The 144,179-nt window shown below is 37.3% G+C and overlaps 5 protein-coding genes and 5 non-coding genes across 11 annotated transcripts; 3 read left to right on the top strand and 7 right to left on the bottom strand.

Moving 5' to 3' along the window:
• Positions 1–8,678: 8,678 nt before the first annotated feature.
• On the bottom strand, positions 8,679–12,658 carry LOC131956871 (uncharacterized). Its single transcript, XM_059321486.1, has 4 exons — positions 12,341–12,658; positions 11,648–11,736; positions 10,173–10,478; positions 8,679–9,635 (listed from the first exon to the last, which is right to left on the bottom strand). Exons 2-4 carry the CDS (start codon positions 11,649–11,651, stop codon positions 9,229–9,231), a joined length of 717 nt encoding a protein of 238 aa, XP_059177469.1. The 5' UTR covers positions 11,652–11,736; positions 12,341–12,658; the 3' UTR covers positions 8,679–9,228.
• Positions 12,659–15,957: 3,299 nt separating this feature from the next.
• On the bottom strand, positions 15,958–16,030 carry Trnae-cuc (transfer RNA glutamic acid (anticodon CUC)). Its single transcript has one exon. It is a non-coding gene; the product is annotated as a tRNA-Glu (tRNA).
• Positions 16,031–23,481: 7,451 nt separating this feature from the next.
• Trnae-cuc (transfer RNA glutamic acid (anticodon CUC)) lies at positions 23,482–23,553 on the bottom strand. The gene has a single exon. It is a non-coding gene; the product is annotated as a tRNA-Glu (tRNA).
• A 1,133-nt stretch (positions 23,554–24,686) lies between these two features.
• Positions 24,687–24,759, bottom strand: Trnav-uac (transfer RNA valine (anticodon UAC)). Its single transcript has one exon. It is a non-coding gene; the product is annotated as a tRNA-Val (tRNA).
• Positions 24,760–30,841: 6,082 nt separating this feature from the next.
• On the top strand, positions 30,842–32,044 carry LOC131956869 (cytochrome P450 2U1-like). Its single transcript, XM_059321483.1, has one exon. The coding sequence runs from the start codon at positions 30,842–30,844 to the stop codon at positions 32,042–32,044; it is 1,203 nt and encodes a 400-aa protein (XP_059177466.1).
• Positions 32,045–34,456: 2,412 nt separating this feature from the next.
• On the bottom strand, positions 34,457–34,528 carry Trnae-cuc (transfer RNA glutamic acid (anticodon CUC)). Its single transcript has one exon. It is a non-coding gene; the product is annotated as a tRNA-Glu (tRNA).
• A 782-nt stretch (positions 34,529–35,310) lies between these two features.
• Trnav-uac (transfer RNA valine (anticodon UAC)) lies at positions 35,311–35,383 on the bottom strand. The gene has a single exon. It is a non-coding gene; the product is annotated as a tRNA-Val (tRNA).
• An 8,238-nt stretch (positions 35,384–43,621) lies between these two features.
• LOC131956867 (tubulin alpha-3 chain) lies at positions 43,622–69,006 on the top strand. 2 transcript variants are annotated; one of them, XM_059321480.1, is made up of 11 exons: positions 43,622–43,839; positions 55,190–55,279; positions 56,809–56,941; positions 59,628–59,820; positions 60,051–60,159; positions 60,605–60,804; positions 63,019–63,130; positions 63,417–63,535; positions 64,241–64,337; positions 66,769–66,932; positions 68,198–69,006. In XM_059321480.1, exons 1-11 carry the CDS (start codon positions 43,837–43,839, stop codon positions 68,328–68,330), a joined length of 1,353 nt encoding a protein of 450 aa, XP_059177463.1. In that variant the 5' UTR covers positions 43,622–43,836; the 3' UTR covers positions 68,331–69,006. The 2 variants fall into 2 exon arrangements, with proteins under 2 accessions (XP_059177463.1, XP_059177462.1); XM_059321479.1 differs by lacking the exon at positions 43,622–43,839 and adding an exon at positions 52,240–52,356.
• Positions 69,007–73,760: 4,754 nt separating this feature from the next.
• On the top strand, positions 73,761–80,369 carry LOC131956870 (zinc finger protein OZF-like). The gene is made up of 2 exons (XM_059321484.1): positions 73,761–73,791; positions 78,358–80,369. Exons 1-2 carry the CDS (start codon positions 73,789–73,791, stop codon positions 79,939–79,941), a joined length of 1,587 nt encoding a protein of 528 aa, XP_059177467.1. The 5' UTR covers positions 73,761–73,788; the 3' UTR covers positions 79,942–80,369.
• A 21,801-nt stretch (positions 80,370–102,170) lies between these two features.
• LOC131956872 (activating signal cointegrator 1 complex subunit 1-like) lies at positions 102,171–103,349 on the bottom strand. Its single transcript, XM_059321487.1, is given in 3 exon segments — positions 102,171–102,381; positions 102,384–103,122; positions 103,125–103,349. Coding segments are annotated over 3 exon segments (1,089 nt in total). The 5' UTR covers positions 103,308–103,349; the 3' UTR covers positions 102,171–102,214.
• Positions 103,350–144,179: the final 40,830 nt, after the last annotated feature.

Genomic DNA, 144,179 nt, shown 5'->3' with positions numbered 1-144,179 from the left:
ACACAACGAACGGTTACCGAAAATAGAACATCCATTTAACCACATCTGTTACATATCGATCCGCGATCCTTTGTTCTTGTCAAGCACCGTACAAGGGCCAAGTTAATATTGATTCCACCCACTGACCATCAGTATGATGGCCCACCTAATTAAAGTTTGGTCACGCATCGTGGGTTTATGTCGACTACAAACATCCATTAGAGACAACTGTTACTCGCTAATGGCACCCGACACGTATCGATCCACCAGCGATCCTTTGTTCTTGTCAACCACCGTACAAGGGCCAAGTTAATATTGATCGCACCCACTGACCATCAGTATGATGGTCCACCTATGTGTAATTTTTATTAACGAGTTACGTAATTTGATTTTAATTTTTTTTTTTGAATTTTTAAATTTTTAATTTTATTTTATAATTAGTTAAATTATTATTAACTAGTTACGTAATTTGATTTTAATTACTTTGTTTATTTGTTTATTTAATATATTTCTTTTCTTTGTTGTTTAATTTAATTACTTTGTATAATTTATTTGTTTGAAATTCATTTTAATTAGTTTGCTTTTAATTTCTTTGTTGTACGCCGTTTGAAATAAAAGACTAACACTAGCGTGTACTAGAAAGTGTCATTGTGTATAACATCCATTTAACCCCAAGCTGTTACTTATTAGCGACAGCTTGTACTTATCGATCCGCCCGTGATCCTCCCCGGCGCTCCCCGTGGTTGCTTAATAGCGGGCTCACTGAAGCGATCACAACAGGTAATTAATCGAAGCCATTAAGTCCCTCTCCGCGTTAAGTGTGGCGACAGCTGGTGCTGTAATTAGTCACGGCTCTCGGCTTTTTTCATTAGACTACAGCTGTACATGAACTATGTTCACATATCATACGCCCGGTCATTCTTTGATCAAATTAAAAAATTTTGTTTCCACATGTCATGCGAACCGTCCCTTGCTATGTATGAAAGATTAATGGTTGTAACTATTCGCTTATAGCGAGGGTCAGCGAAAACAAAAATATATTTAAGGGTCGGAATTTTCTTTCAACCACCGTTAAGTCAGGTTTTGAGACGAAACGAAGTCTCGGTAGGTTCGTGTTTTTTAATGGGCGACAGGGCGACTTGGTGCGTTGGTACGTAGGTATGCGGGGTAGACATGTTTTTTACAAGTCTGGAAAAGTAATTACGTTTTTTTTTTTTTTTTTTTTTTTATGACCGTTCCGATTTTCTTTTGATCTGACCACCATTTGACCACACTGAGCCAGATAAATTTAACAATAGTCGCAGCGGGGTTTATTTTAAGTGCACCCCGTGCACGCTTGTTTACATTTTAAAAGACGTGTCGCGTGTCTTCCCCTTACGGCTTCCCTAATAGAGAAACGAGAGGAAAGACAACTGTTCTAAAATTAGAACAGCCTTGTTTACAGCCACGAGTATCGTCCCTTGTGAAAAAATTCGCGTCAGAATCATTAACTAAACATTCAATTTCTTTAACAAGTTAAAAAATAATTTAGGAAGACAAGGGTTAACAACATTAGACGCCACCGTTTTTTGTTTCCTGCGACGACAAGGCACAATACACTTTTTTATTTTATGTCTCAAGTAGAGGGGTGGGATATTTTTTTCTTTGTAAGCGTGTTGTAAACAATAGGTAGACGAAGCGATTACTAAGTAAGAGGGGAGAGAAGTGACGTACATCGCGATATTTGAAAACATGGCGATGTTTAACCTCAACCAAAAAAGGCAATGAACCTAGAAGGAAGACGAATATATATCTTAGTCTTGCAGCAGATTACCTGCCCATGTTCGCTTTAGTATTACAGTTTTCATCAAACTTCTTTTTGACTTGAACTTCTTTAATTTTTTAAGAAAGTTTACTTATACATATTACATTACGTCTAATGACAATTTTTTTATTTTTACCACTCATGTATTTTCTTTTTCTATATCTTACATTGTCATCTTAATTTTTGATCACCTTAGTAAAAATTTGCTTAAGATTATAAACTTCAAGTTTTAAAAAACAACAACGTTATAGTACGTCGTGTCAAATGACACACCGTTTAAAATGTCTACATTTAAATTTCAGCAAAATAATGATGTATAAACTAAATATGATATGACGTTAGCATACATATAATTCAATCTAATCACTCTAAAGTACAAATCAATAATTTTTATTGATTAAGGGGCTGGGTGAGTTATTTTTATCACTATTCGCCCTTCCCCTTCCCTTTGTCCGCAACCCCTTTCCCCTTCGCCCATCCCTAACCTCAATACCAACCGTACCACTACCCATTCTATTCCATTTAAGAGACAAAGGATTTATGACAATCCTAAAGACAAATATTTATTCAACTAATATCACAACCCCCTAGAAACCACTCCAACAGACTGGGATACATAACTTGTAGACACCACTCCACGTTGAATATCTCTTGCACCCTACCTACATCGACAACTTTGTCCGCCGCCCTCGCCCCCGTCCCTAAACAACCGATAGATAAACACACCGTACCACTACCCACACTATTCCCTTGGACAGACAAAGGACAAAGTAACAGACAAACATTTATCCCCCTTCGTTTACTGTCACAAGTGACAACGTTCCCATCCAACTCCAAAACATCCATGGCCGAATTTCGAAACCTGTCTTGTTGAAAACAAAGACCGTCCCACTCTAGTGTAAACTCTACCCCGACCAACTCCGAAACAGGGATGGTCCACGTTTTAAATCTACCTTAGTGAAAACAAAAGCCTTCCCACTCTAGACTCGGCCCCTAACACTTCCAAAACATACCTGTACTAACTTTGAAACCACCCTCGGTGAAAACTTCACCGACACTAGTATGGACTCTACACCTACCGATTCCAAAACATGAATGTTCCGAGTTCAAAACCAACCTTCACCGACACTAGTATGAACTCGGCTACCAACAATTCCCAAACATACATGTACCAACTTTCCAACCTGCCTCAGTGCTAACAAAATTCCCCGACCCTAGTATGAACTCGACTGCCAACAATTCCTTAACATCCCTGTACCAACTTTGTAACCTGCCTCGGTGAAAACTTCACCGACCTTAGTTTAACTCTCCCTAACAATTCCAATGATGCATGTACGAACTTTGTAACTTGCCTCGGTGAAAACACCCCCGTCCCTAGTATGAACTCGGTTACCAACAATTTCAAAACATGCATGTTCCGAGTTCAAAACCAACCTTCACCGACACTAGTTTAAACTCTGCCCCATCAATTCCTAAACATGTATGTACCAACTTTGTAACCTACCTCGGTGAAAACTCCCCCGACCCTAGTATGGACTCTACACCTACCGATTTCAAAACATGTATGTTCCGAGTTCAAAACCAACCTTCACCGACACTAGTATGAACTCGGCTACCAACAATTCCTAAACATGCATGTACCAACTTTGTAACCTGCCTCGGTGAAATCTTCACCGACCCTAGTATGGACTCTAGACCTAACGATTCCAAAACATGCATGTTCCGAGTTCAAAACCAACCTTCACCGACACTAGTACGAACACTAGACCTACCGATTCCAAAACATACATGTTCCGAGTTCAAAACCAACCTTCACCGACACTAGTATGAACACGGCCCCTAACAATTCCAAGGATGCATGTACCAACATTACAACCTGCCTCAGTGTTAGCAAAACTCCCCGACCCTAGTATGAACTCGACTGCCAACAATTCCTAAAGATGCATGTCCCAACTTTGTAACCTGCCTCGGTGAAAACTTCACCGACCCTAGTATGGACTCTAGACCTAACGATTCCAAAACATGCATGTTCCGAGTTCAAAACCAACCTTCACCGACACTAGTACGAACTCTAGACCTACCGATTCCAAAACATACATGTTCCGAGTTCAAAACCAACCTTCACCGACACTAGTATGAACACGGCCCCTAACAATTCCAAGGATGCATGTACCAACATTACAACCTGCCTCAGTGTTAGCAAAACTCCCCGACCCTAGTATGAACTCGACTGCCAACAATTCCTAAAGATGCATGTCCCAACTTTGTAACCTGCCTCGGTGAAAACTTCACCGACCCTAGTATGAACTCTTTACCTGTCAATTCTAAAACATGGATGTACCAACTTCGAAACATCCGTCTATGTTAACAAAACTTCCCCGACCCTACTATAGACTCGACCCCTAACAATTCCAAAACATGCATGGTCTAGCTTCGAACCCTGCCTCGGTGAAAACATCACCGACTCGTGTATAAAATCTGTTCCAACCAACTCCAAACTTCCCTGGGCGCCCGAATAAAAATAACTCACCCAGCCCCTTAATCAATAAAAATTATTGATTTGTACTTTAGAGTGATTAGATTGAATTATATGTATGCTAACGTCATATCATATTTAGTTTATACATCATTATTTTGGTGAAATTTAAATGTAGACATTTTAAACGGTGTGTCATTTGACACGACGTACTATAACGTTGTTGTTTTTTAAAACTTGAAGTTTATAATCTTAAGCAAATTTTTACTAAGGTGATCAAAAATTAAGATGACAATGTAAGATATAGAAAAAGAAAATACATGAGTGGTAAAAATAAAAAAATTGTCATTAGACGTAATGTAATATGTATAAGTAAACTTTCTTAAAAAATTAAAGAAGTTCAAGTCAAAAAGAAGTTTGATGAAAACTGTAATACTAAAGCGAACATGGGCAGGTAATCTGCTGCAAGACTAAGATATATATTCGTCTTCCTTCTAGGTTCATTGCCTTTTTTGGTTGAGGTTAAACATCGCCATGTTTTCAAATATCGCGATGTACGTCACTTCTCTCCCCTCTTACTTAGTAATCGCTTCGTCTACCTATTGTTTACAACACGCTTACAAAGAAAAAAATATCCCACCCCTCTACTTGAGACATAAAATAAAAAAGTGTATTGTGCCTTGTCGTCGCAGGAAACAAAAAACGGTGGCGTCTAATGTTGTTAACCCTTGTCTTCCTAAATTATTTTTTAACTTGTTAAAGAAATTGAATGTTTAGTTAATGATTCTGACGCGAATTTTTTCACAAGGGACGATACTCGTGGCTGTAAACAAGGCTGTTCTAATTTTAGAACAGTTGTCTTTCCTCTCGTTTCTCTATTAGGGAAGCCGTAAGGGGAAGACACGCGACACGTCTTTTAAAATGTAAACAAGCGTGCACGGGGTGCACTTAAAATAAACCCCGCTGCGACTATTGTTAAATTTATCTGGCTCAGTGTGGTCAAATGGTGGTCAGATCAAAAGAAAATCGGAACGGTCATAAAAAAAAAAAAAAAAAAAACGTAATTACTTTTCCAGACTTGTAAAAAACATGTCTACCCCGCATACCTACGTACCAACGCACCAAGTCGCCCTGTCGCCCATTAAAAAACACGAACCTACCGAGACTTCGTTTCGTCTCAAAACCTGACTTAACGGTGGTTGAAAGAAAATTCCGACCCTTAAATATATTTTTGTTTTCGCTGACCCTCGCTATAAGCGAATAGTTACAACCATTAATCTTTCATACATAGCAAGGGACGGTTCGCATGACATGTGGAAACAAAATTTTTTAATTTGATCAAAGAATGACCGGGCGTATGATATGTGAACATAGTTCATGTACAGCTGTAGTCTAATGAAAAAAGCGGAGAGCCGTGACTAATTACAGCACCAGCTGTCGCCACACTTAACGCGGAGAGGGACTTAATGGCTTCGATTAATTACCTGTTGTGATCGCTTCAGTGAGCCCGCTATTAAGCAACCACGGGGAGCGCCGGGGAGGATCACGGGCAGATCGATAAGTACAAGCTGTCGCTAATAAGTAACAGCTTGGGGTTAAATGGATGTTATACACAATGACACTTTCTAGTACACGCTAGTGTTAGTCTTTTATTTCAAACGGCGTACAACAAAGAAATTAAAAGCAAACTAATTAAAATGAATTTCAAACAAATAAATTATACAAAGTAATTAAATTAAACAACAAAGAAAAGAAATATATTAAATAAACAAATAAACAAAGTAATTAAAATCAAATTACGTAACTAGTTAATAATAATTTAACTAATTATAAAATAAAATTAAAAATTTAAAAATTCAAAAAAAAAATTAAAATCAAATTACGTAACTCGTTAATAAAAATTACACATAGGTGGACCATCATACTGATGGTCAGTGGGTGCGATCAATATTAACTTGGCCCTTGTACGGTGGTTGACAAGAACAAAGGATCGCTGGTGGATCGATACGTGTCGGGTGCCATTAGCGAGTAACAGTTGTCTCTAATGGATGTTTGTAGTCGACATAAACCCACGATGCGTGACCAAACTTTAATTAGGTGGGCCATCATACTGATGGTCAGTGGGTGGAATCAATATTAACTTGGCCCTTGTACGGTGCTTGACAAGAACAAAGGATCGCGGATCGATATGTAACAGATGTGGTTAAATGGATGTTCTATTTTCGGTAACCGTTCGTTGTGTTGCTGAATGGTCCCTATACAAAGACTGTTCTAGTACATGCTAGTGTTAGTCTTTTATTTAAAACATACATACAACCAAATAAACAAACCAACAAATTAAACAACAAAGAAAAGAAATATATCAAATAAATAAATAAACAAAAGTAATTAAAATCAAATTACGTAACTAGTTAATAATAATTTAACTAATTATAAAATAAAATAAAATTAAAAATAAACAAAATAAAAAATAATTAAAAAGTAAACAAATAATCAAATTACGTAACTCGTTAATAAAAATTACACAATATAAACAAAGTAATTAAACAATTTAAATCAAACAAATTAAACAATTACGTAATAAAAACACATTAAAATTACGTAACTAGGTCAAAAATTAATTAAAATTTTAAAAACTCATTAAAACTCATTAAAAAACGCATTAAAGTTACGTAACTAGGTCAATGATTACGTCACAAGGTCACTAATTACGTCACAAGGTCAATGATTACGTCACAAGGTCACCAAAAGGTGACTCACCCTTCACTCCTCCGCCAACACCAGTTGGCGTAATATTTTACTATATGTCTTTGCGCCTTCACCCTTCGCTCCTCACCATCCCGATGCGCCAGGCTGGGAGTATTTTGCTATATGTCATTGTCCCAGGCTGCGGCAGGCTGCGCCTGCTCCTCCGAGTATTTTACTATATAACCTTTGCGCCTGCGCCTGCGCTCCTCCGCCAAAAATGCGGTCCAAAAGTGACCTAATATACTACTCCTATTACAGGCCGAAGCAGATATTGCATTGGTTAAAAAAGAAATACCTATTAATGTATATGGTCTACTGCAGCAGGTGTGTAATGACCTACTGGATTACCAACTGCAGGACCTACAGCCTGACTTAATGGATGAGCTACTAGATGACCTACAGGATGACCTGTTGGATGACTTTTTGCATGACCTGTTGGATGATCTTTGGAAGACCTGTTGGATGACCTGTTCGATGACTTTCCGCATGACCTGTTGGATGATTTTCTGCATGACTTGTTGGATGACTTGTTCGATGACTTTCTACATGACTTGTTGGATGACTTGTTGGATGACTTTCTGCATGACATGTTGGATGATTTTCTGCATGACCTGTTGCATGACCTGTTGGATGACTTTCTGCATGACCTGTTGGATGACTTTCTGCATGACCTGTTGGATGACCTACTAGATGACTTTTCGGATGACTTTCGGCAGATCTGGTGCTGATCGACTGTTACCTAATGCCTGTGTTTTACTTCACCTGCACTCCATATTTACATCCTTTTGTAGACCACTATTACGTGTATCGTTTGAATGGTTTCAGTTTTCCTAATAAAATCTTAAATTAAACCAAATTACTATAACTATGTATTAACTAACGGTATTAGGTAGATTAAGAAAAAAAAACTGTTTAAATATGTGACTTAATAAAAGTAAGAATTGTGATAGCAACTATATCTTCATCAAAACACATCATTTACTTTATATAGAAATGTCTTCTGTCCAAAGTGCGATCTTTAGAGGGGTTATCCAAAAATGACGTCACGCTTGTTTTTTACGATTTTTACCACCCCCCTTTCCTCCGTCACACATCGTCAAAAAAAGCCACCCCCCCCCCCTAAAATTATGTCACACCTCAGCCTACAACCTCCTTCAAAGTTGCTGTTGAATTTTTCTTAAAACATCGACATTTTTCCAAAATCTTGTTTGAACTCTGTCAACATAGATTATTTTAATCAATTCCTTTATACTTTATACCATATATTAAAAACGTTATCTAAAACGTAAAATAACATCTAAAAATTCGTTTTTTAAAATAGCTTTTTTATAATGCAAAAGTGTGACGTCACACCATCTGAGCCCCCCACCCTCATCACACACTGTCACCCTACGAGTGTGACGTCATTTATGGACGACCCAATCCAAAAAACCTTGACCTTCAATTGTAGTTTTAAATGTTGACTAGGGAAAATTCAATTAGCTCTATGTATTTGGTTACCGATAAAAGCACTATTAAGAATTGTAGCACCATAGATTTGTAGTGAAATTTTTAAAATCAAAAGAGTTATATTTTATAATTCATCTTTATTTATGTAGACAGTTGTAATATATCTAACTGTAGTAAATAGTTTAATAACAAAATTACTTACAATTTATTTACAAAATATGAAGTTGTTGGGTTTTTTATTTTAAAAATTAGTTTGAAATGTTTACAAGGAAAATATTTAAATACAATCAGGTACATAATGGGGCATTGTAGATTAGGCTCTTTCATAAGGAAATATAAAAACCCAAAGCTATTTCCAGATTGACATATATATTAAAGTTATAAAACAAAACAAAAAGAGCATTAACATTGATTACTTTTGTTTTTCGCTTTCGCGTATTGTGTATACAAATATTGCTATATTTTGGAAATATTGAGTATGATCCTGCTTTGTGCAGTGTTTCTTCCAGATTTTTTTCTCCGGGGGAGGGGGGGCACTTGATATTTTCCGGAGTTGGTGAGGGCGGACAACATTTTCGCGGTGGGGGCGGACACTGGTAGAAGTAGAAGTATGTTTTCTATTAAAATTCCATTTCGTTCGAGGAAGCGGTGGACTTTCTTCGAAGATGCCTGGAAGAAACTCTGACTTTGGGTATATGGTATATAAGTTCAACATGGATAAAATAATAATTTTTTGTACAACCAAGGTTTACAAACATTGATTTTGTGTTGCCTAGCGGGGAGTGTACGGGGGAGGTAATGAATGAAAATTTTGTTGTGCCGGATGGTTTGGCTGCTCCGGCCCCGAGCCGGGATTCTGAGGTTTAGGGAGCGAGTCGTACGCCGGAGGATTAGAGTTATCGTCCCTCTCGGTGCTGTAGGGTGGGGCCACCACGCCCAGCTCGCTGACGTCACAGTGCGAGAGGTGGGTGCGCGCGCAGCTCAGGTCGTAGATGACGTCAGTTCCGATCAGGTCCCTTCTCGCGCAGGTGCTGGCCCGGCGGTTGCCATGGTTACGGCTCTTGTACCGGATGTAGGACATGAGGCTGAGTGCCAGACACAGGAGAAGGACGGCGACCGATGCCACGATCCAGAGAGTGATGATGTTGAAGTCGTCCAAGTCGTCTGCTTCATCTGCTGCTACAAGATGGAACAGAATTGGATTAGTGACGTGGTTTTTTTTTTTTTAATTCTGTTGTTGATGTTGTTGTTTTTTTCTGTTTCTTCTTTCCTCTTTTTTTTTTCAATTAAAGAATAAAACACATTTTTATATTTTAGTTTTAAATAAGTTATTTTCGAATTTAAAGGAGGGGGTTGCTAAACCGAAGTCACGAGTTCGAACCCTCGGGCAGATGAGGCTCGATAGCTGGGGACAGCCACTCTTCTATGAGAGACAACTCCAAAATTAAACAACTCCTCCCTTGCAGTTTGATCTTGGTTGAACAAAGGCTATGGAAGCAAATCCAAAAAGAAAAGCGGTCTGAAATCGAATTGTGTTGGAAGGGGATGCCTCCTAACACTAATATTAATATTGTTTGGCAAAAATGAGTTTTACCGATTCGACCACGCCGACCCCTCTTTGACATTTGAATAACTGGATTCGAGGGGTTAGCCTCATCGCATACACTATCTAGGTATTAAAGATAATATATGAATTAATTAATTAATTAATCTTACCTGGAGTGGTGCAGTGATTAACGCGAAGTTCTATAAACTTGTCCCTGCTGGGGTGTTCCCCGTGAGCATACCCCATGCCACACCCGTACCTGCCTGTATCAGACGGCTGGACGTTGTGTATCGTGTAGGTGAGCAGTCTGTCGGAGTAATCTTTAGCTAGCACGTGAGTCCTGCTGGCTCTGTAGAGAAGCAGGCGTGGGGCTGGGTGGACGTTTGCCTGACATTCAAACGTGACGTTAGACTTGCAGGACACGTAGAGGTGGTCTTGTTTGGAATTGGCTGTTAATATTACCCCACATGGCATACCTAAGAAAATTATAATAAAACTTTATTTTTTTTTCTGGAGACAGTTTCAATGTGAACATTATTTTAGTATTTAAATTCTTTATATTGTTTGGTTAGCAATATTCTCGATGATTTCAATGTATTTTTATTTCACTAAGTCAAATGAAGACACGTATTAAAAAGCATAGTAGACTAATAATTGAAAATTAATTTTAGCTGGTAGTATTACCAGCATAAAGCAAAAAAAAAAAAGTGGTGACGAACCAGGGATATCTACAACAGTGTTTCTTCCAGACTTTTCTCACCGTGGGGGGGGGGGGGGGCACTTGATATTTTCGGGTGGGCGGATAACATTTTCCTGGGGGGGGGGGCGGACACTAGTAAAAGTATATGTTTTCTATATAAATTTCATTTCATTCGGGGGGTGTGGTTGCAGTAGACTTTCTACGGGAGGTGGGGGGGGGGGGGCTCGAAAAGATGCCTGGAAGAAACTCTAATCTACAGACACTGATGAAAGTTAAACAGAAGATTTAATTATCTGGCTTTATCCAAAATAATGGAACCATAATATAACAATTTTAAAAATGTGATTGGATATCTATGAAAGGTTTCGAAAATTTAAGTTTCAAAATTGGCAAAATTGGAGCACACATGTGTAAAGGGAAGTCACTGAATTATTATAGACTCTATTGATTTATTTAACAAATAAATTAGTAGGCTCATTTTACTGGTCTTATTAAGACTGAGCTAGCTGATATATTTATGAAGGTATGTAGTTCAATAGTGTTGAATTATTCCTTGTTCAAAAGTCAATTACCAAATGAGTATCGCAGAGGCAGAAACTTTAAAGTAAGGAACAATTCACATTCATTCACATTCATACACATTCATTCACATTCAATCGCATTTATTCGCATTCATTCACATTTAGTCACATTCATTCCCATTCATTCCCATTCATTCACATTCATTCACATTCATTCACATTCATTCACATTCATTCACATTCATTCACATTCATTCTCATTCATTCCCATTCATTCCCATTCATTCCCATTCATTCACATTAATTCACATTCATTCACATTCATTCACATTCATTCACATTCATTCACATTCATTCACATTCATTCACATTCATTCACATTCATTCACAATCATTCACATTCATTCACAGACAATATAGTTACCCATGTTAAAATTGATTTTTTTTCTGTTTGTAGTCTAGTCAGTTCCGCTACTTCCGAGAACCTCTATGTTACTCTAGCAAATTTTGCACCTATGTTCAGGAATTAAAACAAAAACTTTATCGTCAAAAAATGTAACTAAAACGGGATGGTCAATAGCCTTCTGATGTAAAGTAATGTAAAGTAAATACCCTTTTTGAACCTGAAGGTCCATGGGGTAGTGAAGTAGAGTTCACCTGTTTCTTTGACCTTGGCAAATGAATGGATAATTAGTCAGCAGTATGCCCAGCCGCCTTTACTTTCACTAACTAGAGTTAGATCTATGTAGCTATCAGCTCCAGGGAAGGATTACAGGTTAAAACTCTGATTCTAACTCGAGACTTACGGGTTAGCAGCCTAGCGATCTACCGATAGGCCTAACCCTCCAATAAGCTATTTAAAAAAATAATATAGTTGGCTTGACGGCATGAGTGTGTAAAGAATGTCAAGTAATTGGGTGTGGGCGTTAACTGTAACACATAACAAACAGTAAGATATAAAGTGACAGAGTAAACATACAGTTACTTTATTAATTTTTTTTTTCTAAAAAAAAAAGAAGAAAAAAGAAAATAAAGACAATTCAATTTTGGAAATAATTCAATATCGGTTATTTTTTAATTTGAAATTTATAAAATAATTTACATTATGAAAACTAACCTTTTTTTAAAAAAAGGCAATGGTTTCTTGTGTTTGAAAAAACTCACAAAATAAATTCACTGTTATCTATTCTTGCGATCTTGCTCATGTCAAACTCATATCCCGTGTTAATTTGTATTGAAATTTCTAAAACAGAAAGCTTATTTTTTTCGATTGTTTTGATATGCCACCTATCTTATGGTGAATTATTAAATAAGATGATTCACATTATTTGCGTGTATCTAAAACGACACAAAACATTTGATGTAATTATGTGCTGTGTTATCTGAACATCGAGGCCATTTAACAGCTTATCACACTGTTTCAGTGTCACGTACATACTGACACCAAAACACACGTGTCCCGAGTAGCCCTAGTGTGTTGACTCCAACACAGTATATACTGGCTGTGTTGTGTAGTAGATACCGTTTGAAGTTATCTGATTATTTTATAAGGGAGATAACGTTTTATGTTTTTTATCTAGCTTTGGTTGCCTTCTGGGTTTTAAAAATGTACGGATTGTGTTACGATTTTTTTATTGTAAAAGCTTAACAGTATATATTGCCTAATCTATTAAAAGTGAAAGCTTGTATTAACGTGTATTCATGTAATGTTTGGGGAGATTACTTTTTGTATGGGTCGTCTACACCGACGTCACACTTCGGGGGGGGGGGGGGGGGGGGGGGGAGCGGCGGGTATTATCAAGTGTGGTTATTGCACAAATATTAGAAAAAAATAATAGAAATACAATTTTAGCTGTTAGTTCATTGTTAAAAGACTGTTTACAAAGGAAATGACTTTCAAAAAACACTATTATCAAATTTTAAGTGGGTGTTAGATTTAGGTGTGACGTCATTTTCTGTGAGAGGGGGGGGGGGTGACGATATGGGGACGATGGGGAGGAGGAGGGAGGGAGAGATAAAAAAAATTTAAGACAATCAAGACGTTGTTTACAAATGACCTCATAATTCACTTTAAATAAATTACTTTCTATCCCTATCTTAGTCTGAGTGCTGTTGAGTTAGATCCAAGCACTGAGTATAAAGGCCTTGCAGGTATTTTACACCACTAGTGACTGCCATGAGTTACCTACGTTACCTGTGCATATAATCTGAATAGCGTTGTAAAACAACGGTTTCTATTTGTGTCAAGCAATCCTTGTAATACTCCTTTTTTTTTTACAAAAATAAATGAGGATAAGGGAAGAAAGTGGTGGTTTTCTTGTATTTTTATATTAACATTGGTTATCTCCCTTCAAAGCTGACCTAGTTTTATTTTAAGACATTTTCCTCGTCTCACCCACTTCCCATAGAGAGGTTGCCGGTGACGTCACGGTTAACTACCACACGTGGTGGGGTATTTACATTTTTATATGCGATAATCTTCGCTTGGCCAATCACATTTTATAGCTTTTATAATTGCTATGATCTTATTAAACTACACACAACGTGCGATATCGCCTGTTGATGTAGAGACAAAGGTGTAGCCCCCCCCCCCCCCCCCCTATAGAATACAATAAAAATACAACACAGAGTTCTAGAATGCCTTGTTTCTTTTGATATTTGTATTAAGGGGCAGGGTGGGGGGGGGATTAATACTTTCGGGGGGGGGGGGGGGGGGGAGAGGCGGAGTGGACTAAATTTTCCGAGGGTGATAAAAGTATATATTTTCGATTAACTTTTTGTTTCGGTAGACGATCTCTCCATCCCACCATCCCCCCCCCCCCCCCCCCCCCCCCGCCCCGCCCCTCTCGAAGTGAATTCAAGGAAATAAAATACTTAAAAAAAACTTTTTAAAAAACCACGTTTTTCTTGTGGACTAAAAAGTAGAAAATAAATTTTCATACATTTGATGACAAAAAACGTGGGTACGTTCACCATCAAATTTCCCGACCCATCTGCCCGACCCACGTTTTTTGTCATCAAATGTATGAAATTTATTTTCTACTTTTTAGTCCACAAGAAAACGTGGTTTTTTAAAAAGTTTTTTTTTAAGTATTTTATTTTCTCCTTTTTAGTCCGTTGCTACACATGAAAAACGTGGTTTTTTAAAAAGTTTTTTTTAAGTATTTTATTTTCTCCTTTTTAGGTCCGTTGCTACACATGAAAAACGTGGTTTTTAAAAAAGTTTTTTATATAGTTTCTTTTCTACTTTATCTAATGACTTGATTAAGTATGACTTGACTAAGTGTTTATAAATACACGGACTAAAAATCTTGAGCGACCAGGATTCGAACCTGGGTTGTCGCGGCCACAACGCTAAGTACTAACCACTATACGATCACGGCCAGCGCGCTCACATCGATTGGGGCCGAAGTAACTGTGGCAATAGGCCTCCAGTCTTGTCGGTATCTTTAGAATCATGTCCTCAATTTTATGGTCCTTGGGGCGTAATTAAATTAAGCTAATTACGGTCACTAATTGCTAGTTTTTATGATTGCATCTGAAATTGTTAGGCGAAAGTAGCATGCATGCCAAATTTCAGGTCCTCTAGAGCAATCAGAAGTGGGCTAATTTTCGATGTCAATTTTAACAACAAACATCCAAACAACCAAACAAACAAACAAACGCGAAGCTGAGTTAAGAATAAAATACTTAAAAAAAACTTTTTAAAAAACCACGTTTTTCTTGTGGACTAAAAAGAGTAGGAAAATAACTATTTACATACATTTGATGACAAAAAACCGTGGGTACGTTCACCATCAAATTTCCCGACCCATCTGCCCGACCCACGTTTTTTGTCATCAAATGTATGTAAATAGTTATTTTCTACTTTTTAGTCCACAAGAAAAAACGTGGTTTTTTAAAAAGTTTTTTTTTAAGTATTTTATTTTCTCCTTTTAGTCCGTTGCTACACATGAAAAACGTGGTTTTTAAAAAGTGTTTATAAATACACGGACTAAAAATCTTGAGCGACCAGGATTCGAACCTGGGTTGTCGCGGCCCACAACGCGAAGTACTAACCACTATACGATCACGGCCAGCGCGCTCACATCGATTGGGGCCGAGTAACTGTGTCAATAGGACTGCAGTCTTGTCGGTATCTTTAGAAATCATGTCCTCAATTTTATGGTCCCTTGGGCGTAATTAAATTAAGCTAATTACGGTCACTATTTGCTAGTTTTTATGATTGCATCTGAAATTGTTAGGCGAAAGTAGCTGCATGCCAAATTTCAGGTCTCTAGAGCAATCAGAAGTGGGCTAATTTTCGATGTCAATTTTAACAACAAACATCCAAACAAACAAACAAACGCGAAGCTGAGTTAAGAAAAACGTTTTAAAAACGTGTTAAAAAAGGGGCTAAAGTGGGGCTAAAATGGGTTTATTTAAACTTGTTGGTTAAGAATCTATATATATCCACAGCAGGATACATATGTTTTTATCAATACGCCCCTTTACAAACTAGCGGCGTCTTATCCACACCCTCCATACACGCAAAGGGCATATGACTCTTTGCATTTTATAAAACAGATTTTTTTTTACTAAACTACGTGAGTAAACTATTGATGTATATAGGAGATTTTTAAGAAAATAATTTATCTGAATGTACATGATTAACGTTGTGATATTAACACAGCTAATCGTACACATATTTCACAAATTAAATCAAAACAAATAAATATGATTATACAAAAAATCTTCCCAAGCGGGGAATCGAACCCGGGCCGCCCGCGGTGAGAGCGCGGAATCCTAACCACTAGACCACTTGGGAGATACTTAAGAAATCGCATACAACCTAACTTAGATAATGAGAGTACTAAAAAAGTCGTGACCTTGTTTCTAAACAAAGACTCACCCTTCTCATTTATCAATAACTCACTGACTGTGTTCACTCCCCAGGTAAACCCGCCACATACGTCACCACACAGAGGCGTATCCAGGTTTTCGTTGTAGGGGGAGCGAAAAGAGCCAAAAAAGGCGCCGAATTTTTAACAAGTTCTATATACGTGTAATATAATATAATATATATATATATATATATATATATATATATATATATATATATATATATATATATATAAATATATATATGTATATATATATATATATATATAATTACCAGCTGTATGTCATTACTTCGCTATGATGTAAAATAAATTGAAAGTAGCACTCTGAAGAAATAAGAAAAAACACACAATGTAGGCCGACAAAACAAAAATTGTATCAATCTAAAAAAAATATATATTTATACACACACTACAACCAAAACCAATGAACGTAACACAATCTGTTTTGTAATTCTTGTAAAAAAAATTTCTTACATAATAATTCCTGGGAAATTATTTAAGACAAGTGAAATAAGGGAAATAATCACTCTCTTAATATAAATATGTATATATCTACACATTTAATTATAAATGTGAAAAACAAATAAATAACTACTTTAGAATATAATGAAATTATTTAACACTATTCGTGTTCACAAAATGTTTAGGTGAATTTAATATATCGTCATCATAAATGCTAAAGTATCACAGCATAATGAAAGTTTTTAAAATCAGAGTTGGTATAAAACCACGCTTTTTTATATAATAGAGAACATTGGGAATAACAGTCTACATTTAACTAAATATCAGTCTTTAAGTTCAGATCCTACATTTTGATTAACTACTGCTTCATAGTGTTCTTTAAAGATCATTTTTAACATAGTGATAGGAATGGGTTAGATCACTGTATTGATCACACACCTTTTTACTGGTAATTGCAAAAACAATATTCACAGAGTTGTACGTTTAAAAAGCTAAATTTCTGGCGGCATGGTAGTTTAGTACATCATTCTGCGTTTTTCTACGTGTACTTAACAGATCAATTCGGGGTGGGTTGGGGGGGGGTGGGTTCAACTTCATTCACCACTGTCCGTTCACTTTAGGTCAATTATCCAACCCAGTGTATACCTAGGTGTGACATTACGTCGCTCTACACAATTGTCGTGGTGAGGTGTGTGGGGGGGGGGGGGGGAGGGGGAGGGGGGAGATAGCCAACTCAGAGTGAACATAGCGTCAGTTTTTAGACGACTGTTCTTAACATACATATATATTACACAAATATATATTACACAAATATATATCACAGAAATAGATTTAAATAAGTAGCAGTGGTATTATGACAATATTTTTTTTACAGGAAGGTCCATGGGGGAGGGGGGTTGTAACTGTTTCATATAATTTGTAATCGTAACCACTATCGCCCGAAATGTAAGAATACTATTAAGTCATCGTTATGACGTTGTTAACCTTGTCAAAATTTCCCTACCACTACGCAGTTTGCTCATAAGTAAATTTAAATAGAGGTGCCACATCAGTTGTATTTGTTTCTGTATTGTAATTTTTTTTTAAAATTAATCACACGATTCAAACTGTATATATAAAGTAATTATGCGTGAAGTTGTGTGTATAACATTTTCTAATTCAATTATTCGTAAGCAAATACATTATACAGTTGCCTTAAACTTAACACCCCTCTTGCCAAGTGGTACTACCGTAGAGGTTTTTTAAACATTGCAATGCATCGTAATGGTTATTTTTAGAATGGTAAACTGATGCAGCTGTTAATACGTGTTGTAAACGTAGACACTACAATAATGCTTAATTCCTGCATGAAAAGAAATCTTGTGCTTTACATAGATGTGCCGACCAAAAGTATTTTTTTAAACAAATATCATTGTTTAAACTTTGAGTTTAAAAAGTTTCCAAAAAGGCGCCACTTTGCTGAAAATGGCCAGAGGGGGAGCGGCCGCTCCCCCTGCTCCCACCCTGCGTACGCTACTGGTCACACACATTTGTGTTCCGTTCACGAGAACAGGTTTAACCAGGGGAAAATTGGGTAATATACTAATAATATAGTAGGCTGTAGGCTAGCTAAAATTTTTACATTTTGACCTGTCCCATTAGCGATTTAAAACGTTAGGTTAGCGTATATTGTAACATTTTTTTTAACATCGCAGCTCGTATATATTGTAATACACTATTCGTATAAATACAGGCATAATAAATTGTTGGAAATCACAAGAATGTATTTAAGATTTTAAAAAAAAAAGATGGTTCAACACTCAGAGGCCTCGCGAGGCGGGGACGGGAGGGTGTGGACCGCACCGGGTGACACCATTTAGGGGAATGTCACCATGACAAAAAAAAATTGCAAGATATATAGAATAAATATGTTTTCCAGTACAATAAATGGTCAATTAGAGTTTTAAAATATTTTAAGTACATAATGACTATCGCGTTTTATTTTTTTTTGGGGGGGGGGGGGGGGGGGGATGAGGGGGAGGGGGGAAACTATGACTCAAAATGCAAACTATACAGAAAACAATGCTACACCAAGCTGTATTAAAAACCGACTATAGATAAGCATCAATAGTATTAAATGTGAACACTTTAAAGATTTTACTGGGGGTGGGGGTGATACCATTAGGGCGCCCCACATTTCATTCAAAATAATGCGCACAAGTAGTGGCAAAGTATTCATCACCCTATTCTTATTGACGGCGGAGTTTCTTTCAGGCTTACTCCGGGGTACCCCCTCCCCCTGAAACATTGATAAAATCAACTTCCTACCTACTAATCTACAGTGTACTACTACCACTACTATCTAACTGTATCTTGCTCTACGTATGTCCGACGTCTCTACCTAACTCTACATTTCTCTACCTAACTCTGATCGTTCTCTTTTCTAGCCGCTGATCTAACTACTGACCCACGCTTCAGTGGTCAGCTGACCGTCTACGTGACCGGTCAGCTCCTGTACTTTCATTCAGTGTTTCTTCCAGACTTTTTTTCTACGGGGATGCACTTGAAATTTTCGGGGGGGGGGGGGGGGGCTAACACTGTCAAAAGTATATATTTTCTATATAAATTCCATTTCGTTTGGGTGGGGGTAGACTTTCTTCTGGGGGCGGTGCCCCCCCCCCCCCCCCGAAGAGATGTCTGGAAGAAACTCTGCTTTCATTGGTCTCTCTAACCAACTCGCTATAGTCTGTTTCTGCTAACCTCTATCTGCTTGACCTACCCTTGAGGTAACCTTGCGTCATCACCACTCCGCCTACTCCATAGATGAATTATATTTTATTTTTATTAAGTACCAGGAATAATCCATAAGGAATAAGTTTCATCGCACTAAAGATGTTAGACTATTCAAATGTCAAAAAAAAAATTTACATTGAATTAAAATGTGGGCCTTCGTCTCAAAAGGAGACCAAAGCCAACCGTCATTAATGTTGTAACACTTCTTATTCACTGCTTTATACGGATGTAATACTTCAAGCATGAAAACCGGTTTTCAGTTCAGTTTAATTCAATGTATTTTAACATACATGGAGTATTCAAAGATTTGATAGGATAAATTTGAACTTACGATTTTCTAGCTAAATAGACACCCTGCTTTAAACAGTTTCATGCAGTTTATACTTTAAGATTTTAGCATAGTTTGCTTGTCGCAAAACTGGCTTTATATAAACTTGCCTGAACACTTATTTATATTCTGAAAACCGATTGTCTGGAAGGACGTAATATTGAGCGAACTTTTGAATAACGAATAACCAATAACAAATAACGAAAAACGAATAATAATTAATGAATAACGAATAACGAATAGCATTTAACGAATAACGAATAATAATTAACGAATAACAAAAATAATAAATAACGAATAATAAACTACGAATAGCAAATAACAAATAACGAATAGGAAATATCGAATAGCAAATAACAAATAACAGTCAGATTAATGAAGCACACTCGACACATTGCCTTGCCTGCGTTACAAAATGAGCTTCAAGTTAGCCATACTTTAAAAACCAACTTGAGATTCTCTAATAGAAATTTTACCAGCAGTCAGCAAATAATTTTCTGCCAACGTAATAACATGCGCAACGGTCTACTGCGTAAGTGCATGCGAAAGCTGTAGAGCATGCCATTGTCATATAATTTGTTAACCCTTTCAGTACTATTTGGATTGCACACGCATTTTGTTTTTAATTTTTATTGCACGTAGGGCAGGGCGGAACTACCATGCGGCCAGACCCCGCGATGGGGGGAGGGAGACAGGCCATTTAGGGGCCCGAAATCCTACAAAAAAACAATGAATTCTTTTCATAAACGTTTTTCTTACACCTTGATAGCAGTGATTGTTTTACAGTAACTAACACAAGATGTTGCGTAGAAAAAAATATTTTAAAATTCTACATGAGCTGTAGTGTGAAAGATAGGCAAATGTTCAAACTGCGTCCATGACTTATTGCCCTTCTTTAAATAGTCTAATAAGGGTGATCATAAAGCTCCTTTAAATAGTTGTGTACTAAGTAAACTAAAAAGCAATCGTTTCTCTTAACTATTTTTAAATAAAACATAAATAATGGCTAATCTATAAAAAGTAATGTATTCAAAATTAATAATAGTAATACCAAAAAATCATAAAAATAAACAAAGTGTAAGAAAACATGTAAACAAATCAAGTTTCCGTTGTTATATACTTTTGACCGGCACGCCTCTTTCATAATTTGCGACTTAGCAATCGTCTTTTTAAACACAATTATTTCGGAGCAGAAATTTTTCTGGACATGTTTTTGTCTGCATGTTTTGAAGTCTCAGAATGTTTATACTTTGTATTGAAATAGATTAAATTACTAAATTAGGTAATAGATTAATTTAAAATTTAGTTAAGCAGTCTACTAATATATATATATATATATATATATATATATATATATATATATATATATATATATATATATATATATATATATATATATATATATATATATATATATATATATATATATATATAGGGGTCCAAATTTTATCTTTGCCGGAGCGTCTTTTTTTTTCTAGTTCCGTCACTGGTTTAGGGATAAAATGTTGCGAAGATTTTTTTAAAATCGGTTTTCCTAACACGGTGTCTAGAATTGGCTACGAGAAACAGCATGAGACTTAAATTCCCCATTGGCGGTAAAGGAAGATGTTCCAAAATAAATTGTGATATGATTTCCATATCTCCTTTTATTACAATAGCGATTGATCACTCTAGAACATAAAATGACTTAGTTCTGTGAAAATTATTATTATAGTTGTAGCGTTAGTTTAAAATTCTGGACAAATATAACTCTTGGTCCTTAAATGGTTAAAACGTTGTAGCCAATTGCATGGAGTTTTCTTTTATAATAGCGGCAGAATAAGTTATGTAACTTTAAAACTGGTTTTGTCAAAGTTGAATAAAATTCAATCGTAACATGGACGGTTTAAACTGGTTGGAACTGCAGTGGCAAGCAGAATTTTCCATGTTTCCCAGACTCATTCATATGTACGCTTATGGACGGTAAAGACGCATAGAGGTTGACTTCATTGTGCCTTGAAGAAATGCGTTCTAGTGCAGTTTGATGTTTGAGCGGATAGGTAATTGATGGTAAGAAATGAATTCTTGTTTTGTTTTTTTTATAATGTATGAAGGAAACACTTGTTTTGGGTATACAACATTTGGTGAAAACATTTTTACCAATTATTCAATGTTTTTTTTTAAGAAAAATTTATTTTAATAATGATACGATATCTAAAAATTAAAATTTATTATTCTTGTATTCCAGTACAGGTATTGAAGTTATGTAATTTTAATTAAAATTCAGTGATTTCAACTTATGAAGGACTTCAGCAGCTTCTTGCAACTGTTTTATCAGTTGAAAAATTTTGACAGTTTATTTATAGCATTTCTTCTTTATTTTTATAGGGGACTAATTGGGTTTATATGTCATACACATTTTAGAGGTTAAATTATAGCTTGGAATCCCGTGAGTACAGCGTGCAAGAAAGAATTCGCTAGTGACAAAGTAGCAATTTAATTCTTGTAATAATGTTTCAATTGTGGCATATTAAAGCCATTTAAACACAAACATAACGAAACAAAAACATAAACACAAACCCGTGTCACAACGAATCCTTGACAACTAGTTAACTTTGGGGTGAGAAGAGAAAATGTTAGGGTTTTTTTACTGCAAGATAATTGCTATGGAAAATAAATTTTAAATATGTGCAGTTTGTTTATTAATAAAAAATTCATCGTAAATAATAGAATCATGTTTCATTTTGTAGTAGGTGTGGACGAGTTCAACGTCATAACTGCGTTACCTGTACATATACTCTGAATAGTTTTAAAACAAAGGTGTCTATATACGTCAAGCAGTACTTGTAATACACAATCAATTAATAGTTTTATGTTTATTTTTTTTATTTTTCAAATGTGATATCACGGAAGTATGTGATAGTTTTCTTGTTTTTGTAGTATTTGTTTATTTTCTTTTAAAATAGATGACATGTAAGGGAAGGAAATGGTGGTTTTCTTGTATTCTTTATATTAATATTAGTTACCTCCTTTTAAAGCTGCGTAATGACTGACCTAGTTTTATTTTAAGACATATTCCTCGTCTCACCCACTTCCCATAGAGAGGTTGCAAGTGACGTCACGGTTAACGACCACACGTTGTGGGGGTATTTATATTTTTATATGCGATAATCTTTGCACGGCTAATCACGTTTATAATTGGTATGATCTTATTAAAATACAGACAATGTGCGATATTGTCTTTGATGAACAGAAAAAGGTGTAGGCTTACAGAAAACAACAAAAATACAGTGTACTAGACTGCCGTGTTTCTTTTGATAATTTTTATCCAGTGGGGGGGGGGGGGGGTCCTTAATACTTTCAGAGGGGGGTGTACTAAATTTTCCGAGGGTGATAAAAGTATATATTTTCGATAATCTTTTTATTTCGCTTGAGGGAGAGAGTGGGCGGTAGACGAGCAAACCCCCCCCCCCCCCCCCCCCACCAAGAGACGTCAGAAAAAAGGGGCTAAAATGGGTCTATTTAAACTTGTTGGTTAAAAATCACTATATCCACAGCAGGATACACATTTTTATCAATACGCCTCTTCAAGAGCTTTCGGCGTCTTATCCACACCCTCATCCATGCAAAGGGCATATAATTCTCAGCATATATTCTATAAAACATATTTTTTTACTAAACTGCGTGAAGAAAATGTTGATGTTTACATGAGATTTTTAAGAAAATGATTTATCGGAATGTACACGATTAACGTTGCGCTATTAACATAACTAATCGTACTCATAATTCACAAAGTAAATCAAAACAAATAAATACGAATATACAAAAACATTCTTCCCAAGCGGGGAATCGAACCCCGGCCGCCGCGGTGAGAGCGCGGAATCCTAACCACTAGACCACTTGGGAGATAAAGTTTATGGAATACGCATACAACCTATCCAAGATAACGAGAGTTCTAAAAAAAAGTCGTGACCTTGTTTCTTAACAAGACTCACACTTCTCATTTATCAATAACGCACTGACTGTGTTCACTCCCCAGGTAAACCCACCACACACGTCACACATATTTGTGTTCAGTTCACGAGAACAGGTTTAATCAGGGGACAATTGGGTTATAACATAGTAGGCTGTAGGCTATCACAAACCTTTACTTTTTGACCTGCCCAGTTAGCGATTTAAAACGTTAGGTTAGCATGTTTTGTAACATTTTTAATTTAACATCGCAGCTCGTATCGGTTGTAATATTTTTGGACCTACTTACCAGCCATAAATATAGAGAAAACAATGCACACCCAGTTGTATTAAAAACCGAGTATAGATAAACATCATTAGTATAAAATGTGAACACTTTAAAGAATTTACCGGGGTGGGGGGTGACACCATGAAAGTGCCTTAACGGGTGACACCCGACCTAGCGACGCCACTGTCAACACCTACAACAATTGAAAAGCCCCACATTTCATTTAAAATAATGCGCGTAAATAGTGGCAAAGTATTTTTACCGCCCCCCCCCCCCCCCCCCCGAACGAAATGAAATTTATATAATTTATATAGAAAATATATACTTTTAACAGTGTCCGCCCCCCCCGAAGAAAGTTTACCGCCCCCCCCCCCCCCCGAAGATTTCAAGTGCCCCCCCGGAGAAAAAAGTCTGGAAGAAACACTGATTACCCTATTCTAATTGACAGCGGAGTTTCTTTCGGGCGTTACTCCAGGGTACCCCCCTCCCCCTGACAAATTGATAAAATATATATTGTAAATAAAAAAAATATACAGGCTACCTTATCCAGTGCGACTCACGGGAATTTTTAAGAAACCATGATTGGCAGTAATTTTGCGTAGGAAAAACAATAAAGAAACTAAATATAGGCCACATTCAAAGAATCGAAGAGAATACTACTGCCTTTGACAAAAGAAAGCATAGCGCTGCCACTAAGACAAAATAATAGACTTTACCCCAGAATAATATGTTCACAATCCTAAATAGTGTAAGATGTAAAAGTAGTATGTTTGTGTTTGGTTCTATAGTTTTTAAAAAAAGGTTCTAGCGAGGCTCGAACTCGCGACCTTCTGCGTGTAAAGCAGACGTGATAACCACTACACCATAGAACCTACACTTGCGAGATAAATCTAAGCACACATTTCTTACTTTAAACAATACTTTTCAATGAATAAACATGATTTTACGTAACGGTTTTTTTGTGTAATGAAAATGGAGCATATGAGACAGGTCAAGGAATCGAAATGTGGCCCTACATTTCTTATAAGACTATCATTTGTGTCCAGATTTTGCCTACATATGACTAATTGTACAAACTAGTTAGTCAATCTAAAAGGAATTGCATGCTTCTTTAATTAATTTCTTAATAACGCGTCACCTTTGAAGCAGTTGTTGATCCCACGCTACCGTAAGATAGGTTAACAGACTAGACTCTGAGTCAGACGATAAAGTCAATTGTGAAGGGCGCTAGGATGCGTCACTGCATGAAACACACGTTTAACAAATTAATTCGCATGATGATAAGAACAAGTTAAAATCTAAAAATAAGATTAGGTACAAATTACTAGAACTTGGGAGTACCGTTAGATTAACAGTGATTAACAGTCTACCAATGTTAATTTTTACGACACAATTTATTTTTATATTAACTATTAGTTAAATAACTTATTAAATTAAATTCACATTCATTTACAGGGTGACTCGTCAAGTTTGGGGTGACATCACATTAACTTGAGTTAAATTACATCACATATTTTGTCGTTGGGGGAGGGGCAGGAAGACAACCTGAGTTATCTGACCTAGGGTTGCCTCTGAAAAGAGTTATGCCTCTTGATATCAACATTACAGATACTGCATGAAGTGCTATACAAGAGATTGTGAAATCTTCAACCGGGCAATGAGGTAATAGCTCAGTCATTGAATTGACTAGCGTACGTCTATCATGACAAAGCTATTGAGATTTCAAATGCCCACTCAACTCATAACTCAATCAACCTATACATCTGCAGCTAATGAAAACGTAATGAACAGAGTTTCTTCCAGTCCCCCCCCTCCCCCCGAGCGAATTGGAATTTTACGAAATGGAAATTTTATTCCCCCCCCCCTCCACGAAAATGTTAAGTGCCCTCCATCCTCCCCCACACACACACCCCACACACACACCCCGGAGAAAAACCTGGAAGAAACACTGATAATGAAGTCCCCAACCATCCTACCATTAGTATTTGCCGCTTTTATAAATAGACTGCCAACGTGAAATAAAATAATTCAGATAGAGCCTGTTTAACACAGTTGTGTATATCGTTAGCAAACGGCGATCAAGCCATATCAAACGCGGTCCTTTTTTTTCTTTATAAATAGATAGAGTACTCAACTCCTCTTGAATATGTCCATACTCCGTCTTCCCGATAGAGAGCTTTACATTTCAGTTTTATAAAAGAGCAGGAAATAAATCCCTATGGAATAAAAGTTTACGATTAATATCTAAAAAAAATTCCTCCCACTAAAAATTGTGGACTATTCAAATGTCAGAAGAATTGCATCGAATTAAAATGTAGGCCTACGTCTCAAAAGGAGACCAAAAAACCCTCTGTAATGTGTGTGGTTGCAATACTTCTTAATCACATCTTCATACAACTGTAATGCTTCAAGTATGGAAACCGGTTTTTAATTCAGTTAAATGTAATGCATTTTTAGCATGTACAGGTGAACAATTCAACGATTTGATAGGATGAACTTGAACTTAACATTTTTTAGCTGTATAAACACCCTGCTTTAAACACTTTCATGCCGTGTATAATTTTATATTTTAGTCTGGTTTGTATTTATATAAACTTGACTGAAAACTGATTTATTTTCTGAGAACTGATTTATTTTCTGAAAACTGATTTATTTTCTGAAAACTGATTTATTTTCTGAAAACTGATTTATTTTCTGAAAACTGATTTATTTTCTGAAAACTGATTTATTTTCTGAAAACTGATTTATTTTCTGAAAACTGATTGTCAGGAAAGACGGACTGCAGTTGGGTACCTTTCTACATTATGAAGAAAGCGCCGTGTTTTTTTTTTTAATAGTCTATACAAGTTAAAATAAAACTGTTTTTTATCACTTCATACGCCGAGATAACAGAAACATGGATCGCCGGATTGGAAGGAGTAGCTTTACTACATTACTAGATGTAATTCTAAACCAGGGTGCTTAAAATATCATGTTGTTGAAAACTAAAACTTTGGGAATACATTAATCAAAGCGGTTGTCATTTGTGGAAAAATAATACCTGTTTCATTTCGTACATCGAAGATCCAAATTAGTAATTTATTCATGCTTTTTTAACACCTGCTATGTGAGCTTTAAAAACCTGTTAGCAAGGATAAATATTTTAATAAAAAGAAACAATAGATTTTATGATTAGATTTATCTAGAATAGTTAAGTTCTTTTTTCCCCAATTAAAACAAGCAAAATTAACAGAGTATATATTGGAGAGCCCAGAGCGACTAACCCTGATATTAAAGAAAAAAACACTCGACACATTGCATTTAAATGTCACAAAAGATGCTTAAAGTTAGCCCTACATTAACAACCACCTTGAGATTTCCTAAAGTTCACCAGCACCCAGCAAATAGCTTCCTGACAGCATAATAGCATACGCATTAGGCAGCTGCCGATGGCGTCAACGCATGCGAAAGCTGTGGAGCATGTCATTTAATGCGTTAACCCTTTCAGGATCATGAGGAGTGAATTTCTTTCATTTTATTCCATCCTCTTCAATGAGAGGCAATCCGCCTTCATAATCACTAGTACCTGCAAACATTATTTACTCAATATTTCCTTCACGGAATAGACCCCAAATTCTTCTTCCATAAAACTTTGTAAGCACATACAATAAAGACATATACGTCCCTAAGTGATAACATAATGAACTTTTTTTTGGAACCTGTAACCGCCACTAACGTGTCTTTACATCGCTTGTTTTGTTTACAAATTCAACTAACAATTTTGTCAGTGGTTTTCAAACTGAAAGCTGCTATCCATCTGACATTGAAATTAATACATATATTCTGAATCCTGACGTTTTCCTAGATAATCTAAGAAGGGACGACGTGGTCGAATTGTAGAGCGTTTGGCTACTGGCCCGAATGTCTCGAGTACCTGTGGCAGAAGGACGTCCTTGATTCAACCGATCTCTGATAAGTACCTGACTTAGTTGGGGAAAGTAAAGGTGGCTAGGCATAGTGCTGACCACACCATCCCTTAAAATACAGAGGTCTAGAAACATATAAACCATTCTTCTGCCCAATAGAAGGCTATGTTTAAAAAGGAAATTTACTTTTGCATAGAGTATCTAAAATGTAATTGCCCAACATTGTGTTACTTTCATTTCTGGTGTTAATTTGAAAATCTGGACCAGAGGCGTAGCAGGGGGGGGGCAGGGGGGGGGGGGTACATATGTCCCCGGGCGCCGACCTTAGGGGGCGCCAAAATGGGTTGTAAAAACAAATTAAAATATCATTTAAGCTGCATTTTTGCAGTTTGAGGGGGGGGGAGTGCAAATCGAAAGTTTGAGGGGGGGGGTGCAAATTGAACATTTTCTCCCGAGGGGGCGCCAAATTGAAAATTGAAAGTTTGTCCCCGGGCGCCGGGAAGGGTCGCTACGCCTCTGATCTGGACAAATACATCCTACGGACGTTAAAGGGTTGAACGTTGCAGCACAGCATCTAGAGTGGTAGTGTGTCTCTCAATTTCTTTATTAGAAGCAGTCGTATAAGCTTTGTAACGTCCTTGGAGCTAGAACTGGATTTGTCAAAGTTGAATAAAACTCAAAAGTGGCATGAAGCGGTGAATGCTTTAAACAGGTTGTTACTGCAGTGGCAAGCAATAATGTATTTTTCCTTTTAGAATCATTCATATGTAAGTATTTAAACGGTGGGGTGCATTTTAGATTTACTCCTCTGTGTCTTGAAGATATCCGTCATCAATCTAGTGCAGTTTGATTTCTAAGAGGACACCGTTGATGGTAAAAAGTCTTTTTTTAATACTAAACAAGTTAATTAAAAAGTCTAGTGACATTTATGCGCAATTTCCTTATGTTATCTAAAAATAGCTCTGACGTATAATGCTGGGGTGCGTTCAAGCTAGGAGAACGATCGGTTTGTAGGTGTTTATGTAATTTTAAAATTTGTGACCGAACGAAAAGATATCTTTGAAAACTTTCTTCGGCAATATTGTTCTAAATTATGACAGGAATCGATTGGTACATGTTTCAAGTCGCTAAGTGGTCTGGTTGCCGAGATATGGGCCAAAAACTGCATTTTTTTCGAGGTTTTTTGGCTTTTCCGTGAAATCCAGGAAGGAATTCCGGAATTTTTTTGGCCCACTATCATCCTCGTAACTTGCTTAACAAATTTGCTTTGGAACTAGTCCTCGATATTGCTTCGTTGAGGAGGAGATACGACTTAAAGCTGCGAACACACATCCATCCATACATTCATACATCCAGAAATGACGGGTTAATAAACGCAATTCTCCAGAATGGAAATTGCGCTAAAAACATATGTTTATGGATTACTACATTTAATAAAAACATTATACTGATATGACAACGTTTCGGGGATTTATTTCAAGAAAATATTATTTTAAAAATGTTACGATATCGCAAAATTAAAATTTACTCTCCTAATGTTTCATTGCTGATGTTGAAGTAATGTACGGCTAATTTAAACAAATTACGATACATAAATATAATTCACTTGTTTTAATGCATCAAGGATTTCACCAGCTTCTTGCAATAGTCTTATCAGTTTTAAAAATCGTATAGATAGCCCAAGCATAGCCTTATTTACTGCATCTATCTATCTATATATATATAATTCTCTTCTGGGAGCCGTTAGAAAACAAGCTGCAAGCGCCTCCTTGAAGTCCCCTCTCTTTCTCTCTATCACTATCACTACCACCCCCACCCCACCCCCACATTGTCTGGTGAGCTGTGGTCACGCTGTTTACATTTTACAATCATAGAGACGGGTTTGGTGACGGCTATTAGGGGCAGATAATTTAGTTTGAAACGATTTTAAACTTAGAGGAGGTAACTAAGAGGAGGCTGCTTTCACGGGGAGGGGGAGGGGGGGGGAAGGGGGGTTTAGTGTTTTTAAGCAAATATTTTCAGTGGCAGCATTGGTACTGTCGAATTCACAAATTATAAATTACTGAAAAGTAGAAAAAAAAACAACTAAATAGCGGCGTATGATACGCAGCGGGTCGGCTCGTATATATATAATTCTCTTCTGGGAGCCGTTAGAAAACAAGCTGCAAGCGTCTCCTTTCAGTCCCCTCTCTTTCTCTCTATCACTATCACTACCACCCCCACCCAACCCCCACATTGTCTGGTGAGTCGTGGTCACGCTAAATGTTTACAAAGCTACATGTTTACAAATCGTAGAGTCGGGTTTCTATTAGGGGCAGATAATTTAGTTCGATTTTAAACTTACATGAGGTAACTAAGAGGAGGCTGCTTTCACGGGGGGGGGGGGGGGTGTAGGGTCGGGGTTAGTGGAAAAGGGGGGGGGGTTAGTGTTTTAAAGCAAATATTTTCAGTGGCAGCATTGGTACTGTCGAATTCACAAATTATGAATTACTGAAAAGTAGAAAATAAAACAACTAAATAGCGGCGTATGATACGCTGCGGGTCGGCTCGTTTATTTTAATAGAGGAGCTAATAGCCCCAATGTATATTTAACAGATTTATACAGTAAAATTTATTTTTGGTTCAGTTTATTTGTGCAGTAACTTCGAAAACTAATTCGCTATTGACAAAGTAGCAATTTATTTTTGTTGTAGTTGTTTCTCAAATCTGGCAACTTAATGCCGTATTTTTTTTCTTCTGAGGTGACTGAACAATGGCTGAATATCAGTTAACATACGTAGTAACAACTTGGATAATTTTAGCAGCTCTTCTTATCTCGACCGTATTCTGGTGGAGCAGAAGACCAAAGAATCTACCGCCTTCTCCTGGTATTAGTTTGCCTATTATAGGTCACTTGTACTTGTTAGATGCCAAAAACTCGAGAAAACAATTTAAAGAATGGGGTGAAACAATTGGCCGGATATTCAGTCTTCAAATGGGCGCATCGACGTACGTCATTTTAAATGATTTCCAACTAATTAAAAACTTAACGATTAAACACGCAGACACAATGACTGGAAGATCAACCGTTAATTTGTTATCTCAGCACGTACCTTCAAGGTTTAGAGGTCTCATTGTGTCGTCAGGTCCGCTGTGGAGAGAGCAGAGGGCAACTGCGATGACCATCCTCAGAAATCTCGGCATGGGGAAGAGCGTCCTGGCGGAGAAAATATCTCAGGAGGTGTTCGTGTATGTTCGTGAGTTGTCGCTCTTGAGAGGCCAGCCTTCTAACATTAAAACTTTAACAAACATGAGCGTGTCAAATGTTATTTGCTCGGTGATTTTCGGTCGCAGATTTGAGTTTGATGATCTGTTTTTTCTCAAGACTGTTAGTCAATTTAATGTGTTAGTTGAACTTGCAGCGACAGGCTCCCTTGCTAATTTTCTTCCTTTATTAGTATATCTTCCTTTTGATATTTTTGGGGGTAGGAGATTAATCAAAACTTATAGAGAAGTGCAAAAATGCAACGAGTACATGGTTGAAAAAGTTAGAACTGAGTTTGATCCTGAATCAGGGGATAATTTTATCTTTTCTTATATTCGAGAAATGGAGAAGAAAGAAAAATCTGGACAACCCACTTATTTAAGTCTGGACAATTTGGCTCGTTGTATCGATGATCTGTTTGTAGCTGGGACTGAAACTACCAGCTCTACAATCTTGTGGTGTCTTCTGTATTCCATTCACCATCCGGATAAACAAGAGAAAGTGTACCAGGAAATTATGGTACATGTCGGGACAGAACGCGTGCCGAACTTGATGGATAAACAAAACTTGAAATACTTTAACGCTTTTATCATGGAGACTCAAAGAAAAGCCAGCATCGCGCCAATCATTACGTACGAATGCATGGCGGATACAACTTTTGAAACATACACTATACCAAAAGGGACGCAAATCGCGTCAAACCTCGACTCGGTCTTAAGAGACCAAAAAGTTTGGGGAGATCCGGAAAACTTCCGACCGGAAAGATTTATTGATGGGGAAGGGAACTTACAAATCCCAGAAGAGTTCATCCCATTTTCTATTGGCCGTAGAGCTTGTCTGGGCGAGTCTCTGGCCAAGATGGAACTGTTCCTGTACATGTCCTCTTTGTTCCAGAAGTTTAAGTTCATTCCTGAAGATGAGAGTAACTTACCTTCTCTTGAAGATACAAGGGGCATAACCACCCCGCCGCTCCCATATACTATCAGAGCCATACAAAGAATGCATTAATTTTTTTTTATTCTTATGTTAAAGCAAAATAACGTCACTCACGTTTTCTTTACTTTTCCTATTATTTTTTACTATAAAGTAGCCTATACACAGCTAGTATAATAATATGTCTTTTACTAATTGTATAATTTTAGTATTGTTATCTATGTTCTTGTATTATTATTTTTCATTAAATAATGTTTACAATTATTATTATTATTATTATTATTATTATTATTATTATTATTAGGCCCCCTATTATTATTATTATTATTATTATTATTATTATTATTATTATTATTATTATTATTATTATTATTATTATTATTATTATTATTATTATTATTATTATTATTATTATTATCATTATCATTATTATTGTTATTATTAGTAGCAGCAGTAGTAGCTGCAGTAGTAATTGTAGACTTTTAGTAATATTAGAAATTATATTTGTATTATTGTTCTTATGCTCAACCTCGTTTTCGTTCTCATCATCGACATCGTTATAATAACTTTTGTTTTAATTTTTTCTGTTAGTTTATTATTATGTAACATAAATGTGCTTTTGATATCAATATAACAAAACAAGCTGTAACACTGCACTCATTAAACAGAAGTATAATATAATTCTAGAGTGGAGAACTATCCTCATTAACTAATTAGCCAAGAAGGTGACTAATAGAAAGACGCACATTTTCCAGGAAATTCTATTTGTAAAATAGAGTGGGTGTCTATCTTTCGTACGGGGCCAGAGCTAGTTCTTCTATTGACACGCCTCGGTGGTAGCGAATGAGTTTTCTGACATGGAAAAACGGAGGGGGGGGGGGGTCAGAATAATATGATGTGTGGCGATCGGTAAGGGAGGGAATTCAGAAAATGTTACAACACTCTTTTGCGATAAAAAAAATATAGTTAAGAATTGACCTTGGCCTAAATTCGTTTTTTAAAGGCTGTTTTTTTGTGAAATTGTAATAGAAAGTGATTAATATAGGGCTTTACTCAATGTTGACAAAGATAAAAAAATATTTTAGAAAAAAATCAATGTTTTAAAATACAGAAACGGCAATTTGTAAAACGATGTATGACAATGTTTTATCGGCCAACATCATTTATGGATGACCGCCCCCTCCCCGAAAGATTAAGCCCACAACTCCTCCCACAAGTTTCAAGTGCAACCCCACCCCCCCCCCCCCCCACCCCACCCCCACCCCCCATCCGCCCCCGGAGAAAAAGTCTTGTAGAAAACTATTTGTAGTTTAGTAGCCATGTAGGCCTATTGCTAAGACTTACATTTTTTTTTATTTCATAACGTTGTTTTACACATCAATTTATATTGATAATTTTGTTTTTTTGCATGTTCTGTCGGTCTTTCAGTCTTCAAGTGTTCAATTTAGAAGAGGAAGTGGAGTTCATTTGTTTCTGTGACTTGGGTAAACATGGGTAGTCAATCCATTGAAGTTGCGTCGACCCTAATTTGGGGTCTGAACTCGAGACTTTCGGGTAAGCAGTCATGTTTTCTACCGTCCGGTTTAAATTATGTCGTATATTGCCGATCAGAGGTCCATCATAGCTACGTACTGTTTATGTGGGACGGTATTTCTTACTGGTAGAGTGCTGGACTGCTAACCCGCAAGTCTTGAGTTTAAATCCGGGTTCAAATCAGTTGATTCCACTTAGCCTTGGGGTGTACCTAGCTCACCTTAGGAAAATTAAGGCGACTGTTCCTATTGATAACCCTTCATATGCCGAAGTCACAAAAACAGGTGAACTCTACTTCACTTGCCCCAAAGAAACTTCTACTTGCTTACTTGTTATACCCTTTATTTCCAGCAATAGCAGAATTTAAATACATTTTTTTTTGTTATTGAGATATTAAAGTGTTAAAAATGTTATTGTTTTACAACTTCTAAAATGTATTTACTGTGTTGGTACAGTGTAATGTGTGCATTGAGATGTAACAAAGCTGTATGTATCTATATATATAATTCTCTTCTGGGATCAGTTAGAAAACAAGCTGCAAGCGCGCCTTTGCAGTCCCCTCTCTTCCTCTCTATCACTATCACTACCACCCCCACCCCACCCCCACATGATCTGGTGAGCGGTGTTCACTCTGTTTACATTTTACAATCACAGAGACGGGTTTGGTGACGGCTATTAGGGGCAGATAATTTAGTTTGAAACGATTTTAAACTTAGAGGAGGTAACTAAGAGGAGGCTGCTTTCACGTGGGGGGGGGGGTAGTGTTTTTAAGCAAATATTTTCAATGGCAGCATTGGTACTGTCGAATTCACAAATTATAAATTACTGAAAAGTAGAAAAAAAAAAAACTAAATAGTGGCGTATGCTACGCAGCGGGTCGGCTCGTATATCATATTTTACAAATAAAAATAAGTAGTTTTGTATAACATGTGAACAATGTATATAAAAATATATTTCCCAAGCGGGGAATCGAACCCCGGCCGCCGCGGTGAGAGCGCGGAATCCTAACCACTAGACCACTTGGGATTACATGCTATGACGTAAGAATAAACAAAAAGAACAATAGTTGTGACCTTGTTTCTAAACACTCACTGCTTGTGTTCACTCTCCGGGTTAAAAAACCACCACATACCTGTAACCTAACAATCATCGACACCAACATTTTTGTTGCATGGTTATAGTTTACAACATAGGTTATCACACACTATTTGACCTCCCCCGTTAGCTCTTTATATCGCTATGTCAGCATGTATTGTAACATTTTCATTGACCGCAGCTCGTAATATCTTTTTAATGATAAAATATGTCACGGTTAATGTAAAAATTGTGAAATAAACGGTAAAACAGCAAGAATTTATTATAATTAAAAAAACGTATGTGACACATAAAACAAACAAAAAGCCCCACATTGCAGAATTGCAATCAGCCATCTTTTCGGAACTACATCCTCCCCCCCCCCCCCCCCCCCACCCCGGACTAAACAACAAAATAATTTACCTATATAAAAATCCAAACCGATTCCCACAGAAATTATAAGACCCATCCTAAGAAGGTCTTACGAGTCTTGATTGGCAGTAGTTGTGCGGTTGGGAAACAATAAATACTTCAAATATCGTAATATAGGCCGATCTCTGATCAATAGAAAAAGCACTTGACTATCCATTAAACATTGTATTAAAAAATGTTACATAAAACATAAGCCAAATATTTTTTAGGTTATATTGACAATCCTAAATATAACATAATGTTTTTAATACATAGTTTTGAAAATGGGTAGAGTTTAAAAGCTTTTTTTTAAAAAAAAAACAAGGTTCTAGCGAGGCTCGAACTCGCGACCTTCTGCGTGTAAAGCAGACGTGATAACCGCTACACCATAGAACCTGTATGTGTTGGGTACAAAAACAGGTGAAATTTCTTATTCCAAATAAAACTTTTCAAAGAAATAAAATGACTAGGCTACAGGATTCAGTGAAATGAAAAGCAGAGGCGTAGCGAGGGGTAGGGGGGGGGGGGGGGTGCGGACCACACCGGGTGACACCATTTAGGGGGGGGGGGACACCAAGGCAAAAAATAGCAAAATATATAGAGAAAAACTTGAGGGGGGTGCAAATCGAAAGTTTGAGGGGGGGGGGGGTTCAAATCGAAAATTTGTCCCCGGGAAGGGTCGCTACGCCTTTGGGGGGGGGGGGGGTGACACCATTAAATGCTGCACCGGGTGACACCCGACCTCGCTACGCCACTGATGAAAAGTATTGTGGTACGTTAGAGGGAGTGCTGGAGTGTGTGGCCAGGGATGAACGGGCTGTATCCAAAAGGCCCGGGAATTTCCGAAGGGTCCCGCAACTCTGGAATGAATTTTTTTTTTATAAATGGAAGTTGTAACATGGAATAATACCAACATGTTTTTTTTTATTAAAAACTGGGGGCCAGTGTTTCTTCCAGACTATTTTCTCCGGGGATGCACTTGATATTTTCGGGGGGAGGGCTCAACGTTTTCCGGGGGGGGGGGGGGCATACACTAGTAAAAGTATATGTTTTCTATATAAATTCCATTTCGTTCGGATGGGGGGGGGTGCGAAGAGATGCCTGGAAGAAACAACTGCTGGGGGCCCACCGAGATTTTTCCCTGGGGGCCCATTGAGATTTTTTTTTCTCCCAAAGACCCACAGGGATTTTTCCGACAGGCCAGTCAACCCCTGGGTGTGGGGTGGAGGGGCACCTGGGCCCTATATATTACAAACCACAAGATTACGTTTCCCAAATGATTTATTCATTTCGTGCATGTATATAAAGCAATGACTAATTATGCAAATCAGTTAGTCAATCTAGTCGGTATTGCGTGCATCTATAATTAACCTGTCCCCTTTCAAGTAGCTCTAGATACTACAACAAGCGCTGAAGGTACGGTGAGGTAATTTAACAAACGTGAAAATATGTCAAACGATGAGGTCATAGCGTAGGTAAAGATAGGTTGAATGCACCACTACACTACGCACACATTTCGCGATTGTACTCGTTTGGTTCGAAATACGTTACGGTAAAATTAAAATAAGGCAAAATATTAATTTGAAGTGCAAGAATAAATGTTAAAGTGATTTTTTTTCGTGTAGTGTTTTAAGAGTTAAATCCCTTTAACTCAGCTTGTGTAATTTCAGATAAGAATATATAGGTTAGGCCTACTACTAATAGGCATAACAATGTGAATATTAGTGACAGGAATATACACATGTCTTATATAACACACATAGCACTAGTTGGGTGAAACAGAAAATAATATTTATTTTTAAGTAATACTCAAAGAACCTTGTTTTTTAAAGGCTTCGATATTTTTTTTTAATTCGACGTTTTTTATAGCTCTTTTAGATCAGTCTCTTGGTTTCATTTCTAGATATCCGTGTTTGTCAATTGTCTTGAGTAATTAAAACGCCAGATGTTTTGAAATTATGTACATCACATCTTCTGTTGTTATGTGAAACTACAAACACATACGCAATATGTGTGCAATATGTGTGCTGGACTGTCAGTTTTATTGACTGACACAGATTGTGTGTTGTGCACACTAATTTATAGAAATTTATAATGAGCTGATTTCCAGGTTCAAGGGTAAAGGTCAGGTCAGGTTTGACTGTAAAAATCGCTTAACCCTTTATCTACTGACGGTACTTATAAGTACCACTTTAATTAAGTGCCTGTGTTATTTTTAATTTAATACGAATTTTTAAAACTATTGATGTAATTAATAGTATTATCTCCCCTGAGTCGACGGTAGTTGGAGGGATCGGTAGTTCACAAATGTTCTGTACAGTTCTCACACATGTTCCTGAATTCCCTATGTTTACCTTATTTTTCAAGTTTTCAACCCCAAATATTTTTTATTGGCACCTTCAATAGTCAGGCAAACGTGTTTAACTTCTAGTTATACAATTTTAATCAAATTGTCTTTGTATTAGATCGATGTTTACAAGTGGACTTATAAGTACCGTCAGGGCACACGGTCATTTTTTTAGGATTTCTAGGAAATGGCAGATTTTCGATGTGGAGTGACATAAATATTATTTTGATAATTAATTATCGAAATGTACTCAAAAAATGATATCTACACGTTTATAAGAAGGTTAGCATATGGTTTACCTAAGAAATATTGTAATTGCATGTTGAATTCTAGTAGTAAAAGAATAACAAGAATAAATGTAGCAGTTGCAGGCTCATTTACTAGGTTTAGTATACTTCATTTATATACCAAAGCCTAGTTCTAGTAGTAAGATTTAATTTGTTAGTTGTAATTACTACAATAAACTGTCTTGTCTACAATAACTTTGCATTTACGTAATATATGCATCTAGAATAGTAATAGTCCATACTTTTGCATATAGTATAGATCTTTATGGTAAATTTTAATCAGTAAACAGAAAACAGTAGGCCACTACGGCTATCCTAAACACATTGAGCTCACTTCTATTGATGAACTTTACCCTGCAGTTTAGACTTGTCATAACATTCTAGTAGGCTACAATTATACTAGTATTACTAGTAGTTGTGTACTGAATGACTAGGCTTTTGTTTGTTTATGCGGCTCATTGTAATAACTATTGGAAGCTGTATTTATGTGTGAAAATTACAAAAAAATGATTGGTACAATGATTGCCATGTTATTAGTTAATAAATTGTATCGTTTGTTTCAGTTTTGTAAAAAAAAATTTTTTGGAAAAAATGTCCTACATTCCTGACGGTACTTATAAGTACCAATATCTGTTTGGGCCATTAAAAATTATGTAAACGAAATTTCCTTTGACATATGCTTTAAATGTGCCAAAAGCAATATGATTACACATTGTTTAAGAAAAAATTTCATTCAGAACCTAATTCCGTAAATAAAGGGTTAATGATGTTGTCTTTGCATGTTAACATAAGCTTCTCTAAATTAAGGTTTTATCCCTAGCAGAGATCTCACAATTTAGAATATCATTTTATGGATCCTAAGAGCAACTTACCAACTCTGTTTTTCAATACAATATAGCGAATAAATTTATATAATATGTATTTTAAAAACCTAATAATTATACATCAGATTAATAATTGTGTTTTAATTAATCAAATCGCAAGAGCAAGGGAGCATCTCATAGAGATCTTTTTCTGTCGTTATGTTTTGGATTAGGATTAGTGTTTTAGGTAGGGTCCAGGTTTGGCTTAGGTCAGTTCAATGTTTTATCAATGGTTAGTGATAACGTCAGCATAGAGTAGACAAATAAATAAGTTTTTGTTTGAACTTAGCTGGTTACTGAAACTAGTTTTCTGGATGTGTTCAGTTCCAGAAAATATACATGTAGAGCTACTAGTAAGGTACGGCTAACCTGAAGTACAACATTGGGTAGCTGATTTACAGTACCGTAGCATCTACGCACACCATCACAGGGTACGGCTAACCTGAAGTACAACAGTGGGTAGCTGATTTACAGTACCGTAGCATCTACGTACCCCATCACAGGGTACGGCTAACCTGAAGTACAACAGTGGGTAGCTGATTTACAGTACCGTAGCATCTACGTACCCCATCACAGGGTACGGCTAACCCAACACGAACCGTGTGGGGGGGGGGCTGATTTACAGTACCGTAGCATCTACGTACCCCATCACAGGGTACGGCTAACCCAACACGAACCGTGGTGGCTGACGCTGCTACCTGTTACTGGGACTTCTGCCTCAAGGTATTTACACGGGAGAGCACGTGTTTGACCTAGAACACAGGTAAGCCGTGCTGTTGCAGGTAAGATCGCGTGAGCAGGGAGGGTTAGCGGCTCGACATCTTTCGTGAGTTTACAACAAGGCCAAGCGATGACAGCTAATCATTTGTAAAAGTAATTAATTACTCGCCTTGATAAATTATGTGTTTCGTGTTTATCATCTGTTAGTTAACTGAAGAACATTAGGACGCGACTACCATTCCGCATAAGACCCAGATACAGAGCCCAGTACCTCGACTACACTTCCCTATAGGACCCATAGATAGGACCCAGACTTAGGACCCATATGTAGGACCCAGACAAAGGACCCAGACTTAGGACCCAGATATAGGACCCAGACATAGGACCCAGACATAGGATTAGGACCCAGACATAGGACCCAGACATAGGACCCAGACATAGGACCCAGACATAGGACCCAGACTTAGGACCCAGACTTAGGACCCATATATAGGACCCAGACATAGGACCCAGACATAGGACCCAGACTTAGGACCCATATATAGGACCCAGACATAGGACCCAGACATAGGACCCAGACATAGGACCCAGACTTAGGACCCAGACATAGGACCCAGACTTAGGACCCAGATATAGGACCCAGGCATAGGACCCAGACATAGGACCCAGACATAGGACCCAGATATAGGACCCAGACATAGGACCAAGACTTAGGACCCAGACTTAGGACCCAGACATAGGACCCATATATAGGACCCAGACTTAGGACCCAGATATAGGACCCAGACTTAGGACCCAGACATAGGACCCATATATAGGACCCAGACTTAGGACCCAGATATAGGACCCAGACTTAGAACCCAGACATAGGACCCATATATAGGACCCAGACTTAGGACCAAGACATAGGACCCAGACATAGGACCCAGACATAGGACCCAGACATAGGACCCAGACATAGGACCCAGACATAGGACCCAGACTTAGGACCCAGATATAGAACCCAGAATTAGGACCCAGATATAGGACCCAGATATAGGACCCAGACTTAGGACCCAGATTTAGGACCCAGACATAGAACCCAGACTTAGGACCCACATTTAGGACCCAGACATAGGACCCAGACTTAGGACCCAGATTTAGGACCCAGACATAGGACCCAGACATAGGACCCAGACTTAGGACCCAGATATAGGACCCAGAAATAGGACCCAGACATAGGACCCAGACATAGGACCCAGACTTAGGACCCAGATTTAGGACCCAGACATAGGACCCAGACATAGGACCCAGACTTAGGACCCAGATATAGGACCCAGAAATAGGACCCAGATATAGGACCCAGGCATAGGACCCAGACATAGGACCCAGACATAGGACCCAGATATAGGACCCAGACTTAGGACCCAGACTTAGGACCCAGACATAGGACCCAGACTTAGGACCCAGACTTAGGACCCAGACATAGGACCCAGACATAGGACCCAGACATGGGACCCAGACATATGACCCAGACATAGGACCCAGATATAGGACCCAGACATAGGACCCAGATATATGACCCAGACATAGGACCCAGACATGGGACCCAGACATATGACCCAGACATAGGACCCAGATATAGGACCCAGACATAGGACCCAGATATATGACCCAGACATAGGACCCAGACATAGGACCCAGACATAGGACCCAGACATAGGACCAAGACTTGACTTACCCAGAGGACAGACTACAGCTAAATAAAGAGAAAAAAGATGAGTATTAAAAATGATTACTTTTATATTGGACTTAATTCCTCTTCCCCGAAGCAAAATATCTGAAAGAAACACCGCCTCACTTCCGCTCTCCCCTCTCCCCCCCCCCCCCCCTTCACCACCTTTATCCACTTAACAATGAAAGACAGACGAAAGGTATTCTTTTCAACTGAATGCTGAGCTCCTGACGTATCATTGTTCAAGGCTGATCTCTCATCGACAACCCGGGGTTACCCAATACAAGCCAGCTGCTTTAGGCTGATCAATGGCAGCTGTTTGACGACAGGGGCGTGTCTAGGACAAATGGATAAGGGAGGTACTTAACTTTCTTTACTGTGGCTATTTGTGTCTACGCCGATGGTCAATTACTCGAATTCGAGTTGGTAAGATGCTTAGGTTTCCGCCTAAATCTCATTGGTATCAATATTACTATATAGCTATACATAGAACTGATCATACACTATATCTTTATATGTCAAGGTCAAAATAATAGAAGAACTCTACTTCATCTGCCATAAGGACGGCAAGATCTGACATTGTATATTACTCTTATCAAACAGTAAGACATGAGAATGCTTAAGTTAAACAAATGTATTATTATATTTTATCAAGCTATTAGAGTTGGTAGAAACGATAAGGTTGGATAAAAGATACGAAACAAGACTAAGTTATCAATGATTCTCCCACATGTAAGATACGCCTCTGATAACACAAAGAGAACAATGCTTAGATACGAATGGCTAACACTTGTAAGATACGCCTCTGGTAACACAAACAGAATACAACTAAGCTAAAAATGACTATACACTAATAAGACACGCCTCTGGTAAAACTAATAGAACAAGACTAAGCTACTAATGACTCCCCCACTCATAAGACACGCCTCTGGTAACACATCACGCCGTGTATTACCATCCCAGCATTGTAGACAAGATAATTAGATAACGCCGTGTGCCAAGTCAGGAGATAAGCGGGTTACACATAACTACATTATACACAGACATACACACGTGTACACATAACTACATTACACACGTGTACACATAACTACATTACAAACGTGTACACATAACTACATTACAAACGTGTACACATAACTACATTACAAACGTGTACACATAACTACATTACACATTAACACACACGTGTACACATAACTACATTATACACAGACATACACACGTGTACACATAGTTGCATTATACTCAGACATACACACATGTAATCAAAACTACATTACACACAGACATACACAGATGTAAACAAAGCTACGTTACACATAGACATACACAAATATGCTCATACACACAAGTCACACGCACACACATCACTCATACTAACGAATGCATGTATGTGCAAATGTGCGTACATTCATAATAAATACAAATATAACCACATACAGGATGAGCACCTACACACTTACACACACTATCATAACATTCACATATGCAGGAATAACATCCACATATGCAGGAATAACATCCACATATGCACCGATAATACCCAGATACACTAACCTACTTACCCTGACCTTAACCCCAGCAGAAAACGACATCCTTGAACCTAATTTACCACGCCCCTTACCCTCTTTGACACTTACCATGACCCTACCCCTGTATCACCCTGGCCCCATTTTAACACTTACCATGACCCAATCCCTGTATGACCCCCTGACCCCCCCCCCCCATATAGCACTTACCATGTCCCAACCCCTGTATAACACCCTGACCCCCATATAGCATTTACCATGTCCAAACCCCTACATAACACCCTGACCCAATATAAACTTACCATAACCCTACACCTGAATGCCACACTGACCCCCATATAACACTTACCATGACCCTACCGCTGTATAACACCCTGACCCCCCATGTACACTTATCATGTCCCTACCCCTGTATAACACCCTGACCCCCCATGTACACTTATCATGTCCCTACCCCTGTATAACACCCTGACCCCCATATACACTTACCCTCACCCTACCCCTGTATAACACCCTGACCCCCATATAACAATTACCATGTCCCTACCCCTGTATAACACCCTGACCCCCATATACACTTACCCTCACCCTACCCCTGTATAACACCCTGACCCCCATATAACACTTACCATGTCCCTACCCCTGTATAACACCCTGACCCCCATATACACTTACCCTCACCCTACCCCTGTATGACCATCTGACCCCCATACATCACTTACCCTGTCCCAACCCCTGTATAACACCCTGACCCCCATATACACTTACCATGACCTTGCCTTACCACTGTATGACACTTACCCTGACCCTTAACCTGTCTTACACCTGTTAACCCTGACCCCAAGCTTGTAATGACACCCTGACCCTTACCCTAACTCACTGTCTGACACCTCGCCCTGGCCTTAACCCTTCCAGCGACGCCGGTAGTAAACAATCCACGATCAATAATCTCCCTGCCGGAGAACTTGCCTGCACCTAATACAAACCTAACGGTTACCATGACAATCAAATAACTGTTCTATGGTACAATTAATCATCAAATCTCCAATGAATCTATTTTGAAAAAAATAATTCTTTTTTTTTTAAATCTACCGCTTTTTTTTTTTTTTCACGCGGCCCTATCGCCTGACCTCAATATAAAAGCAACAGCAGACGGCGAAATTCCCTCATTCGCTGATTCTCACTTCTGCCATCCTTACAGCGGGCGTGAGAGAGAAGTGTTGTCTCGCCACAGACCTGTAGTCTACAACGTAATTGTTTTTTTGTGTTTTTTTCCTAATATTAAGTAAACTATACAGTGTGTGTATCTGAGTTATCAGACTTAGATCAATAACATAGTTTGACCAGCCTTCGTCAGCAGATAAGATCGTAACACAGTCCACCATCATGGTAAGTAAAGTAACTTTAATTTTTTTTCTTAACATTGTACCAAAAAAGATTAAAATATTTCATTGACTTAGATCTATAATTTTACTAGTAAATGTATTATTATAGGCAAGTCTGATTTAATATTTTAGTGTTGTATTACATTATGTATTATTTCACTTCATTAACTTATATTTATGTAATGATTCGGATAATCATTATATTTTTAGTTCCGCGCAATGGTTCTCAACGGGAGATTTTTGTACCCCATGTTGCATCTTAGGTGATCTAAACATGCTTTTAACAAAATGGCGATATTATGGCATGTTGAATAAAATATTATTTTAAAGAACACTAGTGTAACGATGTATTTTCTTAAAACAGAACATTTTTGCTTGTAAAAAAACAATAAGACGTGTTTTATTCTGGTTGCACTATGCCGATAGGTGGGGCTGGGATGGTGGGGGTAAGCAGACGGTAATTCAGGTTCAAAAGTCACTGTGACATGCGATGACTAGGGCCAGTCACCGGTTGTATCCAGAACCCGGTGAGTTATGTTAGCGAAGAGGATTGTTTACTGCCAAAAACCACGTCCGGCCTTGTACTCTAGCGTGTAGTAGCCATGTGTGATGGTTAGTCCAATAGACGGGAGGCCAACACATGCACAGGTCAACTAGAATAGGCCTAGTCTGGAGGCTAGGCTTAGACTGTATTATACAACGTCATGCTGTTACTCTGTTACTGAGGAATCAATAGAGCGGCACATGTTTAGAATTTTTATCTTCCGTTCATTCCCTTTAATATGTTCGGGTTTAGAAGTTATTTATACCATTATTTTTGTCTTGACCCACTTTCTCGCCCAAAACAAAATCACGTGGCGCAGTGTAAATTAAAAATTGTTCTCAGATGTGCCGGTGTCTCGCTGCATCTCTATTTTTTTGTAATGAGGGATCTATTAATGTTGGATAGGAATAGATCTAGACTCCAATTGCTGTTTTACGTTACATTATATTTTTTTAACCACTCCTATAAAAATATTATGTTAAAGTTTACAGTGTTGACTCATGCTCCGTAGCAGTGTTTCTTGCAGACTTTTTTCTCGGGGGGGGGGGGGGGACGGACACTGTTAAAAGTATATATTTTCTATATAAATTATATAAATTTCATTTCGTCGGGGGGGGGGGGGGGTTAACTCAGGTTTTTTTGTACTAAAGATTAACGTTAGCAGATTTTTAATTCTTTTCTTTTTTTTTATCGTTGTACATTTTGTATTTCTATTTACCACCATTTAGTTTCAAGCTTATCGGATAGACTCAATGCTATAAAACGAAAGTTGCCAGTATTACCTTTTTAAAATCCGGGTATAAAGTGGCTGAAGTGTTATAAATAGACAGCCAGTTAAAGGGGGTGGGGGAAGGAGAATATAATACCAGTGGGCGTCGTCTACTACGTTGTAGTGAGAAAAATAGTGTTATGCCCAACTACTGTAATACGCACTATGGTGTCAATAACTGTCACACATCTAAGCGGGTGGGGGGGGGGGTTAGACTTCAGTGATGCTACGTACAAAAGGGGAGGGGAATGCTAGCAAATGTATGGTAATTTTAATTTGTACTTGGAATTTAATGGTGTAGAACAGGGGTCTCCAAACTTTTCAGTCCGAGGGCCGCATTAACTATCAATTTTCAGCTCGGGGGCCAGTTAGTTCCAGGCATGTCTTTGATTTTTCTGGGCAAAGTTCCTCAGCCATCAACAACAAACGTTTTTCCGTGGACAAAAAGATCTCCGCGGGCCGGATGAAAGGACATAGTATTAGTATCAGTAGCGTACGCAGGGGGGGGGGGGGAGCAGGGGGAGCGGCCGCTCCCCCTCTGGCCATTTTCAGCAAAGTGGCGCCTTTTTGGAAACTTTTTAAACTCAAAGTTTTAAACAATAATATTTGTTAAAAACATTTTTTTGGTCGGCACATCTATGTAAATCACAAGATTTCTTTTCATGCAGCAATTAAGCATTATTGTACTAGTCTAGTAGTGTCTACGTTTACAACACGTATTTACAGCTGCATCAGTTTGCCATTTTAAAATAACAATTACAATGAATTGCAATGTTTAAAAAGCCTCTACGGGTAGAACCACTTTGCAAGAGGGGTGATAAGTTTAAGGCAACTGTATAATGTATTTGCTTACGAATAATTGAATTAGAAAATGTTATACATAAAACTTCACACATAATTACTTTATATATACAGTTTAAATCGTGTGATTAATTTTTTTAAAAATTACAATACAGAAACAAATACAACTGATGTGGCACCTCTATTTAAATTTACTTATGAGCAAACTGCGTAGTGGTGGGGAAATTTTGACAAGGTCAACAACGTCATCACGATGAAGTAGTAGTATTCTTACAGTTTGGGCGATAGTGATTACGATTACAAATTATATGAAACAGTTACAACCCCCCTCCCCCATGGACCCCTCTGTAAAAAAAATATTGTCATAATACCACTGCTACATATTTATATCTATGTCTGTAATATATATTTGTGTAATATACATTTGTGTAATATATATATGTATGTTTAGAACAGTCATCTAAAAACTGACGCTATGTTCACTCTGGGTTGGTTATCTCTCCCCCCCCCCCCCCCCCCACACACACACCTCACCACCACAATTGTGTAGAGCGACATTAATGTCACACCTAGGTATACACTGGGGTGGATAATTGGCCTAAAGTGAACGACAGTGGTGAATGAAGTTGAACTCACCCCCACCCCAACCCACCCCGAACTGATCTGTTAAGTACATGTAGAAAAACGCGTAATGATGTACCAAAGTACCTTGCCGCCAGAAAACTCTGTGAATATTGTTTTGCAATTACCAGTAAAAAGGTATGTGATCAATACAGTGATCTAACCCATAACTATCACTATGTTAAAAAATGATCTTTAAAGAACTTAAAGAAGCAGTAGTTAATTAAAAATATATCATCTGAACTAAAGAGACTGATATTTAGTTAAATGTAGGCTGTTATTTCGAATACTCTCTAATATAATGAAAAGCGTGGTTTTATACCAACTCTGATTTTAAAAACTTTCATCATGCTGTAATACTTTAGCATTTATGATAACGATATAGTAAATTCCGATTATAGACAAAAACATTTTGTAAACACGAATAGTGTTAAACAATTTCATTATATTCTAAATTGATTATTTATTTGTTTTAACATTTATAATTAAATGTGCAGATATATACATATTTATATTAAGAGAGTGATTATTTCCCCTATTTCACTTGTCTTTAAAAAAAAATTTCACGAAATATTATGTAAGAATTTTTTTTACAAGAATTACAAAACAGATTGTGTTACGTTAATTGTTTTTGACTTTAGTGTGTGTGTATATTTTTTTTTTGTTTAGATTGATACAATTTTTGTTTTCTCGGCCTACATTGTGTGTTTTTTTTAATTTCTACAGAGTGCTACTTTCAATTTATTTTACATCATAGCGAAGTAATGACATACAGCTAGTAATTATATATATATATATATATATATATATATATATATATATATATATATATATATATATATATATATATATATATATATATATATGATACACGTATATAGCACGTGTTACAAAATCGGCGCCTTTTTTTGCTCTTTTCGCTCCCCCTACAACGAAAACCTGGATACGCCTCTGATTAGTATGTTTTATATTATATGAATAATTACTTAAATAATAGGCCTAGTTGTTTTGTTAAATAAAATGACAATAATAATTTAGAAATAGCTTCTTGCATTAAACAAAAAAAAAAAAAAAAAAACAGCTGGCTAAGCCTCATGTGCCCGCTCCCTTGAAACAAAAATGAAAAAAATAAAAATAAACAAGGTAGGTAACCAGAATACTGAAGCATAGGTTTGTCTAAACTTAGACAGCCACCGCGTGAGCTAGTTTTGTTTGGATAAATTAAACACAGATACAAGACCTGGCCTCGCCAACTAGGTCACTCGCACGCGCGAGAGCTGATACTCACCCCCGTTGAGACTTCGTGACAAGATCGGCGCGTGCAGTCACGCGTGTGTGTGTGAACATGCTTATGGTTTTGGGCGTCAGGCTAAAGATTTAGAAAAAAAAATATTGACACTATTATATGAGATTTCTTACTGTTTGGTTTTAATATAGTGTGTACTTTAAAAAATATATATATGTATTGTCTACTTTAAATCGAGGTTTGATTGTCTACTAACGCTGTTTGTTATATATATTTTCACAATGAAAGCTGCGTTTATTAGGCCGGGTATTTACAAAATCAAGAAGTGAAAGCCAGTTGACTCTATGCGTGAATACAATAGACCGTTTTCTTTCAGGAATCTCTTCCAGTACAGTAGCCCCCCCCCCCCTCCCCGCACCACTGGACGAAATAGAGAAAATATACATGTAGGCCTTTAGCAGATATATTTTAAACCAGTGTCCCCCTCCCGGAAATGTGTGTGCACCGCCTCCCCCTCGACAGTTTTAAGTGTCACCTTTCCCCCCAACCGCCACCCCCCCCCCCCCCCATCGGGAAAAATGTTTGAAAGAAACACGTTAGCACACAACTTGTGGATTGTCAGAGTTCATTGATTAAGATTTAAACTAATTCGCATTGAAGAAATATTTTAAAAGTGCATTATGTAATGAGTATAAAACTTTGAAATTTGAAATGTGTTACTTAATCATCATCCTTTTCCTACGTGCCCATGACACTTGGGGCAGAATAAGTAGAGTTCATCTGTTTCAATTTTGATCAACTCGGCATTCAGGAAGATAGTGTGGTCTGCACTATGCCCAGCTGAATTTGCTTCGATGTGAAGGAGGTTTTTTTTTTGTTTTGTTGTAATACTATTATAAACTAATGAATAAAAATATACATGTAAAACACCAGCTATTGCCTATGCACTCTGACAACTATAGACTATAGATACTCTCAGTCCTCCCTAACCCTTACAGTTACTTGCCTATATATAATTGATCTAAAACTTTGTTCATTAATTCATAATATATATGAAGTTTTGTGTTGAAGTATGTTATAGTTTATATAGCTGAAGCAGAAGTAGGTCATAGTTGTAGCAATAGTAGGCCTTAAAGTATAGTGGCAGCTATAGTGGGCCCTATAGTGGCAGCTATAATGGGCCTTATAGTGGCAGCTATAGTGGGCCCTATAGTGGCAGCTATAGTGGGTCCTATAGTGTATTCTATAGTGGGCCCTATAGGGACAGTAATAGTAGGTCCCATAGTGGCAGTAATAGTAGGTCCCATAGTGGCAGCTATAGTGGGCCCTATAGGGACAGCTATAGTGGGCACCATAGTGACAGTAATAGTAGGTCCCATAGTGGCTGCTATAGTGGCAGCTATAGTGGGCCCTATAGTGGCAGCTATAGTGGGCCCTATAGTGGCAGCTATAGTGGGCCCTGTAGTGGCAGTAATAGTAGGTCCCATAGTGGCAGCTATAGTGGATCTATAGTGGCAGCTATAGTGGGCTCTATAGTGGCAGCTATAGTGGGCCCTATAGTGGCAGCTATAGTGGGCCCTATAGGGACAGCTATAGTGGGCCCTATAGTGGCAGCTATAGTGGGCCATGTAGTGGCAGCTATAGTGGGCCATGTAGTGGCAGCTATAGTGGGCCCTATAGTGGCAGCTATAGTGGGCCCTATAATGGCAAGTATAGTGGGCCCCGTAGTGGCAGCTATAGTGGGCCCTATAGTGGCAGCTATAGTGGGCCCTATAGTGGCAGCTATAGTGGGCCCTATAGTGGCAGCTATAGTGGGCCCTATAGTGGCAGCTATAGTGGGCCCTATAATGGCAGCTATAGTGGGCCCTGTAGTGGCAGCTATAGTGGGCCCTATAGTGGGCCCTGTAGTGGCAGCTATAGTGGGCCCTATAGTGGGCCCTATAGTGGGCCCTGTAGTGGCAGCTATAGTGGGCCCTGTAGTGGCAGCTATAGTGGGCCCTATAGTGGGCCCTGTAGTGGCAGCTATAGTGGGCCCTGTAGTGGCCCCTATAGTGGCAGCTATAGTGGGCCCTATAATCAGTGTTTCTTCCAGACATCTCTTCGCCCCCCACCCCAGCCGAACGAAATGGAATGTATATAGGAAACATACTTTTAGCAGTGTCAGCACCACCCCCCCCCTTCACCCCCCGGAGAGAAAAGTCTGGAAGAAACACTGTCTATAATGCCTGCAAGTAGGCCTTATCGCGATTACATTTGGAGAAGTGTAGCACTGAACTGAAGTTGTCATTTTGCCATTAAATTTAGGCTTAGTACAGTATGCATCATCGCGTACATCAGTGACGTAAAGTCTAAGAATATAGGCCTAGTTAAAACGTGTAAGAGCTAGTTAATATTCGACCTTTGACCTAGTTGTAATTTATCTGATGAATCATGTATGGCAGGGGTCGGCAACCTTTTGAGACGGAAGAGCCAAAAGTCGCAATTTACAAAATGTCCCAGTTTTTAAAGAGCCGCCAACATTTTTATTTCAATAATATGATATTTAATTAGGATTATATATATATATATATATATATATATATATATATATATATATATATATATATATATATATATATATATATATATATATATATATATATATATATATATATATATATATATGTATGTATGTATATATAGACGTCACATAATAGTGCCTCAACTCGAGGGATTTATGTTAGAGCTGTCCAGTTGTGCAGCGAAACGTGCACGTTTTTCTGGACCTCCAAATCTTCTTTCTCCTGAGTTCCGTGAAATGTTTGGTTTTCAAATCCAGCCATTTTATTTGAAGCGAACCAGCATCAATTCCAATTGGCTCAATGTTGGTCTCATTTGTTTTTGTGTTGAGAGGATCCACTATGAACATCAAAGTGTACTTGCATTTGTTTCGAATTGCTCAAATCACTCAGGAATCCATCCTTCATTTTGTTTATTACAATGCTGAAGTAATACATGTTAAAAGTAGCATAATGATATTTTTTTTTCAAATTTATCAAAATTAAGTAATGTATCGCTCTCTGTGACTTCAACAAAAAAAAGTTTTTTTTTCTCGAAACAATCAACCTTTTCAAGCAAGGCATAGGTTAGGTTTTCCTTTCCTTGCAGTTTTACATTTAGCTCGTTTAGTTTCTTTTTGATATCCACCATGAAGTTGAATATTTCGGTTCGGGATGGACAATTTTATAGAAAGTACATTAAAATAGGAAGTAACTAAATATTCTAATAGAATAGCGAGTGTTTATTGTTTGTATTAATTATTATATCGTTCGTCACCGAATGTTGCAGAACAATATTTTTAAGAGTTTCGAAAATAAAATAATTATTAATATCTGTGCATGGAGCAGAAGAGCCGCATCCTGACATCAAAAGAGCCGCATGCGGCTCGCGAGCCGCAGGTTGCCGACCCCTGATGTATGGTAATTCAAATGTGTATGTGTGTATTATATGAATACTTTAATTGTTAGACATGTATTACGAATTATAAAGAAATTTACAACAAATTGGTTGGCAATGGTGTTTTTTTTTTTAGAATAATGTATATGAAAACATCTACGAATGAAGTCTCTTATATTACCTTTAGCGCGTTATAGTTATAGTAAATGACTGCAAAAAGAAGTATTTTAAATGTATTACATTTTGGTAAATTTTAATACTTCTTTTAAAGAAATAGTATTATTTACATGTGTAAATAATACATTCGTCTATCATCTTATTTCGGCAATACTGAATTCAGTGACACACTAATTTTTATTTTGTTACTTCCCTTCGTTTTGACACTAGGAAAGCGCATCTAATTTTGTCTGCTTGCAAATACATAAAAACAGCCCAACCGAAGTAAAAAATCAGATGAAACAAAAAGAATTATTCATATATGCTTATGTCAGTATTCTTATTTTAGGTGACCTAAACATACCAGCGGGTGTTGGGCGGAGGTGGTGACTCCTATACGACGTATTAAAAGTGCTACGGATACCTTTTATATTTGTCGAATAAAGACGAGAAAAAAAGTTACCTTTCGTAAACAGTTGTTAGGTTTTGTTTAGTGTGTGTGGGTGAGTGGATGAGAATTAGACCTCTGGCGTAACTTTAGTCAAGATTTGGTTAGGATTATGAATAGAGATCGGTATCCTTTACTACAAACCGTTTGGTAGGCTAACTTTTATCGGTTTAAGTACAAATTAACCGATCATGTCGGTTAGGGCTGCGACACTCGGGCGTATGGCTGAGTATATCTTCACGCGAACTTTGACCCCCGTTTGACAGATAAAGCGTCCGTTGATGTTCTAATAAGACAATATGACTTACAGCAGGTGACTCGTGGGCCTAGCTATGTCAGAGATTTAGTCACCATCTTCTTATCGTCGCATTGGGCTTTAGTCACCATCTTCTTATCGCCCCTGTCACGTCCGTACCGAGTTGCCGGTCGTGGGTGATGTTGATAAACCGGTAGGTGTTAAAGATTGGTTGATGTGCTGATTATTTCAACATGACTCTATCGGTATGTTCGAAATTGGTATATTTATGTATAACATATTTATATTTCTGAGAGGTAAAAACTATAATCACTAAATTAAGCTCTTATTCCACTAGCGGGTACCAGGGGATCATGGATACACAATAGTCATATTGTGGCCGGGTTTCAAGAGATTTTACATAACGTAACGAAAACTAGTGGCCAGACTTGTGAATAGAAACGTTACTTAATTAATATAAGCCAATCACTAAAAAGCACCGGTCATAAAGTACTTCTTAAAATAGCCTATCTCGAATATATGTATTTAAAGCCATATATTTGTAATGTTTTTCAATTTTTCGTGAATCATCTGTTAACAGGTGTATGTGCTTTATACTTATACTATTATTTTTACATTTTAAATGCTTTTCTTTCACATGGAGTAAAAGTGGTCATTTGGCCATATTTACTCTCCCCCCCCCCTCCCCTCCATTAAATGAATAGTTGAGGTGAATTCAGTTATCACGTGAGTTATTTGTACTTTGGAAGAAAATGTATTGAACTCTGTTTAGATTCAAAATTTAAGTTGGGTATGCTCTTGAGTCAGGCTTGATTTAGTTTCAAGTAATTCCTCTTTAAATGTCAATAAATGACATGCGCAATCTATCTATATATATAATTCTCTTCTTCGAGCCGTTAGAAAACAAGCTGCAAACGCTCTCCCTACCTCCCCACCCCTACATGGTTTTAGTGAGCTGTGTTCACTCTAAATGTTTACAAGCAGAGCCAACGATTTTAAACGTGGGGGGGGGAGGGGGAGGGAAGGAAGGGGGGGGTTATGGTCCTTAACGAGCTACTTATAGTGTTTTAAAGAAATATTTTCAGTGTCAGCGTTGGTACTGTCGAATTCACAAATTATGAATTATTGAAAATTAGAAACAACTAAATAGCGGCGTATGTTATGCCGCGGGCCGGCTCGTACAGTTTATAAATCAAGTGTGTCGATTGGGCTAGGCCCCTAAGGACATGTGGATATAAGAATCATAAAGTCAAGTCTAAGATTTTAAACTTCATTAATGTTTAAGATGATTTACACAATTTTAATTCTTGGAAACAAATCGGTAGCCTAGAATTTTTTTTGGAACAAAAAAACCCAGTTTGTTTTTAAATGGATACGATTCTATGACTGATAAACTGAAAAGTTAAACGGTGGGTTAGTTTAATTTGAACGAGTAATAGATCTAGATCTACTGATGGTGCGACGTGTGACGCGACCGTTCAGCGCAAAAAAAAAAAAAAATGTGTCGTCTGCTAGAGTTCTTCCCATCCAAATACACGGCGGGCTTAGTGTTGCTGTTGTCTCGATCAAGTTATTATTTTCATTAAATTTATTTTCAGGGTCACAGATATATTTTAATTAATTGATTAACATTAGTTTACCACGACAGAGCATTTAATTTTCTATCAGTTACCAAAGTTTGAAAATATCAAATAAATGCTTTTTTATGCAACGGATTTAAATTTAATTATTAATATCTTTAATATATAGATTAGGCCTATAATATGGCTACTTTGTAAAATAAACCGGGAGTGATCTCCCCTAAACTTTCTCGAATAACAGGGGATGGGAACTCGGGCTATAGACATGATTTTTAATCCATTTTAAATACTTAAAGTTTTAAAAATAGAATAAAATCACGTAGACAAATTAATTGCACACCAAGTGAACGCCAAATAAAAAAGCGCATAATAGTGCGCAATATTATTATTACTTTTAAAATTTACATTAGTTTTTTGAGAAATCGGAAGTAGCGTAAAGTACTTGACTCAAAATTTAATAGAAGGTAGAGAATTAGATCTTTTACTTACTTGTGAAATTTCATTTATCTATCTGAAATAGTACTCAAGTTATAGGCTTTTGAAAAATTCAAAGTAGGAAAAGTACCACTTCCGGTTATCGGAAATCGCTCAAAAGTTGATACGTATCTACGATTTTGATTAAATACATATATATGAAATTTCATCAACCTAGCTGTAACGGTACTCAAGTTATCGTGTTTACACACGGACAGACACACAGACACACACAGACATACGGACAAGATTGCAAAATTATGTTTTTCGTATCAGTGCACGATTACAATACTTTCTCTATACTACGTATATACGAGAAAGTAAAAACGAAAAAGTAGATTGGTCTTTTCTGGCAGCCATCATTACCAAGGCAACAGCTTTAAAAAGTAGGTCAAGCGACATCTTTCTACAGAATCAATCAGCCTACAGACAATGGAAACACGTTCTAGATAAATTATAGATATTCAGTTTGTTTATAGTGATTAATGTGATTGATTCAAGTAATTGTAACTTAAGCAATCGTCTCCATAATCTCTGCATGTGACATTTTAAATATTCTCATTGCTCATGTCGTTTATTCTTGTATTAGTTTACCATAGTTTACCTACAATCTACAAATCTACATGGCAGTACATGGCATGCAGCTCGTGCTTTAGTGCCTGGCTTTAGAGTAAACTTTAGGGGCAAGGCTTACCGCTAACTAATAGATCTAGAAAGTTAAGCGGCTAAGCCTTTGTCCCACCCAGTGAAACCACTAAATCTAGAATAGATCTATCAGTGACTTAGTGACTACCTTGTTTCTATTCAAACTGTAATAAGTACTAATAAGTGTAATTTATCTCCTGATTTCCTACTAATTAATAATTTAATAGTAATTAATTAATAGATCTATATAGTATAGGCCTACATGTAAGAGCTGTAGACTGTAGTGAGTATTTACTTAATACTAAAAGTCAAACTTCAAAAGAAAAATTAAGTCTAATTAGTAATTAGTAATTATTCTATTTATTTTTTAATGTTGCAGCGTGAGGTAATATCCATCCATGTGGGCCAGGCAGGAATCCAGATGGGCAATGCCTGCTGGGAGCTGTACTGTCTGGAACATGGCATCCAGGTATGTAAGACATGCCGGCACTTGTTCTTAAGATTCTTTAGTTAGTTACTTAACTTTAACATAGGGCTGTGTGGTCAAGTTGTAGATCAGTGGCGTAGCGAGGTCGGGTGTCACCCGGTGCGGCACTTAATGGTGTCACCCCCCAGAGGTGTAGTGACCTTTCCCGGGGACAAACTTTCAAACTTTCGATTTGCACCCCCACCCCCCCCCCTCAAACTTTCGATTTGCTATTTTTTGCCTTGGTGTCACCCCCCTACCTAAATGGTGTCACTCTGTGCGGTCCGCACCCCCCCCCTCCTCCTCGCTACGCCTCTGTTGTAGATCACTTGTTTACCAGCTTGGACATTCCCAAGTCCCCCGTTTTGTGATGGGTGTCTATCAGACTCTGGCTGGGCACAGTGCTGACCACTATCACTTTCCCAGTGGAGGTCACTGAAACAGGTGAAATAGGAACTCAACTTTATTATCCCCGATGACCAACAAGTATGAAAGTGTACTACTTTGCATTCATGCCCATTTTCTTTTTTTTATTATCTTTTATCATCATCTAGTGGAGCACAGGTCATTTTTAGCATCATTGGGCTCGTCCATAAATGACGTCACACTCGTAGGGGGGAGGGGGGTCTGTAGTTTTAGACGGTGTGTGATGAGGGTGTGACGTCACACTTTTGCATTATAAGAAAGCAACGTTAGAAAACAAGTTTCAGCCGTAATTTTGCATTTTAAAAAACTTTTAATAAATTGTAATAGGAATTGATTTAAAAAACTCTATGTTGACAGAGTTCAGACAAGATTTTGGAAAAATATATTTAAAAAAAAATTCAACTGAAATTTTGAGGGGTCATTTTACTATATTTAGGGGGGTGGGGTCTGGCTTTTTGTGACAATGTGGGGGGGAGGGGGTAAAAATCATCAAAAAAGCGTGACGTCATTTATAGATGACCCAATTCTCCTTCCATTCCATGCTTTTCTGCCCTTTTCTATTAATTTGTTTTGCTTTCTCCTACCATTTTAAGTCTTTTCCCAATTACTCAGCCAGGTGTTTTTGGGTCCCCATCATTTTGTTGATTCTTGTGAAATCCCTGTTTGCCTATTGTCATTTTGTTGATCCTTGTGGAATCCCTGTTTGCCTATTGTCATTTTGTTGATTCTTGTGAAACCCCTGTTTGCCTATTGTCATTTTGTTGATCCTTGTGGAATCCCTGTTTGCCTATTGTCATTTTGTTGATCCTTGTGAAATCCCTGTTTGCCTATTGTCATTTTGTTGATCCTTGTGGAATCTCTGTTTGCCTATTGTCATTTTGTTGATCCTTGTAAAATCCCTGTTTGCCTATTGTCATTTTGTTGATCCTTGTGGAATCCACATTTGCCTATTATCATTTTGTTGATCCTTGTGAAATCCCTGTTTGCCTATTCCTTCAGAATGTGGCCTATCAATCTCCACATTTTCTGAATTTTTTCATGTCTTCAGCATAGCATAATTATGAAAGAAATACATTCAATGCTGTATTAATATTTAATTTGATCAGCCTGACGGAACAACAACAGGCGATGGGCTCAATGGAAATGGGGAGAGTTCCATGCACACATTTTTCAGTGAAACAGGAAGTGGGAAACACGTACCCAGAGCATTACTTGTCGACCTGGAGCCAACAGTTGTTGGTAAGTAATGGGACCAATTTTTGTTTGTAACGTAAATAATACATGGGACCAATGGTCTTAGGTATGTTATGCAGTGATTGTATATAAGATGTGTAGCATATTGTTGTAAGATATGGGACCGATGGCTATAAGATATGGGACTTATCAACTGTAGAACGATAGTAATACCATAATAGGTGTTAAAATAGTAGAACCTTATAATTAATACTAATAGTTTCGCTGTCTCTCTATGTATCTATCTGTCTGACAAGAACGCTCTAGAGAAAACACAAGGAATTTAAAAACCTGCATAGTAATTCGAAAAACGAAGTATGACGTCGACACATTTAGCATAGAGTTGAAAAAAATCTCAAGGCGGAAAGTGCACACAGTAATATAATGACGTCATTGATTCTGGCGTAAACATTGAATAAAGAGGAAATGTTGTCTAATCTAAGTGGTTTGCGTGAAGAGTTTCTTGCATACAATTCTTCGGGTAGGGGCGAAGCCCCACCCCCCGCGTAAGAACGTCTGAGCCCCTCCCCCTCCCCAACTCAAAAGAAATTTCTTCATCGATACTCTATAATAAAATTACCGCCTAATTAATGTGTCTAATCTCAAAAGTGGTTTTCTTGCAATTTCTTTAATGCAATTCTTCGGGTAGTGGCGACACCAGTGTTTCTTTCAGGCTTTTTCCTCCCCGGAAAGGGGTGGGGGTAATTGAATTTTCGGGGGCGGGGGTAGAATTTTCGGGGAGGGGGGCGGACACTGGAAAAAGTATATAATTATATTTCGTTGAATGGGACGGTAGACATGTTTTTTTGGGAGTGGGGGGTGGGGGTGGGGTGGGTGTGTGTGTGGGGGGGGGTGGGTGGGGTGGTTTCCTCATCGATACTCTATAATAAAATTACCGCCTAATTAATGTGTCTAATCTAAAAAGTGGTTTTCTTGCAATTTCTTTAATGCAATTCTTCGCGTAGTGGCTAAGCGCGACACCAGTGTTTCTTTCAGACTTTTTCCTCCCCGGAGAGGGGTGGGGTACTTGAAATTTTCCGGGGCGGGGGTAGAATTTTCGGGGAGGGGGCGGACACTGGAAAAAGTATATAATTGTATTTCGCTGAATGGGACGGTAGACATGTTTTTTTGGGGGGTGGGGGTGGGTGGGTGGGGGGGGGGGGGGGTTGGGGTTGGTTTTAGTTTAGAGAAAAGAGACAGCACTATCAACCTAGCGCCCGGTGTATCCTTCCTCAACGGGCCATTTTTCTCGTAATACCATAATAGGTGTTATAATTAGGTAAATTATATAGGTCAACCTGTAGGAGGGTAAGAGCCACTTCTCTGCTAAAAATAGGTTAGTAAAATGTGATAAAATAAAATATTTGCTCTACTGCTCCGTGGGCTGATACACGAGAAGGACAAAATGGTAAAGTGATAATTGATATGCTAGGGCTATATTTTACTGCCACATGAAACTAGGTCACGGCAGGATAACCGTTTTTAAAGCAGTATTAACATTACAGCAGGAAGTAACAGCAACAAGCAGTAATGAGTAAACTTATTAATAACCAGGTCCAGTGACTGATAATGCAATGCATGTAGTTTACGTCCTATAGTAAAATTATAAGTTACTTATTTAAAAAAACAAGGTTAATTACAAGTGTAGGTTGTGAATTTCTTAAACGTAAAAGTACTTAAAAACATTGATAGTGAAATATGAGTACAAAATAATACGGTAAATGAAAAAAAATATGTAAACAAATACAACCTGAGCAACATGCAAGTGGGGCTCACCCTGGCATACTAAAGCTCAGTAAAAAGAGATAGAGGTTCAGGTTTCCTCATCTTTAGTTTTATGCGCTAATTTTCTGGGTGCCACTTAACCCTTCCCCCTGCCATTACTCACACAAAAGTATTGGTGAAAATCCTCATAAAACATTATATTCAAAACGTTATCAAATACTATCTCTCAGCATTCTGTAAAATACAAAACAGGAAAACCAGCAAATTGCAAGATGAGCTTATCCATCCTAAATATTTACTATCATAGTCTTAACTCTATCAGGTTTAGGCTTAATTAGTAATCCACAGTGGGATTATGTTCTACCGGATTTTTGTGTGTGCTGGGGGAGATTAATCTAGGGGGTATTGTCCTGCTCCCCGGCTGTAGATTGAAAAACTTAACTTTCATTGTGTATAATTGTTCTGCTAGGGTGAGCTTGTGGTGTATATCTCTAAGCACTTTAAAGACTGGGAAAAACTTAACTTTCATTGTGTATAATTGTTCTGCTAGGGTGAGCTTGTGGTGTATATGTCTAAGCACTTTAAAGACTGGGAAAAACTTAACTTTCATTGTGTATAATTGTTCTGCTAGGGTGAGCTTGTGGTGTATATCTCTAAGCACTTTAAAGACTGGGAAAAACTTAACTTTCATTGTGTATAATTGTTCTGCTAGGGTGAGCTTGTGGTGTATATCTCTATGCACTTTAAAGACTGGGAAAAACTTAACTTTCATTGTGTATAATTGTTCTGCTAGGGTGAGCTTGTGGTGTATATCTCTAAGCACTTTAAAGACTGGGAAAAACTTAACTTTCATTGTGTATAATTGTTCTGCTAGGGTGAGCTTGTGGTGTATATCTCTATGCACTTTAAAGAATGGGAAAATGATATCCGATTAAATTACTATTGTAACATCGTTAATCGTCATTAGATGAAGTCAGAACTGGCACCTACCGCCAGCTGTACCACCCAGAGCAGATGATCAGTGGGAAAGAAGATGCCGCCAACAACTACGCCCGTGGTCACTACACCGTCGGCAAGGAAATTATTGATCTCGTTATTGATAGGATCAGGAAATCAGCTGACCTGTGCAGTGGGCTTCAAGGTTTCCTTATATTTCACAGGTAAACTAAGTCTCATATTTCACAGGTAAACTAATCCTTATATTTTACAGGTCAGTTCAGAGTTGTAAGACAAAGCCTTAGTGAAACAGAACTTAGTAAAATAATTTCCCCAATTATAAGATTATCTATGCAATTCTTAAATACCCTAGCTTAATTCACAACATTTAGGGACCAAAAATAGTTAAAAATTGAAATAAATGTTTTGCATTGTTTTCACTTAATATTTACAGTTTTGGTGGGGGCACTGGATCAGGATTTGCCTCTCTATTGATGGAGCGACTGTCTGTGGACTATGGAAAAAAATGCAAATTAGAATTTGCTATTTATCCAGCTCCACAAGTAAGTATATTTTCACCAATTAACAAAAACCATTTTACACTTTAAAAAATACAATTTTATAAAATAGGTAAAAAATATTGTTAAAAAAAAACCCACAAGATTTTGTAATTTATAAATAAAAGCATAACCTAAAACATTTAGACAAGTCGTCTAACAATATGTTGCATAATATTGATGGGTAATATTTAAAACATCCTACTTGACGGTTGTTTCAAAAAAGATATTTATAGCATGAGGTTAAAATATAAACACATTTCCTTTCTTGAAAATATTTTGTCAATGAATTTAAAAATCACTCATTTTTCTCAGATGTCATGGGGAAAAAGCATATAAAATTGTTATAAATTAAACAAATGTAAAGCATAAATTTATCTCAGATGTCATTGGGAAACAGCATATAAAATTGTTATAAATTAAACAAATGTCAACCATAAATTTATCTCAGATGTCATCCGCTGTGGTGGAGCCGTACAACTCTATCCTCACCACACACACCATGCTGGAGCACACAGACTGCGCTTTCATGGTGGACAATGAGGCTATCTACGACATCTGCAAAAAAAATCTGGACATTGAGCGGCCATCTTTTATTAACCTGAACCGATTAATTGGACAGGTGGTCTCCTCTATTACAGCTTCCCTCAGGTAGGCGTACACAAATAACAAGCTTAATTTACCTTGTTTAGATGACACAAGTAACAAGCTTGATTTACCTTCTGTTTAGATGACACAAATAACAAGCTTAATTTACCTTCTGTTTAAATGACACAAATAACAAGCTTAATTTACCTTCTGTTTAGATGACACAAATAACAAGCTTAATTTACCTTGTTTAGATGACACAAGTAACAAGCTTGATTTACCTTCTGTTTAGATGACACAAATAACAAGCTTAATTTACCTTCTGTTTAGATGACACAAATAACAAGCTTAATTTACCTTCTGTTTAGATGACACAAATAACAAGCTTAATTTACCTTCTGTTTAGACGACACAAATAATGAACTTAATTTTCTTTGTTTCATAATTTTTCCTTTCCGCTCCCTACAGAGCTTAATGCCTCTGTCAAAGCTTTCCACTTTCCCCGGTGTCCTGCCACTTATTTCAGCTGTTCCCAATTCCTTCCTATTTTTTCGATCTCCTCCAGCATGCTACGTCGCCATGTCTTCCTGCGTCACTTGCCTAGAGGGTTCCACTCCAAGGCCTGTCTGGCTCTATCGCCAGCGTCCTTCCTAAGTGTGTGCCAATCCATCATTATTTCCTCTCCATGATTTACCTTTCTATTCTTTCTTATCTCCCATACTTTCTTGTTTTCTACCTGTTCTTGCCGTTTTATTTTTAATATACTCCTTAAGCACCTATTAATAAAAGTCTGGATTCTTTTTGTTGTTGCCTCTGATGTTTTCCTTGTCTTGAATCTGTATAGCAGGACTGCTTTTACATTTGAGTTAAACCCTCTTTTAGATGACACAAACAATGACCTCAATTTTACTTCTTTTTAGCATTAATAATGTTTTTCTTTTTTTTTTAAATTCACAATTCAGGAATGTGATTTAAAACAAATTCTATTCGAAATTATTTATACTAGAAAGGCTATACCAGACTATCATGTAGAATGGCATATTAATCAAAATTAATTACAGAATAAACTAATTTTTCAAGATGAAATCATATGTACATCCTGGTAAGACAACCCTATCTCTAAGGTTGCAATTCTGTTTGCACTGAGATTTACCTGTGTTTAAGGATTGATTTGGTTTTTGCACTCATTGGTGATTCAGACTTGATGTGACATTCCAGAAATCTCTTGAAAAAGCTGCTGTTTTAGGTGACATTCATGCATTTGTTGTGTGTAGTTAAAGGATACTGTCTTAAATGGTGTTGATTTTTTTAAGTTAGTGTTTCTTGTATTAATACAAGATTCCTGACTTTAAATTTCTAAGGTTTTGCCTTGGATTTTCTGTCTATACGTTCCTTCATGTTAAAAAAATTCTTGATGATTTAGCCTTGGCATTTTGTCAGTATATTCCTTTAATTTTTAAACATTTGCCATGTTATTGCCTTGGATTTGTTGTCTTCTACATACCTTTATTGGCCTATACAGCCAGTGATCTTGTGACCTCCACAAAAGGTAACCACCCCCACATGAATGCACACAACTGAGTCTTGGTTTGGAATCGCAAGATTTATAATTGTTTTTATTTTATAAAGAAACTGGGTTTTTTCATCAACACTGAAGCTGTATTGCAGAATTTCTTGACTTCTTGTTGTAGACACACCAGCAATATGTTTTTTTTTACTGAGCTGTTGAAATAGGGCTCTTAAGCTTTTCTTATGTATTTTTTTTTAACTGCGAAGAGGAAAACAAGATTTCATTAGTGGTCTTTGATAAGGCTTGATAAATGACTTGAAAGATTTTACTAAAAAGTTTATTTGTGTGGAGACAAGATCTCTGTCATGAAAATCTTAAGGGCAGTTGTTTAAAATACACATACTAATCAATTTTGCCAGTCTTCTCTTCTTCTCTTATGGATCTCTGAAAATATTTTTCTGAAATTTAGTGTTTTCTTGATGATTGCACCACAATAATTGTTGAATCCTTAATCTGGTGTTTATATTTATAGTATGATAGCAAAAAGTTTTTAACACTAGGCAGACATTTTCATTTCAACACAGCATTGCTTGACTTTAAATCAGTAGAACGTTTGATAACTTGGCAGTGTAGCAGACCTATGTTTTATGTTGTTCTCAATGTTAAATATCTCTGTGATTAGGATTGAGTAAATCTATTTTCTAAATCTAACAAATAAAATTAGTAACTTATATGCAAACTTGTATATAATTCTATTATAATTTTAGGTTCGATGGTGCTCTAAATGTTGACCTCACAGAATTCCAGACAAATTTAGTCCCCTATCCAAGAATACATTTCCCTATTGTGACATATGCCCCAATCATTTCAGCTGAAAAGGTAGTTGTTTTTCCAACTTTTAAATTAACTCTCAAAAAATTAAAATATTAACTTGAAAGGATTTATTAACAATTTAGAAGTAAAAAAGATGACATAATTGCTAGAAATAAAATTTACTACCGATCATATCAAATTACTAAAATATATAATTAATTAATAATACTTAAAAAATTAGACTTGGTTATTTAAACTTTTTTATTATAAATCCTACCAAGAATAAATTTTCGGGTTAATAATAATGACTTTCATTAATTATTTTTACCTGTGTAACAAATCGCTCTTGCAGGCTTACAGTGAGAGATTATCAGTAGCAGACATTACGACTGCTTGTTTTGAACCAGCCAATCAGATGGTAGTGTGTGACCCCAGGAAGGGGAAGTACATGGCCTGCTGTATGCTCTTCAGGTGGGGGTAGACATAAATTAGGTTCAAACATGTCTTTATTAGATAAGGCAGTAACTAAGATTATTAGTTTGATCAGTACTTTGATCCTTTTAATTTTAAAATATACATTTAAGCAGTCGTGTATGGCAGAGTTTCTTTCAGGCATTAATTTTGGGGTGCCACAGCCCACCCAAGCACGTCCACCCCAGCTCGTCCATCCCCACACCCCCTACCTAACAAAGAAGAAAATATATTTACTGTATAATATATACTTCAATCAGTGCCCTCCCCAATGGAAATTTTAAGTGTAACCCCATATTCCCTGTCTGTAAGAAACACTGGCAGTAACTTTGATCCTTATTCACATTTAGTGACATTGTAATTAAAAATTAGTTTCTTCTCATTAGAATCATTATCTAAATTAAAATTACAGTGTCATCCTAATTAGAATCGGTTTGTGTGTTCAGATTAAATATAGTGCTGCACACAAATTTAACTAGCTGTAGGTAATATTTTAAAATTTCCCCTATGCAAGTTTTTTTTTTCCTGTTTTAACAGAATTTATTAGGCCAAAATATTTATTATGCTTTGCACCTACACAACTTAAAGTAGCTTATATTTTCATAATAAATGTTAAAAAAAAAATATGTGAGAGGTTTATCTTTCTTGCTAAGCACTAATAATAATTTCCCTTGTTAATGTTTTTAACTTTGTTCATTTTTTCAGGGGAGATGTGGTGCCCAAAGATGTGAGTGCAGCCATCGCCAACATTAAAACCAAACGATCGATTCATTTTGTTGACTGGTGCCCTACAGGTTTCAAGGTGGGATTTTTCTACTTTTAACTGCATGACATTTATTGAAAAGGGGTACTCCATTTATGATGTTCACAAAAATATTGAGTTTTAGACCCCCATCCCTTTTCTTCCCTTTGTTCACATGCATCCAGTTTAAACGAATCCTCAGCAAAAATGTAATAATTTATAAAACACTTCCGATGTAGACCTATTAATTTAATAACGTGTATGTAAAGCTTTCAGTGCCAGACGTTTACATACTGAAATCTCTCATCAAATATTTGTAGCAGGGCTTGGGATGTGCTGAGTTGGCCCACATCTAATTAAAAATGTTTTAAAAATTATAAATATCTGATGAGTGCTTGTTTCTTTTTATTTTGATTCGATTTCCCCCATATGAGAAAACGAATGCAGGGTATTAACTTTTTTTGAAAGTAGTATTTTCTGTATTTGTACACATTACAATAAGTTAAGGGGATATGCGCGGGAAAAAAATCACAAAATTTCTGGTTTTGTCATGATGGGTTTCTTGCACTTTTGGATACTTTGTCCATTTTTGTATAAAGAAAATAATAACTTTAAAGAGAAAAAAATATTTTATGTGTTTGAATTACGATTTTTATGACCCTATTAATTAAAAAAATAATCAATTTTTCCCAATCTTACAAGCTCTCTATGAAAAGTTTTATATCCGTCATTATATTGTCTTTGACATCATTGGAAAGCTGGATTTCTCATGTATTTAATAAACTTAATTTCCTACATCTCGGAAACACCCAAAGCTTACAATCTGCTTTGCAGTTTACACAGATATGGTACTTTCCTGACCTAGTTTTCGTTACTTTTGGCGGTTTTTCTCAGTTTGCAGGTTTTTAACACTAAAAAGCCTACTACTTTTTAATTTATTAAACAATGCCAACCATATTTTCAGTAAATGTTCTTGATGCGAAAATACAACTTTTGTCACGAGGGAATTGTGATTGCTTTCATAGAAAAAAAGTATTTGGTAATTAATATGCAAATTTTGAAACTGTTGAATACTAAAAAGGGTACGATTTTTTAGACCTTGTAAAATTCTTACTAGTATTTATTTCAAAAAGTTGTCGTGACAAAAGTTTTAATATATACTGAAATATAAGCAGTTTAAATTTGATTGCTATAGGTGCATAAATAAAAAAGCCTTAGTATTTTTAAAAGTACCGAAAAATTCAAAATGGCGGAGGTTTTTTGGGTTTCCATGACAACCAAAATTGTTTTCGACCTTTTTTTTGCTGTTTAATACTTACTTTTATATGCCAAATATGATAAAAGTATTCAAAAGGCTTTAGATCTTAAACTGTAAAAAATAGAAAAAAACATAGCATATCCCCTTAAGTCGTAAGGCATCAAGGTCATGGCCTCTTTCTTTTTTCTCTAATGACTCCCAGCAGAAATACAAACTTTATGCAGATACCAGGGTCTAATAATTTGTAAAACATGGGTTTTGTTCAAATTATGTGCTGTTAAAATAGATAGTTTGTAAGCAGGTTATAAGCTAAATTGTGTTTTGTAATACTCACAATTAAATGTTATGTTAAATTTAACATGTAGACATTCACATGGATCCGACCCCCCCCCCCCCCCCCCCCCCCCCCCCCCCTTCTTTCCCCACAAAAGTCAGTTTTTTCTGTACCCCCTCCTCCTTTGTTTATTGAAGTCATAGATAGATGACCCCAGAACAACAAATACATCACTGAATTTTAAATTAAATGATTTTATATTTTTAATAAAAGTTGTCAGTAAACATTATTAAAACACATGGCAAGAGATGTATTTAGAAAGTTTGAATTTTTAAAATATCCCTCTTTTTTCAATTTTATGATTATTTGAACACATTCAGAATTATTTTACCAATATTTTTTTTAATGTATTAGGGGAGGTTTTGAGGTAATTAGTTTTACACAACACATGATACATGCTAATGTTCAATTCCAATTAGATTTAGATTGTTTTAATGTAATAGAAATTAACCTTAGTCTTATAGATAAGTCAATGTGGATGAAAATACAGATTATCTGTTACAAAACACGTTTTTTCTGCTATTACAGTAAAAAAAAGGGAAGTAAAGAATTCTTTTGAACCTGAGGGTCCGGTCTGTGGGGCAGGTGATGTAGAGTTCACCTGTTTCAATGACCTTGGTGTATAAAGGGATAGTGTGGTCAGCACTTTCTCTTATGTGAGCTAGCTACCCATCAGAGGTGGGTGGATTCAGAGATGTCTTTTGGACAAGAACCCGTGATTCAAACTTCAGACTTTCGGGTTGGCATTTTATGCTCTACCATCCGACTACTCCATCGATAATTACAGTGACTAAAACCAAAAATATAGCATTTTAATATGCGGTAGTTTAGTTAAAATATGTGCTTTATGAAAATGTAAAAAGTATTTTGCAATAATTTAGAGCAATGATTGTCCTCAGATTGGCATCAACTACCAGCCCCCCACGGTCGTCCCTGGGGGTGACCTGGCCAAGGTGGAGAGAGCCGTCTGCATGATGAGCAACACCACAGCCATAGCGGAGGCTTGGTCCAGGCTCAACCACAAGTTTGACCTCATGTATGCCAAGAGGGCTTTTGTCCACTGGTGAGTCATTTTGTGATGGTTTAAAGTAGTATTTGCCTAGTAGTGAGTCATATTGTGATGTTTTAAAGAAGTATTTGTCTATTAGATTAGCAAGTCATTTTGTGATGCTTTAGAGTAGTATTTGTCCATTGTGAGTCATTTTTTAAAATCTTTCAGAATAGTATCTGTCTAAAACAAATCATGATTTAATATGTCGTATTTGTCCATTAGTAAGACATTTCTTATCTTTCAAAACATTATTAGCTTATTCATAATCCGATGACATAGTGTTTTACTGGTAAAACAATTCCTTATATTTAATGAGAGCATTTAAATATTTGAGAGACTTTACAGAGATTGTTTATGAGCCTTGGGTTCATACTTCAGAATCCTAGTACATCACCAGATACAACTCTCTTAGTCGTGTTGGCTGTTTTTTTTTTTTTTTTTTTTTTTTTAGAATAGCTTATCTAAAACAGCTAAGAAAAATTCTGATTTCACAAGTATGTAACAGCTAAACTCAAGCATTGAAGCAGATGATCTTTGCTTCATGTACCGTCTTAGGCACAAATAAGAAAAGATGATCATGTTATACATACTTTTCCATTATTCTGAGAATGTTTATACCTGTTTAATAATATTCACAATGCTTTGACAAAAAGAATTGAAAGTGACACAAGCTAGCTGTAGCAAAAATTTAAAACTTATCAAAAGAAAGCTGTCAATTTGGTTGTCCATAGGTAGGGGGGTAGGGGATAGGTTCTAATCCCTACAGACATGCTCTGCGCATGCCACTTTATAGTTTTGCAGTATTCCACTTTATAGTTTTGTAGTATGCCATTTTATAGTTTTGCAGTATTCCACTTTATAGTTTTGTAGTATGCCATTTTATAGTTTTGCAGTATTCCACTTTATAGTTTTGCAGTATGCCATTTTATAGTTTTGCAGTATTCCACTTTATAGTTTTGCAGTATGCCATTTTATAGTTTTGTAGTATGCCACTTTATAGTTTTGTAGTATGCCACTTTATAGTTTTGTAGTATGCCATTTTATAGTTTTGCAGTATTCCACTTTATAGTTTTGCAGTATGCCATTTTATAGTTTTGTAGTATGCCACTTTATAGTTTTGCAGTATGCTACTTTATAGTTTTGCAGTATGCCATTTTATAGTTTTTCAGTATGCCACTTTATAGTTTTGCAGTATGCCACTTTATAGTTTTGCAGTATGCCACTTTATAGTTTTGCAGTATGCCACTTTATAGTTACCTCTTCTTTCTTTCCCTTAGGTATGTTGGAGAAGGTATGGAGGAAGGAGAATTTCACGAAGCAAGGGAGGATATTGCTTCACTGGAGAAAGATTACGAGGAGGTCGGAGCTGACTCGGTTGATGCAACGGAGGATGCTGGTGATGAATACTAGATGACAGTGTCATAGCTGACAAAAATACTAGATGACAGTGTCATGGCTGACAAAAATACTAGATGACAGTGTCATGGCTGACAAAAATATAAGAGGACATTTAAACACTGAAATAATTTCTAATATTTAAAATCCTGATTAAATACTAGTTGATATTCATTCATTAACACGAATAATTTTTTTAACAAGGAAACATACACTAGATGACAGTTACAAACAGTTTTAAAACAAATGACAGATGACTACAGAAAATATTTCAAGGACATGGACATACTAAAATAGGCAAACAATGGTAAGATGTCATTGGTAAATTATTGAAAGATGCTGTTTTGTGTATTAATCAATTTTTTTGTGATGATTTGAAAAAATCAGCTACTTGATGGTGAATTGATTTTAAATTAAAATTTGACAGTGTGTGCAATAAATGAACGTGTGTGTTACCATATTTATGTCAACTGAAAAATGATGGGTGTGTGTGTGTTGTTGGTCAAATTATTTATTCTCGTCATATTTTTACTTACTTACATTGTCTGTTTTTTTTATAAAAGCCAATGTCTTGCATTTCTTATGCTTGCTCTTATTGTATTCAAGTTAGGCCTATGTGATGGTTGAGTATTTTAAAACTTGTTTCAGAACCTGTTGAAAAAGTATTAAAATAAAATTTTAAAACTTGAAAGGAGTTATTTACTTGATAACTTTTTTTAACAAAATAGAAAAAGGGTTCATTTATTTTCAAGGTTATTTGTACTAATTTTTAAATTACAAAATTTAATTAGAAGGAATGTTGCAGCCTATGTGGCCAAAAAATTAAATGTTTGACCCATCTCTATCTGTTATTGCCTTTAGACCAAACTTCCTTAAAATTTACAAAATACAAAAATGGTTCAAAAGCTATATTACAGCTTATATATAGATAGTAAAATTAAATGTTCGACATCTCTCTCTATCTCATAACTATAGACCACACCCTATAATTTTTTTTTTTTAAATATAACCCCATCCCTCCTCTATGGTGACTCACTGTGGTCATTATACCCTGATCAATTACCACAATATACATTATACACCTCCTTTCCCTCCACTTTTTTTTTCTGAGGTAAACTATGGAATAGCCACCCTTTTCATTTATTTTCTGGGCATATAGAAGTATGGTTAAGGAGCTGAATATATAGATATGTATTCTAAAGATTAGGGAGAGGGGGGAATTACCCATGCGCTAATTGATTTTATGTAAAAAGTAAACGCCCACATTTTGTACACCGTGACAAATACGCTCCAACATTTTCACCCAGTTTAAATTACATCACAACTAAAAAAAACGTTTACTTTTTGCAAAAGAACAGTGGCTTCAAATGTGACCAGTCACCTGTTAATAGGGCTGGTAAGTAGGTCACCAACCAGTTATACGGCTCAATAAAACTACTGCCCCCCCCCCCCCCCCCCCCGAGAAAAAATTCTGAAAGAAACAATCTACACGGAGATACGAAATAGTGCCACAAGCCCCGATACGCTAGCAACACACTGTAATAGAGGAGGATTCGATGTGCAATGGACAAAGGCTGAGCGATCGGTGTGGTGGGGCAGATAAAGCTCATGGTTGAAACCGAAACTTCCTGCGTTCGAATCCACGGGCAGATGGGGCTCGATAACTGGAGAAAAATCCAAAATCAAACGACTTGTTGTTGGTTCTTGGATGAAAAAAAAACAGGCTAAAGTCGGAGTGTTTTAACGCATTACATGTTGAAATACGGTGTAGGAGGAAATAACCTCCAATATATATAATGAAGAAGAACAAGGTCTCTTACTATGCTATTGGTATAGGGCTGATCGCCAAACAACCAATCGCTGGTAGGCTCTACATAGACCAAATATTTCTATCAGGTGTGCAGGTCACAGTCCGATGTAAATTCTGGTGTAGGCTATTTCTTTTATCGCACAGATCTGTCCTGTCATTAAATGGCTGTTAGAAGCTTGAGTAACTAGAAAGGGAAAGTACTCGTCCTTCCTTCAATCATAAATGTTGTTAAGCATTTGTCTACCATAGTTCAGAGTTGATTTTAAACCAGTATTGACCAGAGTTTCTTCCTGGCATCGAAAATTTTTTACCGCCTCCCCCCCCCCCCCCCCCCCGAACGAAATGAAATTTATATAATTTATATAGAAAATATATACTTTTAACAGTGTCCGCCCCCCCCCCCCCGAAGAAAGTCTACCGCCCCCCGAAAACTTCAAGTGCCCCCCCCCCCTCCCGGAGAAAAAAGTGTGGAAGAAACACTGGTATTGACAAGTAGGCCTATGCCATAAGTTTATTTCGGCAATAAAATACAACAAAAGATGTTTTATAATTCTTAAATTTTTTTTAAGCAAGCGGAAAGGTTTAAGTGTAACAATGTTCATATTAATAATATTATTCGATCTGCTTGGGATGCTATAAAGTTACCGTGAGATAATTTACATTGCACTCTCAAATGCTGATAAATATTTTAATATAAAACTAATTATACTCGTTAATAATAGATCTATTCCTTTTCGATAATTATGTATTTGTATTACTTTTGTTGTGAATAACATTAGTCGATCGTGTCAGTTCAAAATGTAGTTTATAGTGTTGACAGTCTGTATCAATGCGAGCTTTTATATCAATTCGTGTTTTGGCTTGATCTTGTGGTAATAGATGCGGTTGAAATAAAATGCGGTTGAGATAAAATGGACACACACACAAAAATAACACAAGTAGCTTCACATTACGAGACAATCCAAACTTAGTAATAAATAAATCAGATTTAAGAAACCTATAATAATAATAAAGTTTTAAATGCACTGAAAATTAAAAAGAAAACAGAGAAAACCAACTTGTTTTGGTCGCATCATGAAATATCTTTAATTTATTTTCAACTTACATTTAAAGAAAAAAAAATATTTTCCACAAAAAGCGTTAAGGTCAGGGTGTGGGCGAGGAAGATTCAACAAAGTAGGGCGTTCGGTCAGTAAACACTTGTCTACAAACCTTGCCAGTTCACTAATTTAGTCTGGAAGATTATGTTTATAGATACACACTTAATTTAATTTAACCCGCCAGCGCAGAATAATACGCCGCACACGTTTCCATGGCAACAATGTCAGAAACTTTCTAAAGCGGAACTTCTACTCTGTATTTTTAACTTTTCCTAAAATCAAGCATTTACCTTGTTTTCGATTTTAAGTAATGAAAATCCATACGACCAAAGATTATTTTCTTCACTTGTGTGTGCGTGTGCGCGCGCGCGTGTGTGTGACTGTGTCAGTGGCGTAGCGAGGACGGGTGTCACCCGGTGCGGCACTTGATGGTGTTACCCCCCAGAGGCGTAGCGATCCTTCCCGGGGACAAACAACTTTCAAGTTTTCGATTTGCTGCACCCCCCCCCCCCCCTCAAACTTTCAAACTTTCGATTTGCACCCCCCTCAAGTTTTCGATTTGCACCCCCCCCCCTCAAACTTTCGATTTGCAACCCCACCCCCCCCCCCCCTCCCGTCAAGTTTTTCTCTATATTTTTTGCTATTTTTTGCCTTGGTGTCACCCTCCTAAATGGTGTCACCAGGTGCGTTCCGCACCCCCCGCCCCCCCCCCCCCCTCGCTACGCCCCTGGACTGTGTGGCTGTCGTTGGGTTATGCTACTTGTTTAATAAGCTGTTTTATACTATTTGTATGCCATTAAATTAGACTTTCACTTCCTGTGTTCATCTTTGTTGATCCCCAGGAGAGTGTTTGGTTTGTGTGCACATGACATTGTAGATAGTATACAATTTGATTTTTTCGTGAGTCTTGTGTTAAGGCTGATAACTGCCTTATGAGCTAGTAGTTTAGTGCTCAGTGTCCTGGTAATACATCAGGTAATTTTTTTGAGTTTGTTCTGTGTGAACTACATGCGGATTTAATTCTGTCAGACTTTGTTTAATTCAAAGGCTAAATTTGTACAATTTCCATTATGGTGGCATCCTAATGCCTTGTATATAACCTTTTTTTTATTTTAAATAATTTTTGTCTATTTATCCTCTTTCTAGGACGGTAGTCCAAAATTAGGTTTTTTGTTCCGTTGAGTTCTGTTTTGTTGAGTTTTGTTTTGTATGTGTAGTTTATCTAGATCTAGAATATATATCTTTTCATTTACATTTTGGTTCCACCTTTTTTTAGCGCAATTTCCATACTAGCAAAAATTGCGTTTAATAACTCGTCATTTCTGGATGGATGGATGTGTGTCCGCAGCCTTTAAGTCGTATCTCCTCCTCAACGAAGCAATATCGAGGACTAGTTCCAAAAGCAAATATGTTAAGCAAGTTCCGAGGATGATTGTGGGCCAAAAAAATTCCCGGAATTCCTTCCTGGATTTCCCGGAAAAGCCAAAAAACCTCGAACAAATGCAGTTTTTGCTCCATATCTCGGCAACCAGACCACTTAGCGACTTGAAACATTTACCAATCGATTCCTGCCATAATTTAGACCAATATTGCCGAAGAAAGTTTTCAAAAATATCCTTTCGTTCGGTCACAAAAAAAATTAATTAAGAACATTTAAACTGAGCATCGTGTAGGCCTAGGATGATTTGAACTGAGCATCGTGTAGGAGTTTATATTTATAGGATGATATTTACAAAAAAATTAAAAATTAAAAATTGTTATGGATAACATAAGGAAATTGCGCTTAAATTGTCACTAGACTTTTTATTAACTTGTTTTAAAATAAATTCTATAAATTGTTAAAGTTTTTGTTTTATTTTTAGTAGTTTCTTATTTAGACTAAGGTTAGCCGGGTTTAACCAAACTGGGTCTACCACGGTTGCACTGACCGGACAGTTATTAGTTAAACCTAGGGTAGGTGTTAGTTATTCAACCCCAGGTGAGGCCAGTGCAGTTTCTGGCCGGGACGGCTAGCGTAGTACTTATATTATAATAAATGAAATTTCATCAACCTTGCTGTAACAGTACTCAAATTATCGTGTTCACAGACACACATATACACACACAGACATACGGACAAAATTGCAAAACTATGTTTTTCCGTCTGAGGGAGGTGTAAAAAGATTTTTGTAAAAACTAAGTAATTATCTTATATATTACTTTACTAAATAAATGATTACTTAAAATTAATATTAGCGTGTTGAGCATTCAATAAGAAATGGGTAGGCCAAGAAGATACTAGTCGTTTTGCGGCATAGGCCTACTGAAAAAAAAATCTGGCAAAACTAAAACATGGCTTTGCAGTAGATCTAGACCTAACAAGGGGACACCGCTCTAGATAAAAGTACGTAAAAATAATTGCATGACCGCTGCAACTGCTATCAACAGTTAGATCTAGATTCTAAAATAATGTAGATCTATCTATATCTATAATAATTTAGAATCTTAGATCAAATAAATAAATATTATTAAATATCGTTTTCAAAAGTTAATTTTAGAACAGTACTTCTGGTTTTTATCATTAATGGTGGGTAATCTATCGTTTTGGGTACGTAAAATCGCCCGCCGCTAGTAGGCCTAATGTACGAAAAAGTTACCACATTTGTGACTGTCAATACTACTCACTACTCATTTAAAATACTTTAAACTTTAAATGGTAATCTATCGTTATTATTTAGTTATCTATAATATTTGACACAAATATTTCACAATATTATGAATATACTAAAAATTAAAAATATACTAAAACTTCTATTAAATTGATTAAATAATTTATCTATAATATTTGACACAAATATTTCACAATATTATTATGAATAGGGGCCTATACTAAAAATTAAAAATATAGCCCTACTAAAACTTCTATTAAATTGATTAAATAATTTAAAGGGTAATCTATCGTTTTGGGTACGTAAAATCGCCAGCGGCTAGAAATGTGCGAAAAAGTTACCTCACTGTCAAGGCTTTAATAGAAGTATATTGTGAGATAGATTCTATAGGCCCCTATTTGTGTGAAATATCATAGATAGGCCTAAATGAATAATAAACCTAAATTAATGGCTCAATATATCAATTTAGGCCAGAAATCAACTTTAAACAGCAGTGTTTGCGAGCAAGATTTCCTATATAAACAGCAGCCATTTGTAAAATAGAGTTGCCTTCCCCTGAATCTTCCGCTATAAGTTAAACAAAATAAAACAATGTGGCTGCTGGGAACAGGGCATTCCCCCCCTGTCAGTTAACCCCCCCCCCAGTACCCGAGTAATTACCCCCCTGTCAATTACCCCTGTGTCAATTACCACCCCCCCCCGGATAGGGTTAGGGTTAGAGCTAGGGTTAGAGTTAGGGTTAGAGCTAGGGTTAGGGTTGTGTAAAATAGAATGGCTTCCCCTGAATCTTCCACTTTAAGTTAAACAAAAAATAAACAATAGGACATTTCCCCCCTGTCAGTTACCCCCCCCCCCCCCTCCCCCAGTACCAGAGTAATTACCCCCCTGTCAATTACCACCCCCATAACCCCCCCCCCCCCCCCACGGATAGGGTTAGGATTAGAGCTAGGGTTAGGGTTGTGTCTAGCGTTGGTTTTGGTTTTGTGTGAAGTTAAAGGCTAAGGTGGATGCTTAGGTTTTGGTCTTTTTCTTAAGGTTTGGATTAAAGTAGTATATAGGTATAGAATTCTAGTTAGAGTTAGGATTCTAACTTGAGAGGGGGGGGGGGGTAATGTCCTGTAGCCGTTGCTGCTATAGTAAATGAGTAATGGTTGCATCTGATGAAAACTTCGCTTTTTATGGTCAGATAAATGACACTTCCTAGCGAACTTTTTATGACACACATCACATTCATGTCTTAAATCTTCATTTATTACTGAAAAGATTTAATTAATTCAATTGTTTAAAAACAGGTACATAAATGAAACAAGAAAACATTTTTGTATTTTTCAAAACATAAATCCTCCTCAAAATGTGAAATAATTATTAATATTTAAGGAGTCACCTGTTTTTCACATTACTAGTCGCGGGCGATTTTTCGTACCTATAACGATAGATTACCTCATGGTGATCTATTATTTAGTTATCTGTAGGCTTTATAATGCTTTATTTAAAAGATAGCGGAAAATTTAATTTATCAGGCCTAGCCTACTTAATTTTCTAGTCTACTAACTAATATTAAGTACTAACTTACTAAGGTAGTATGTAGTAAGTACTAAAGTACTGTAAAGAAACCTACTGACTAATACTATAGTAGTAATAGGCCTACTACTACTAATTAATTAGGCCTACTAATCTAATCTAATGCTATCAAAAAAAGTTTCAAATCAATGAAGCCACATTCAGACGTTTATTTTTTTGTGTACATTTTGTATTTAGAAAGATAAGGCCTACCTACCTACTACTTCTGGCTACTCGATCTAGTACTAGATCTAACTACCTAGTGCTAGTACCTAGAAATAGAATTTAATTAAATTTAATAGTTAGGCCTAATTAATAGATATACAGTTATACTCTACCTAGGTCTCATATCATGACATATTATTATTATGAGAGGAAATTAGCACTGTATGTTTCCTCCACAGGGTGTGAGGGAATTTAAGCACTTTCAGCATTTTCTCTATATCAGGGGTTTCCAAAGTTTTCAGCCCGAGGGCCGCATTGACTATCAAATTCAGTTCGGGGGCCAGTTTCTTCCAGGCATGTCTTTGATTTTTCTGGGCAAAGTTCCTCAGCTATCACCAACAAACGTTTTTTCCGTGGACAAAAAGATCTCAGCGGGCTGGATGAGAGGACCTTGCGGGCCGCATCTGGCCCGCGGGTTGTAGTTTGGAGACCCCTGCTCTATAGTAACTCTATACTATAGTATAGAATAGAGGAAATGCTGAAAGTCTATAGCTATAGTAGTCTACAGTATCACGAAAAACAAAGACACTACTCTACGAAATAAAATATAGATTTGTATATCAAAATATACTTATTTCATTGATTCAGTTAAAGTTCTTGGTAACCGTAATCTCACGATATAGCATCGTTATTATTCTGTAATGGTACAGCAGTTGAAAGCAGTAAAAATATGGCATATTATGTCATTCCATTCCAAAAACCACAGAAAGTACTGCAAACTATATTTTATTTTGCGCCATATTTTTTAAAATTCATAATGTTTGAAAATTTGCTTAGATTGATTTTAATTGGATTTTAAATACTGTTTTGCTAATTATTGCTACTTCTAAACATTGATCTATTCCTTCTAATTACCTTATACTTTAGTAAATCTAATCGTCTTATTTTACTAGATCTAGAATCTACTTGCCACAAATCTCCTGCGTTTTTTTCTGTGTTTCTTAATAAAACATTAATTACTACACATGACAATACTATTATTATTTAGATCTACTAATTTTTGAAAATTTTCAGTCAATTAAATTTAAAATTAATTTAAAACATAAAAGCACTTTATTTATAGTTCAACTGTCAAATAAACTATGGTTTACAGTAACAAATGCATACAAAACTCAACACAAATATTAAGATTTTTGTTATCTCACTATATACTATATAGCGTCAGAAAAATCAATATTTTCTAAAACTATACCTTGCCCTAACCCTTAGAGGCTTAGCCTAACCCGTAACCCTAAACTAAGTAAGATTATAATATTAATGCCTTTTGCCACAATATCAATTTAAAAAAATACAATTAAGACAGGTTTGTAAACCGAAAAAAACAATACTTGATAACAGTCATACTATCTATTCTTTCACACACTGATAGGAACAATATGTGTAACAAATAACAATGCATTAAATAAAACTAACCTCTCTTAAAAATTCTAACACTTCCATTTAAAAATTCTAAATATATATATATATATATATATATATATATATATATATATATATATATATATATATATATATATATATATATATATATATATATATATATATATATATATATATATTACTATTAGACCTACTCCGTTCAAACATAATAAATGTTACACATTGGATTTTTTCCCTTGAATCATTACATACTTGGTATTTATTTTAGAGTATATACTATCTATATATATAATTCTCTTCTGGGAGACGCTAGAAAACAAGCTGTAAGCGCGCTCCCTACCGCCCCACCCCTACATGGTCTGGTGAGCTGTAGTTCATGCTAAATGAAAAATTTTAAATGTTTACAAGCAGAGCCGGGTTTAGTGACGACTATTAGGGGCAGATATTTTAGTTTGAAACGATTTTAAACATAGGGGGGGGGGGGGGTAACTAAGTGGAGTTTACTTTAACGGAGGGGGAGGAGTGGGGGAGTATCGTCCTTAACGAGCTACTTATAGTGTTTTAAAGAAATATTTTCAGTTGCAGCGTTGGTATTATCATAATTCACAAATTATGAATTACTGAAAAGTAGAAAAATAACAACTAAATAGCGGCATATGATATGCCGCGGGTCGGCTCGTGAAGTATAACATACAAAGTGTCAACATTTGTTGAAGGAAAATTACTAAATTTTGTTTTTGTCTAAGTATTTGACCTCTCCACATCTTATGAAGTAAGTAAAAGTAAAGTTTCCCTTTCAAACCTGACGGTCTTGTTTCTGTGACCTCGGCATATGAAGAGATAGTGTGGTCAACACTATGCCCAGCCGCCTTTACTCTCCATAACGTGAGTTAGGTACCCATCAGAGTTGGGTGGACTCAGGGACGGTCTACTGACTTGAACCCGGATTCGAACTCGAGACTAACGGGTTAGTAGTCCAGCTCTCTACCGCTAGACCACTCCGTCCCATACACACTTTATGAAGAGAGTTACTAAAATGTTGAAAACTTAAAAAATACTATTCATGGTGAAGTATTAAATAATTTCTAGAGAGTTTTTTTTTGTTTAAAACTAAAAAAAATTTAGGCCTAAAGTAATGGACTTCTCCACATCTTATGAAGAGAGTTACTGAAAGTTGAAAACTTTTTAAATATTATTCTTGTAAATATATTAAAATGTAGATATTTTAGAGGAAAAAATGTTTTAAAAATAATTTTATTTTTCTGTTTATATCTATTTTTATTTTCTCTTTTTTTAGCCATCCATTTAAATTTATATAGAACAAACTGGGGAAATCAGCTATGTCTTTAGAAAGTGCACTTGTGGTTAAACAGGAATCAAGTGACCAAGCAATACAATTTATGGATTTAAAATTAGATGAAACATTGGCAATTTCAACTTTAGAAGATGTGAAACCTAATTTAACATTGATTTCAACTTCAAATGTTATCAAACAAAATATATCATCACAATCTTCACCTTTTGAAGACAAGTCAAATGAAACAGTTGCATTTTCAACTTTACAAGATCAACAATCAGATGAAACATTTTCTTATTCTAAAGATATGAAACCAAATGTTTCAACAGAATTTTTAAAGTGTGATGTTATGAAAAAGGATATCTTAACATTTTCATCATTTAAGGGTGAAAACGAAAATAGCTTAGATGTTGAAAGACAGCTTGAATATTTACCAGACTCTGATGCTTTTATTGAAAATTTTACAGTTTTAAAATCAGATCTTCATCATGATTTAAAAGAACTCAAGAAATTGCATAAAGAAGTTATTGATAATTCTGAAGACAGATGCAATGAATGTGATGTGTGTCATAAAAAGTTTGCAAATAAATCTAGTTTAAATGCACACAAAATCATTCACTCTGGACTTAGGCCATATGAATGTGATGTGTGTCACAAAACTTATATTAGAAAATTTGATCTGTCTCTACATAAAAATGTTCATTTACCAATTAAACCACATGAATGTAATGTGTGTCATAAAAGGTATAGACAGAAGACTAGCTTGTCTACACACATAAAGATTCACTATGGACTTGAGCCACATGAATGTGATGTGTGTCATAAAAAGTTCCTTACGAAGTATAGTTTAATTATGCATAAAAATATTCATGCTGGAATTAAACCACCTGAATGTAATAAGCATTTAGGACACAAACTATACCAATGTGATTTGTGTCATAACACATTTACTAAAAAGGATGTCTTATCGAAACATATAAATATTCATCTTGGACTGAAGCTTCATAAATGTGATGTGTGTCATAAAAAGTTTACTCAGCAAAGTTCTTTATTTATACATATAAAGATTCATTCAGGAGACTTAAGACACGAATGTGATGTGTGTCATAAAAAGTTCGCTAGGAAGTGTCATTTATCTGACCATAAAAATATACATTCTAATCTCCAGCTTTATGAATGTGATGTTTGTCAGAAACGTTTCAATGTTAAACATCGTTTATTTCAGCATAAAAAAATTCATGCACAAATAAGACCATATGAATGTGATGTGTGTCATAAAAGGTTTACGAAGAAATCTAGATTGTCTACACACAAAAATAGTCACTTTGGACTTAAACTTAAACCACATGAATGTAATGTGTGTCATAAAAGGTTTAGCCGGAAAGATAATTTAGAAAAACATAAAAATAGACATTTAGGACACAGACCATACCAATGTGATTTATGTCATAAAAAATTTACTGACAAGTGTTTCTTATCTAAACATATAAATATTCATCTTGGACTAAAGCTTCATAAATGTGGTCTATGCCCTAAAAAGTATTTTCAGAGGTCCCATTTATCTCGACATCAAAAGACTCATTCTGGGCTTAGGCCACATAAATGATGTTTGTCTTAAAAACTATTCTCGGAAAGAAAAATGTTTGGAGCATTAAAAAAAAAGGTTCATTCATGCAGTCCATTTGAATGTGATGTGTGTCATAAATTGTTTTCTTGGAAATATTCTCCATCTACCCATCAGAAGTCTCTTACAGGAAATTAGCCACCAACATTTGATGTTGGTCATTTAATTTCTAAAGAAAAGCAAACACAATCTGTTTTTTTTTTTAACTTAGTGTTTAAGTTTAAATTGTGAGGATTTTTCTTGTAAACATTTGAAACATCAGCCTGTATGACTATGATGTCACTAAGAGTGCAATTTATTCAAGGTAAAAAATTAATTTTGTTAAATTATGCAACAATTCCTAAATACTCACACAAGAGAAAAAACACTTCAAAGAAAGAATGGATGTCATAAATCATCACAGCACATTCTTTACGATTACCTCGTTTATATATATATATATATATATATATATATATATATATATATATATATATATATATATATATATATATATATATATAACAATGAAGAATGAATGTTATTTCATAACAATGAATTCTATAAAGAAGTTTCATCAAACTTCGGTTAGGGGAAATATGTTTTAAAATATTTTTACTTTATTGTTCATATCTATTTTTATTTTCTCTAATAATAATAAATAGCTTGCAATAGGTATTTCACCTAAACAGCAGATCGTCAAAGAAGTTTGTCAACATAAAAGTTATCAGGGCTCAATTACTTTTTTTTCATTTGTATGTATAAATGATACTTCCAATGCTTATCGATGATGGACATTGCTAGATTTTCACTGATTATATTTCTGTACATTTTTCAAACAGCGTTTAAACATGTTGAATACCAGCTACAAATATTTGTCAATAAAATATGTCTATAAAAATGATACTTCTAAAAACACTTTTCATTCATTAAACAATGTGTTATTGTATTTGCCATCTCCATGCAGCTTAAGGAAGTGTTCTCCTTAGTATACCAACAGTGATTAAACTTAGTAGATAATTGGTAATAGAGTTTCTTTCTGGCATCTCTACGGCGCCACCTAAATGGTGTCAACGATGCGGTTCACACCCCCTCGCTACGCCTCTGCCCAGGGCATTATCTTAAGGTCCATTACTTTTTGCAAGCTTTTATTTAACTCACTTCCACGTCAGTCGTCAGTCTGCCTAGATCGAACCGCCCGAAACGTTTTTTATGAAATTTTTTTACAAGCTTTTATTTAACTCACTTCCTCGTCAGTCTGTCATCAGATAGTCTATCTAGATCGAAACGCCCGAAACGTTTTTTATGAAATATACTAGCATATAGCTAAACGCAGTCATACAAGTAACTGTATCTCTTTAAAAAACATATTTTAAACAAGGATTGAATTTTAAATTTTTAATAAAAATAGATATCTGCACCGTACCTAGTTAAGCAGGTATCGTAGATTTTTATGGCCCATATTTTGAAACCGACCCCCCACACCATCCCCTCCCAAATTTACCAACAGCCTCCCTCCTGCTGTTTCTTTTACCGTTGTGTACTATACCACCTCGTGATTTAATCAAGAGCGTTCTAGTCACGTGGACGCTTCACTCACCAATCAACAGACATCTTTATTGCAGATGTTTTCGTCATGCAGGAGATAGCAGACCGGTACTGCGCATCAACAGGCCTGTTTACCTCCCCTTCCATTTTAAAATATGAAAAATATGAAAAAAGAAATATTGGATATTTTGTGGGGGGGGGGGGGGGGGGGGGCAGAGTTTCTTCCACTCCAGGCATCTCTTCTGCAAGTCTACCACCCCGCCCCCCCCCCCCCGAACGAAATGGAATTTATATAGAAAATATATACTTTTGTCTGTGTCCGCCCCCCCCCCCCCCTCCCGAAAATTTCAAGTGCACCCCCGGAGAAAAAAGTCTGGAAAAAACACTTGTGGTGGTGGGGGGGGGGGGGGTATTTCCCTCATCACATTAGCCCATCCCCTCCTCATAAGTTGTGAACTAACACATAAATACGTGTGAGGTCGTAAGAAATATTGGAGTAGTGATGTTATCAATGTCTGACAATAGACTCTTCCGAAAAATAGGCGTGTAAGCTGTGTTAGTAGTGTTATAATCTCAGGTTTAAGGTTATGGTTACTGTTTGGGTTTGTGTTTAGGTTTAACTTGGGTTCGGTATATGTTTAGTGTTGACATTAGCAAATCATAATTGTATTTAGTAGAATATCAGAGACCTAAATCCCCTCCCATATTTTAAGAAGATTCCAAAATTGTGGCATTATCGGATACTGGTATAATACAAACCTTGAAATATTTATAACATCTATGTCAACTTTTGGAGATTTGTAGATTACTTATTAAACGAACAGTTAAATTTCTTTTTTTTTATAAATTTACCATATATAATGGTAAAGTTTATAGGGTGTTAACATACCCAATGAAATGGTTTGATCAGAATATGTATAGATAAGCTAATGGGGATGATGTTGCCCACTCGAATGTTATGAGTTAGGCCATCTACAACCCTCATTCAAAAGAACAAGTTTTTTTTCTATTTTCTATTTGTTTTCTAAAGCGGAAATAATGTAATTGCACTCTTAAACCATCTTTATAGTTTTTTTTTGGCGTCAGATATTTGGAAGTTTTGTTGATTATCAATGAGCGTTTTTTATATAAGAACAAGAGCGTGAAGATGGAATGACAGTAAAGTAGTGTTGCTTCCAGACTTTTTTCTCCGGGGGGGGGGGCGGACACTAGTAAAAGTATATGTCTACTATATAAATTTCTTCTCTTTCCGGGGAGGGGGGGGGGGGGCGGGCACTAGTAAAAGTATATATCTACTATATAAATTCCTTCTCGTTCGGGGGCAGTGTTTCTTCCAGACTTTTTTCTCCGGGGGGGGGGGGGGGCGGACACTAGTAAAAGTATATGTCTACTATATAAATTTCTTCTCTTTCCGGGGAGGGGGGGGGGCGGGCACTAGTAAAAGTATATATCTACTATATAAATTCCTTCTCGTTCGGGGGCAGTGTTTCTTCCAGACTTTTTTCTCCGGGGGGGGGGGGGGCACTTGAAATTTTCGGGGGGGGGGGGGCGGTAGACTTTCTTCGGGGGGGGCGGACACTGTTAAAAGTATATATTTTCTATATAGATTATATACATTTCATTTCGTTCGGGGGGGCGGTAAAATTTTTTCGGGGGGGGGGGGGGGCTAAGCCCCCCCGAAGAGATGCCTGGAAGAAACTCTGTTCGGGGGGGGGGGGTGCGATAGACTTTCTTTTCCGAAGAGATGCCTGGAAGAAACTGCCGTAAAGGCAACAGCACACAAATAACACATCAACTACACCATTCAAATAGATCTGTCCTCTTGAAAATTCGGCCGATAAGCCTCAAGAGTAAAGCACACGAGGTAGGTTAGGTTTGCCTGTCGTCCCTCCTGGGACGTAGGCCGCTGAAAGCACAAGAGTTGGGAAATCAAACAGTGACAATCTGGATAAATGTTTTTTGTATGCGTGCGTGCGTGTGTGTGGTCAGCACTTAGCCAAGCCGCCTTTTACTTTCCTTAACGTACCACAACTATAGACAGAGATCCGAACTCGTGACTTTCGAGTCAGCAGGTGAACGCTCTGCCATCACACCACGCCCAATAATTTAGATAATTAGACAAATATTTAACATTTTTATTAGCACTGCTGAAATTGCAGTTGTTTCTTTACAGCCAAACTTGGAAATACATGGAAACAATATTTAGATTTACGAAAAAGTTAATTGGTTACTATTTTTGGATTGTCAAACATTAATGTGGAAACTATGCCTGCATCTACCCTAGCTTAACTAGGAAACTATGGCTGCAGCTACAGCAGCTAAACTAGTAAAGTATGTCTGCACATACACCAGCTTAACTAGGAAACTATGGCTGCAGCTAAACCAGCTTAACTAGGAAACTATGGCTGCAGCTATACCAGCTAAACTAGTAAAGTATGTCTGCACATACACAAGCTAAACTAGGAAACTATTGGTGCAGCTATACCAACTAAACTAGGAAACTATGGCTGCAGCTTTACCAGCTAAACTATGAAACTATGGCTGTATCCTCACCAGCTAAACTAGAAAACTATGGCTACAGCTACACCAGCTAAACTAATCTGTCTGGTCATATTATGGGTGCTAACAGTTGAAGCGTTAGGGAGGTCAAAGGTCAGACAAACATGTCAGTATACATTCAGAGACACTCTGGTGACGTGTATTAATTAATTTTATTGGGGGTGTGGTGGGGAGGGGTGGGGCGATATTTTTGGAAGTCACGTGATGTACTTTTGTAAATGATCAAATCAGAAGGCATTTTGGTGTCAGGCGTAGACGATCAGTATTTGAACTGTATTGATGGTCAGTATTTGAACTGTATTGATGCTCAGTATTTGAACTGTGTTGATGCTCAGTATTTGAACTGTATTGATGCTCAGTATTTGAACTGTGTTGATGCTCAGTATTTGAACTGTATTGATGCTCAGTATTTGAACTGTGTTGATGCTCAGTATTTGAACTGTATTGATGCTCAGTATTTGAACTGTATTGATGCTCAGTATTTGCTTTGTACTGCACTATGAGTAAAATGTAGATGGCCAAGTTTTGCCTTATATTATTAATAGATAATATTTTTGTGTTTGCTTTCAATTGATTGCAATGAGACAAGGATACTAGTATTTGGTTAGTATATTCGAAAAGATAAAAAAAAATCTTTTATTTTATGTTACAGCAAATTTTCGGACAATTTTTTTTTCTCTCCAAATTTAGCCGGGTACTCATTTGAGCTAGATAGTCTCAAAGTTGACGAAACTTTAAATAATAGATAGCCAGTGTTTGAAATTTTGACACAGTGATCGCATATCAACAGCAATAAGCTGGTTGAACATAGACGGTTTACATAACACGCTTTTGCTCTACCACTGGGCCACATGTCCTCTTGAGTTCTGTTGAGTCTAAAAACATGGTAAAAAGATCATGGAGGGAACTGGTAACTTTAGAGCAGGGGTCTCCAAACTACGGCCCGCGAGGTCCTCTCATCCGGCCCGCGGAGATCTTTTTGTCCAAGGAAAAATCGTTTGTTGCTGATGGCTGAGGAACCTTGCCCAGAAAAAGCAAAGACATGTCTGGAAGAAACTGGCCCTCGAACTGAAAATGTATGGTTAATGCGGCCCTCAGACTGAAAAGTTTGGAGACCCCTGCTTTAGAGCATAGCCGTCGACTGTAGGTGTTCTTATGTTGAGGCTAAAACACGGTAAAAAGACCACACGTTCAACTAGTTACGTCAGTATGCCACTGTCGACCTTGCGCGACAGTTGACCTTGAGTGACAGTCGACCTTGCGTGACAGTTGACCTTGCGTGACAGTTGACCTTGAGTGACAGGTGACCTTGATTGGCCGGTGACCTTGAGTGACAGTTGACCTTGCGTGACGATTGACCTTGCGTGACCGTTGACCTAGCGTGAGAGTCGACCTTGCGTGACAGTTGACCCTGCGTGACAGTTGACCTTGCGTGACAGTTGACCTTGCGTGACAGTTGACCTTGCGTGTGCTTGTTAAAGACCTGCCCTTTAGCGTCAGTCCTGGTGAATGAATAAACAGTAGTTTAAAATTCCAGAAGTAATTGCCCGTTAGACAAGTGCCAGACATTTCTAAAATTGACCGACTCTCTGATCACTCACAATTTCAGGTTTAAAAAATAGCTCGGGCTTTTGTATTTTAATTTAAACAGAAGAAAGGGAAAATTAAAGTTATAAGGAGAGCTCTTCAACAGTGGAAATAAAACTCATTTAGTTAGTAAATGGAAGAGAAATATAATAGAGTGTTGATGCAAATGGGGACGGCGTGGTCAATTGGTAGAGCTCACGACTGATTATGTGAAAGTCGCGAGTTCGGATCCCGAGTCAGTAGGACGTCCCAGAGTTCACCCAGCTCTGATGGGCACCTGACTTTAATGTAAACCAAGTCAGCTGGGCATAGTGTTGACCACACGATGCCGTTATATGCCTTGATCGTTGAAACATGTATACTGTACTTCACCTGCCTCACTAGTCTTGGGCACGCATGGGTAAATATTATGATGATTACATTTCCCTTGTCTGGCCATTGTATTGACAAATACCAACGGCTGAATTTATCGAAATGTTGGAGCGAAATCGAAGATTAAAATTAAGCTCCGAACGAAATAATAATAATAACAAAGCCTCTTACGTTTGAATATTCTAATGTTTTTGTTTAATACAGGTTTTTATAAAAAAAATTCACAAATATCGTCAAATTATACCTCTCATATACGTTCACAGACCATAGTTTAACCACTGTTTGTAAAATTAACAACATGACCAAGAGTAAGCTTAGACTGACACTAACATTTTTTTAAAAAATGGAATTATGACTGACATTTATATTTTGTAATTTCCCGAAAATTCAGAGTGCTCAAACATGAAACAGCTCAAGTTCCCAAACCATTTACTTGTCAGAAATGTCAATTCTCCCTGAAATTTAATCGAAAAATTTGGCTAAAATCGATGCTTTACGTCTAAGAATAGGCGTGGTATTTAAGTGGTAGATGGCGTGTTTTAGACTGATTTTAATGTTGAAATGGTATACGGGTGATCGCGTTTCTTTATCTTTCTGGTTCTATAACCCTCGGCGAGTTCAGATTATTGGTTGAACTATTTCAACATGTCACACATTTTGTAATCATTTCTCTTTTTAAGTTAAAATTGATGAGAAAAATATTAGATATATTTTTAAAAGTAGGATTTTGTTTACCTTATATTCGCTACATTTGGATATTTTCAACCTCTAGGTTCGGTTACACTAGTTATAATCAGTGGCGTCACTAGGCGGGTAGGGGAGGGGGGTGCACTGTATGAGAAGTTAGCTAGAAGTCTGCGGGGCGGGTTGAGGTGCACTACCGCTCGCGATTTGCGCTGACAATATGTTTGTCTGGAGCCAAAAGGAATGGAGCCTATATGTCGGGAACCTAAATGAGGATGACCATGGTCGGCAACCTTTTGAGACCAAAGAGCCAAAAGTCACAATTTACAAAATTTTATCATTTTTTAAAGGACCGCTAACATTTTTATGTGCACTTCGGTAGTGGAAAGCATGGAACCATTGCCACGGGGCTGGCCACAGCACAGTTGTGTGGCTGGGCCTAATGCTTAGCGCAGTAGCGTACGCAGGGGGGGAGCAGGGGGAGCGGCCGCTCCCCCTCTGGCCATTTTCAGCAAAGTGGCGCCTTTTTGGAAACTTTTTAAACTCAAAGTTTTATACAATGATATTTGTTAAAAAATATTTTTGGTCGGCACATCTATGTAAATCACAATATTTCTTTTCATGCAGCAATTAAGCAACTGTATAATGTATTTGCTTACGAATAATTGAATTAAAAAATATTATACATAAAACTTCACACATAATTACTTTATATATACAGTTTGAATAGCATGATTAATTAAAAAAAAAATTACAATACAGAAACAAATACAACTGATGTGGCACCTCTATTTAAATTTACTTATGGGCAAACTGCGTAGTGGTGGGGACATTTTGACAAGTTCAACAACGTTATCACGATGAAGTAGTAGTATTCTTACAGTTTGGGCGATAGTGATTACGATTACAAATTATATGAAACAGTTACAACCCCCCTCCCCCATGGACCCCTCTGTAAAAAATATTGTCATACCACTGCTACTTATTTAAATCTATATATGTAATATATATTTGTGTAATATATATGTATGTTTAGAACAGTCATCTAAAAACTGACGTTATGTTCACTCTGAGTTGGTTATCCCCCCCCCCCCCCACAAACACACCTCACCACCACAATTGTGTAGAGCGACATTAATGTCACACCTAGGTATACGCTGGGTTAGATAATTGACCTAAAGTGGCCGGACAGTGGTGAATGAAGTTGAACCCCCCCCCCCCCCCCCCCAACCCGAACTGATCTGTTAAGTACATGTAGAAAAAAGCGTATTGATGTACCAAAGTATCATGTCGCCAGAAAATTAGCTTTTTAAACGTAAAACTCTGTGAATATTGTTTTTGCAATTACCAGTAAAAAGGTGTGTCATTAATACAGTGATCTAACCCATACCTATCACTATGTTAAAAAATGATCTTTAAAGAACACAAAGAAGCAGTAGTTAATTAAAAATATATGATCTGAACTAAAAGACCGATTGTTAGTTAAATGTAGGATATTATTCCGGATATTTTTGTATACTATCGAAAAGCGTGGTTTTAAACCAACTCTGACTTTAATAACTTTCATTATGCTGTAATACTTTAGCATTTATGATGACGATATATTAAATTCTGATTATAGACAAAAATATTTTGTAAACACGAATAGTGTTAAACAATTTCATTATATTCTAAAGTAATTATTTATTTGTTTTGACATTTATAATTAAATGTGTAGATATATACATATTTATATTAAGAGAGTGATTATTTCCCCTATTTCACTTGTCTTAAATAATTTCCCAGGAATTATTATGTAAGAAATGTTTTTTCCAAGAATTACAAAACAGATTGTGTTACGTTCATTTTTAGTTGTAGTGTGTGTATATATATATTTTGTGTTTAGATTGATACAATTTTTGTTTTCCGGCGTACATTGTGTGTTTTTTCTTATTTCTTCAGAGTGCTACTTTCAATTTATTTTACTTCATAGCAAAGTAATGACATACAGCTAGTAATTATATATATATATATATATATATATATATATATATATATATATATATATATATATATATATATATATATATATATATATATATATATATAATACACGTATATATAACGTGTTAAAAATTCGGCGCCTTTTTTTTTGCTCTTTTCGCTCCCCCTACAACGAAAACCTGGATACGCCTCTGGCTTAGCGTCTGTCAGCTGACCATTTATGCTCTACTCCACCTATTCTCATTTTTAAAAATTTTGTTTAAAGTTGTTTTTGTTTTGACAGTATCATATTTTTTGAGTTTTGAAAATAAAATAATTATTATGGAACGGGAGAGCCGTATATATATATATATATATATATATTGACATCAAAGGAGCCGCAGGTTGCCGAATCCTAGGATAGCCTATTTGTTGGAAGCCTATATGATTTTGCATGGATTATTGACATTTAAAACACAAGATAGAAATTAAATAGTCGTTAAAAACCAAATAGTTTTACGTTGTAGTAAAACTCGGCCAGTCAATAACACATATACCCTTTAATATTTATAGGCAATTATAATTAATAAACTTAGCAGTTTTTATTTTTCATTAGATTAAAGTAATAAATTAAATGTTTAACATTTATAAAAATGAGATATCAATCGAATAATAAAAATATATTTTGTATCTTTATTTAATAACAGATTATGATATAAATTGTAACTACAGAACACCTCTACATTTAAAATCTTTTTGGGAACAGTTTTAAGTTGTTTCCCTTGATAAAATGAATGTCAAATGGGAAGTAACTTCCTAATTAAAATTAGATGAATATCTATTAGGAATTACTGGCTTATCAATACCAGGACCGGCGCTACATATAAGGCGAAAACCCTAAGGGAACGCAAAATGTTTAATCGCTATCATCAAATAGTACCTAATAATTAATAACTTTTATAAAAGAGTAGCGATCTATTTCGGCGCCTAGGACGAATTATCAATTTTGTGCCCCCACCCCAAAATTAGGTCTATATAGGCCTATATTTATTCGCGATGGTGACAATGCAACCCCACATCCCTAATTTGGAAAGTTAGGTGTCACATAATTGATGTAGAAAACGATTAAATAAGTCCTTAATTTGAATTTCAAACTGTTGTCTAATTTTAATGTTAATTTAGTGATCGCTCCAGCGCATAACGGGGCGTTCCAAAACACGTGCAATTTGGTTTTTAATAGGGCTTGTAAGTCTCGTTTTCTCTGACTTTGAATTCGAAATCTGTTCTGGTGTATAGAGTTTTGTAATGACGGGGTGTTCAAAGTATTGTATTTTTTTAATTGGCTGTTGTCGTTTAGTTGTAGGTCTAGTGTAATCTGATTGGTAGTAGAGAAATGAGAATGTAGGTGATGAAGTATCGTTGTTCTGGAGTCCAGAAGTATCGAGCCTTGCGGTATTAAGGTATCGAAGTGTGTTGACTGTTAATGTGTAGTAGTAGGTCCAGTTACATCGTTGTTGATTGGGAGTATCGTTTGTTGGTGAAGTTAAGCGAGGTGGTGTCGTAGTTCTGGAGCATCGAGTCTAGTTATGTTTAGGTATCGAAGTTTGATATGTGTTGTGAATCTTATTAGAGTTTGAGTATATCGAGTAGTCGAGTTTATCCTACGTTAGATGATTTCAATTCAGGTCGGAACACATTACGAAGAAAGGTAGGCATCTTCTCGCTGAAAAATCTTTTATTTTTTTTTAGGAATCTGTATTTCCACTATTAAAGTATAGTATTATATAGGCTGAAATTTATAACTAACCATTATTTTTGTTAATTTTTGAACAATTGATTGCAATTTCTTAAACTGTTACCTCAGGGGTTGGCAACCTTTTGAGACAGAAGAGCTCAAAGATGCAATTTACAAGATTTATCAGTTCTTAAAATGCCACTAACATTTTTTTTTCAATATTTAAGCATATATATATATATATATATATATATATATATATATATATATATATATATATATATATATATATATATATATATATATAATAGTTTTAAATATGAAATAATATTTATTCATATTTTTAAAAAATACACATGTTTCGCACAAAACATGTTATAGTATTTTAGCTCAACTCGCGATATTTCTTTTACAGCTGTCCAGTTGTGCTGCGTAACGTGGAAGTTTTACTGGACCTTCAACTATTTTTACTTGCTCTTGAGTTCTGTGAATTTTCCGCTCCAAAAATGTTACGTTTTCAAATCCAGCAATTGTATTTGAAGCGAACCAGCATCAATTCCAAATAGCTCAAAGTTAATCTAATTTGTTTTTGTGTTGAGAGAATCTACTATGAACGTCAGAGTACTTGCATTTGTTTTGAATTGCTCAAATCTCTCAGTGAACCCATCCTTCGTTTTGTTTGTTGTAATGCTGAAGCAATTCATGCTAATAGTTGCATTGGTTTCTAGATTTTTTTTCAGATTTTTCGATATCAAGTTATTTACCGCTCTCCGTGTCTTCAACAAAAAAATGGAATTTGTTTTCGATAAATCCACTTATCACGCAAGGCATAGGCTGAGTTTTCCTTTACTTGCAATTTTACATTTAGATCGTTTATTTTCTTTTTAATATCCACCATGAAGTTGAATGTTACAATTAGGGATGAACAGTTTAATAGGAAGTAGGCCTACATTGAAAATATGGAGTACCTACATATTTGAATAGAATTGCGAATGTTTAATGTTTATGTTTATGATTTTAGAATTTATTACCGAGTGTTGCAAAACAATATTTTTAGTTTTGAAAATAAAATAAAATAGTTATTAAAATTTGTGCATGGAGCCTCATCTGGACATTAAAAGAGCCGCATGCGGCTCGCGAGCCGCAGGTTGCCGACCCCTGGGTTACCTGAATTTGATTTAAGGAACCCATTACTATGTTGTTTTTTTTTTTATTTGAAAAAGGTTTTTTATTGTTCAAAGCATCAATTTTCACTTCGACACAAGTCAGAAAAAAATACCTTAGTCCACAAATGTCATTTTATGTTTGTGTTAAATATAAAGTAGCACACAAAATCCATTGGATTGCTCTTAATGTGTCTACACAAACATCACATAAAAGTTGACTGAAATGTTACTGTCTACTGTCCAGCAATCCATGTCAAATGTAAGGAACCCATTACTATGGGGATCAAAAATGAAATGAATGCATAGATGAAAAACAGCAATTTATTGCATGCAATCGCTATTAATTAGAAGTATGCTATAACAAACCTACTGTTTATATTTTCAAACAACAAACAGATAAGTAGTCAGTTCGTAAAAGATATTGATTTGGCAGGTTACATAATTAATATAAAAAATATGTCTAATAATTATGTAATGAAATATCAAGAGTTTTATTGTTTTTTTTTCAAGTATGTCTTACATTTTGTTAATTTAGTTATTTTCATGAAAGTTATTTCCCATGAATAAAATTTTGGGATTTGGATTTCCAAGTGGGAGATAATTCGTTGCTTAACTCTACATTCATTTCAAATTCCTCACCTTAGATTGACCGCTTACTTATAAATACAACTTTAAGTTATTATTTGCTTATTAATTTTCTAAACTTTTTAAAATTCCTATTTTCTTTATGTTGAACAATAAATAAACCTAAATCAACTATACTTGACTTTTGCTGTAATTTCTATTTTGAATTAATTCAGAATTTAAATCTAGATGTAGTAATTGTTGCCAATTTTCTGCATACAATTTTCTGAATAAAACAACATAAATTACTACACTTGACTACATTATTTATATTTACTAAATCTAATGGTCAAGCAAACCTTGGTTAACAGTAACTAATGTTTACGAAACTCAACTAAACAATACCGGATAAGCCACTACTTCAGTGTTTCTTCCAGACTTTATTCTCTGGGGGGGGGGGGGGGCACTTGAAATTTTCGGGTGGTGGGGGGGGGTAAATTTTCTTAAGGGGGGCGGACACTGTTAAAAGTATATATTTTCTATATAAATTATATAAATTTCATTTCGTTCGGGGGGGGGGGGGGGGGCGGTAAAATTTTTTACAATACCGGATAAGCCACTACTTCAGTGTTTCTTCCAGACTTTTTTCTCCGGGGGGGGGGGGGGGGCACTTGAAATTTTCGGGGGGGGGGCGGTAAATTTTCTTCGGGGGGGGGCGGACACTGTTACAAGTATATATTTTCAATGTAAATTATATAAATTTCATTTCGAAGAGATGCCTGGAAGAAACTGCACTACTTCCTAATAGATATTCATCTTATTTTAATTGGGCAGTTACTTCCCATTTGATATTCATATTTATAAAGGGAAACAACTTAAGACCGTTCCCAAAAGATTGTAAATGTCGAGTTATTCTGTAGTTACAAAATATATCATAATCTGTTATTAAGTAGAGATACAAAATATATTTTTATTATGCAATTTATATCTCATTTTTATAAATGTTAAGCACTTCATCTTTTACTTGACTCTAATAAAAATTAAAAACTGCTAGGTTTATTAAGTATTATTGCGTAAAAATACTTGAGTGTACTTGCATCATTATTGGCCGAGTTTTACTATAACGTAAAACTATTCGATTTTTAACGACTACTTTTATCTTGTTTTTTAAATGTCAATAATCCATGCAAAATCAAATAGGCTTCCAACAAATAGGCTACCACAGGGGTCGGCAACCTGCGGCTCGCGAGCCGCATGCGGCTCTTTTGATATTAAGTTGCGACTCTCCAGCTCCTTACACAAATACTAATAATCTTAATAAAAAAATAAAATATTTGAAATAAAAAAAAGTTAGTGGCTCTTTAAAACCAGGGAAATTTTGAAAATAGTAACTTTTGGCTCTTCCCTTCAAAAGGTTGCCGACCCCTGGGCTACCCCAAGAGTCGGCAACCTGCAGCTCCTATGATGTCAATACACGGCTCTTCCGTTCATTAATTATTTTATTTTCAAAACTCAAAAAATATGATACTGTCGAAACAAAAACAACTTTAAACAATTTAAAAAAAATGAGAATATGGTTAGATGATCCAAAATGTATTTCATTATAAATTGCGACTGTTTTTTGTTTTTCTTTAAGCAGTCTAAATTTGATTGTTCCTCTTAAAAAAAAAAAAACATGACAGACTGACAAAAAAACAACAAAGTAAAAAAATTGCTGGTTAGAATAAAATTACTCACCAACTACCCAACCGACCGACTGACTGTCTGTTACTTACCTTACTTAACTGACTGTCTGACAGTCTTTACATACCTAACTTACTGACAATTACTTTCTTATTCACGTTTTGTTGGCAAGACCTCTTACCAGAGTAGAGTTCCTGTCGGCCATTTGACGACGCTAGTAGTTGCTTCCCGGACAGAGTGGTCTAGTGGTAGAGAGCTGGACTGCTAACCCGTGTGTCTCGTGTTCGAATCCGGGTTCAAATCAGTAGACCGTCCCTGAGTCCACCCAACTCGGATGGGTACCTAACTCACGTTAGGGAAAGTAAAGGCGGCTGGGCATAGTGCTGACCACACTATCTCTTCATATGCCGAGGTCACAGAAACAAGTGAACTCTACTTCACTTGCCCTATAGACCGTAAGGTTTGAAAAGGGAACTTTACTTTTTTTTTAATAGTTGCTTCGGTAGAGCACGTAAATGATGAACTCTAAGCCCCTTTAACACCTCCGTGGCTTAAAATCTACATCTAGACATAAACGTACCTGAAGTCAAAACTCGAGTTACTGATCTTCCATCGAGCGCCTTCGCTGGTGGCGGGTAAGGGAACGCCTACCTAATAGGTAGGCAGGGGCGTAGGGAGGGGGGGGGGGCGGGGGGTGCGGACCGCACCGGGTGACACCATTTAGGGGGGTGACACCAAGGCAAAAAATAGCAAAATATATAGAGAAAAACTATATGGGGGGGGGGGGGGTGCAAATCGAAAACTTGAGGAGGGGGGTGCAAATCGAAAGTTTGAGGGGGGGGGGGGGGGTGCAAATCGAAAACTCTGGGGGGGGGGGGGTGGCACCATTAAGTGCCGCACCGGGTGACACCCGACCTCGCTACGCCACTGTAGGTAGGTACCGGGAAAATCAAATCCCAGGGGGGACGGACCGAAATCGGAGCCTGCTGATTGATTGTGAAAAATATGATTTGGGGGGGGGGGATAGAAATAAAAATATCTATATATTTTAAATAGTACCTCTTCTTCTGTTTCCTTCAGGGACGATTAAACATCAACGAGACATACATGTATATATAATTGTATGTAGCCCCTACAAAAAATTCGCACCAACGAAATACAATTTATGTAAAAAAATATAATTTTACACGTGTCACCCCCCCCCCCCCCCCGGAGAGCTTATTACGCCAAGGGAAAATGTTCAAGTAGCCTTTCCCCTTGGAGAAAAAAGTCGAAATACGATCTTTATGATTAAGAATTAGCTGCCAGAATTAGGAAACAGATCTTGATTGTAGCGTTTATGCAAATTGTAGCGAAATCTATAGTTACAAAAGTTCCCAAATGTGTGTATCTTCGCTGTATGACGAAGTCATTGAAACAGATGGACTCTACTTCAGCTGCCGCCATGTGTCTTGGGCACGAACGGAGAAAGATGATGACGATCGTTTGTGGATTTGTAAAAGAGTTGGGTACGTGCGTAATGTGTCTTCTTGGAGGATTAACTATTACTGTGTGTATTCAGAAAAAGGTTTGGCGCTAATCTGGTGCTAGTCTGATGTTAGTCTGGCGCTAGTGTGGTGCTAGTCTGGTGCTAGTCTAGTGCTAGTCTGGTACTAGTCTAGTCTGGTGCTATTCTGGTGCTAGTCTGGTGCTAGTCTGGTGCTAGTCTGGTGCTAGTCTGGTGCTAATCTGGTGCTAGTCTGGTGCTAGTCTGGTGCTAGTCTGGTGCTAGTCTGGTGCTAGTCTGGTGCTAGTCTGGTGCTAGTCTGGTGCTAGTCTAGTCTGGTGCTAGCCTGGTGCTAGTCTGGTGCTAGTCTAGTCTGGTGCTAATCTGGTGCTAGTCTGGTGCTAGTCTAGTCTGGTGCTAGTCTGGTGCTAGCCTGGTGCTAGTCTGGTGCTAGTCTGGTGCTAGTCTAGTGCTAGTCTGGTGCTAGCCTGGTGCTAGTCTGGTGCTAGTCTGGTGCTAGTCTGGTGCTAGTCTGGTGCTAGTCTGGTGCTAGTCTGGTGCTAGTCTAGTGCTAGTCTGGTGCTAGCCTGGTGCTAGTCTGGTGCTAGTCTGGTGCTAGTCTGATGCTAGTCTGGTGCTAGTCTTGTGCTAATCTGGTACTAGTCTGGTGCTATTCTGGTGCAGTGGAGGTAGATGTCAACCTAGCCAATGTCTGGCAATACACAGGCAACAAACATAGCCTGTTGTTGAAAATTGTAAAATGTGTAGCCTACATATTGGACATAAAAGGTGAACTAGTATGCCCCAAACCTATTAGCTATGCCAGCAAGGTAGTCTGATTTTGGCGCGTGGATATTCAATTAAATCGTGCTCTCTCCAAATCGAGTCGGGTACTCATTTAAAACTAGGTAGTCTCAAAGTGGACGAAACTTTGAACTTTTGACCTAGTGAGCGCACACCTAGATCAATATGCTGGCTGAACCCAGATAGCAAACACAAAACTGTCTTGCTCTACCATTGGGCCACATGTTTCCCTGAGTTCATATGAGAGTGATATTGAAAACAAGGTCAAAAGTTCACGGGTTGAACTGGTAACGTTAGTGCGAGACGGGTTGACCTTGCGTGACAGTTGACCTTGCGTGTGCTTGTTAAAGACCTGCCCTCCAGCGTCAGTTCTGGTCAATGAATAAACGGCAGTTTAAAATTCCAGAAGTAATTGCCAGTTAGAGAAGTGCCAGACATTTCGGAAGTTGACCGACTCTCAGACTACTCACAATTTTAAGTTTAAAAATTAGCTCGGTTTTTTTAAAAATTAAACAAAAGAAACGGAAAAGTAAAGTTGTTATGAGAGCTCTTCAACAGTGTAAATAAAACTCATTTAGTTAGTAAATGGAAGAGAAATATAATAGAGCAGTGATGCAAATGGGGACGGCGTGGTCAATTGGTAGAGCTCACGACTGATTATGCGAAAGTCGCGAGTTCGGATCCCGAGTCAGTAGGACGTCCCAGAGTTCACTCAGCTCTGATGGGTACCTGACTTTAATGTAAACCAAGTCAGCTGGGCATAGTGTTGACCACGCTATGCCATTATATGCCTTGATCGTTGAAACATGTATACTCTACTTCACCTGCCTCACTTGTCTTGGGCACGCACGGGTAAATATTATGATGATTAAATTTCCCTTGCCTGGCCATTGTATTGACAAATACCAACGGCTGATTTTATCGAAAAGTTGGAGCAAAATCGAAGAGTAAAAAATAAGCTCCGAACGAAACAATAATAATAACAAAGCCTCTCAAGTTTGAATATTCTAATGTATTTGTTTAATACAGGTTTTTAAAAAAAAATAATTCACAAATAACGTCAAATTATACCTCTCATATACGTTCACAGACCATAGTCTAACCACTGTTTGTAAAATTAACAATATGTCCAAGAGTAAGCTTAGACTAACTCTAACATTTTTAAAAAAAAAATGGAATTATGACTGACTTTTGTATTTTGTAATTTCCCGAAAATTCAGAGTGCTCAAACATGAAACAGCTCAATTTCCCAAACCATTTACTTGTCAGAAATGTCCATTCTCCCTGAAATTTAATCGAAAAATTTGGCTAAAATCGATGCTTTACGTCTAAGAATAGGCGTGGTATTTAAGTTGGTAGATGGCGTGTTTTAGACTGATTTTAATGTTGAAATGGTATACGGGTGATCCTGTTTCCTTATCATTCAGGTTCTGTAACTCTAGGCTAGTTCAGATATTGGTTGAACTATTTCAATGTGCCACACATTTTGTAATCATTTCTTTTTTTAAGTTAAAATTGACGAGAAAAATATTAGATATATTTTAAAAAGTAGGGTTTTCTTTACCTTATATGCGCTACATTTGGATATTTTCAACCTCTAGGTTCGGTTACACTAGGTATAATCAGTGTCGTCACTAGGCGGGTAGGGGGGATGCATTGTATGAGAAGTTAGCTAGAAGTCTGCGAGGCGGGTTGAGGTGATTTGCGCTGACAATATGTAGGTGGGGGGGGGGGGAGTGGTGGGTCAGGGTTGTGGGGGCTGGTTTGAGGTTGTGGGAGGGCACTCACCTATCCTCCCACCCACCCACCTCTTATGCGGGTGGTGTGGGTATTCATCCATCCACTCCACACTTTTGGTGGGTGGTCAGGGTGGGTATGATTCCATTTCTCATGCCATATCCACGCTCTACCACACCTACCCCCAATTTCTCCAATCGCATCCACAACAACCTCACTCACTCCAACCTCGCCCATCCCGTCCATCTCCCTCTCCCACCTTATGTGTGGGCAAGGCCGGCGTTACCTGTAAGGCGAACTAGGCGGTCACCTAGGGCGCTATCCCTGGGGGGGGGGCGCTAAAATGTGTAATCCATTATCAAAAAGTACTTAATAATTGATAATTTTGATTATTCTTTATAAACTATAGATTGTAATATAAAAGTGTTGGCTTAGTTAACTCTAAAGAGTATTGATGAAGGGGTACCGCTGTCAATGAGGACATTTCACCGGGAGACATAGTTTCTACTGAAACTGTATTGACTGGAGCCCTTTTGTCGGGAGTCGTTAAGATGGAGCCGTTTTATCGTGAGTCGTAATGACAGAGACTGTTTTGTCTGGAGCCAAATTTCTCAAACCCTATCCACGCTCTACCACACCTACCCCCAATTTCTCCAATCGCATCCACAACAACCTCACTCACCCCAACCTCGCCCATCCCATCCATCTCCTTCTCCCACCTTAGGTGTGGGCAGGGCCGGCGCTACCTGTAAGGCGAAGTAGGCGGTCACATAGAGCGCTATCCCTGGGGGGGGGGGGGGGGCGCAAAAATATGTAATCTATTATAAAATCTATTATAAAAAAAAACCTAATAATTGATAATTTTGATTATTCTTTATAAACTATAGATTGTAATATAAAAGTGTTGGCTTAGTTAACTCTAAAGAGTATTGATGAAGGGGTACCGCTGTCAATGAAGACATTTCACCGGGAGACTTAGTTTCTACTGAAACCGTATTGACAGGGGCCCTTTTGTCGGTAGTTGTAAAGACGGGACCCGTTTTGTCGGGAGTCGTAATGACAGAGACTGTTTTGTCTGGAGCCAAAATGAATTGAGCCTATATGTCGGGAACCTAAATGAGGATAGACCAGGGGTAGGCAACCTTTTGAGACTAAAGAGCCAAAAGTCACAATCTACAAAATTTCCCAATTTTTAAAGGACCGCTAACATTTTTATGTGCACTTCGGTAGTGGAAAGCATGGAACCATTGCCACGGGGCTAGCCACAGCACAGTTGTGTGGCTGGGCCTAATGCTTAGCGTCTGTCAGCGGACCATGTATGCTCTACTCCACCTATTCTCATTTTTTTAAATTTTGTTTTAAAGTTGTTTTTGTTTTTACATTATCATATTTTTTGAGTTTTGAAAATATAATAATATAATTATTAAGGAACTGGAGAGCCGTATATTGACATCAAAAGAGCCGCATGGGCTCGCGAGCCTCAGGTTACCGACCCCTGTGAAATCCTTTTTTTGGTGGAAGCCTATATCAGGGGTCGGCAACCTTTTGGGACGGAAGAGCCAAAAGTTACAATTTACCAAATATCCCAGTTTTTAAAGAGCCACTAACATTTTTATTTCAATATTATATTTGATTAGGATTATATATATGAAATAATATTTATTCAGATAAAAACATATACATGTTTCACAGAAAAAGTATTAAAGTATTTTATCTAGCTCTGTTAGAATAATAAAATCAGTGATCAAAGTATATGACTCTAATTATTGAATACTATTTACAACAGTTTAGCCTTGCATGCCTTTTGAAAGTTTGTTTAAACCTGGCTAGTAACTTGTTGTCAAGTTCAAGCCACGCCTCTAGATTTTTATTTGTTTGATGGCTTCTATACTTTGTATTATATTCATGCAAGAAAACTCCAAAATGCCAAATTGTTCACCTTACTATAGCGTCCTGCAAGACTATTCCATGCGTCACATAGTAGGGCCTCAACTCGCGGCATTTTTAGCGCAATTTCCATACGGACAATTGCGATTATTAACTCGTTCTGGATGGATGTGTGTCCGATGTGTGTCCGCAGCTTTAAGTCGTATCTCCTCCTCAACGAAGCAATATCGAGGACTAGTTCCAAAAGCAAATATGTTAAGCAAGTTCCGAGGATTTCCCGGAAAAACCAAAAAAAAACTCGAAAAAATGCAGTTTTTGACCCATATCTCGGCAACCAGACCACTTAATTAATTAAGGAAATTGCGCTTAAATTGTCACTAGACTTTTTATTAACTTGTTTTTTTAGCTGTCTAGTTGTACAGTGAAACGTGCATGTTTTTACTGGACCTCCAAATCATCTAACTTGCTCTTGTGATCTGTGAACTTACCGCTCCACAAATGTTTGGTTTTCAAATCTAGCAATTTAATTTGAAGGGAACCAGCATCAATACCAAATAGCTCAAAGTTAATCTCATTTGTTTTTGTATTGAAAGAATCTACTGTGACTATGAACGTCAGAGTACTTGCATTTCTTTTGAATTGCTCAAATCTCTCAGTGAACCCATCCTTCATTTTGTTTATAGCAATGCTGAAGTGATTCATATTAATAGTAGCGTTGGTTTTATCATATTTTTTTCAGATTTTTCTAAATAAAGTAATTTACCGCACTCCGGGTCTTCAACAAAATGAAGTAATTTTTTTTCGAAACAATCATCTTCTCCGAGCAAGGCATAGGCTGCGTTTTACTTTCCATGTAGTTTTAGATTTAGCTCGTTTAGTTTCTTTGTGATCTCCACCACGAAGTTGAATGTTGCAATTTAGGATAGACAAATTAACAGGAAGTACATTGAAATATGGCGTAACTAAATATTCTAATAGAATAGCGGGTGTTTATTGTTTACGTTTATTATTTTATCGTTCATTACCGAGTGTTGCAGAACAATATTTGTATGAGTTTTAAAAATAAAAAAAAACAATTATTAATATTTGTGTATGAAGCTGAAGAGCCGCATCTTGACATCAAAAGAGCCGCATGCGGCTCGCGAGCCGCAGTTTGCCGACGCCTGGCCTATATTATTTTGCATGGATTATTGACATTTAAAAAACAAGATAGAAATTAAATAGTCGTTAAAATCCAAATAGTTTTACGTTATAGTAAAACTCGGCCAGTGAATAAAGCTATTACACTTTAGCATTTTAACGCAATAATACTTAATAAACCTAGCAGTTTTTAATTTTCATTTGAGTCAAGTAATAAATAAATTGTTTAACATTTATAAGAATGAGATATAAATAGCATAACAGAAATATATTTTGTATCTTTATTTTTGACAGATTATGATATATTTTGTAACTACAGAATACCTCTACTATTTAAAATCTTTTGGGAACAGTTTTAAGTTGTTTCCCTTGATAAAAATGAATATTAAATGGGAAGTAACTTCCTAATTAAAATTGGATGAATATCTATTAGGAAGTACTGGCTTATCAATACCAGGGCTGGCGCTACATATAAGGCGCATAAGGCGGTTGCCTAGGGCGCAAACCCTAGGGGGGGGGGGCGCAAACTGTTTAATCGCTATTATCAAAAAGTACCTAATAATCAATAACTTTTATAAAGGAGTAGCGATCTAATTCGGCACCCAGTACGAACTATCAATTTTGTGCCCCCATCCCAAAATTAGGTCTATATAGGCCTATATTTATTCGCGATGGTGAAAATGCAACCCCACATCCCTAATTTGGATATTTTAATTTTGTGATCGCTCCAACGCATAACGGGGCGTTCCAAAACACGTACAATTTTAGTTTTTAATAGGGCTTGTAAGTCTCGTGTTCTCTGACTTTGAATTCGAAATCTGTTCTGGTGTATAGAGTTTTGTAATGACGGGGTGTTCAAAGTATCGTATTTTTAAATTGGCTGTTGTCGTGTAGTTGTAGGTCTAGTGTAATCTGATTGGTAGTAGAGAAATGAGAATGTAGGTGATGAAGTATCGTTGTTCTGGAGTCCAGAAGTATCGAGCCTTGCGGTATTTATGTATCGAAGTGTGTTGACCTTTATCGTATAGTAGTAGGTCTAGTTAAATCGTTGTTGATTGGGAGTATCGTTTATAGAGCTTGGTGAAGTTAAGCGAGGTGGTGTCGTAGTTCTGGAGCATCGATTCTAGTTATGTTTAGGTATCGAAGTTTGATATGTGTTGTGAATGTAGTAGAGTTTGAGTATATCAAGTAGTCGAGTTTATCATACGTTAGATGATTCCAAATCAGGAAGGAACACATTACGAAGAAACGTAGGCATCTTCTAGCTGAAAAATCAATTTTTTTTTTTTTTTTTTTTTTTTTTTTTTTTTTAAACTAGTACATCAATAAGATTTAATTTGCTTTGTTAATTCCTTTAACAAGTTAAGGCAAGACAACATAAGAAACAGCTTTATAGTATCCATCTTCTTGAGAGCTACCACTCTGAGAAAGATGAATACTTGAGAGATGATGGAACCCAAAGTCAAATTCTTTAAAAGACTTCAAAATCATTGTTGCATCAAAAGATTCCCTTTGTTTGCCTAATGAATGGGTTTGTTTTTAGGCATATTTGATGAGATGTCCCATGGATCTTTTCTCATTAGGGTATTCATAACTGTTACATGAAGTTTGACATTGTCATGTTCTTTTTTCATCAATCCAGATGTTGAAAATCGTGTAACTAAGTTATCCACTAACGTTTGAAGTCTGTTACATTGTTTACCAGGTTTCACTTTTGCGTAAAGAACATCTACTTCAGATGGATCATCATTCATGTACTCTAAACCTTGGATATTAATATCTAAGCTTTCATCAATAAGCGCATCTTTAGTGTTATCCTCTGTGCTAGAATGCAACAATGAAACTGCCTTTTCAATCTCTGCATTATTTAAAAGAACTAATGTTCCTATAGTTAAATGAAGCCTTTTATGATTTTGAAATAAACTTTCATCTAGTCCTCTATCCCCTTGACAGGTTTGTAGTACACTACTTTTAAATTCTAAAAAATTATTAATAATTTGCTCTGAATTAACTGGTAGAGAAAGAAAATGTGTAAAAGGTTGATGCTGTCTTGCAGAATGTACAAGGACATCAACTCTTGTTTTTGCTGACAAAACTCCTTTTTTGTCATGGCCAATAATGACTAAGTTTTCATTCAATGCTTCTTCTTTACTTGGAATAATAATTTTAGTATATGTTTCTGCCTCAATACGTTTCTTTGTTTCTCCTTTTTTCCCAATTAGGTATTTGAAATATACATTGGGTATTAGCATGTTGACACTGAAACCTTTCAAGGAGTTTCAAATATCTCATTATTTACATCACATGCTTCATCACTTTCATAGCCGCATGTGATAGAAGAATCTGCATTATGAAATGCTTTATCATCAGAGATAAAAGTTTCTTTTCTTATGTAATCATTTTTCCTATACCTTCTCTCTCCAACTAAAATAATCTCTGGTTTTAGCACTTCCATGGGTCTTTTGGAGAGAAAGATTTGGTTACATTTGTATTATATACTAGATCTAGATTCTAGATCTATATAGATTTAGGCCTGAACATCGGATATCTGAAAATTATAGCTGAAAAATCTATATTTCCAAACTTGAGAAGGCTGTTGAGAAGGGTATCAGCTACTTAGGCATTCAATCGCTATAAATTAGAAGTACGCTATTATAAACCTACTGTTTATACTTTCAAACAACAGACCATTAAGTAGACAGTTGGTAAAATATATTGTTTTGACAGGTTACATAATTAATGCAAAAATTATATGTAATAATCATGCAATAAAATATCAAGATTTGTATTGTGTTTTTCAAGCATATCATAGTTACATATTGTTAATTTAGTTATTTTTGTGAAAGTTATTTCCCTTGAATAGAATTTTGGAATTTGGATTTCCAAATGGGAGATAATTCATTGCTTAACTCTATATTTATTTCAAATTCCTCACCTTAGGTTGACCGCATAAAAATACACCTCTATGTTATTATTTGCTTATTAATTTTCTAAACTTTAAAAAATTCCTATTTTCTTTATGTTGAACAAGAAATAAACGTAAATAAACTATACTTGACTTTTGCTGTACTTTTTATTTTGAATTAATTTAGAATTTCGATCTAGATGTAGTAATTGTTGCCCAGTTCCTGCACACGATTTTCTGAATAAAACAACATAAATTACTACACTTGACTACATTATTTATATTTACTAAATCTAATTTATTTTTAATTAAACTTAAATTAAACTTAAACGTTAATTAGTACACTCGAGTTTATTTATATTTTAATTATCAAACAAACTATGATTTACAATTTAAAGTACCTAATGTTTACGGAACTCTACTAACATCACCGGATAGGTTCCGACGCTATATGGTCAGATTATCCAAAATGTATTTCATTATAAATTGCGAATGTTTTTTTTTTTTTGTTTTTCGTTAAGCGGTCTGAGTTTGATTGTTCCTCTTTTAAAGAAAAAACATTCTGCCTAGATCAAGTACTGCACTGAAGGTCAGATACTTCGTTGTAAAACTTTTTAGTGCAATTTCCATACTGGGATTGCGATTATTAACTCGTCATTTCTGGATGGATGTGTGTCTGCAGCTTTAAGTCGTATCTCCTCCTCAACGAAGCAATATCGAGGACTAGTTCCAAAAGCAAATATGTTAAGCAAGTTCCGAGGATGAACATAGGCCAAAAATTCCCGGAATTCCTTCCTGGATTTTCCGGAAAAGCCAAAAATCCTCGAACAAATGCAGTTTTGCTCCATATCTCGGCTACCAGACCACTTAGCGACTTGAAACATTTACCAATCGATTCCTGCCATAATTTAGAACAATATTGTCGAAGAAAGTTTTCAAAAATATCCTTTCGTTTGTTCACAATTTTTTTTTTAAATTATTTAAACTGAGCATCGTGTAGGCCTAGGATGATATTTTAAACTGAGCATCGTGTAGGCCTACTCGTTAAAATAAAACTATTTCCGTTGATATTTTCTATTACCCCCTACACGTCCGCATATTTTTAAAAATTTCGCTAATAAATATTTTTTCTATTTTGTTTTGAATTATTAAAACTACTTGTGTTGCATTATTTATTTGCTGAATATATGATTTATCTCGATTTAAAATTGTTATGGATAACATAAGGAAATTGCGCTTAAATTGTCAATAGACTTTTTATTAACTTGTTTTAACCTGCTTAGATCAAAAGTCTATAGGAAATTATTTTTAAAAATTGCATCAGGGATTACAATTTTAAAAGTTACTTGTGCAGGCATAGATGAGGAAAGAGAAATGAAAGTACGCGACCGGTGATTTTGTCAAATATTTAAATTTAAACAAAAAAAAAAACAGAAGTAAATAATAAAAATGACCGAAAAAAAATTGATTAAAATAAATTTACTGACCGACCGACCGACTGACTGACCAAAAAGAAAATAAATTAAAAAAATGCTGGTTAGAATAAAATTACTGACCGACTGCCCGACCGACTGTTCGACCGACCGCCGACTGACTGACAAAAATGTAAAAAAAATAAATGACTGGTAAAAAAAATATACTGACCGACTGCCCAACCGACCGACTGACTGCCTGATACTTAACTTACTTAACTGACAGTCTGACAGTCTTTACATACCTAACTTACTGACAATGACTTTCTTATTCACGTTTTGTTGTCAAGACCTCATTCCAGAGTAGAGTTCCTGTCGGCCATTTGACGACGCTAGTAGTTGCTTCCCGGATGGAGTGGTCTAGCGGTAGAGAGCTGGACTGCTAACCCGTGTGTCTCGTGTTCGAATCCAGGTTCAAATCAGTAGACCGTCCCTGAGTCCACCCAACTCTGATGGGTACCTAACTCACTGTTATGATGCATGTTATAATCTATGCTATAGATCGGCGCGAATGAATGTTGGTGCGAAAGGTATGTTGAACGCAAGGAATGATGACGCGTATGGTGCGACAGTGACGTTCTGGTGTAGAGACTGGTTGCTAGGTATTGTGCGTGAGTTAGATGATTTTCTTCGCCTTGGTGGAAGGATGTATATGAGTTGAGAGTACAGGATTAAAGATAAGAAAAGAAGCCTGCGTTCCTCTCATTGATTGTTGGTCGTCCACGTCGTCTTAGTGAATGATGGTACAATGTATGTCTGTGAACACATCTCTATATGGTAGTGGTTAAGAAAAAATGGTATTGGATCAAATAACCAAAGACACTCACTAACCGTAACATGGTGGAGTAGCCAACAACGTATACCTGATATAACAAGAGTATAACAGGGTGAAGCAGCTTGAAAGAACGGGATATACGGACTGTTATTCTGAAAGCCGTGTGTGAAGATCCTGGCGTGAAAAACCGTGTGGAGTATTCGTATCTACCTTTGAAAACCCATCTGGATAAGAGGAATCGGTTGTTGCAGTTTCGAGCTGGGAAGATCAGCGGAAGTATAGACACCGGAGAATTCATTTTCTATATCGTGGAACATATCAGTACAGCACATTCTACTGATAGAACATACCTCTGGAACGTACAGCGAATTGTTCAACAACGGACATTTCTCACCAACTGTTTTCCCATCCTCCGTCAACCGTGTATGTAACATTGACACAACCTTCATCGTGAATCGTCAGCAACACGGCACCGAAAATACGAGATTGAAAACTCGAAGACTTGTTGAACCTCATAAACATTGGATCCGGAATAATCGCGGAACACCTCGGGACATTTGTTGGGAACTACACTACAAGGGGATCTGTGTGTCAGGACGAGCTGGACAAGTCAAGGGGATCCGTGTGTCGGGACCAGTGTGTGAATTCGTTTATTAAGATAAGTACCACCATTTTTAAATTTTATTAGCACATTTGTGGTAGGTTCATAATTTTATTGTAATAATTGATCCAGAAGTTGCCATAGTGTATAGATCTAGATCTGGCATACACTAGTGAACCAGGATTGTAGCTAACCTGGCTTAAAATAATTGTTCAAAAGAAACAAAAATGAGTGCCGAGCAAACAAAGAAGCTGCGTGAATTGGGGCAAAGTTTAGATTACAGGGGTGAAGAACTAGAAACATGGGTAAGGGAACAATTAAGGTTGTTAGAAAAATTATCCCTGATTCCCAGTGAATTGGAAGCTTCAAAATTAGAAGTAGAGAAGGCTAAAGCCCAAACTGCAGATCTAGATAGAATTAGAATACAGGCTGAGGAGCAAATGAAACTAAACGTAGCAAGAGTCATAACGCAGGTTGAAGAACAGGCTAGAGTAAGCATGGAACAAATGCAAGTAGATTATCAAGCAAAACTGGAATCGGGCCAATTAGGAATTAGTAAGACAGCAATTAACATGGACAGGACCCATACTAGTGACGCAAATATATTGGGGAAAATACCTAAATTTGATGAGCATAGAGCTAATCTTGACTCCTATATTAAACGATTTGAGACCATAGCGAAAACCATCAACATTCATGAGTCTCAATGGGGCACACACCTACTAATACTGATCGGAGGGAAGGGTTTGGATGCCTGCCAGTGCCTAAATGAGGAGGAAATGAAGAATTATCGGACCTTGAAACAGACACTATTGGAATTTTACCATCTGACCGAGGAGGCGTATCGAATTAAATTTCAGGACTTACTCCCTGAGAATAATGAGGACTTCAAAATATACAGCAACAACATCAGGACAGCTTTCGATAAGTGGTTCGAAGCATCCGGGCTGGAGCCGACTATGCAAAATCTAAAGGAATTGATCCTAGTTAATAAGGTCCTGACTTCAGTGGACAAAAGTCTGTTCAGCTACCTGCAAGAACGGAAACCTAGAACCCTGGATACTGTGACAGACCTATGTCAAAAATATCAGGCGGCTCACCCTGACAGACCCATTGGAAGAATGTAGGACCATAATATCTTTACTGCACAAGCCCAAAATGGTAACAGGGACAGATGGTCTCTTGGAGAGGGTAACCGTCACATGGAGTCTAACATAGATAGAAGGAACCCTATACCAGGACAGAGATATTGTTCCCGATGTGGACAGTCAGGGCACACAACTACAAGCTGCAGATATAGAGGGGCAAATATGGACAGGACCATTCAATGTTTTGAGTGTCAAGGATTTGGTCACTTTAAGAGAGACTGCCCAAGTGGGAAGGGGGGTATGTCCTCCAGGGGGAGCAATCACCTTAATAGTGGTAGATGACTATCATTGGTTCTAAACAGTAGTACAAATACTAGATTTGGTACAATACAGTGCTGGGTAGGGGATAGACTTGTTAAAACACTTAGGGATACTGGAGCAAATGTTTGTGGAGTTAGAGGAAATTTTGTACAATCGCATCAATATACAGGGGGCAGAGTAAGGGTAGAAGGGTTCGGGGGAATCGTTCACTCGTGGCCCATCGCAATTATCAATATTAAGACACCTTACTTTACGGGTAGTGTTAGGGCTGCAGTCTTCACTAAAGGACCATACGATTTTATTCTGGGGAACATAAAAGGGATAACGAATCCATCTGATAACCAGATTTCAGAGTGGATGACTAGACATCACATAAACATGGTACAGACTAGGAGACAATCTAAGGAGGAAATTATAAAGGAAATGAGAGCCATGAAAATTGAGGGCGGCCTAAGTGAGAAAAAGATAAAAGAAGAATCGCCAACCGTTCAGGAATCATTGAATAATGCTAGTCTGTGGACCCCTACACAATTTCAAGAGGAACAGAGAAAAGACCATAGTTTAGAAAAAATATTTAAACTAGCTAAGAAAAACTCGAGAACGTTCTCTAAAACAACAGAACATGGATTGATTGTTAAAGATAACACGCTAATGAGAATCTTTAGAGACCATACCAAGGAATACAAACAATTGGTGATACCACACAGATATAGAAACATTATACTCAGTCAGGCTCACGATCTGTGTCTTGCTGGACACATGGGTAGAAGGAAAACAAAGCAGAGAATTCAGTCAGCTTTTTATTGGCCTGGAATGGATAGGGATATATCAAAATATATACAATCTTGTAAGCTATGCATGAACAAAACTAGGACGCCCCAGTTGGCACCTATACAGAAAACTGATTTGGTTTGCAGACCATTCGAAAAGATAGCAATAGATATAATTGGACCGTTACAACCAACGTCCGCAAGGGGACATAGGTTTGTCTTGACCGTTGTCGATCTCGCTACGAGATGGCCTGAGGCATTCCCTCTCAAAAATACAACTTCTGAGGACATTGTGAACTGTTTGATACAGGTGTTTTCAAGAACGGGATTCCCCGATACAATACTCTCCGATAGAGGACCTCAGTTCACATCAGAAATTACTCGGCAAATTTCGTGCTTGCTGGGGATCAAACAGACCTTTACATCTCCATACTATCCCCAAAGCAATGGTATATGTGAACGCCTGAATGGCACGATTAAGACAATGATGGGAAAAATTCCTAAGAGGAATGCTAACGAATGGGACTTATATCTACCTTGCCTATTATTCGCATACAGAGAAGTGCCTCACTCTATAACTGGCTTCTCTCCATTTGAACTGGTTTTTGGTGCCAACCCAAAAGGTCCTATGGATATCATGAAATCTTTACTTGTGGATGACCGACTGAACCCTGAGATGAAGTCTACATATGAACGAGTGATAAATCTGAGACATCAAATTATTGGGTCATGTGAGATAGCTAAAGCATCCATAGAGAATAAGGCTAATCGATATAGATCTAAAATGTACGTCGGTAGACATGTAAGAAAATTCAAGGTTGGTGACCAGGTTAGGATACTACTACCCTCAAGAGAAAATAAATTACAATTGGCATGGAGGGGTCCCTATACAATTTCTAGAATAGTGACGAATGTCGATTACGAAATAATGATCAAAGACAAAAAGAAAATTTTCCATGTGAATATACTTAGTCCTTTCCACATGAGACCCCCTGATTTAGAAGTACCGGATTATACAGCTACCATCAATTGTGCTGTGGTTAGTGAGGACACTGATCAGGATGATACTCACGAAATTAGGACGATACCCGTTAACAACGAATCTTTTCGAGACATAGACTTAAAACATATTCCTGAAGTATTCCAGGAAAGGATAGAACAGTTATTATCAAAATATCAGGAGACATTATCTGCTGTTCCCGGCAGAACCAACACGATCGAACATGAGATTAAAGTGATATCGGACACCCCCATTAAATTAAAACCATACGAGATACCCCTACATTATAGAGATCAAGTACAAAAGGAAATCAACGAACTATTGGACACAGGCACAATTGAAATGTCGGATTCGCCTTATGCTGCACCAATTGTATTGAAAAAGAAAAAAAATGGTGAGATTAGGCTATGCGTGGACTATAGGCAACTGAATAAAGTAACAATACCTGATGCTGAACCCATGCCTAGTCAGGAAGAGTTATTCATAAAATTATCTCAGGCTAGAATTTTTTCTAAATTCGACTTATCAAGGGGTTATTGGCAGATTCCCATTAAGGACTCATCAAAAAAATATACATCCTTCATCACACCTTATGGATTGTACCATTGGAACTTCATGAGTTTTGGCCTAATTAATGCACCGGCCACATTTAACAGACTCATGCGGAAGGTACTAGCTAACAACCCTGACACTGTTGCATACCTGGATGACATCTGCTTGTTCTCTGATACTTGGCAAGAACATATAAAGGGGCTAGAGGCGTTATTAAAAACTTTAAGACAACATGGATTGACGGCCAGACCTAGTAAGATTGAAATTGGCATGCGTGAAATCCAGTTCCTGGGCCATATTATTAGCCACCAGGTTATAAAACCTGTGGGGGAAACTGTAAACCAGATATTAGATCTACAGATCCCCAAAACAAAAAAGGATGTAAGACGTTTGTTGGGACTGTGTAATTACTATAGAAAATTTATCCCAAATTTTGCTAGCCTACTCCATCCTATTACCGAACTGACAAAAACAAAGGGCACTGCTGGGAACAGGGCAATTAATTGGAGTAGAGAGTGTGATGACACTCTAAAGTATTTGAAAAACTGTTTTACACAACAACCTATATTGAGATTGCCTGACATGAGTAAATCATTTACACTAACAACGGATGCATCTTCTTATGGTATAGGAGCCTGTTTAATGCAGGAAGTGGACGGACACTTACATCCTGTACTGTACATCAGTCGGAAACTCTCTCCGGCAGAAAAAAACTATGCCATAATAGAAAGGGAATGCTTGGCAATAGTTTGGGCAATAACCAAGTTATCAAAATATCTATTAGGGGCAACTTTTACGTTAATGACTGACCATTCACCCCTGGTTGCCCTGGAAAGGAAAAAATTAAGTAATGCTAAATTAACAAGATGGGCATTGCTACTATAGGACTACACGTTTAACATAGTCTATATCCCAGGTACACAAAATCAGATAGCTGACATTTTATCTAGGTCATAATAAAGCACATATAGGTTCTGTTGATGCACGAAGATACTGATATAGGTTATACAAATATGACTAGAGATACATATGTATTCTGGTGAACTTAGTGGGTTGTATAAGAAATGTTTAGTGTGGGATGATGAAGTACTGGATTACAATGTGAATTACGCTAATTGAATGGGAGTGTAAGGAACGTATTTGGAATGACTTTTAGAGATATGATTATTATATGATTACTTTTAAAATTGCCTAGTTATTGAGTGATTAAATAAAGTGGATCTCAATGATTAAATATGGAACAATATGGTGTGAGATAATATGTATGATTCTTAACTAGTTAATAAAATGTGATAGACCACATATTCTATCACGAGGTGATTATAATTACGGTTATAATGTTGAAGTTAACGTTTACATGTTGTAAGATGTGTCGAGTTCATAATATAATATGTTACCTAAGATATTTTGAATACATGTTGTTTCTAGGTTGTTGATAAATCTGATATACTTGTACGGAAATATTATGGAGATAATGAGATTCTGTGTGTACGGGGCTATCGAGTGATATGATATTAGGACATGATACTTAATGTTTTGTTTCAGAATATTGGAACTGATTATGGTATTGACATATTATGCTGTTTGTATATTATAATGAGAACAACCACAAATGTGCCAAATGGTGGTACTGTGGCTCTGTTCGTCATCACAAATATTGCTGGTTTAAACTAATGTGGCGTTTGGTTTTATATTTATTTTAGCAACTGTTTGGGAGAAGATGAACAATGCCGATGTGATACCCGATACCTTGTCTGGATGGACTGAGATTCTAAGACCAACCATTGATATAATATGAATGCCAGTATATTTGGAATATAATAATCTGTTGTCAGAGTAAAGCTAAAAGCTTGAATATATGAATTAATTAGGAGTTGATGATATACTGACGTAGTTGATATTGTTAGGTTAAACAATGTGTTATACTTGGCTACGTGAATAGAAGCTAATACTATTAGCTTCAGTGGGAGAGGGGGGTAATGTTATGATGCATGTTATAATCTATGCTATAGATTGGCGCGAATGAATGTTGGTGCGAAAGGTATGTTGAACGCAAGGAATGATGACGCGTATGGTGCGACAGTGACGTTCTGGTGTAGAGACTGGTTGCTAGGTATTGTGCGTGAGTTAGATGATTTTCTTCGCCTTGGTGGAAGGATGTATGTGAGTTGAGAGTACAGGATTAAAGATAAGAAAAGAAGCCTGCGTTCCTCTCATTGATTGTTGGTCGTCCACGTCGTCTTAGTGAATGATGGTACAATGTATGTCTGTGAACACATCTCTATATGGTAGTGGTTAAGAAAAAATGGTATTGGATCAAATAACCAAAGACACTCACTAACCGTAACACTCACGTTAGGGAATGTAAAGGCGGCTGGGCATAGTGCTGACCACACTATCTCTTCATATCCCGAGGTCACAGAAATATGTGAACTCTACTTCACTTGCCCTATAGACCGTAAGGTTTGAAAAGAGAACTTTTTTATTTTTTTTTAATAGTTGCTTCGGTAGAGCACGTAAATGATGAACTCTAAGCCCCTTTAACACCTCCGTGGCTTAAAATCTACATCTAGACACTAACGTATCTGAAGTCAAAACTCGTGTGGAGGTACTGATCTTCCATCGAGCGCCTCTCGCTGGTGGCGGGTAGGGGAACGCCTACCTAATAGGTAGGCAGGGGCGTAGAAAGAGGGGGGGGGGGGGCGGGGGGGTGCAGACCGCACCGGGTGACACCATTTAGGGGGGTGACACCAAGGCAAAAAATAGCAAAATATATAGAGAAAAACTTGATGCGGGGGGGGGGGGTGCAAATCGAAAACTTGAGGAGGGGGGGTGCAAATCGAAAGTTTGAGGGGGGGTGGGTGCAAATCGAAAACTTGAAAGTTTGTCGCAAAGGGTCGCAACGCCTCTGGGGGGGGGGTGACACCATTAAGTGCCGCACCGGGTGACACCCGACCTCGCTACGCCACTGTTGGTAGGTACCGGGGAAATCAAATCCCAGGGGGGACGGACCGAAATCGGAGCCTGCTGATTGCTTGTAAAAAATATGATGGGGGGGGGGGATAGAAATCGAAATATATATATATTTTAAATAGTACCTCTTCTTCTGTTTCCTTCAGGGACGATTAATCATGAACGAGACATACATGTATATATAATTGTATGTAGCCCCTAAAAAAATTCGCACTAATGAAATAGAATTTATGTAGAAAATATAATTTTACACGTGTCACCCCCCCTCCGGAAGAGCTTATTCCGCCAACGGAAACATTTTCAAGTAGCCTTTCCCAGTGAAGAAAAAAGTCGAAATACGATCTTTATGTTTATGATTAAGAATTAGCTGCCAAAATTAGGAAACAGGTCTTGATTATAGGGTTTATGCAAATTGTGGCGAAATGTCTAGTTACATAAGTTCCTATATGTGTGTATCTCCGCTGTATGACGAGGTCATTGAAACAGATGGACTCTACTTCAGCTGCCGCCATGTGTCTTGGGCATGAACGTAAAACGATGATGATGATGGTTTATGGATTTGTAAAAGAGTTGGGTACATGCGTAATGTGTCGGATTGGAGGATTAACTATCACTGTGTGTATTCAGAAAAAGCTTGGTGCTAATCTGGTGCTAGTCAGGTGCTAGTCTGGTGCTAGTCTGGTGCTAATCTGGTGCTAGCCTTGTGTTTTTCTGGTGCTAATCTGGTGCTAGTCTGGTGCTAGTCTGGTGCTAATCTGGTGCTAATCTGGTGCTAGTCTGGTGCTAGCCTGGTGCTAGTATGGTGCTAGTATGGTGCTAGTCTGGTGCTAGTATGGTGCTAATCTGGTGCTAATCTGGTGCTAGTCTGGTGCTGTGGAGGTAGATGTCAACATAGCCAATGTCTGGCAATACATACAAAATGAAAATTATAAATTGTGTAGCCTACATCTTGGACATGAAAGGTCAACTAGTATGCCCCAAACCTATTACCTATACCATCGAGGTAGTCTTATTTTGGCGTGTGGATATTCAATTAAATCGTACTCTCTCCAAATCGAGCCGGGTACTCATTTAAACTAGATAGTCTCAAATTGGACAAAGCTTTGAATTTGACCCAGTAAGTGCGAATCTGGAGCAATATGCTGGCTGAACCCAGACAACAAACTCAGCACTGTCTTGCTCTACCATTGGGTCACATGTTTTCCTGAGTTCATATGAGAGTCATATTGAAAACAAGGTCAAAAGGTCGCGGGTTGAACTGGTAACGTTAGTGCGAGACGGGTAGACCTTGCGCGACAGTCGACCTAGAGCGACAGTTGTCCTTGCCTGACAGTTGACCTTGCGTGTGCTTGTTAAAAACCTGACCTCCAGCGTCAGTCGTGGTCAATGACTAAACAGCAGTTTTAAATTCCAGAAATAATTGCCCGTTAGAGAAGTGCCAGACATTTCTAAAGTTGACCGACTCTCAAATTTAGGTTGTTAAAAATAGCTCGGGTTTTTGTATTTTAATTTAAACAAAAGGGAAAAGTAAAGTTGTTAGGAGAATTTTTTTTTACAGTGGAAATAAAGCTTGTTTAGTAAATACATGGAAGATAAAGATATTAGTGATGCAAATGGTGACGGCGTGGTCAATTTGTAGAGCTCACGATTGCTAGGCCAAAAGTCTTGAGTTCGGATCCAGGGATCTAGTCCGCATGACGTCAAAGAGTACACCCAGCTCTAATGGGTACCTGACCCACGTTAATTACACCAAAGCAGTGTGCTGATATCACTATCCCTGTATCTTGTTATGATTAAACAGATTTACTCTACTTTGTCTGCAATAAAAGGAAAATGTAATGATGAGTAATGTAGATACAAATAAGCCCCGATAAAAAAAAATAATAAAATAACAAAACCTCCTATGTTCGTATATTCTCGTGTATTTGTTTAATACAGGCTTTAAAAAAAAACGATTTCATACCTACATCAAAATATACCTCTCATATAATTTCACACATATAACTTAATTGGTGAATTGGTTAGTTATATAGGCATAACCACTGTTTGTAAAATTGACAAAATGACCAAGACCAATCTTAGACCAACTCCGACATTTAAAAAAATAATTATTTTGTGACTGACATGTAAATTGGAGGATATGATTTGAAATCTCCTGATACTTCAGTGAGATCATACATGAAACAGCTCAAGTTCCCAAACCATTTACTTGTCAGAAATGTCAATTCTCCATGAAATTTAATCGAAACATTTGGGCAAAATCAATGCTTTACGACTAAGACTAGGCGTGCTATTTGAGGTGGTATATGGCGTGTTTTAGACTGATTTTAATGTTGAAATATATCGTGTTTCTTCATCATTTCAAGTTCAGTAACTCGCGGCTAGGTTTGTATTCATTTCTCATTTCAAGTTAAGATTGACGTGAAAAATATCAGATAATTTTTTTTAAAGGAGGATTTTGTTTAAGTTACTATGGGCTATAGTATTCAGGTTATACAATTTTATATTTTTAACCTCTTGGTTTGGTTATACTTGGTATAGTCCGTGGCGTCACAATGCAGGTGCGGGGAGTGCGGTCTGCACCGAGTGACACCATTTAGGGGGTGACACCAAGACGAATTTTGTTTTAAATGTACTGTCAAAACAATTTTTTATCCAATTAAAATAACAAAATAGCAGGGGGAGAGGGGAAATACCTAAGCGAAAATAGAATATTGTTAGAGGGGTGGGGGTGACACCCTCCGTTACCGCACCGGGCAACACCCCGACCAAGTAACGCCACTGGGTATACCAATCCTAAAGCTAGTCTTAACACTCTAGTTAAGGTTTTAAAGGTAATACTAAACGAAAATTTAACCTATTGTGGTACGTTGCTTTTCCCTTATTTACCATTTATCATGAAAATATCTAATTGAAAAGGATTTTTAAAAATTCTTTATTTAGAATTTATAAAATGTTGTCAATGCTGATTTTAATTTTAAATGAGCATATCAGTTATTGATGTGTACTAACTTCAGGTCTGACGTACGATACCATTTTGATTTTTTCTTAAAATTCTAGATTTTAATTATATTGTCAGTTCATAAGCAAACTCTAAAATATTATACACACATATATTTATCAAGTCAAATGTAATGCGAATTTATTTGTTTCGATTACAGTTAGGTAACTCTGCAAACCTTAAACACCATATATTAAAAGATGGATTGTTTCCCTTGCAGACACTTCAAACCGCAATGCCACCTCTACCCTTTGCCGTAACGCATAATTAAACGAATCAAGCTTCCCCCCTCTTGCATATCACGGCGGCAACTGCGTCATTTAACCAGCATAAGTAAACACAGCCGTCCATATTTACCTCGTGCTTACCTTATGATATTGTTCAAGTAGCAGGTGATGCGATCACCTAAAATAAATAAATAAACCCGTGAGTTATTGAGATATAGGGGTAGTACGCGCGTCAAGAAAACAGCGGGGAAAAAAAAAATCCCATGAAAACTCGCGGTCTCGCGCGGCGCGTTAGTGTGAGCGAGAAGCGGCGATATTGCTTTTTTTTTTTTTTTTAGCTTTTTTTTTTGACGCCCTGTATGAGAGGTGAGCTAGAAGTCTACGGGGCGGGTTTAGTTGCACTAGCGCTAGTGATTCGCGCTGACAATTTGATTGTTTTTTACCGGAACGGTGGTCGTTCTCAAGTTTATTTTAACCGCTGTTTGTTCTGATGATTTAAAAAAATTATAATTTTGTTGATAACACATCTTCGTAAGATACATTTTTTTTCATTAAAAAAAGGATTATTTTTATTATAAGGACTTTTATTATTGGTATTATTATTATTATTATTATTATTATTATTATTATTATTATTATTATTATTATTATTATTATTATTATTATTATTATTATTATTATTATTATTATTATTATTATTATTATTATTATTATTATTATTACTACTATTATTATTATTATTATTATTATTATTATTATTATTATTATTATTATTATTATTATTATTATTATTATTATTATTATTATTATTACTACTACTACTATTATTATTATTATTATTATTATTATTATTATTATTATTATTATTATTATTATTATTATTACAAATGTAAGAAGAAAAAAAAGTAACAAAAAGTTATGTTATTTTAACAATATTCTGCGTGTTATCAAAATTTTTCACGAGAAAGTTTTCGAGGTGAAAAGCGGACTTGTGAGAAGGATTCTCGCGATTTCTCTTCTCGCGTGAAATGGATTTATTAGCTGCACCAAGCGACACGGTGTCTTACACGATTTGCCACCTGTAACGCTTTTACCTACGGTGTAGTGCTGTTTTTTTTTGGTGGTACGTGTTCACTAATTACCAGGAGAACCAGTTCTCAGTTTCCACCTGGTTGGGTTGCGTTGCCTAGGATACTAGCAGTCTGAGGATTACTTCTGTTTCTACGGATAAGAAAACTTCTGCGGATAAGGTTATTTTCTACGGATAAGAAATTTCAGTGGATAAATGAAGTTTTCATGGATATAATAAATTCACTATTGGAAGTGTTAGTGTTTTGGTGAGCTAAAGATGAAGTTGTGTTTTCATTGAAGTTTTGCAGATACAGTTGTAAGTATAAAAGTAATTTATCAAGTAAAATTTTTGTTTTGTTTAAAATTTTTACGTTTACAGTTTGGAAATATTACATTTTGATCGAGAATACAGCATCGATCATTAAAGCCGAACAGACACCTACATGAATAACCTCACACTTTTGTACAACAACTAGTTCATAACTAGCTACAGCTGTAGTTACCACGCCAACTGTAATACTATCTACCTCAACAACAACCGTACGAATTTCCAGTTTTTATAACAGCCACACCGACTACTACACTACCCCATTACTACCACAGCCACCCAAGAAGAGCTACAACTGATTAAAATAACCACACCGGCTACCACATCAACCACATTTACACTACCTCGACCAACACAAAAGCTAAGCTACCAAGAGTTACCCCTTATTATAACAGCCACACCGACTACCACACTTCCCCATCAACTACAACATCCACAACAAGATTATAACAGCCACACCGACTACCACACCACCCCATCAACCACATCATCCACCACAAGTAGAGTTACCACATATCATAACATCCACACCGACTACCATATAAACCACTGTACCATCCACTTTAGCAAACACAAGACGAGGTATATATAACAACGTTTACCACCCTGCATAATCAACAACAGCAACTATATCGTACAGACTAACGCATTGACGAACGAAAAAGCGTTCAGTGTTTTTGTACAAGGCTAGTAAAGTAAAGTTCCCTTTTTAAAACCAGAAGGTTTATAAGGACCTCGGCATATGAAGAGATAGTGTGGTCAACACTATGCCCATTATACAAGGCTACCTATACGTTCTTTATGTAAAGAGTTGTCACTTTTTAGTTTATAAAAACATACGTTAGGGAGCCAACCAGTATCCGTTAGTTATTAGGTGAAACTACTCTGACATCACTTTTCGGGACTGCTTAACCCGAAAGTCCCTAGTTCGGATCCCGAGCTCGACTATATTGGACATCCCTGAGTCTACTCAGCTCAAATGGGTTCTCAATTATATAACAGACCCCCACTGTTCGTTTACACGTCGTGGCAACAGTAACACGTGAACTCTACTTCACCTACCTAATTGATCACTAGATCCGAAAGTGTATCTCTATTTTGTATAAGTTTTTTTGGTCAATTAGTGTTCTGTTCTATCTATTTTCACTTCGTAATATATATATATATATATATATATATATATATATATATATATATATATATATATATATATATATATATATATATATACTTTGAAATTTTAGTATCAGAAGAAGATTAACCCCACTTTTAATCTTATATTTACTATTGACGTACTTCCAATCAATGTAAACTTTTTCCCGTTATGTTTGTTAAAATCACTCTGCGCCCACTAACCCTACAAAAAATATCCTCCTTCCCTCCCCCTACCCCAATCCCAGTCACACTTCACACATCCATCGCGTTTATTTTTGTTTGAAATCTTTTAAAGTACACAATAGAGCCATTATTTTCCCTGACATTGGCCACAAAGAATGAAAAAAAAAAGGTGAACTGTCGATATCTGGTTGAGTGGTGAATAGACCAGCTGTTTGTGGGCAAATAGTTTGATGCACGGTAGTCAGCAGGCCGTGTAGCAGTACTCACTCGCTGGGGGTGGGGGGTAAGGGTAGGGAGGGAGCGGAGAGGGGGGTTTCACTTTTTGTGTGTGGGTGGTATAACTTTGTGTGTGGAGGTGGTATCAATTTGTGTGAGAGTGATATCACTTAGGGAGGTATCACTTTATGTGTGGGATGATATCACTTTGTGTGTGAGGGTGATATCACTGAGTTAGAGAGGTATCAACTTATGTGTGGGGGAGGTAATCACTTTGTGTGTGGGATTGGCATCACTTTGTGTGTGAGGTGGTATTACTTTGTGTGGGTGTGGTATTACTTTGTGTGTGTGTGTGTGTGGTATCACTTTGTTAGGGGTATCACTTTGTGGGGGTGGGGTGGTATCACTTTGTGTGTGTGGTGTGTTATCACTTTGTGTGTGTGGTGTGTTATCACTTTGTGTGTGTGGTGTGTTATCACTTTGTGTGTGAGGTTAGCATCACTTTAAAAGGGAAGTAGGCCTATCATTTTGTGTTTATCGGAGGTATCACATTGTAAGGAAGACATCATAACTTAGGCAATGGTATTGCTTTGTGTGTAAAGTAGGTATCACTTTGTAGTGAGTGCACTTTACGCAAGGGGGTATCACTTTGCATGAGTGGTATCACTTTGTAAGTGTAAAAGTGGTATAACTTTGTAAGAGTGGTGTCATTTTGTAAGGGAGGTATCACATCGTTTGTAAGTAAGGAGTGACTTTTTATGCAAGAAAGTTATCACTGAAAAAGATTACTTTTACGTAAAGGGAGAAACTACATTGTAAGTGAGGTATAATTTACTACGTCAGGTAGTTATCTCCCTGTGTGTAGGTAAAGTATGACTTTTTAGTTATCTCCCTGTGTGTAAGTAAGTATAATTTTTATGTAAAGAAAATATCGATTAAGGGGGTTTTAATTGATCACTAGCTTGAGATAAACATCCAAATAATATTTTTTAATGGTTTTTAATTTTCAACTTTAAAATCATTTAGGCAACACATTAACTTTATAGTTTAAAAAAATACTTTTAAGAGAAGAAAAACCGACCTACATTTAAAATCAATCACGCTGACAGATCAATTCGTCTAATCTATTGATTCGATCGCGCAGTAGCTGAAGGGACACTAATGTTCGGAGATTTCCGTAAAGTTCGGGCATTCCCACAGGGCAGTTTGATGCGAGGCTGTTTTGCAGCGGCGCGCAATTCGTCTAGCTTGTTCACCAGACATGCCCTACAGTTATGAAGATGTATGGTACAGTCATTGTTTTCTATTGTATCGAACAGTGTGGTCCATTTGTTACGGTTCGATATTACTTTGTCATGAAGGAAATTGTTGTTTATCACTCCTGGTTTGTTATTACTGAGGAAGGTTGATTCATGAAAACAGCAGAGAAGACATATATATATATATATATATATATATATATATATATATATATATATATATATATATATATATATATATATATATATATATATATATATATATATATATATATATATATATACATACATATATACATATATATATATATATATATATATGTATATATATATATATATATATATATATATATATATATATATATTTATATATATATATATATATATATATATATATATATATATATATATGTATATATGTATGTATATATATATATATATATATATATATATATATATATATATATATATATATATATATATATATATATAAATACATTTAAAAAAAATTAATACCACCTACACAGGAATAGGAGAAAACAGTCTCCATCTCCCCGTATCCAATCTGAATTTGTGGTAGCTATTGATATCTCTAAGGTATAATTAATGCAAATCGTGAATATAAATACCTCAATGTATGCAGCACAAGTCTATAATTATCTATTCTGTGCATCTGTTTAATGCACTGAATTCTATAAAGCGCTTTGGTTATAGCTGTATTTATCTTTAGCTTGGCTGAATATTCTACTAACTGATTGTGGCAATTTATTAGTGAACGAATTTTGCAACCCCAAAAAATACCGGTGATGTTTTTTGAAGATATTTAGATCAGCGACCAATACGTGTTGCTTATTCAACATTTTCGCTTAAAAAAGATGAGAGTTAATTTAATGTAAGTTTATTTGCATTCATGAACTATTTGAGTACGGGTTGTTTTTTCATCTGCTTGCTTTTCCACTGGAAATTTTTTTTTATTGTTTAGTTGTGCTGTAGTTCAGTCATGTTGTTGCCGTTCAGTCGTGTTTTTTGTTGTTGTTTTGTTATGCCGGCGTTCCCACGTGAAGTTAGTTGCAGCTCAACCCAAAAAAATCCCACAAAAAAAAAACGAGATTTTGAAACTGTATGTAGCTGAGCCTCACAAGAAACTTATTCACAAAAAACTGTGAAGTTGATACTAGTTATCCTACGCTCAGAAAAAAATGAACAAAACCCTATGGCAGAACTAGTTTTATTTTAGCCTTAGAACAAACCTACACACAACCTTTGACTAAGAACTAGTTTTATCCTAGCCTTACAACAACACCCCCCCCCCCCCCACCCCACACACACCGGCCTGTGAGTGAAGGGAGAGAAGCAGTAACGTAGTGGTTCATTGCTCGTGGGATCACTTCCCATTAGTCAAAGTTTACCGAATACCCCCACCATTCCCCCCTCCCGCCGCTTCTCAACAAAACTGAAGTTAACGACAGCGTAATTCCCCCCCCCCTCCTCCACTCCACCATTTGTTTCACACTGCTTTTTATATGACTTGAACTACTGACGGCTTCCCCCCACTCTCCCCGACCCCCCCCCCCTCCACTAATACTTCCACTGTTGAAACGATACCCCCCCCCCCGTCACACTAATTCCCCCACCTCCACCCTCCCAGCTTTTTATATATTTGTTTGCACACCATCTCCACAATCATTCCCGGGTCCACCCCATTATCCCATCCCCTGCCTCCAATGAGGGGTTATCCCCCCCCCTTCTACACGTGAATAAAGTCACCGAGGGAATATTCCACCCCCCTCCCCACCTCCACCTTAATAAAATCACCGAGGGATTATTCCCCCCCTCCACCTGAATACAATCACCGAGGGATTATTCCCCCCCCCCCCACACCCACCTCCATCTGAATGCAATCACCGAGGGATTATTCCCACCCCCCCCCCCCACACACACACCTCTCTCTCTCTCTACAACTAATGAGGTTTTATCCCCCCTCCCCCCCACTCCCCCTTCCACAATCCGAGTTAATGAAGGATTTATTTACGTCGGTTTATTGCTCTCCTCCCAGGTATAAATATCATCCTTGACCAGGTGCAATTGATGATGTGTAGGATGAACCACCTGTGTCAGTCGGTGCTGCACCCAGATGATGGCGTGCTCTAATCAGGTCGTTGACCTTATGCATGACACACCTCATCAGGCTGACGGGTTGCGTTGTGTTTCCGTTGGCGGGTTGCGTTGTGTTTCCGTTTGTGTTTGTTTTAGTGACACACTAGTTATTGTATTATTCATCTTCATATTTTCCTTTCCGTGTCCGAAACACATGGGTACATAATGTTTTTTTGGAACCTGGGGGTTCACGGAGCAGGGGAAGTAGAGTACACCTGTTTCTGTGACCTCGGTGTATATATATATATGGATGGTGTGGACAGCACTATGCCCAGCCGTCTTTACTTTCACTAAACGTAAGTCAGGTACCCATTAGGGCTGGGTGGACTCAGGGACCTGACAGGAGACGAACGGTCTACTTTTCGACTAGGCCACCCCCTATAAGGGGCCGCAACAGAAAGTTCTTTCCACTTGCCATACAACCCTATACATTTGACTTTAGCCTGATTTTATTTCTTGATTTGATTATAAAGCTTTTTTCTACTTTAGAATCATCTGCAAGGCAGCAACAGTTTGATGTTGTAGTTGATTCTCCCAGATGGGCTGCTGTCCCCAGCTGACGAGCTTCGGCTGAAATTATTCCAACATGTTTAAATATTATAATGTGAGCTATTGTGTTTTGATTTAATTATTTAAAAAAAAATACTCCCACTCTGAAATTTTTTTTTGTCTACGCACTCTGATTCTGGAATTCCCTGCCGGTAAAGTACATTGTTACTTAATTTACTTGCACTGGTAAAGCGTTTCGTTACAAAGTGTAGAAAAAAAATGATATACCTTTTTTATGTTCTATCGCTAATTAATTGACTTTACGGATCGTGAGAAAATATCTCATCCAAGGGGGAGAACTGATGTGACAGGGACATAACTCGGTATGTAAACAATGCACTGTTGTTAGCAGATGATAAAGAACTGTTAATGTTGTTAATGAAAGGATGAATGTCATTATTTGTTGTTACAGGTTAGGGTTTCTTTCGTGTGTTTTCTTGTCACAAAGAGGACACGAGAGTATCTCGACATCCGGGTTGCGTCATGTATTGCTGTTTATATTTTTTGTTCTTAATTGTCATGTTGGAAGAGATTTCCTCCAACACAATTAAGTATTACATTTCAAGTTGGTATGTGCCGTATAGGCCGTTGACTCCGATTTCAGCCCGCTTTTCTTTCTGGATTAGCTTCCATAGCTTTTGTCCAACCAAGAAAAAACTACAAAGGAGCAGATGTTTGATTTTGGAATTGTCTCTCCTATAAGGGTGCATGTCCATAGCTACCGAGCCTAATATGTTCGAACCTGGGACTTTTCGGTTTAGCCACCATGAGTAAAGGCGGCTGGGCATATTGCTGACCACACTATCTCTTCATATGCCGAGGTCACAGAAACAAGTGAACTCTACTTCACTTGCCCCAAAGACCGTCAGGTTTGAAAGGGAAACTTTACTTTACCATGAGCTTTACCATGGTTTGCTGTCCCCAGCCTACGTGCCTCAGTTGAATGGTACCTAACACTTATCGACCCAGCTCTGTTTGTTGAAGAGGAGGGTAGGATGACTGTTTTAGTTAACTACCTTTATGATAGAGGAAATATAAAAAAAAGAACAACAACGCAGAATTCTTTAATTGAACTAATGTCCACATTTAATATGGAATGTAGGTAATATCTCCTTTGTTAGCCTCTATGAGTATAGTTGGAATCATAAGTAGTACTTTCTTAAAAACATACCTGCATTCGAAATAACGTGCTTTATATGTATTACGTTAGCTTTAATTTCCTTCAAATTGTGAACGAAAACATGATACGATGTACAGTGTAGCAGAAACTTTAAATAAATCAAATAGCTAAGAAAAGTTCCCTTTCAAACATAATGGTCTATGGGGCAAGAGAGTTAGAGATCCCTGTTTCTGTGACCTCGACTTATGAAGGGATAATTTGTTCAGCACTATGCCCAGCTGCCTTTTTTTTTCCTCAACGTGAGTTAAGTACCCATTAGAGCTGGGCGGTTTACTAACGTGTACCCGTATTCGATCTCGAGACTTTCGGGTTAGCAGTCTAACGCTCTACCACTAGGCCACCTTGTTCCATCAAATAGCAAAGGCTAACCGTTATAGAAACAAGGACCACAGTACCAAGGCTTTTCTTGTGAGAAACGCTTTAGCTGGCAAATTACACACATACTTACCCCTTAAAAAATCAATGACGACACTTTAATCATAATTAAAACCCGCATTTCTAGCGAACATTTAATACTTCATGGTGTCGTAAAAGTGAACCGGGTGACGTCAAGCGGCCTCAGTCGTAGAGCAGATCCATAAATATGTCTGGTGATGTATTTATTCATGCCGCTTTCCTGTCCTATGGAATCGGAAATCTGTATATTCGATACTGATGTTTGCGTGGATTCGACTACAAGGGCGGTATCGATAAAGCAATCTTTGAAAGATGATACGCGCTTTGGAATATTTTTGCTTGATGTTTGACGTAACAGATTTCATATAAAATCTAGAAATTTTTAAACATAGTGAACGGTAAGGGCACTAGGTTGGGTGATTACAGGTGGTGTATGTAAGGGTGTCACTCCCACCTGGCGCATACATAGGTGTCATTCCCTTACCTGTTGGTGTCATTCCCTCTTACCTGTTGGTGTCATTCCCTTACCTGTTGGTGTCATTCCCTTACCAGTTGGTGTGAAATTTTACTTAATTATGTATACGTCATTATAATAATGAATTATTACGCATATTTAACAAAAGCAATCTCCAGTTTCCTCTGATAAATAATAATGTGTAGCCTCCCCTTATTTCACAAGTGTATGCGCTGGATGGACTAGAGTCAGGTATCCATTAGAGGTGGGTGGACTATAGTCAGGTACCCATCAGAGCTGGATGGACTAGAGTCAGGTACCCATCAGAGCTGTGTGAACTAGAGTCAGGTACCCATCAGAGCTTGGTGGACTAGAGTCAGGTACCCATCAGAGCTTGGTGGACTAGAGTCAGGTACCCATCAGAGGTGGGTGGACTAGAGTCAGGTATCCATTAGAGGTGGGTGGACTATAGTCAGGTACCCATCAGAGCTGGATGGACTAGAGTCAGGTACCCATCAGAGCTGTGTGAACTAGAGTCAGGTACCCATCAGAGCTTGGTGGACTAGAGTCAGGTACCCATCAGAGCTTGGTGGACTAGAGTCAGGTACCCATCAGAGCTGTGTGAACTAGAGTCAGGTACCCATCAGAGCTGTGTGAACTAGAGTCAGGTACCCATCAGAGCTTGGTGGACTAGAGTCAGGTACCCATCAGAGCTGGATGGACTAGAGTCAGGTACCCATCAGAGCTGTGTGAACTAGAGTCAGGTACCCATCAGAGCTTGGTGGACTAGAGTCAGGTACCCATCAGAGCTGGATGGACTAGAGTCAGGTACCTATCAGAGCTGTGTGGACTAGAGTCAGGTACCCATCAGAGCTGGGTGGACTAGAGTCAGGTACCCATCAGAGCTGTGTGGACTAGAGTCAGGTACCCATCAGAGCTGGGTGGACTAGAGTCAGGTATCCATTAGAGGTGGGTGGACTATAGTCAGGTACCCATCAGAGCTGGGTGGACTAGAGTCAGGTACCCATCAGAGCTGGGTGGACTAGAGTCAGGTACCCATCAGAGCTTGGTGGACTAGAGTCAGGTACCCATCAGAGCTGGATGGACTAGAGTCAGGTACCTATCAGAGCTGTGTGGACTAGAGTCAGGTACCCATCAGAGCTGGGTGGACTAGAGTCAGGTACCCATCAGAGCTGTGTGGACTAGAGTCAGGTACCCATCAGAGCTGGGTGGACTAGAGTCAGGTACCCATCAGAGCTGGGTGGACTAGAGTCAGGTACCCATCAGAGCTGGGTGGACTAGAGTCAGGTACCCATCAGAGCTGGATGGACTAGAGTCAGGTACCCATCAGAGCTGTGTGAACTAGAGTCAGGTACCCATCAGAGCTGTGTGAACTAGAGTCAGGTACCCATCAGAGCTGTGTGAACTAGAGTCAGGTACCCATCAGAGCTGGATGGACTAGAGTCAGGTACCCATCAGAGCTGTGTGAACTAGAGTCAGGTACCCATCAGAGCTGTGTGAACTAGAGTCAGGTACCCATCAGAGCTGGATGGACTAGAGTCAGGTACCCATCAGAGCTGTGTGAACTAGAGTCAGGTACCCATCAGAGCTGTGTGAACTAGAGTCAGGTACCCATCAGAGCTGGATGGACTAGAGTCAGGTACCCATCAGAGCTGTGTGAACTAGAGTCAGGTACCCATCAGAGCTGTGTGAACTAGAGTCAGGTACCCATCAGAGCTGTATGAACTACAGTCAGGTACCCATCAGAGCTGGATGGACTAGAGTCAGGTACCCATCAGAGCTGTGTGAACTAGAGTCAGTACCCATCAGAGCTGGGTGGACTAGAGTCAGGTACCCATCAGAGCTGTGTGAACTAGAGTCAGGTACCCATCAGAGCTGGATGGACTAGAGTCAGGTACCCATCAGAGCTGGGTGGACTAGAGTCAGGTACCCATCATAGCTAGGTGGAGTAGTCAGGTACCCATCAGAGCTGGGTGGAGTAGAGTTAGGCACCCATTAAAGATGGCTCAGTTACAGTCAGGTACCCATTAAAGCTGAGTAAACTCCCGGACTTGACACTGACTCGAGACATCAACGTTAGTAGGTGCGGCCTAAAGCCTTCAACCATCTAATGACTTTACAACACATCTTTGAAAAATCTCATCGTATGATATCTCATGTCTAACACGGCAAACTGGTCTAATTTTAACAGAGTTCGTTTTTTTTTAGTTTCATCAAAGTTAATTTCACACTTAATGAGGCGTACCTGCAGTGCTTTCTCTAAAGTTCGCCCTTTTGTTTAATGACCAGGCCTGCGTGATGATTGATAACGTCATTAGAAAAAATCAAGTTTTTTTTTTTTTTTTTTTTTTTTTTTTTTTAAGCAGAGATTCGCAAACCGTTTAATTCTAACCTGACACGCTACTTTCGTTCTTGACCCCCCCCCCCCCTCTGCCTCCACCCATAACCCCCCACCCCTGTCCCTACGCACCAAATTTCACCAGCTCATTAGGTTCACAGACACGAGCCGAGTGTGAAACGTTGCCCTCCAAATAACCAACAGGGGAAGATAAAAAAAAATAATCGTGTCATAATCCGTAGGGATTAGCTTATCCTACAAAACTTGCTCGACCTAACAGCAACATGTTTTAACACGTTTCTTGAGCTTGTTTAGAAACGTTCCGCATTTGAATGTTGTAGACATTTCATTTCCTTGTGGAGTTGATGTACGTTTTTTTTTTTTTTTTGTGTGCGGGTATTTCCTCAAGTTCGGGTTTTCCCGGTTCAGAGAATGTGATTGATAATCACCAGTTCATCTAGGGGGTGGGTGTTGTGGTGACGTGGTACTAATTAAATGTCAAGGTCACCGTGACATGTCAACCTACAGAGTAACATTGGTGAAACGTGCATCTAATTAGCATTTTTTTTATTAATTTGGCTTTATAAGAGTTATTTTCGAGCGGGTATTATTGACCGGAAACCTAGAACATATTAAAACTAGACTTGATGTCTTATGACAGTACACAGTGATGGGTACCTGCTTTAAGTTGTGGAGAGTTAAGGAGGCTGGGCATAGTGAACTCTACTTCATCTCAACCATGGGCCGCCATGTTCGGAACAGTAACCCGCGGGCAGATAATGCCAGATAGCTGGAGACAGCAACCCATCTAGGAAAGTAAACCCCAAATAATCAAACAACTGCTTTGTAGTTTATTCTTGTTTTTACCATGTTTTTACCTACGGTAAAGCTCGTAGTCGCTAAATCGAAAAGTCACAGGTTCGAACCCCTAGACATATTAGGCTCGATAGCTAGGGACATCCACCTATCTAGGCTAGAAAAATCCAAAATCAAACAACTACTGCCTTGTAGTTTGTTCTTGGTTGGACAAAGCAAATCCAAAATGAAAAGCAGACTGCTAACGGAGTCAATAGACTATATGGGGAGTAACAAATTGACAAGTAATAATTACTGTCTTGCAAGAAATCCCATTCAAGATTATAATTAAGACCGAAGAAGAAGAAGAAAGAGTAAGTATAATTTTAATTACACTTTTAGGCGATTCGCTTGTACTAATAATGTATTAAAAGCTAACAAATAAATTTACACCACAAAGTATTTTCGTGTCGAAATAATATCTACATTCGCGATGATTACGCCGACAGTAGGCCAAAGCGGCTGTGTGAGTGATAAATAAGGGAAGTAATAATTCGCTTGTTTCTACCATGTTACTTTAATAAACCGAAACATGAGCATAAAAATGTCAGCCCAAGTTAAGACCAGCCGGGCAAAATGCCAGTTTCTGGAACTTTCGTCCCCACCGTTATTGTCGCTCCGGGCCGGGGGCATCGCTGTATTGGTGAGTACATCCGTGTGCTCGACTTGAGTTCAGTGAGAGCGTATAAAAACACTGAGGATTTGGTTTTTTGAGGTATGATGTTGATTAGTGTTGTGGGGTTTAAAGTAGGCTTGACATGTCTGACACTGTTGGTTTGATGATATATTATGGGCTTTCGTTTATCCAAGGTGGGCTTATGTATAGATAAAATTGGATAAAGAACTCTTTATTCTTAATCAATATATTTTACTATGTCTAACTTCAAGTTGTGACAACATGGCTTGTATGTCCTTTTTGTACTGTCTAATAATGTTATTACACAATGAAATAATATGTAGGTGTCATCTCTTGCATGTTCGATTTACTATAAGGGAAGATTTGTTCAGTGGGACGGCGTGGTCGAATGGTAGAGCGTTTGTCTGCTAGCCCGAAGGTATCGAGTTCAAATCTCTGTTCGTATTTGTAAATGTAGGACGTCCCTGAATCCATCCAGCTCAGATTTGTATCTAATTTATATTGTAAGTAAATGTGGTTGTGTAAAGCGATGACCAGAACACCCCTTCATATGCCGAGGTCCAGAAACATATAAACTCTACTTCATCTGCACAATGGAGCACTAGGTCTAAAGAGGAATCTTTACTGACTTATATTTTTATAAGTCTACAACCGTGAGGGTCCTAAATTAAAAATTTCGCTTGAGATCTTGCAATCCATTGGGTAGATACAGGGGAATTAATATGTTTCACGATCTTGGCATATGAGGGATAATATGGTTAACCCTACACGCAGCCGCTATTACTTTCCGTAACGTTAGTCAGGTACTCATCAGAGCTGGGTAGACTCAGGGAAAATCCACAGCCTTAAACCCAGATTCGAACTTGAGACCTTCGTGTTAGCAGTCTATCGCAGAACACAGAATTTACCTGAGTGTAAATGACATGTGTGTGGCTTAGGTCCTGATTGGTCGACTAACATAACGTAATGACTTACAATGCTAAGTTCCAAGCTTACAGATCCTTGTTAAACAGCAGAAGCTTGTTGCATCTACTCCAACATCTACGTCTAGTGCCGCGAGAGCTATGCCAAGGAAAAAATAAATATCCATTACATGATTGCACCTTCTTAAAAATATTGTTATTTTAAACTTATATACACCTACATAATACAATTATATATTAAAAGTCTGTATACGGAAATAGCATTAGTGCATGCAGTTTATGTTGTTTTATTCAATTTAAAAAGAAACGTGTATATCTGTATCTTGATGCTTGATTTGACTTTTTGAACATAATATTATTTTAACTATAATACAAAAAGAAAGAAATGTCGAAATGAATTCGAATCGTAATTTCATTTGTTTCAGGGAATATTATTTTCAAAACGTGCAGAATTTTTTTTGTTTTTCAAATTCTTTTGAATATATGTATGTTTTTTAAAAAATCCTCATGAAATAAGCATCTAGGATTATATATCTATGATCTCTCACATTACAATTGATTACACGCGAACGTGAGCTATGATACATCATCGTTTTGTAACACAGTATATGCCCTGGAATAAAAACCTCGTGCATATTTAAACACCGACTGCATGCGCTAAAAATATTAGCCTCTATGACCAGATGTTGTCTAGTTATCGGACGAGAGTACTCCAACATCTATCTGCGGCTAGTGTTTACCTATGTCTCAATAACCGCCTACCTCTCATTGCGAATCCTATAATTCAGTACCGGCGCACGGACATGACGTAAAGCGTCTCCCCCCCCCCCCCCAACTATTACAGCAGCTGTAAATTTCGGCAGACCATAAATCGTAAAGCTGGGATTAAATTAGGAGAAAATACGATCCTCGCTTGTTACCTTTGGCCAGAGGGCTAGTTTATTATCTGCCTCAAATTGACGTGCGGACGGTGGGGGGACGGAGGGGGTCGGGGTGGGGGAGGACAACTGGCAATATCAGCTAATGCAAAATACTTTGTCCATTTGTATGTATCATATATATATATATATATATATATATATATATATATATATATATATATATATGTTACGGTCAAAGCCCGAAGTGCGGCCAAAGCGCAGATTGGCCGGCCAATCCGCGCATTGGCCGGCTCTCTTGGCCAAAGCCCGAAGAACTTAGCACTAAGATCGTATTTCGTACATTGGCCGGCCAATGCGCGCACTGGCCAGGACGTACTGGCCAAAGTCCGAAGCGCTAAAACTTGACAGCGTATTTTGTACATTGGCCGGCCAATGCGCGCACTGGCCGGGATGTCCTGGCCAATGTTCTATCTAGACTAAGTTGTGATCGCATTTTCATTATTCTGGGTGCATTTTCATTGAGAGTAACTTATTGTTTAGCTCTTGTTTGTATAGCATTCTATATGCAAGGCGACATGGATCAAAAGGGCCGTCAGACCATGAGACAGACATAGCAGATGGCTGTCAAAGTAGAAAAAAAATGTAAATCCATGTTAGTTTCCATATATGGGCTCTCGCTAAATTAGTTACTGAGGAAGATCTTGAGAACATTGAACAAGAAATGGAGGTTGCCATAAATGCAACGACATCCTCAGCTAACACATCTGCTGCCGTGGCGGAAAGCCCAGACCAGTTGCGTGACAATAATGTGGCCAACAGATTCTGTATAGTTTGTGAAAAACATTGTAGTGCAGCCCATTCTTGTGGATCCTGTGGCAACGATGTCCATGCTATTCGTGGAATACCCAATGAAGCAGACGAAGGGTACGGAGGGAACATTACCTGCAGATTGTGTCACAACAAACAAGACATCATGGAACACAGATCAGCAGCTCATACTGGCTTGCAAACTCAAGGTGCTAAGATGCTTAAAACATCAAATACAAAATTTAAAGATGGTGAAGTGGGTGACAATGTACGCATCCGTTTTCCAGATGTTGACAGAGGTCACGGTGATCCCCGAAGCGTGATTGCAGTTGTCATGAGCGTCGAGGGCGGTTTCTACAAATTAGGAACGGAACATGGTGTTCTAAAACAACTGTATGCTAGAAGTGAGTTTTCAATTCTTCACAAAAAAATACTGCTCTTATTGTCGTCAGTTGGCACTGAGGAAAAATCACTACGAACCATCGCATCTTCACAATCATTGACTGGGGGCCAAGGCTACACTCGCTGCAATTGCACAACTAAGTGCACAACAAATCGCTGCAAGTGTAAAAATAACAAGCAGCTATATAGTACTATAAAAAATTTGAATGTTTCTGTCATTTACTTTAATTAATAATCAATAAAGACTTAATTTCATGATCCTTACGGCATAAAAAAAAACCAAAATCTGCTCATGATCTTCTAATTCGGTCGTCCCTAGCCAGATGATCTTCTAATTAAGACTTTGGCCGGTCCACCATGGCCAGTCTGCGGATTGGCCGGCCAAAGGCCGAAATCAAGCAAAGTTTCGGACTTTGACCGACCTATGGGAGGCGATATTGGCCAATGCGCGGATTGGCCGGCCAATCCTAGCATTGGCCGACTTCGGGCTTTGACCGTAACATATATATATATATATATATATATATATATATATATATATATATATATATATATACATCAGTTCATATTGAAATAGTGAGGGAATGATATTATACAAATTGTTTAAACATATAAATATATGATAAACTAGTAACCAAATCAACATCGTTGTGCTCAAAATGTTGATGTTTTCATATGGTACGGGTGGGCCTAAACTTTATCCCATTTTTGTGATAAATATGTCAGAGTTTTTTTACTTTCTCTGAAAAAAAATGTTGATGTGTTGTGTCTGTTTTGCAGTAAATATGCCAACGTTGTTTTTTCATTGTTGGATAAAATTTGATTTGTTTTTTGGTTCAGTCCCAAAACGGCTAATATGTTTTATTTGTTTATTTGTTTTTACTTCTAAACTACTAATGAAAAAAATGTGGTTGAAATATATTGGGTAAATTCTACATGCATTGGGATAGCGTAGGTCGTGATATCTACGCTTTAGACAAGTGGCTCTTAACCGAACCCCACCAGTTTTATACTCGCATTTATCGAAACCTTCTTCATAGTTCTATTATTCTATTGTCCTTACTGACACAATCTGTGAATCATATGAGTTGGGTGTGTATCTTGACCTCAGCATAACTCCTAAGACTGACTCCCCTAATCCTTGGGGTTCTGTCGAACCTAGGTTAGGAGCCACTGCTTCAGACTGATACATTTATCTAAGTTTTCTTTGTAGGATACCGTTATTGCGCTCAAACAATAATATCTTTTTATCATTAGAACTTGCATGTTACAATTATAAATTTTTGAATCCCTAGAACATGCTGAGATTGACTCACCGATTCCCTGGGGTTCGATCTAACCCAGGTTAAGAACCGCTGCTTCATACTGATACATTTACAATAACATGTTACAATAACATTTTTTTTTATCGCTAGAACTCATTGTAACGATTACTTGCACGAAAAACTAAATTTACCCCACAGCTATAGTGTACCTGATGTGACTACGATAACATTATTAATTTTAAAATATTGATTCGAATAGTGTACTTTTGTACTTCAAATCTTTGGAGTACAATGTTTTGTTAACGTGAACATAAAATCTATACGATTATCGCTATCTTTGATAGTATGACTTCTTTGTTCTCTATCTAGGCTACGTAATTTATTATCGATGAATACCATCATCATCTTTTACCGTTCCTGCCCAAGACACATGGGGCAGGTGAAGTAGATTTCACCTGTTTCAATGACCTCGGCATATGAAGGAATAGCGTGGTCAGCACTTTGCCCGGCTGCTTTATTTTCTTTCAGGGACTTGACCCCCGGATTCAAACTCGAGACTTTCGGGTTTGCAGTCTAGCGCTCTACCACTAGGCCATACTGTCTTGAATGAATATAACTATACTTTTGTTTTCTTGCCTATTTCATGGCTTGAGCAAGAGATTAAGGTTAATACTTTAGTTAAGGGTTGGATACCTGCAATACGTATACGACACTGCAATATGCTAGAAGCATATGCTTTATCCTTAAACACATCATAAGCTAGTAGTTAGTAGCTAACAGTCTAGTGTAAAAAAAAAATCACCAGTCAGTCTATATATTTCTAATTAACATAATTGTACAACGCATGACAAAGTGTATTACACGAACAAAGAGAACAATCTCTTATCAGAGTATTTCATCAAGCCAAGGGCGGTATTCCGCCCCTTGTTACTCTATCTGGAATCGTGCGAGTAACGTCATTGTTGAACTTGGGAAAGTCTGATTCAGAAGTCAAGGCATACCTTTTGGAAGAAGATACAATTCGCGGACATACACGAATAATGCGTTTAATATGTTTGTAATATTTTAGTTATACATTGTAGTACTTTCGTTCTTAAACTGGGTGAAATTTATCAGAATCAAAATCTGTTTTATGATGCATTTCAATCCCAGTGATAATATATAAACCACACCCTACTTTTTCCTGTTTTAGAATGTTAAATAATTAATAAACCTTCATTTCAAATAAGTTATAACATTACATAAAAACGAAATAATCAAACTTTTTTTTTAAAACCAATAATAAACCCTGTTAAAAAAAATAATTCATAAAACTCGTCTTAAAGTAGCGCAGAATAAAACGGAACAAAACAGATTTGAAATAAAAAAAAGGTATTTTAAAAAGTACAACCGGCGCTAGAGAAACAACGTAGACCATTGTCCCTGTCTCGATCGGTAACATAACCCAACACAGGTAGCATTCAACAGTCTAGAGCTGACAGAACAGTCACGCCGTAATTCTAACCAGTGTTTCTTCCAGACTTTTTTCCGGGGGGGGGGGGGGGGGACGACTTGATATTTTCGGGGAGGGGAGGGGGACGGGGGCGGACACTTGTTAGAGTATTTGTTTTCTATATACATTCCATTTCGTTCGGGGGGGGGGGGGGAGGCGGTAGACTTTCTTCAAAGGGGCGGATTCACCCTCCCGCTCCCCCCTCCTTGAGAGATGCCTGGAAGAAACTCTGATACTAACCGTGATGTTATTATTCTTAAGTACATACCAATGGTAGGGTAAGGTCTCTACTAGAACCATTCTATCCGTGTATACATGTTTTTGGTTCTTCATTATAGTCGAATACATAATGTTTGTAAGGATGGAATGTATAGTGTTAGGGCTAGACCATTGTTACAGTAATCGGCCTGTGCGTCAGAGAGCTTAGATAGCATTAAAAAATATAATGTATTTTTGATAACATGTTACTTTTTAATACAACTTTTTCATGTTTAATATAGATTTTGCTTAAAACTTTCGGAAGCATGCGGATTTGTGAAGCTAAATAGAATAGTTGCGTCTGAAATCTGCATAGTTTCATGCATCGTTTAAGTGCTTGTGGTAAAACATGAAATTCTTTGACGAGCTTTATGTATAAACATCATTGAACGAGTTTTCGTGTTTGATGTAAATTTCATACTTTTATAACCAATATTTTTGTTCTCAAAACACGATAATTGTGCACTTTAAAGCTGAACATGCACCACGAATAAAAAAAAAAAAACCAACAACAACACCCATCCAAATTACAAAAACACCTTCGGAATACAAAACACAACTTGAATATTTACTCTTCTCCACACCCCTATTTTTCGTGAAAAAAAAAAACCCACGAAGAAAATATGTAGCGAATTAAGTTACAGAACAAAAGAATACAAATACATTATATTGTCATTATTGTATTTTTTTAATAATAAATACTTTCTGTTTAAAATCGTTTCTATTTTTTTCCAAAAAAATAAAATCAGAAAAGTACAATACACCTCTTTGTGCCGAATGTGATTGGGATCACTGAATGCACTTGCATAACTGACAAAACAAAGCTGTGCAGCTTCTCGGAGGTTGGCGGACGGCTAATGAGCACTACAACAACGTCCGCATGAGCAGAAGTAAATTCTTTTAGAGACGGTTCCAAGAAAGTTGAGACAAGGGCATTTGCCTTCAAGTTTTTTTTTTTAAAAGTGCACTCTTAGATAGAATAATTTGTCATGAGATCGGTTAATAACATAAACATCTGTTTTCTTTGAGTTTTTTTTACACATAAATATGAAACAAACACCAATTTATGATATAAAAAACATTGTTAATTAATCAGTTGGAGAATGAAGATCAAGTATGAATAACCTAAGTTCTAATATTTGAAAAATAGCCTAATTATTTGCGAAGTAATAATTTTCCATTAAAATGAACTTAATTTTCTGATAGTTAGGCGTTAGTTCGATTTATTTTTATATATCTAAGATCAATTAATCGAACTTTCGCTTACTTTAATGAAAATTAGCGTCGGTGTGGTTTAGGAAAATATATTAGACAATAATTCCATAACATAATAAATGAATGGGTAATAGGGCTTGTAAGTAGGTCACAAGTTCTCGTTCTCGTACTTACCAGCTAGTAGATTTCGAGACCGTAGACTTACAAGCCCTATAACCAGTTGTAACTTAAATCACGGAATAATTAGCCAGAAAAATACCTTTTCAAAAAGGAAGAATATTCAGAAATTTACAAAGATTTTGTGCTGGTCCCTTACCCTTTGGAGAAATCATAAACAATTTGAAGTCAAAGTTTATTTATATTACATCATATTTGCCTCAAGGATAGTGAGATGAAAATGTCTGGAACATAAGAAAAAACAAACCAAAACAAGCAAATGCTCAAGTCAGATTTACTGATCAAAAATGTTTGAAAAATAACGAAGAGCAGAACAGCGCTAAAAAAATGTTAGCGTTATTATGTCATTATCAAAATTTTCTGTTTTTGTGTGTGTGTGCAAAAAAAAAAACAAAAAAACAAACAAAAAACAAACACGTTTTGTTATTATTATTTTGTTGTTGTTATTTTGTTGTCTATTTTCCATGGATATCAAACGTTTTTTTTCTTTGTCAATGTCATTAGAGTCGGGTTTGTAAGGCGGGTGGGTAGAATGGAGGAAACAATAATTTAAGGGGGTGGGGGGTGAGGGGGGTGAGGGGGGGGGTGAGGGGGGCCAATTTTTTACAATGTTGGGGAGGGCAACATTATTTAAATAAGTCGGAAAGGGCCACATTAGGCTAAGTCGATGAGGGCCGCATTATTTAAAGAGGGCCACATTATTTAAATTGGGAAAGGCCCACATTATTTAAAGAGGGTCACATTATTTAAAGTCGTGGAGGGCCACATTATTTAAAAGGGCCACATTATTTAAAGACATCGGGAGGGCCACATTTTTTTTAAAGAGGGCCACATTATTTAAATTGGGAAAGAGCCACATTATTTAAAGAGAGCCACATTATTTAAATTGGGAAAGGGCCACATTATTCAAAGAGGGCCACATTATTTAAAGTCGTGGAGGGCCACATTACTTAAGAGGGCCACATTATTTAAAGGCGTGGAGGGCCACTTTATTTAAAGAAAGCCACATTATTTAAATTGGGAAAGGGCCACATTATTCAAAGAGGGCCACATTATTTAAAGTTGTCGGGGAGGGCCACATTATTTAAAGTCGTCGGGGAGGGCCACATTATTTAAAGATGGCCACATTATTTAAAGAGGGCCACATTATTTAAAGAGGGCCACATTATTTAAAGTCGTCGGGGAGGGCCACATTATTTAAAGATGGCCACATTATTTAAAGTTGTCGGGGAGGGCCACATTATTTAAAGATGGCCACATTATTTAAAGAGGGCCACATTATTTAAAGAGGGCCACATTATTTAAAGTCGTCGGGGAGGGCCACATTATTTAAAGATGGCCACATTATTTAAAGAGGGCCACATTATTTAAAGTTGTCGGGGAGGGCCACATTATTTAAAGATGGCCACATTATTTAAAGAGGGCCACATTATTTAAAGAGGGCCACATTATTTAAAGTTGTCGGGGAGGGCCACATTATTTAAAGATGGCCACATTATTTAAAGAGGGCCACATTATTTAAAGAGGGCCACATTATTTAAAGTCGTCGGGGAGGGCCACATTATTTAAAGATGGCCACATTATTTAAAGTTGTCGGGGAGGGCCACATTATTTAAAGATGGCCACATTATTTAAAGAGGGCCACATTATTTAAAGAGGGCCACATTATTTAAAGTCGTCGGGGAGGGCCACATTATTTAAAGATGGCCACATTATTTAAAGAGGGCCACATTATTTAAAGAGGGCCACATTATTTAAAGTCGTCGGGGAGGGCCACATTATTTAAAGATGGCCACATTATTTAAAGAGGGCCACATTATTTAAAGTTGTCGGGGAGGGCCACATTATTTAAAGATGGCCACATTATTTAAAGTTGTCGGGGAGGGCCACATTATTTAAAGATGGCCACATTATTTAAAGAGGGCCACATTATTTAAAGTTGTCGGGGAGGGCCACATTATTTAAAGATGGCCACATTATTTAAAGAGGGCCACATTATTTAAAGAGGGCCACATTATTTAAAGTTGTCGGGGAGGGCCACATTATTTAAAGATGGCCACATTATTTAAAGAGGGCCACATTATTTAAAGAGGGCCACATTATTTAAAGTCGTCGGGGAGGGCCACATTATTTAAAGATGGCCACATTATTTAAAGTTGTCGGGGAGGGCCACATTATTTAAAGATGGCCACATTATTTAAAGAGGGCCACATTATTTAAAGAGGGCCACATTATTTAAAGTCGTCGGGGAGGGCCACATTATTTAAAGATGGCCACATTATTTAAAGAGGGCCACATTATTTAAAGAGGGCCACATTATTTAAAGTCGTCGGGGAGGGCCACATTATTTAAAGATGGCCACATTATTTAAAGAGGGCCACATTATTTAAAGTTGTCGGGGAGGGCCACATTATTTAAAGATGGCCACATTATTTAAAGTTGTCGGGGAGGGCCACATTATTTAAAGATGGCCACATTATTTAAAGTCGTCGGGGAGGGCCACATTATTTAAAGAGGGCCACATTATTTAAAGAGGGCCACATTATTTAAAGTTGTCGGGGAGGGCCACATTATTTAAAGATGGCCACATTATTTAAAGAGGGCCACATTATTTAAAGATGGCCACATTATTTAAAGAGGGCCACATTATTTAAAGTTGTCGGGGAGGGCCACATTATTTAAAGATGGCCACATTATTTAAAGAGGGCCACATTATTTAAAGTTGTCGGGGAGGGCCACATTATTTAAAGATGGCCACATTATTTAAAGAGGGCCACATTATTTAAAGATGGCCACATTATTTAAAGAGGGCCACATTATTTAAAGTTGTCGGGGAGGGCCACATTATTTAAAGATGGCCACATTATTTAAAGAGGGCCACATTATTTAAAGATGGCCACATTATTTAAAGAGGGCCACATTATTTAAAGTCGTCGGGGAGGGCCACATTATTTAAAGTCGTCGGGGAGGGCCACAGTATTTAAAGATGGCCACATTATTTAAAGAGGGCCACATTATTTAAAGATGGCCACATTATTTAAAGAGGGCCACATTATTTAAAGTTGTCGGGGAGGGCCACATTATTTAAAGATGGCCACATTATTTAAAGAGGGCCACATTATTTAAAGATGGCCACATTATTTAAAGAGGGCCACATTATTTAAAGTTGTCGGGGAGGGCCACATTATTTAAAGATGGCCACATTATTTAAAGAGGGCCACATTATTTAAAGTTGTCGGGGAGGGCCACATTATTTAAAGATGGCCACATTATTTAAAGAGGGCCACATTATTTAAAGTTGTCGGGGAGGGCCACATTATTTAAAGATGGCCACATTATTTAAAGAGGGCCACATTATTTAAAGATGGCCACATTATTTAAAGAGGGCCACATTATTTAAAGTTGTCGGGGAGGGCCACATTATTTAAAGATGGCCACATTATTTAAAGAGGGCCACATTATTTAAAGTTGTCGGGGAGGGCCACATTATTTAAAGATGGCCACATTATTTAAAGAGGGCCACATTATTTAAAGATGGCCACATTATTTAAAGAGGGCCACATTATTTAAAGTTGTCGGGGAGGGCCACATTATTTAAAGATGGCCACATTATTTAAAGAGGGCCACATTATTTAAAGATGGCCACATTATTTAAAGAGGGCCACATTATTTAAAGTCGTCGGGGAGGGCCACATTATTTAAAGTCGTCGGGGAGGGCCACAGTATTTAAAGATGGCCACATTATTTAAAGAGGGCCACATTATTTAAAGATGGCCACATTATTTAAAGAGGGCCACATTATTTAAAGTTGTCGGGGAGGGCCACATTATTTAAAGATGGCCACATTATTTAAAGAGGGCCACATTATTTAAAGATGGCCACATTATTTAAAGAGGGCCACATTATTTAAAGTTGTCGGGGAGGGCCACATTATTTAAAGATGGCCACATTATTTAAAGAGGGCCACATTATTTAAAGATGGCCACATTATTTAAAGAGGGCCACATTATTTAAAGATGGCCACATTATTTAAAGAGGGCCACATTATTTAAAGTCGTCGGGGAGGGCCACATTATTTAAAGTCGTCGGGGAGGGCCACATTATTTTAAGTCAGGGAGGGCCACATTATTTAAAGAGGGCCACATTATTTAAAGTTGTCGGGGAGGGCCACATTATTTAAAGATGGCCACATTATTTAAAGATGGCCACATTATTTAAAGAGGGCCACATTATTTAAAGTCGTCGGGGAGGGCCACATTATTTAAAGTCGTCGGGGAGGGCCACATTATTTAAAGATGGCCACATTATTTAAAGAGGGCCACATTATTTAAAGAGGGCCACATTATTTAAAGTCGTCGGGGAGGGCCACATTATTTAAAGTCGTCGGGGAGGGCCACATTATTTTAAGTCAGGGAGGGCCACATTATTTTAAGTCAGGGAGGGCCACATTATTTGACTACGTTAGTGTTTTGCCGTGGACAGCTTTATGGCTCTAACATTGTCTTTCATTTGAAGTTAACACAATATTTACTTAACTATCATTATGCTAATTTTCATTTTCCATTGTGTGCTCTAAATTTTTATAAAATAAATAAAGAAACTTGAAAAGATGTAAAATTAGGAAACCTATAAGTATCAGATTCATTGCTTTGTTTTTAGCTAGTTAATTAAAACTGTACTCCTAATTAATGTCTTTGTTCAAATTTGATGGTAACATTACTTCGGTATCGTTATGGTGACTCATTTTCTAATGAGTGCTTGGAATGTGTATAAAATAAAATAAATGAATTACCGAAGAGTTATTTAGGAAACCCACAAGTATAAGATTCATTACATTGTTTTTAGTTAGTTAATTAAAACTGTACGTCTAATTAATGTCTTTGTTCTCGAGATTTTTACATCTGAGACGTTAACAAAATGGCAATAAAGTGATTTCAATTTGAGACGGGTTAAAAAAGAGGTTGCCGCCCTTGAACAAAAAAAAAGTTAATCGAGTTCACGACAAGTAATTCCAATTTTACCTCATGTGTTTATTGGAGCGGTTTAGATTAATATCACGTCACGGACGTAGTGGGGGGGGGGGGGGCATTGGAGGGTTGAGAAGGGGATTAAAGTATCGGGTTAAATTTAACGATAGGTTGAAGGGAAGTTGGTCTAAAATGTAGTACCGCAATATGGATTCATGCATTGAGGATTTTCTAGAGAAAAAGTAGTACCGCCATATGGTTTCATGTATTGAGGATTTTCTAGAGAAAAAGTAGTACCGCAATATAAATTCATGCAATGAGGATTGACTATGGAAAATCAGTATCCACATATCTAGATTTCCTGCGTTTATATTTCAATGGAAAAACGAATATATGGATGCCTTTATTGAAAAAATTCAAAGAAAAGTAGTGCCACAAAATAGATAACTCATTCGAATTATTTTCCAGAATGGATACCTGACCCACGTTAGGAAAAGTAAACATACCTTACCCACATCAGAGGCGTAGCGAGGGGGGTGGCGGGGGGTGCGGACCGCACCGGGTGACACCATTTAGGAGGGTGACACCAAGGGGGGGGTGCAAATCGAAAATTTGTACCCGGAAAGGATCGCTACGCCTCTGGGGGGGGGGGGGTGGGTGACACCATTAAGTGCCGCACCGGGTGACACCCGACCTCGCTACGCCACCGTCCCACACTAACCGAAGTTGAAATCTACTTTACCTGAACTACTGACCGCCATGTTCTTAAGGAAATCTTGACTTTTCCTTATTTTGCTGCATCTTTTTCTTTACCAGTATGATCGATTTCATCTAAGGATATTAGACTGATTCTTTTAGAAAACTTATCCCTGTTAACCATTTAATAAATATTGAGTTTGACTGGTTAAAAAAACCAAGTATTTAACCTTAAGATCACGTGTTGAGATTGATATATTTTAGAATGTTAATGTCATTTTTAAGATCAAACGAAGCCGAAAGATAACAGGCCATACAATAAATGTTGTTTTTTTTGGACAAAATCTTCAGTCGTGTATTTTCTTTTTGCGATTACGCAAGTTCGAAATTTGATTTGGTTTTTTTTTCTTGGCAATATTTTTTTTCCCGGCGTCATTTATTTTCTTCGGACCTGGTGTGGTTTCAATTCAACTGATTTGAATGTATTCGTTTTCTTTTCTTTTGATCTATGGGTGTCACAGTGCTCCGTTGATTTCTCCGACGGGTTAATTCAACTTGAGAAATGAAATTAACCTTAATTCTCACTACGGTTCTGTTATATTTGTGAAGTTGTTTGTTTGAGATGTTTTGTTGAAGAGAGGGTAGAGTGGGTGGGGGTTTTGAAACTTCCAGCGGGAAAGGGCATACAGTATAGTAAAGTTAAGAATCCTCTTTAGACCTTGTTAGATGAAGTAGAGTTCGTGTGTTTCTTGAACTTGGTATAAGAAGGGAAGGTGTGGTCAGCAGTGGCGTAGCCAGGATCGTCTCAAGGGGGGTTTCCAATTTTTACCCGGGGACAAACTTTCGATTTTCACCCCCCCCCCCTTCAAACTTTCGATTTGCCCCCCCCCCCTCAAATTTTTTATTTGCACCCCGTTCCCTCAAACTTTCGATTTGCACCCCCCCTCCTCAAACTTTCGATTTGCACCCCCTCATACTTTATATATATATATATATATATATATATATATATATATATATATATATATATATATATATATATATATATATATATATATATATATATATATATACAGGGGTCTATGGGGGGGGGGTTATGACCCCCTTTCCCCTGCCTACGCCACTGGTGGTCAGCACTTTGCTCAACCGTCTTAACTTTCCCAAACATGAATTAGGTACTCATCAGAGCTGGGTGGACTCAGAGACGTTCCCCTGCCTCTTCTTGTTCTTCTTCTGGGTTCCATCACACTGGCACCGTTAGTCTGTCGTTTGCTTTTTCCAGCCTGTTCCACAGAAACGTTTCTAGTGCCTGTTTCACTGGTGACACCATATAGTTCGGATGTTAACTTTTTTTATTTCAAGATCCTCCTCTTTCATCCGTTGTCGCACGCAGCGATAACATAGGCGATTTGTGGTGGTCTGTTGCTGATTCTGTCGTTTGCTTTGTCTAACCAGATGCGTAGCGACCCTTCCTGGCGCCCGGAGACAAACTTTTCGACTTGCACCCCCCCCTCAAGATTTCGATTTGCATCCCCCCCCCCCTCAAACTTTCGATTTACACCCCCCGTCAAGATTTCGATTTGCACCCCCCCCCCCTCAAACTTTCGATTTGCACACCCCTCAACCTTTCAATTTACTTTTCCGAACCATTTTGGCGCCCCCTCAGGTCGGCGCCCGGGGGCATATGTCCCCCCCCCCCTCGCTACGCTACTGTGTCTAGCCCAGTGGTTCCCAAACTTTTTCGAGTGGCGACCCCCTTT

This window comes from Physella acuta, unplaced genomic scaffold (assembly GCF_028476545.2).
Source record: "Physella acuta isolate Inbredline_101_S28 unplaced genomic scaffold, ASM2847654v3 ptg001181l, whole genome shotgun sequence".
Lineage (NCBI taxonomy): Eukaryota > Metazoa > Mollusca > Gastropoda > Physidae > Physella > Physella acuta.
This window is presented reverse-complemented; position numbering and strand designations above follow the sequence as displayed.

Excerpts from the sequence above, each read along its gene's own strand:
- LOC131956871 (XM_059321486.1), bottom strand. Across the intron at positions 9,636-10,172 it reads TAATCACTGCACCACTCCAG|CAGCAGATGAAGCAGACGAC; the intron begins GTAAGATTAATT and ends TCCATCTTGTAG.
- LOC131956869 (XM_059321483.1), top strand. The coding sequence starts at position 30,842 with ATGACTGGAAGATCAACCGTTAATTTGTTATCTCAGCACGTACCTTCA.
- LOC131956867 (XM_059321479.1), top strand. Across the intron at positions 55,280-56,808 it reads GTCTGGAACATGGCATCCAG|CCTGACGGAACAACAACAGG; the intron begins GTATGTAAGACA and ends TAATTTGATCAG. Across the intron at positions 63,536-64,240 it reads GCCTGCTGTATGCTCTTCAG|GGGAGATGTGGTGCCCAAAG; the intron begins GTGGGGGTAGAC and ends TCATTTTTTCAG.